This window comes from Pinus tabuliformis, chromosome 4_2, assembly GCF_031772625.1.
Source record: "Pinus tabuliformis cultivar Carrire ecotype Pingquan chromosome 4_2, CPIR1, whole genome shotgun sequence".
Lineage (NCBI taxonomy): Eukaryota > Viridiplantae > Streptophyta > Pinopsida > Pinales > Pinaceae > Pinus > Pinus tabuliformis.
This window is the reverse complement of record NC_142304.1, coordinates 867,449,201-867,593,379: the sequence shown is the minus strand read 5'-3', so window position 1 is coordinate 867,593,379 and position 144,179 is coordinate 867,449,201.

The window sequence follows — 144,179 nt, the reverse complement described above, 5'->3', positions numbered from 1 at the left end:
GAACAATCATCAACTCAGGTGACTATAGCCTCAGGTATCTCGGTGCTCTCACAGTAGTCCATACACAGTCACAGTGAGGAGAACTCAGACTATACTGGAAGTCTGTGTACAAGGCGAAGCAGCGACGAGGGTTTCAAGCAATGTTATGTTGTATTGAAACCTCGGTGGCATACTTGTAGCTACCATATCATAATAAACAACAGTGATAAAACTATTCTCTCTACTGAATGAAGATTATGCTAAAAGTTAGTCCTGGCATAACGAAATAGATTTTGATGATCGTCAAGAGATCCTTGCTGTAAAAGGACTCAGTCCCGACATAATGAAAATGGTAAGGATGAACAATTATGGTGTATAATCCTCTCATAAAAGCAGTGATGTATGATGATGAATGAATCAATGGGCATGATAAATAAAGAGCAGCATGATGATGAGAGCAGGAGCAGCTCAGTCATCTAGGTTCAGCACATGTGACAATACAACATGGTGTCACACGGTTATGTGCAACAAATGGATGAAAGGCAAAACTATGATAGGTGAAGGAGTCACCTTAGAGAATAAGTTGAAGCAATATGTCTTCAACTGATCTCATGCGATATCAAAAGTCAAAATATTGACTTCTATTGTAAATGTACTATCTCTCTCACTTTCTCTGCTAAACTTTGAAGGATATAAAAGAAGAATTGATCAAGGTTTCCCCACATTGGGGTTTGTCCCTTTCTAGTGCCACATCTTGTGTCCTCTTGTCTTGGCTTGTCTTCTGCGATTTATATTTATGTTCTATCTGCAGTTTACTTTAATGCTGATGTGATCGCTGATCAGGAAAAGATATTGAGCTAATTGTGAAAATTTAAATAAATTTCTCTAGCATAGAACATACCAAAAATTGACATAACAGGTGATGAGAAACTGGTAAAATATTGCAAAGAGGATCTTCTAGGAGAATTCGAGATGACAGACCTGGGGCTCATGCATTATTTCCTTGGTATGGAAGTATGGTAATAAGATAAGGAACTGTTTGTCTCTCAGGGCAAGTATGTCAAAGAGATACGAAAGAAGTTCCACATGGAGAGCAACAAATCCATGGAGACTCCTCTAGTAGGGAATTGGAGGAAGGAAGATGCTACCTCAGGTGAAGTAGTGGAGGCTACTATTTACAAGCAGTTTGTGAGGCTATTTGGATGAGGAAGATCCTCGTTGAGTTATTTAGTCAGTAGATGGATCCTATAATGATTTACTATGATAATCAAAGTTGTATCAAACTCTCTGAGAATCCAATTTTTCATGATCGGTCCAAGCATATCGACATCTGATATCACAATCTACGAGATTGTGTGCAGAGGAGAATCATGTTGTTGGAGTACTTTCCTACAGAGGAACAAGATAAAAATATTTTGACAAAGGCATTGTCAAGATGAAAATTTGAGTTTCACAGAGGCAGGATTAGGGTAGCATATAATCCATTTCTTGTTGAGAGGGAGTATTGAAAATGCAACAAGAAAATCCTAATTTAATTTTGTCCTTGAATTAATTTTGGAATAAAATTTTAATTCCACATCTCATGACAAATGGTATTAGTTAACTAAGTTAATTTGACTTAGTTGACATAGTTAATTCAAGTTGAGGGTCTAACTTGAATGATGTAGAGTGTCTCCTACATTATATGAGCCATGGTTGAGTTTATTTTGAGTTGTAATTAGTTAATTTAGTTTCACTTAGTTAAAGTCAGTTAAACTAGTTCCAACTATTGGAGGAATTAGTGGGAGGTGTAGTAGTGTCGTGCCACCTGCAGTGATCAACTAGTGAATTGATGATTCACTCATAAATGACTCATGCATGGTATGTCCGAGAGTTACCTAGGTTGGATTGGAGTTCAGGGACATTGTACTATCAGTTGTATAATCATTCAAATTGTACAGGTGGTGCATGAAGTCAGAGGAAGGCCTATGAGGAGTTCACAATTCCAATTGAAGAATTTCCCTAATTATTAGGGGCCTAATACCCAAGGAAACAACGCAAGGAAATAGGGACTTGGGCAAGCATAAAATTGGTTAAGTATTGGCATGGGATTGTCTAGGAAGCAGTGAGACAAATAGATATACTGTAGAGGTTGCTTAGGCTTGAGCAAAGCATTGTAATCTTCTCACATTGTCTGATTAATGCATTATATAGATAAAAAAGGTTTTTAGCTGTGACTTTCCCGAGGAAATCATTGTGTAATGCGTTGATTGGATTCTTTCTCTTGTATGCTTCGTGATTTCATGATTGTTTAATTGTTTCCATTGATGAGTAGAGTAGAGTAGATTAAAGTCTATTGTTTTAAGATATTACAATTAACAATTTGAATCTACATGGAATTTCCAAAAATATTTATTTAGACCTCAGAAAAATGACACATCATTAAAGTCAAACGAGTTACCTGACTCAAGCTGGAAGGAAATAGTACCAACTCTTGCTACTGAATACTTGACATCATCACCAAACTCAATGTACTTTTGAGTCTTTCCCTGTTACATTGGTAAACCGTTATTTGGTTGATGTCATATGGCGATATTCCTCCATTGTCGACATGCTGCACATTTCTCAGAACCAAGCTACTAGAAAGGAAATAAACCAATGAAAATTATTTCTCAAAATTAACATCAATATTGTTTATCTGAGTTTTATGTTGACGCTATTACTTGCTTGTCCTGCTTCCCTTTTCCCTTCTTTTGAGGATACTATAATGCATAATGTCAAAAATTATGACAAATAAAACACTTGATTTTACTCACGCCCTTTCCTAACTGTGAGGTTGACTCCTCACTCTCTTCTTTAACATTATTCAAACCTTTTCCTTTGCCCTTATTTGATTGATCGAATAGGGCAAGGTTCTTGTCACCACATTCTTTGCTGGCCTTTGACTCAATCTGAGTCTCTTCTTGGATACAATCATCCCACAATCTTTCAAAATTTGGAAGTTTCTTATGAGCACAAGAACCTTGGACAAATGGTTCTCATGAAACCAAGGATTCATTTAGTACCATGTTCACCAATTCGACATCTTCCGCATTCTCCTTGATCACTGCAGATTGATCACGAATTTGTATGATGTTCATGTCTATGGATTTGAGTTTGTTATGCAATACTATCTTCCTGTTGATGTGCTCGTTATAGTAGAGGCTTAGTAGTGTATCAAACATATCCTTAGCATTATTATTTTCAAATACGGGAGGAGATCAAGTGATCTTTAATAATATCCATAATCATTGGTTTTGATTTTACCTCCTCCTTGTTGTGGGTTGCCAACTATTGTGGATTTTCCGGTGGTGTCACACATCTTTCACAATGTTCCAACAAGATAGTAACTTTGACCTTCCGAGATAGAAAAAAACATCTCGAGGCTCGCTGATGCCATCTCTAATTTGCACACATACTATTACTTTAATATTTTAATCATAGTAGCTTTACTCCCATGCATATTTTCTGAACCCTAGGTGACCACTGTCCTATGCTTTTCATTAAATAAATTAGAGTTTAAATTTACTCAATAACAAAAATAAAAAATTTGAGCATGCATCAATCACATAAATGGTTGAAAAATACAATGGAAGCATAAAAAATAGTTTCTCACATAGGTAATTACTACTTTAAATGATTTTTCATTCAATTGAAAAAACTGACAAGGAAACCTTTGCACGCCCTAAAAAAAATGCATGGATACCAAAAAATGAACTTATACAACTTGTTGAAAAACCCAAAAACAATGGAAAACTCCTATACAACTTATAGGATAATCTATATCTTTTAACTGTACAATAACATTGACATGTATGGATTTTCGTATGACTATACAAACAACTGTCTCGTATTACATGATGCCTGAGAATGCCTTTTCCCTCATTACCTACTCTCTCTCTCCCTCTTGCTTCACTGCTCAAGTATGTGTAATATGCTCTACCTATTAATTTTTTTATTCCAAAGATTTGACAATTTATCACCTAGTAGATTTCTTTGTAGTGAAATATTTAGTACGTAGATATACTGAAGAAAAACACAGCTAGGATTTAAAAAAAAAAGAAAAAAAAAGAAAATTAAATTACACACAAATATGACAAATATACATAAAGATCCTCTGCCCTCCAAATAAATTCTTCAATCAAATAACTTTAGAACCTACAAGGACTTCCTTGGAATATGTGGCCCTTTGAGGAAAAATACATACAACAATAAACATGGAATTTGATCCAATTGATTAAACCCTTGATTTATCCTTTGATCCATTGGTTGATTTGGATCCTTCCTCCAAATATACACACTTGAATGGAAGTCATCCACCCATTGAGATCTCACTATCTCAGTATCTTGTACTCACTACAAGTGTGTTATCTCTTAGCCTAGTGTTATTTTTCATAAGTTTGAGTTATTGATCGAATCCACAACCCTAATATCCAAAGTGATTGACATTTGAGATTAGATCTTAACATCATTTGAGATCAATGGTTGAGATTATTCTAATTCAATAATACAAACAACTTTAGCATCTTATTAGATTAGCTCACTTTATCTTATAAAATTCAATTGATTTTATAATTAAAAAGTAATTGCTAAAGTTAAAGGTTCCTTAGGTGACTTCCACACATCTAGAAACTTAGGCCCATGCAAAAGTAACAACTGCCTGAGCTACTAACATTAACACTCCCTCTTAGCAAGGTACTTCTTATATAAATTCCTTGTAGATTCAAACTGCTAATTGTAATTTACTAAAACAATAGACTTGAATCTACTCTACTTATCAGCGAAAACAATTAAATGACCGTGAATCACAAAACATACAAGAGAAAGAATTCAATCAACACATTACACAATGATTTCATGGGGAAAGCCACAACTAAAAATCCCTGTTATTTGTATATTGCATTAGTCAGAAAATATGAGAATATTACAATGCTTTGCTCAAGTCCGAGCAACCTTTTCACTATCTCTATCTGTCTCAAAACTTCCTAGACAAGACTCGACCAATAATTAACCAATTTTCTACTTATCCAAGTCCCTATTTCCTTGCGATTTTTCCTTGGGAATTAGCCCCCTATTGATTAGGGAAATTCCTCAATATGAACTATGCAATCCTCATAGGCATTCCTGTTACCGGGAAAAATAGTGTCCATTCAGAGCTGCTAGTCCCACTAAGACGGGTAGCTATCTTACAAACAAACAAACTAAAGTTACTTGTGTCTTCCTTTATGAGAGATAGATGATAGAGAAGCAGAGAGTACCAACCTCAGTCTTTCGCTTGGCTCCTTGCTTGTTTCCTCCCCCCTTTGATAGTTCTTGGTTCCACTTGGAGATTTCATGATCTCTTACTCATCCCTGGGCGAATTCAGAGAGGCAATTGTCAAATGAGTAGTTTCTAGAAGATTCTCTGAGTTTCCACCTAGCAAACTGCCTCTGCCATTTGTCTGCTCTCGCTCATCGCACCCTATAGAAGGGATTTTCAGTATGCATCGCACCCTCTATGTGTAATAGGTGATATGCATCACACCCTCAGCATGGAGCAATTTGTATGGTCCAATTTTGACCAGTTCTGAGCAATTTTTTAGGGAGAACTTCTGGGAAATGATGTAATCAACTGACCTTGTTCCTTTAGGGTACGAAACAACACTTTTAGGGTCTTATAAGCCCTTGGTTTATGGACATATATGATTGGGGTTGCAGTGCCCAAATATTTCTATGAAAGTTGCCCCTTAAAGAATGAGGTCGTAAATCTTCTGATGTCGGGTGAAATGCTTTATCATGAGGATCCGAGGTTTTTCGAACTGGAAGGTGACCTATAATAAGATACAATACAATACATTATCTTCATAATATTTTCATGATCTAGCTGAGGCGGGCATTCCCATGCTCAACTTTATAAATTCATTTTCTTGTACATAGGATAGACAACCGTCTGTATGGCAGACTGATGATTCTGGTAGAGCCATCATCCCTTAGCTTGGATGATTATTTGTGCAGCTATGATGTACATTTGATGTTTTTTATTTTCCTGAATATATCGCAGCTCGGATGGATGAAACTAGATCCGGGGTCTTCAAACTCGTTCAATCTTCACCCAAATTACAAGTCGATCCATGTGAAAAGATGTTCTGATGTTGAACATGGAAAGACATCGCCTGATTACCAGCCAATGATGTAAGCTGTTAACAGGCGCGAGAGGAATCACCGATAATGATGATGACCCTCAAGGTATTGCAGTACAATTCATGTGGTGTAAATATATGAGTCGATGTTGAACATCACGTAAAATCTTTCGGTCGAAGGCCATTGATGTAAACCTATTGCCAGAAGTGAGAAACTTGCCATTGAGGCCTGCAAGCTTCAAAGTACTGAAAGGGTTGTTCCTAAGTCAACTTCTTGGATAATGAGCTGATGTCGACAAGAAGTGACCCGTCGTAGGAGGGCCTTAATGAATCCCACATCTACGAAACGGAACGAAGCAAATGATTTTGTGGAGGTGAAAACGATCTGATGATACAAGGTTTAGGATGGCGGTCATGAAAGATGGAGAGTGAAGGTATTGCAACGGATGAGGTGTAAGCTAGGTTGGTGAATTCTCTGAGCGACTTCTCTTGAACATATCGGCAACATTGACAATGGATTGGTAGCGTTAACCCCAAAATTGGATGGTACGGAGGACCAATGGTGATATGACCGATGAATGGAATAACCCAACCCAACTCAATCATGGTGATGGAGTGAAAGTGTCATGTTCAAGAGCGACATGCTACGAATAAAGTTCTTCAAGTTTTCTTCCCAATTTTTCCCTAGTCATTTCTAACCAGTACCTCTTTATTTTTGTCAAGCTTGAGGAGGATAACATATGCTTGTTCTATAATTTTCCCTTTGGGCAAACCTATCGCTATGTTTTAGCGAGGCTAGCGACAGTGAAACTCGCTCTTGTCTGTAATGGACAAGTTTGTCGCTATTGTTTTAACGAGTTTAACGACAAAGATAACTCGGTCCTTTTCAATTTTAGAGAGTCTGAAAAGAGATGGAAATGAAACTCCAGTAATCCTTTTTCGTAGTATAATCCCTTAAGTTCGAAAAAGTATAAAATAATATGAAAGGGATGACTTTTCTGATCATTTTAACGAGCTGAAAAAGACAAGCGCTCGATTTTTTGTGTAATGATCCCTCAGGTCCAAAAAGATTTAAAATCTAGAGGAGGGATGGAACTTCCGATCACTTTAACGAGCTGAAGAGGCCAATTGCTAGGCAATATTTTTATATTTTACGAGTCTAAAAAGAGCTTAAAAGAGACTCGTATTTGAGGAACGAGTGATATTTTCGGGTAGCAGCTGGTTCTAGGTAAGGTTTGGAACTTTTCAATCATGGCAGTGTAAAGAAGGTGGCTAACAAAATCACTCGTCGCAGCTGTTCCTCAAAAGGGTAAACAATCAAGTGGAGGTGGATGATCGGCTAAAAAGTGGAGGTGATGGTAAGAACACGACCAAGGCTTAAAAGCTGATAGTAATGCGATCACAAAGGTTATTTACCGATAGTAGGTTCATTTTTTAATGAGCTTGAACTCTGGGGGAACATATGCTCATAACTAGGTTTATTTTTTAACGAGCTTGAACTTTGCAGAAACATTGCTCGTGCCAGTCATATAATAAGGATATCTCTCATCAGTAGGTTCATTTTTTAGGGAGCTTGCCCCATGCGCAACTTTGCTCTGGAGCCTTTTGTATGCAAGCTAGGAACGACCAACCTACGAGGTTAAAGGGTTGAGATCCTACAAACTACAAAAATAAAAGGTCGTTTTTCACTCGCATGCAAAAGGTTTGCATGCCCCCAGATATAAAGAGAAGTAGAGTTTCCAGGTTACCATATGGAAGTTCTTGCATTAGCAAGATTGTTCCATTTGCATTTGTAGACAAAACACTTCCTTGGCTCTGTCCATCGAAATAGACAAAGGTGAATGGTGGGAGCTTCCACTCACATAACGTTTGACGAAGGAATCCTTTTCCAGTCTAATCCCATTTTCCTAAATGGATGGGTGTGTCAGACCAGTCATATATCCTACGCGGAAACCTACCTTATATCTGAGGTTTTTCTGCCGAAGCAGACTAGGGTGCATGCCCCCTGGGTTTAGTCACATTCACCGAATCACTCGCGCTCATCAGGTGGATGGACTGGAGGTTGATGAGACATTCCTTGTGCAAAAAGACCAGTTAGGGATGGTATTTGACTATTAGCCGTGTTTGAACCAGGAAATGAAAGCTGGTCAACGAGCTGGACCATTCTGCCTTCATATGGGAAACACATCACCCTAAAGAGTGAGGAAACAATAGCTCCCATGCTGTAAATGTAGTCACGTCCAAGGAGTATATTGTAATCTAATGGCCCTTGGACTACCATCACGTTCAGATAAACGATTTTCCTTCTCAAAGTTATAGGAAAATTTGGAAGGATCCCTAACGGTCGACTAGTTCCTTTGTTGAAGCCTGATAGATTTCGAATCTCAGGCTGAAGTGATGGCGAACCAAGCGTTTTCCAAGCAGTTGAGGAAAGGATACTCATGGAAGCCCCTTCATCTACAATAGTACTAGCCATGATCATTCTGTAAGCTTATACTATGATTCAGAATGGTACATTAGATGGTAGGCGAGGTCTCCCTAGTAGATTCCAATCGAAGGAAACGACTAGATTGCTCGGAGGAGGGACCAAATAGATGGCCGGATAAATCTCTAACGAACTTCCTTCCTGCGGTAAAGGAATGGGTAGATTGCCCCTAGGTCCATCGGATTCAGTGTTAACAAAAAGAATTTGAACGGTGTCGTTCTCATTCTCTTTGGTGACTGTATCATCTGAAGGTGGACCTTCTGAAGACAAGACTGGGTCGACTGCCGTCTCGACCTGTTGACTTTGGTCCGGTGTGGACTCAGAGGGTTTATCTTCAATGATAGGTGCTTCGACTGACAACAGAGGTGTGTCAGCTGGATTTTTAACTAGCGATAGACTTGGCAAGAGTTTCTTGTATCCAGGAGGAAGTCGCTGCAGTGAAGCAGGACGGTTATCCAAGACTCTTTTAGCTTCGTCCAGGAAGGGACAACGGTGGAGGGCATGATTGCCTTCACATAGTCTACAAGGAAATTTAGATCTTCCTTTTTGTCCATTGACTTCGTTTTCACTAGTTGACGGTGTACTCTCAACATGATTGTCAGAGGTTGAGGACACCGACTTGTGCAAGCGGGGAGACCAGTCCCTTAAGATTCGCGGGATGTAAGGACAATCTTAATGATAGTGGTATCCTTTGCAAATGACACATGAAGATTTAGGTTTGGATGGTGCAGTGTGTGGTTTTTCGCCAGACGATGCATGGTTGCCCCCTTTCGCCATTGGCTTCTTCTTCTTCTTCTTCTCAGTTACTTGGTTCTTAGTTTTACTAGCTTCACCAAGCGAAGAGGAAGAAGGAGAGGGAGAAACAAACGAAGTAGAAGGTTGGGGGGAAACTCTAGTATCATCTGGTTGTTGATTTGATTGCTCAGGAATCACGATGTTTTGAACGACAGAGGTCGAGAAAAGCCATACTGGTAGGCCAATTGTAAGTCCTGGAAGGGACAATGTAGCCATATGAGGTGCACCAACATCTCCCCAAGAGGAGAAGGGACTAGGATTCCCACCAAGGGGAAATCCTTGATTGGTGGACTCCATTTTCTCAACCTAAGACCAACGAGGGAACAATGATGTTATTCCGATTAAAATAAATTTTAAGACGCTTTGACACAACTTTCTTTTTCAATTTTAAAGAGTCGAGAAAAAGCTAAAGATGACTATAGTCGCCTTCGATTTTTAATGAGCCTGAAGTGACAAGTGCTCAGATGGACCTTTTCTTTTAAGGAGTCTGAAAAGGAACGAAAGTGAATACTCTAGAAATCTAGACAGAGGGATTACCAAACTAATTGCAAAACTACAGAATACTTTTTACATACGGTAGTCAATCTTCCCGAATGCTGTGTTCAGTGCATTACGATCGATAGGGCGGTAGACACGACTTCCTAAGGATAAAGGATATAGCCTATTGTGGTCTCCCAATATATACTCGACGGTACGTGAGAGCACAAGTCTGTATTGGCACTTGTTGTATCAAGGAGGAGGAATCACCCAACCTATGATGAAAACGATAGTTACCAGGCTTTACGACGCCAGAATACGTCTCTAGCCTAGAATTCTAGATGTTGTGCGTTAGGTTCCAAAGCGTTTTTATGTTCATTGAAGTTTATTTTAAAGTTGATCTTTCTTAAGAAGTTTGCCTTTAAGGTTCACTGCGTGATGTAGATATACAATTCCTAAATATGCAATCAAAGACGATAAATAGTCGTTTACTTTTATTTTTGCAATGAAAATCCTAGCTACTAAGGAAAGAGAAGTAAAATTATTTCAACATAGAGCAAAGAGCACACACTAAGATGCATTGTCCTAAATCAATTTCCGCATGCAGTCTAAATGAAAATGCAGATGCATGTATTTGTTTTTCAGTTTCATTAATGTGAGAATGACAGAAATAAAACTAAGTACAGATCTGAACTATCTTTCCTCAAAGTGACACTTTAGTAATTTCTTTTCAAAAACGAAAGGAAGATTTAGACGACACTTTCAATTTCGACTTGAAAATTACTTTCGACACTTCTAAGAAGTGATGATCCAAATCAAATACAATAGCAAAAGTGTAATCGACTATCTAAAAGAGGAAGACTTTATGACACTCTTTTCTTTGACTGAAAACGACACTTGCGACGATTCCAAATCAAAAGACGACAGTTCGATTAAGCTACTTTTTGCAAAGGAGGACTGTAAATGATAAAAAATACATAAAAAACATTCACAATTCCTTATCAATGGAGGCTGAATAATGCAAAGGAAGAGAGTTTCAACAATGATATACTGATCATAGACAGCGAAACAACTGAATAAAGCTGAAGACAATGAAGAGAAAACCAAAATCTGGAGCAGAAACAGTCTCACTCAATCATCGCACCTGTAACACAGGGAAACAGGGATGCATCTCACCTGCAACACACGGGAGGTGCGATGCATCCATGTTTCCAATGGGAGATAGTGCGATGGTCTAGGGACGAGACTGAGCTTGGTTTTTGCTCACAGTTTGCAGCTAAGTTCAGGGGTTTAGGCTGAGCTTATGATAGGCAGTAAACACAAAGTATAGGGGCTGATCTAATGAGGTTATTTGAGCTACCACCAGGGCACTTAGGATGTTTGCAAGTCAGATGTTCAGTCCATAAACTAACCTGGAGATTGACTGAAGCAACGTTGATCTACTTTGCAGTTACATAGCAAAAGCAGTTCGAAGGCTAGCTGGCTTAACTTCAGGCTCCGTCTGTAGTTTATAAAGAAAACAACAGTAACTAACAATCAAACTATTCGCTCCCCAGCAGAGTCGCCATTTTGTTATCGGGAAAACTAGTGTCCATTCAGAGCTGCTAGTCCCACTAATACGGGTAGCTATCTTAGAAACAAACAAACTAAAGTTACTTGTGTATTCCTTTATGAGAGATATATGAGAGAGAAGAAGAGAGTACCAACCTCAGTCTTTCGCTTGGCTCCTTGCTTGTTTCCTCCCCCCTTTGACAGAGCTTCACCACTCTTTCCTCACTTGTCCCGCTTCAAAGAACACATGTAGAGTCAAAGCAACATAATGCCATCAAAGCATATAGATATATAACCATAAACAATATAGGATCAGATGTATATTAACCATACAAATGCATAAACCAATACAAGATTCAGACATATACAAGAATATGGAGGAAAACTCAAATAGCTTTATTGATAAAAGTAGTAGAAGAGAGGATTACAACCCAGTGGTCTGACCCACCGCCATCCTCCCAGCATGAAAGCCATCTTCACCTCATGAAAAGCTAGATCACCCAACACTATGATGTTTCATAGAGAAACCAACAACACTTCCTTACAAAATACAAAATTCCAGCCTTTTGATCTCTAGGATGAGGGATCCATATATAGATATTTGCAGGGGGGTGAGTCAGCTTCTGGGATTTTGATTAGTGTCATTTCTATGATAGTTCTTGGTTCCACTTGGAGATTTCATGATCTCTTACTCATCCCTGGGCGAATTCAGAGAGGCAATTGTCAAATGAGCAGTTTCTAGAAGATTCTATGAGTTTCCACCTAGCAAACTGCCTCTGCCATTTGTCAGCGCTCGCTCATCGCACCCTATAGAAGGGATTTTCAGTATGCATTGCACCCTCAGCATGGAGCAGTCTGTATGGTCCAATTTTGACCAGATCTGAGCAGTGTTTCAGGGAGAACTTCTGGGAAATGATGTAATCAGCTGAACTTGTTCCTTTAGGATATGAAACAACACTTTTAGGGTCTTAGAAGCCCTTGGTTTATGGACATATATGATTGGGGTTGTAGTGCCCAAATATGTCTATAAACTTCCTTTGTCTGCATGCACCACCTGCACAATTCATATGGTTATACAATTGATAGTACATTGCCCTCGAACTCCAATCTCAACTGGGTAACTCTCAGATACATGCATCAGTTATTTATGAGTGAATCATCGGTTAACTAGTTGAACACATGAAGCAACACCCTACTATTTGACCTCCTACTAGTTCCCCCATCAATTGGAACTAGTTTAAATGACTTTAACTCAGTTAAACTAAATTAATTAATTACAACTCAAAATAAAGTCAACCAGGGCTCCTATAATGCAGGAGACACTCTACATGACTCAAGTTAGACCCTCAACTCAAATTAATTGAGCCAACTATGTAAAATTGACTTAGTTAACTCATATAAGTTGTCTTGTGATGTGGAATTACAAAATTATTCCTAATTTAATTCAAGGATAAAATTAAATTAGGATTTTCTTGTTGCATTTTCAACACTCTCTCTCAACAAGAAAGGGATTATCAGATACCCCAATCCTTCCTCTATGGAACTTGATTTTCCCTCTTGACAGTGCCTTAGTCAAGATGTCTGTGTCCTGTTCCTCTGTAGGAATGTAATCCAACAACATGATTCTCCTCTACACACAATCTCGTATATGGTGATACCAGATGTTGATATGCTTGGACCGATCATGAAAAAATGGATTCTCATGGAGTTTTATACAACTCTGGTTGTCACAGTAAATAACTGTAGGATCCATTTACTGACCAAATAACCCAACAAAGATCTTCATCCAGATAGCCTCACACATTACTTGACTAGCATCCATGTACTTTTTTCTTTTTTCTTTTTTGAACTGAGTGAAACTGATCTCCGCTTCTTGCAGTACCAAGAAATCACTGCTGACCCAACACTGAAGATTCCCCCTGATGTTCTCTTCCTGTCAGATGGAATCCCTACCCAATCTACATATGTGAAGCCTTGCAACTTCACTCTCTGTCCGTTTGTACCAAAGATCAAACTGAGGTGGTGCCTCTAAGGTATCTCAACACATGTTTAATTGCCTTCCAATAGAGTTTGGTTGTGTTAAAATTGGAAACTAGGGCCAAACTCCATGTGGGTCATCTTATTAATGGCAACTGATATTTTTCTTAGATCCCTCTCATCGAGAGGTGTAGGATTGATCTAAAGATCATTCGATTCCAATAAGTATTCATGGAGATATGAATTTATTTGTGTTATGGGACAATTCTTCAAGGTCAGCCAACAATCAAATAAACTCCACTTGTGCTCAACGTTTTAGTATAAATAGAGGTTCCTTGAAAGTCATTTGGACACACATCCTCTTGGTGATCTCTTTCTCTCCACTTGTCTTTGGGTTTTGGTGGGAGGATAGATCTAAAGAGGATACGTTGTCCTAGATCCTAACGTTATCATGGAGAGATTTTAACACAGTGAAGGAAGCCTACATAACGCAACAAGGAGAGATATAATTGCTGGTCTAAAAGAGAAGCCCTACACTGCCTTATACACAACTATATTGGAGAGCCCTATGCTGCCCTATACACAGCTCTATTGGAGTGCCCTACACTGCCCTATACACAGCTCTATAGGAGAGCCCTATGCTGCCCTATACACAACTCTATGGAGAGCCCTACGCAGCCCTCTACGCAACCCTAAGGAGAAGCTCTATGCTGCCATAACTGTAGTCGTCTAGGTGATATAAAGGAAGACTATTCAAGCATGCCCCAATCACAACCATGGAGGAAGGAAGGTATGAAAGCGACTTGTATGACATGTAGAAGAGTGCTGAAGGGTATACGTTGAAGTCTGTCTAGCAAGGCAGCATATGTTAGGACTGTGTTGATAATAGTACAGTCATTTGGATGGAGAAAACAATGATGATACATTGAAGCAGCATGATGTTGCAAGCAATAGATATATTGCAGCAGCATGTTGATGAATGCCGTAACATGATGGGTACAACAAAGAAGTGTATCATAGCATAATGAGGGGTAGCACAATGGTGAGGTACAACAGTATGGCATAGCAAGTTCATAGTGCTGCTGGTATAACACATTGGTACAACAACATGATACTTAGTGCAACAAGTACAACTAGCGTGCCAGGGACAACAAGCATGCTAGGGACAACAAGCAAGCAAGGGACAACAAGCTAGCTAGGTGCAACAAACAGATAGGTCAACATGGCAACATGGTGCAACAATGGCACATGATGTAGTACAGTGATGGGTACCGTCATGATTGATGAAGCATGATGAGATGAAAAATTGTGATGATGGGTGCAACATGGTGCAGCACGATGAGACACAACATGTTGACGAGATGCAACACAATGATAGGTGAAGGAGTCACCTTGGAGAATCAATTGAAGCAACATGTATTCAACTGATCTCATGTATCATCTTCTTAGAGATGATATATGCTCTCTCTCTCTCTCTTTGCTGAACTATTGAAGAACATATAAGAAGAATTGGTCAAGGGTTTCCCCACGTTGGGGTTTGTCCCTGGCTAGTGCCACATCTTTTGTCCTCTTGTCTTGGCTTGGCTTCTGTGATTTATGTTTATGTTCTATTTACAATGTACTTTAATGCTGATGTGATTTCTAATCTAGAAAAGATATTGAGCTAACTATGAAAATTGAAATAAATTGCTCTAAGCATAGAACATACCTAAACTTAACATGGTATTAGAGCTGAGGTGAAGACAAAGCCCAAGCAAGAGTGAAAGAGCAATCACCGAAGACAGTTGGAAAAGGACAAAAGGATCAGTGGATTCCTTATCCCTCTTCAAATTCACCAAGGGTGAAATCGAAGTAGAGAATATTATTAGAATAGCGCAGCGGAAGCTTCTGATGGCCTACCTAAAGATCACTTCATTGGGAAGTCCGAATCTAAGGGTGGAAGGAAAGGTAGATGCCTTGGTTGCAATAAGTTTGACCATTATGCAAAGGAGTGTCCGAATGGCAGGGACACATCACTTGATGATGATAACAATCATTCCAGGGACATCTTCAATGATCAGAGGAATGACAGGTAATGCAGTTCATCAAGGAAACGACCGACACTTTAGAGAAAGCAAGGAACCTCAGGTATGAAGCATCAAATGTTGTTTCTGATAAGATAAATAAGCATTCTTGTATAGGCTATAAGCCCTCTCCTTTAGATTCTTTGGGAATCTGGATTATTGATTGTAGTGCTTCAAGGCACCTCATTGGATAGATGGGTGCTCTCTCGAATTTGGTAGAGATGGAAACAACCATGGGATTATACTTGGAATCGATGCCACCTATCTTGGAAAGGGTGTAGAGAATGTTACCCCTCAATTGAATGTGGGTAACTCGATTCATTTACAAGAATTTTTTTTATGTACCCGATCCCAAGAAGAACCTGGTGTCCATTTCGGCAATGGAAGTCAAAAGGTTTCAGGGTGGAATTCATCGATGGAAAGGTACGTGTTTGGAAATAGAATTTTCAAAGATGCTTTTATCTTTGAGTTCAGGGTTGGCAAGAAGTCCATTGGGGACCATGTCAGTTGACACATAGCACCGGAGGTTTGTAAGTCAGATGATGATAGGGATGCCTGAATTCAAAAAGAGGATGAAGGTACATGTATGATATGCACCAAAGGGAAAATCTTACAAAGGGACCATTCCCCTCATGTAGTAGGTCCACAAGTTTTGAACAGATCGAGGAGTTTGAGATTCATGATCGGGAATATCATGTGTGCCGGTGGAAGAAAGCCCTCTATGGCTTGAAGCAGATCACCCCGGGTTTGATATGAGAGGATTGATAACTGTCAGATGAAGCTGAGATTCACTAAGAGTGAAGTCGATCCAAACCATTGTTTGAAGGTTGTGGATGATAGACCTCTCATACCAACACCTTCTAAGGACGACCTATTTCAGACAGGTGCAGACCCTCTCACTTGCAGAAGTAAGAGGGAGTTGGATTTCGGATGTGGAATGGTAAATTGCAAGCCCGTGACTACCTCGAGGATCTTAACTTTCAGAAGTTATATGGTGATGATGTTGGACCAGATTTGGGAAATGCCTCTGAGTTTCATAAACTCCTTTGCATTGATGTTCTTGGGGAACTTCCGTTCGGACATATGTTTTGCAGTTAGCATCGTAAGCTCATATTTGGTTGAGCCTTACTGGATTGGTGCCAAGAATCTTCTGAGATATCTTTGGGGCACAATCTCTCATGGATTGAGATACGCTACCAGAAATATGACGTTGCATGATTATTCGAATGCTGACTGGGTAGGCAATGTGGAGGATCATTAGAGCACTTCTCAGTGCTGGTTCTCTTTGGGTTCTGCTTCGATATCATGGATGAGCAGGAAGTAGAAGTCGATTTCTATAAGCACCACCGAGACCAAATACATAGCTACGACTATGATCTCGTATGAAGCTGCCTGGTTGTGGACGCTCTTTAGTGAGCTGTTTGTACATATGATGAATACCACCGTGATCGTCTGGGACGACTAGGGCAGATTCGATTGTTGAGGAATCTCGTATTCGATGATTTCTCCAGCAAATAGACATCATGATGCAGGTGCATGAGGCTTGAAAACAAAAGGCTTCGATTTTATTCCAAAAATCCAAAAAAAGTTTACAAGAAAAGGAGTTAGATCCTTTAACTTTCACTTTACAAAGTTTTCTTTATAGGATTTGAGCTAGAATATAGGGATTTGAATGATTTTGTAATTAATTCAAGTAGTTTAGACTTTTCGAGATTCTCGAGGAGAATATCACGCAGAGTAGATATTATCTAGTATTAGACAGATTCGATCCATTGATTGAGGATTTGATTGTTTGTATGTATTGGTATTTATGTAAGTTTTGCATTATTGTAATGGGATTTGGTTGGATTTGGCTGTGGAGGATTAGACTGTAAAATTAGAAATATCTCTGTGTCTCTATGTATTCTGTGCATGAATGATCAATCCCGAAGGATTGGAGTTCCTTCGTAATATTTCTGAGTGTTGTTGATTTCTAGTTTGGGATCTAGAATTAGAGCTTTGTACAATCTTGTGTTATCGCAGTTAAATCCTCATTCACTGTGTATTAAGATAAGTCGAATGCATTTTGAACCCATAGAGTTTTAGTTAGCGATATCCTAAATCTGATAGGTGAGGACTAAACCTGGCAGAAGTCCAATTTCTTGGCGGAACGAGATAAATCCCGACAAAAGTCGTGAGGAACCCAGGAAAATGACCTAAACCGTCTGATTGACAGTGTTATAGAAATTTTTGTGCCTTGCATCACTGAGCATGAAATGTCAATAATCAAGGGATCCAAAGTCCCTAAACATGTTGTTCCTACCCCTAGAGGAACAAGGCCAGCAAACCACAGCAATTCACAAAAGTTCTCCACCTGAAAACACTCAAAAACAAGGCAATTCTGGATCATGTCAACTGCTCCACTGAGCATCTGCGCTGAATGTCAACTGCTCCACTGTCTACCTGCGTTGAATGTCAACTGCAACAAAGGCTACCTGCGCTGAGCGAGTTTGGACAAGTGGCAGAGTCATTTCTCAAGGTGTCAATGCCCAGGAAGCTTCCAAAATGACACTTGGATCAGGGAATTCGACTGGTGATGAGTAAGAGGTTCCAAATCTCCAAGTGGAAGCAAGGACCTCCAAGTGGACTCAAGAACTATGAGAGGGAGAGGACACTAGTCAGTTTCATACCAGTCTCAAGCTGACTCATCCTCTCTCCAATATCCCTATATATAGATCTCTCCTACAAGAGGTCAGGGAGGCTGGAATTTGGTATTTGCAAAGAATTGTTGTTGGTTTGTGGCTAGAAACATTGGGTGTGTTATGCTTTGAAGGGAATTGAAGAAGGAATTCCATTCTGCTGGGAAGGAGATGCTGGGTTGGAGCCCTATGGGTTGTATCTCTTCCTGAATCCTGTTACTTTCAATAAAGCTATCTTGATTCTTCCCTATATGCTGGTGTATTTTGTATGATTGCATTGGTATATTTGATTTACTTCTAATCCTAAATCATTTATGAACATGTATATTTGCCTTTGTATTGTGTTCTTCTCTTGTTGCAAGTAGCTGTTCTCTTGTCACAGGTAGCTGTTCTCTTGTGATCTCGTGGGATTCAAGTAGCTGTTCTCTTGATCAAGCGAGGAGACAAGTAGCTGTGGACACACAAAGAGAAGAGGATCTAGATCGAGGGACAACCGGAAGACAACGGTAAGTCTACCAATCTCCCCTCTTTCACATTTCATAAAGGAAGGAATCATAATAGTTGTACTCGTTTGTTGCTAAGGCGCTGTCACACCTTAGGTGGATAGGATCGTTCTAAATAGGCATTTTTCCCCACAACAAATTGGCGGCTCCACTGGGGAAGAACTTGTTTATTCATTTCATTTGTGTTTCCGTCATTTTTTTTACCTCATAGACTTGAAAGCAATTCTTAAACTGCATCTTTCCCGGATGCAAAGTAAAAGTTGCTGCTTTGATCCAGTATGTTGGACTTGTCTATGATCTAAACTAGATCCACAAACGATTTGATTGATCCTTGTGATAGTCTTTAGTACCCTATCAAAGCATCTCTCTGTTTATACCTTGCTTGTGTTTCTGATTTGGCCTGAAACAGTTGATTTTTGAGCATTTTGTGACCCAGAAACCAAGAGAAACGAGAGTTTCTCTCTTCAGCGCAGGCACTGTGAAGGCAGTCTGCATTTCAACGCAGGTCCCGAAGGGGCTACCTGCACTGAATGTCAAACTGACAGTGTTGGACCTGCGTTGAATCAGTGTGGCCTTGAGCAGCTGGGGTTCTTTGTCCTTTGTTGCCCTGTTTTGATCTCTGTTTTTGCAGCCTTTAACCAGCATAGGTGCTAGCCTGATAATCCTTTTCTTTGCCTGAATTCCGCCCCATTTTTGTACAAAAAGATTGTGAATGTTTTTATGTGTTTGTGGCATCATTTACAGTCTTCCTTTGCATAAGTAAAGTAGTCTTTCTGTAGCCTTTGATTCAGATCTGATTGAGATTGATCTTAGAAGAGAGTTCATTGGCTGTTTGTTCAGATTGATCATAGTTTTTACTTTTGCTTATTGGTTTGAGTTTGTTCTTTCAAAGTATCAAAAACGAGTCTTTATTTTGAAAATCGCAAAGTGATTGTAATCTCTTCTACCCTTGTTGATTTCGAAGAAAGAGAACTTGTTTATTTTGATCATTGTAAAGCAAATTCAAAGTTGTGCAAAAATATTTCTTTGTAGGAATTTATACTAAGAAAGTGAAAACAAACACCTGCATTGTGCATTTTGCATTTGATAAGTTTGCATGTTGGATTTAGGGAAAGTGCATTAGAGTGTGCTGATTGCTCTTTGAGAAAAGATAGTCGCTCTCTTTTCCCTTAGTAGCTAGGATTTTCAAAGTTGAAAGATTGTAAAGCTTGCTTATCATCTTAGACTGCATTTAGGAATTTGTATCATACATCTCGTGGTGAACCTTGAAAGGCAAACTTTAAAAAGATCAACCTAAAATAAACTGAATGAACCTAACAACGCACAACATAGAGGTCTAGGCTAGAGACGTGTTCCGGCGTCGTTAAACATAGTGACTGTCGATCTCGAAGAAGGTGGGTGATTCCTCCTGAGAGTCGGTGGCGCTAATACGGATTGTGCTCCCACGTACCGTCGCGTATATATTGGGAGACCCCTATAGGCATATATCTTTTATCCTTAGGAAGCCATGTCAGCCGCCCTACTGATCACAATGCAGTGAACACAACATTCACGAAGATCGACCACCCGTACCGTAAAACGTATTCTGTGGTTTTGCGAAAAGTTTGGCACACCCTCTGCCTAGATCTCCAGAGCAGTTTCTTTTGGCCTTTTTCAGACTCTATAATGGAAAAATTCCATCCGAGCATTTGTCACTTCGGGCTCGTTAAAACATCGAAGGAGACTAGAGTCATCTTTAGCTTTTTCTCGACTCTTTAAAACTGAAAAAGCAAGTTGTGTCTAAAAAGCGTCGTTAACAATTTATTTTAAACGGAACAATCACCCTTTAATCCTGCGTTGATCTTTAGGTTGAAAAGATGGAGCACACCAACCAAGGAGTTCCCTTGGGTGGAAATCCTAGTCCCTTCTCCTCTTGGGGAGATGTTGGTGCGCCCCACATGGCCACATTGTCGCTTCCAGGACTGATGATTGGCCTACCAGTTTGGCTCTTTTCGACCAATGTCGTTCAGAATACCACCACTCCTGAACAGTCAAGTCAACAGTTAGATCAGACAAGAGTTTCCTCCCAGCCTTCCACTTCATCTTCCTCCCCTCCTTCCTCTTCGCTTGACGGAACTGGTCGATCAAAAAATCGGGTTCCTAAGGAGAAGAAGGAGAAGAAGAAGAAAGAAAAGAAGAAGAAGGAGCCTAAGGCGACTGGGGGCAAACAAGTGTCATCTAACAAAAATCCACACACCGCACTCATAAGGCCTAAATCGCCATGCGTCATATGCAGGGGAGACCATTTCCATAGAGATTGTCCCTGTATCCCACGGATACTAAGAGACTGGTCCCCCCGTTTGCACAATTCGGGAGCATCGACCTCTGATAGCCATGTCGACTGCTCACCGTCAACTAGTGGGAGTGAAGCTCCAGGACAGAATGGGAGAGTTAAATTTCCCTGCAGACTGTGTGAAGGTGATCACGCCATCCACCGTTGTCCCTTCTTAGACGAGGCAAAAAGAGTTCTGGAAGATCGCCCGATTTTACGAGCGAATCTTCCTCCTGGATATCAAAGACTCCTGCCAAGTCCCTCACTAGTTGAGAATCCGACTGAGCCACTTAGATGGTTAGCCGAAGCACCTGTCATTGAAGAAGAACCGTCTGGATCCATGCCTGACGAAAGTCAAAAGGTTGATACGGCAGTTGACCCGGTTTTGCCTTCAGAGGCTCCACCTTCACATGACACCATCACAGAGGAGAATACAGACGACACCGTCCAAGTTCTCTTCATCAGCACTGACTCTGATAATCAAGGGGGAAATGCCACCATTCCTTTGTCGCAGGAAGGAAGTTCATCAGAGCGCTATCCGGCCGTATATTCGGTCCCACCACCAAGCAACCTGGTTGTGTCCTTTGATTGGAACCGACTAGGCAGACCCCGGTTGCCAGCCAGTGTGCCATTCAGAATTATTTGTCAAATATACCGAATGGTAATGGTTGGCACTATCATTGATGAGGGGACATCTGTGAGTATCCTTTCCTCTATTGCTTGGAAAGCGCTTGGTTTGCCGGCGCTTTTACCTGAGATGAGAAATCTATCAGGTTTTGATAAAGGAACCAGTCGACCTTTAGGGATCCTCCCCAATGTGCCTATAACATTGAAAGGGAAGACCGTTCAAATGAACGTGATGGTCGTTCAAGGACCCTTGGATTATAACCTACTCCTTGGACGAGACTATATATATTGCATGGGAGCTGTAGTCTCCTCACTCTTTAGAGTAATGTGTTTTCCGCATGAAGGAAGAATGGTCAAGCTCGTGGACCAACTTTCATTTCCCGGATCACACATCGCAAATAGTCATGTGCCATCCCTAAATGGTCTATTCATGCAAGAAGTGTCTCAACCCACGGTCCGTCCTCCTGATGAGCGCGAGTAATCCGAGAGGATATGACTGGAACCCAGGGGGCATGCATCCTGGCCTGCTTCGGCAGGGAAACTTTGGGTATAGGGTAGGTTTCCGCGGGAGAATATGACTAGTCCGTAGCCCGTCCGTGGATGGAAGAGGGGTTGTTCTAGAATAAGATTCTTTTGTCAAAGTTACGTGTTTGGAACCAGTCATTCACCCTTGTCTATTTCGGTAGACATTTCCGAGGAAGTGTTTTGTTTGAAAGATTAACGAGACAATCTTTGGGTAACCTGAAAGAGGTAAGCCTCTCTCGATTAAAACAAATGTTTTGGCGGAGGGTAAGTAGAGGTAACCTTGAAACTCTGTTTTATACCTGGGGGCATGCAAACCTTTTGGAGTGCAAGCAAGGGGCGACTATTTATTTTTTTAAATTTTTAGGTCCTCCCTTTAAACCTGTAGGTCTAACCCTTTAAACTCGTAGGATTAGCCGTTTCCGAACTTGCATAAAGAAAGGAGAGTGAGAATAGCTTTGGAAAGGTGCATGGAGTAGACACTCTTATCAAAAGACTGGGTAATCGAGCAGTTTTAGCATAAAGTTCATGCTCGTTAAAAAATAAACGCAAGATCCGAGCAGTTTTAACGCGGTCTTCATGCTTGTTAAAAAATAAATATAAGCAGTGAGCAATGTTTCCTCCAGAGTTTAAGCTCATTTTTATCTAAAAAATGAACCTATTCCGGTAAATAACCACTGTGATCGTAAATTTATCAGCCATAAAAACCTTGGTCGTGTTTGCACCTGCCACCTCCATCTTTCATTTGGCCGATCGTTCACCCCCATATGATTGTTTACCCATTTTGAGGAACAACTGCGAAGAGTGATTTCACCTAGCCATCCTTGTGACGCTGCCGTGATTGGAAAATTCCAACCTGTACCTGGAATCAGTTGCTATCCCTGTTTATCACTCGTTCCTCAAAAGACGAGTCTTCTTTAAGCTCTTTTCAACTGACTCGTAAAATATGAAAAGATTGCCGAGTTTTGGCCTTCCAGCTCGTTAAAAGGACAGGAAGAGCTATCCCTCCTCTAGATTTTAATCTTTTTGGACCTGAGGGATTATTGCACAAAAAGGTCGAGCGCTTGTTTTATTCGGCTCGTTAAAGTTATCGAAAACTCATCCCTTCTGTATTGTTTTATACTTTTTCGGACTTAAGGGATTAGATGACGAAAAAGGAACTTTGGAGTTGACTTTATGTACCTTTTCAGACTCTCTAAAAATGAAAAGGACCGAGTTATCCTTGTCGTTAGACTCGTTAAAATGATTAAATAGCGACAAACTTGTCTTTAGACGAGAACGAGTTTCCCTATCGCTAGGCTCGTTAAAACATAGCGATGGGCTTGCCCGAAGGGCAGGTTATAGAACAAGCATATGTTATCCTCCTCAAGCTTGACAAAAATAAAGAGGTACTGGTCAGCAATGACTGGGGAAAAATTGGGAAAAATCAAGAAAACTTTGATGGTAGCAGGTCGCTCTTGAACATGACACTTTTCCTCTGCATCACATTCGGGTTGGGTTGTTTCATTCACCGGTCACATCACCATGGTCTTGCCATACCATCCATATTTGGGGTAATGCTACCGATCCATCGCATCAGTGTCGCCATATGTTCAAGAGAAGTCATTCAGAAAGAGTCAACCGGGTTCCATCCACTGCCATACATTATCCTTCATCCATTCATGACCGCCACCCTGAATCATATGTCACAGATTGTTTTCACCTCCATTAAAATCATTAGCTCCGTTCCGTGTCACTGATGTGGGATTCATTAAGGCCCTCCTTTGACGGATCGCTCCTTGTCGACATCAGCTCATTATCCAAGGAGTTGATCTAGGAACAACCCCTTTCAGTACTTTGAAGCTTGCATGCCTCAATGGCAAGTTTCTCACTTCCGGTGACAGGTATACATCAATGACCTTCGACCAGAAGATTTTGCGTGGTGTTCGACGCCAAGTCCTTTATTCACACCACGTGAATTGTACTGCAGTACCTTGAGGGTCATTATCATTATCGGTGATCCCTCTCGCACTTGTTAACAGTTTACATCATTGACCGGTAATCAAGCGATGTCTTTCCATGTTCGACTTCAGCGCAATTCTCACATGGATCGACTTGTACTTAGAGTGAAGATCGAACGAGTTTGAAGACCCCGGATCTAGTTTCATCCATCCGGGCTGCGATATATATTCAGGAAAAATAAAGACATTTGATATGTACATCATTGCAGCAGATGATCATCCTATTCAAAGGATGATAATTTCACCAAAATTATCAGTCTACCATTAGACGATCGTCTGTTCTATGTACAAAAATGAATTTATAATGCTGAGCATGGGAATGCCCGCCTCAGCTAGATCATGAAAGCAGTATGAATCATAATGTATTGTATTGTGTTTTATTACAGGTCTCCTCCCAGCAGATGGATGAACTTCGGACCCTCCTGGATAAAGCATTTCACCCGATAAACAACCTCATACTTTAGGGGGCAACTGTTATAGACATTTTTGTGCCTTGCATCACTCAGCATGAAATGTCAATAATCAAGGGATCCAAAGTCCCTAAACATGTTGTTCCTACCCCTAGAGGAACAAGGCCAACAAACCGCAACAATTCACAAAAGTTCTCCACCTGAAAACACTCAAAAACAAGGCAATTCTGGATCATGTCAACTGCTCCACTGAGCATCTGCGCTGAATGTCAACTGCTCCACTGTCTACCTGCGTTGAATGTCAACTGCAACAAAGGCTACCTGCGCTGAGCGAGTTTGGACAAGTAGCAGAGTCATTTCTCAAGGTGTCAATGCCCAGGAAGCTTCCAAAATGACACTTGGATCAGGGAATTCGACTGGTGATGAGTAAGAGGTTCCAAATCTCCAAGTGGAAGCAAGGACCTCCAAGTGGACTCAAGAACAATGAGAGGGAGAGGACACTAGTCAGTTTCATACCAGTCTCAAGCTGACTCATCCTCTCTCCAATATCCCTATATATAGATCTCTCCTACAAGAGGTCAGGGAGGCTGGAATTTGGTATTTGCAAAGAATTGCTGTTGGTTTGTGGCTAGAAACATTGGGTGTGTTATGCTTTGAAGGGAATTGAAGAAGGAATTCCATTCTGCTGGGAAGGAGATGCTGGGTTGGAGCCCTATGGGTTGTATCTCTTCCTGAATCCTGTTACTTTCAATAAAGCTATCTTGATTCTTCCCTATATGCTGGTGTATTTTGTATGATTGCATTGGTATATTTGATTTACTTCTAATCCTGAATCACTTATGAACATGTATATTTGCCTTTGTATTGTGTTCTTCTCTTGTTGCAAGTAGCTGTTCTCTTGTCACAGGTAGTTGTTCTCTTGTGATCTCGTGGGATTCAAGTAGCTGTTCTCTTGATCAAGCGAGGAGACAAGTAGCTGTGGACACACAAAGAGAAGAGGATCTAGATCGAGGGACAACCGGAAGACAACGGTAAGTCTGCCAATCTCCCCTCTTTCATATTTCATAAAGGAAGGAATCATAATAGCTGTACTCGTTTGTTGCTAAGGCGCTGTCACACCTTAGGTGGATAGGATCGTCCTAAATAGGCATTTTTCCCCACAACAGACAAGCACAAATCTAATGGTGATCATGTGCTCACAAGCGCAAACGTTAATACTAAAACCAGAAGCGAGAAATTATTTAACTGAGTTAATAACTCAGTTAATCTGGACCATCCGCTTGAAGGAGTGAGATCCAACAGTAATTGCGTGGCTAAAATGCACGAGATTTAATTTGGAAATCGGACGCGATATTGTATGAATTGCGATTTAATCAGTTGAAGTCTGGATTGATCATAGCCAATCGCTATGAAGTGACGAGATCTGATGGATACCGCGTTAAAAATTACATGAGCTTTAATCTAAATTTCAGACCCGAGAAGTTATAAACTGCAGTTTTGTTTCCTTTCAGTTCCGTGGTAAGTGAAGTTCTGCCATATTTCAGGTAATTTTAAACAATTCTATGGTTTTAGCAGAATAACTACATTTGGAGGCAGATGACTAAAACTCCAAAGGAAATTCGAGAAGAACTTCCACCTGCACTTGAAGAGATTTTTTATGGATTTGAATGATTATCCTTAATGCCTGCAACCAGACCACCATTAGTGGTATCAGAGCAGCCTACTAACACTGAACAGGATCTCAAAGATTAGAGAAAGAAATCCATCATGGCTTTCAGAGTTGGTGGAAGATGTGGTGTTGGTCGAAGAAGAGGAAGACCAGTTACAAATGGTGAAGCTTTAGAAGCTATGCAAGAGATTCAAGCTATACTAGAAGCAATGGAAATGGGAAATCAAAGAGATGGAGATGCTAGTGATCCTGAAGTTGAAGCTACAGAAGCAGAAGAACCTGCAGATGTTACCCCTGAAATGAGATTCTTTAAATCAATGTTGAGATCCACATCTAAACCCAGACTTGAGGTTTTAGTTTATACAAGAGGTTTAAACCCTGAGGAGTTGATAGACTAGATTAATGACATGGAGAAATTTTTTGATTATGAAGAAACAGAAGAAGGAAAGAGAGTGAAATTTGCTGTCACAAAATTGAAAGGACATGCAACACTTTGGTGGGATGGAGTGTAGGCAGAAAGAAGGAGACTTGGTAAGCAACCAATTAAAAATTGGAACAGGATGGTGGCAAAGTTGAGAGGTAAGTTTTTTCCAAGTGATTATCAACAAACATTATTTAGACAGATGCAAAATCTTAGACAGAGGTCTTTGACAGTGAAAGAATACACAGAGGAATTTTACAAAGTGAGCATAAGAGCTAGACAAATTCAAGATACAGATGAGAAGGTTGCAAGATATGTAAATGGTCTCAGAATGGAGATTCAAGATGAGATAAGTGTGCTGTCTCCTAAAACAATAGAAGAGGCTTATCAAATGGTATTGAAGGCTGAAGAAAAACTCATGAGGAAGCAATCTGCCAGAAATAGAGGTACTTTTCGAGGAAGGGGAAGTCAAGGTGGTAGAGGAAGATCTACAACACCTAGAGATGGAGCTAGTAGCAGCTCAAGTCAGCATACACCCATAGGAGGTGATGCAAGTGGCAGAGGGAGTTTTTCCAGAGGAAGAGGAGGTAGAGGCAGAGGAAGAGAAATCAGATGTTACAGATGTAACAAGCTGGGACACAGAGCTTATGAGTGCCCAGAAAACATAGGGACAAATTAGAGAAATGTAATTGTTGCTCATACTGAAGGGGAAGTAGCAAAGGTGACAGAAGAAGAGAATGTACCAGATAAAGGGGAATCTTTGGTAGTTAACAAAGTTTTGTTAAAGCCAACAAATGAAGTTGTTGAAGCAGCATAGAGAAATACCTTGTTCAAGACTGTGTGCAAGGTTCAAGGGAAATGCTATCAAATGATAATTGATAGTGGTAGCACTGATAATTTGGTCTCTACAAAAGTGGTGGAGAAGTTGAAGTTGAAGACAAAGAAACATCCAACACCTTACAAGGTGTCATGGCTTCAAAAAGGACATCAGTTGTTAGTGAATGAACAATGTGAAGTGGAGTTGCAGTTGGGAAAATACAAAGACAAAATTCTGTGTGATGTGTGTTTAGTCAATTTAGTGTGTCCTAAATTGCTAAATTAATTATCAATCCGGGAGTCGTAAACTGATGAAGTGTGGCGCACTATATGTGCAAGATAACCTCTTTCTTACTTTTTGTCGTTTTCGATTTTTATTTTGTTTTGGGGGTTTTTATCTTTGTTTATCTCCTAATGTGAATGAAAATCCTATTCCTAAGTCTCTAGAAGGCAAGTATGGATATAGATTTTAGGCAATTATGTCCTCTATAATGATTTCCAGAACTTAACACTTCAGAAGGTCTTAGAACATACTAATGATGAAAGTAATACTTGAATGAGAATGAAAATGTGTTGCTATTTAAAACAATTAAATAATGAACTACTGATCATGAAACCATTATCTCTGCTGCTGTCTAAATACAGAAAAATGAATTAAACTACTGCACTCAAACAAATAAAAAATTGCAATCTAATCAAAGTAAAATCAATTCACATCATTCATTGTTTGATACCTCGCCAGGTAGTCTAAGCTATGGCTTTCGGAGACACCATCAATGATATGAGTAAGTTGATATCTAATTGCAAGAAAGTAAAACCAAAATCAAATTACATCATTCATAGTTCGATTCCTCGCCAGGTAGTCTAAGCTATGGCTTTCGGAGATAATCGTCAATGATATGAGCAAGCTGATATCTAATTGCAGGAAAGTAAAACTAAAATCAAATTACATCATTCATAGTTCGATTCCTCGCCAGGTAGTCTAAGCTATGGCTTTCGGAGATAATCGTCAATGATATGAGCAAGATGATATCTAATTGCGGGAAAGTAAAACTAAAATCAAATTACATCATTCATAGTTCGATTCCTCGCCAGGTAGTCTAAGCTATGGCTTTCGGAGATAATCGTCAATGATATGAGTAAGTTGATTTCTAAACTAACTAACAAAGCAAGTGAGCAAGACTGAAATCAACAAAACAGAACTGGAATTAAAATACTAAGAAAAGCAAAGTCGGCAAAAAGGCTAATTCCATGTCACTAGTTATTGCAAAAGAAAATGTATAAAAGTGCCCTAGCCTACTCTACCCTGAAACATACACGCACTGACCAATGTTATCAACAATATACATAACTGAAAAATCATGTACAGAAATGAAATGTTAATACCATAAGAAATGAAATATACGTAGGTGGATACCTATGGAATATATGCAATGGAAATAAATAAATAATGCATAAAACTTTATAGCAATAAGAAAAACGAAGCCTCAGCGTGCAGGGGCCCTCTGCACAGCCTCAGTGAACAGGCTATCAATCCAAAATTATGCTCACGCAATCATGTAGAAACAAAGTCTTCTTTTATAATTCAAAACACAATTACAACAACAAGACTAGTGTCACGACACAATGAACTTTGAAAAACAAAATTACATTAACCAAAGACTAACTCTATGCGTATAGAAACATGTTATTTATAACAAAAACTTCATAACTGTTTTCCTGTGAAACTACGTCAACAGAAGACACGTAAAAGACAACGTCCATGGATTTAGCATAATGGTTGCCGAGATTATTAAATCTATCAACTGTGGCTGTTGGATTCACATCGTGGGGCAGTCTACAGGTGGCAACATGACCCCAGGGATCTAGGAACGGCCACACATCCTTCAGAATCCTTCACGTGTTTGAAAACAGAGTCCGGTTGCTGTAGGACTCTTACGTTGGACCACCGTTGACCACGACTTTCTTGATGGATCCGGCTGAACCAATAGGACCTGGCCCATGTCTAGGTCATTTCCAACTTGCCCATGTGGCTTCTTTTTCCTGATGACACCTGCAATCTAGAGTTTAACCAAAACAATTACGGAAAGTTGAATTAGCTGTGGAAAGTGACTGGATTCCGCAGCTAATGAGCAAAATCTAGTTCAAACAGAAAACACAAAAACATAGTTAGAAAACCATTTCAATGCTATCTTAGAATCAATATGCAATGATTTTGATAGCTTGGGAGGTCCAGGTGAGTGGAAAAAGTCTAGGAAAGTGTGTAGGAGAGATGCAAGTTCAGGGCTCAACATACCCCCATTGTGAAGGTGTTTCATGTCCCCATGAAACCAAAAATTTGACCATCCTCCCTTCAATTCATGTGTTCTGAGACCTCTGCCAACACATCCAGCCTTCTTTTCTTCTTTCTTGGGACCACTTTCATCCTAGGCTTCCTCATTAGGCACTTGAATTTGAGGTTGATGAGAGCTCCACTCAACCTCCTGCTCTTTTTCTTCAATTTTCTATTTTTCTTCTGCCACAGCCCAAGATGCAACATGGTGTTGTCGTGAATGAGTTTATCCAATCTACCTTGTTCCTTCAGTGTTTCATTTTCTCTTTTGATGTGTCTATTTAAGACCTCCAGCTCAAAAACTTCCTGTTTCAATGATTGGATTTGAGCTTCTTGTGCTGTGTTAGGGTGGGTAGGTGAAGTGCCTGGATCTGTGGCCGTTTTCTCCAAGGATTCTATATAATCATACATTTCTTGCTAGTTTGGGTCTATCTCAGGTGTAGTCTTTCTTGGGCTGACCCCAAATTACTGTTGAGAAGAACTGATTTCAAAATCTGGCCGAGAAGGACTCATGTCAAAATCTGGCTGAGAAATAGGAGTATGGTGGGGGCCACACTCAGCAGAGATTGCTGGAGGCTGCTCCGGTGTTTCCCCTCCTAAATCAATAAAGTGGGGCCCTTTAATTTGTATTTTCCTCAATTTCCCTTTAAGTCTGGAACTTCTCCTCAAATTTTGTGGGCTAGTGTCCTCTTTCTCCCCACTCTGTTTTTCTTTCCCTTTCTTCTTTGCTGCAGCTCACTGTTCCTAAAGATAAACTAGTCTTTCAGACAGTATTTGGTGGTCCTATTCTGAGGAAGGTTCTGGGGTTTGATAGATAGCCTCAATATTTCTTTTCCTTTTTAATTTTCTTGGCTTCCTACCCTCAGTTCTTTCCTTCCTACTTTCAGACAGTTTTTCTTCCCTACTAGTTTCTTCAACTATGTTAGTAGGAGTATCCTGAATTATATCACTTGTTTTCTTTCTTCTGCTTCTCCTTGATGAGCTGCTTTCAGGGGTTTCTTGTGGATCTTGAAAGAAATTTCTAACTAAAAACTCCTCCCAGGTGTCCTTCTTTTCCTTCAATTGTTTTTCTATCAAAATTTTCACAAGGCCGTGATGATACAAGTGGGGTTCTATGTCCCCCAGATTCTTTTGGATGGTGATGGACATTTTCTTCAGGCTATTTAACAAAAAGTAGGGCAAATTAATAGTTTGGTTTTCTAGAAAATTCATCAGCAACTGGGTGTGGTACATGTACATTGAGCCGAATCGTCCCTCACAGGTAATGAATTTCTGGATTATTAATAATAAACTAGCCCACTTTTCTTCTAAAGCAGAGACATGGATTCCTCGTTTGAAAGTAGTTACATCCATACCTGGATTTCGTAGGATAACCATCCATGCTTTCTCGTCAAAGCTTTTATTTTTGAACCACCGTTCTCCCTCCTCTGGGAGTTCTGTTACAACTTCTATGGACGCCTCTGTGATTGAGAATTTAAGGTCTCCCACCTCAGCTTCCATGCCATTAACAGAACTCACAAAAGTCTTTGTAACTTCCTCATTGTAGCCTTTGAATTTCTGAATAAATTGTAGCCACTGTGCCTTCTTCAGTATGCTTTTCAATTGCGGGTATCCCTCCATGAACTTGGGCCCTTCCGGTTTTGCTCTCAACAAAAGACCCATTCTTTCCTCCTGTCTTAAAATATGTCTGCGCGAGTGAGGGATTAACGTAGGTAAGATGGCTGAATTAGCGGGGAATGGAAAAGGTTTATGGAGAAAAAAAAACTAGTGACTGTAAATGGAAAATAGAGAACAGGTAGCGGGAGTGAGTTTATGGAGCGGAGCGGAGGCTTATGTGAACAGGGTAGAAATGAAAACGTGACTTCAATAGAATAGTAGGGAAGTAAAGTGAGCCCAGCAAAGTTTTAAACTGGATGGCTATGGAGTAGACGTTAACATGCTCATGAAATGGCTGCGGAATTTGTGCAGCGGAGAAGAGCCGTGATCAAATCAACCATGTCTCCATAATTACAGGTGGAGTAGCAAAGTACAGTCAAACACGAGTTAAATCTGGAGGCTTGATCATGAGGCCAATTTGAAAAATAAATACAAGGTTCGTGGAGGAATCATAGGTCGTGGAACAGTTATGGACACTATCAATGCCAATCATTGCATATGATGGAGCTGTGGTTTCATAACTATATAAAATGTGCTCTACATGCTATTTGAAATAAATCTTACTCATACCTTGGAATTTTTGCCACTTTTCGTCCATTAACCTTTGATCAGCTGCTCCCTATTGATGCTCTTTGGTGCCTCATGTCTTCAAAATATATTCTTGACCATACCTGCATTTGATTCTTATTATTTTTTGGCTAACCTCTGATTGTCAGTGCTGAATGACAGAGTGTTAGCTGCGGAATCAACTTCTAGCTGCGGAAACTGGAATCAGCTGCGGAAACTGACACAGTGATCATATGATTGAATGGAGATGGATAAATGATGACTGAATGAATGAAAATGGTCATAAAAGGAATTTTATTGGCGGAACGAGATGATGAAATGAAAATTAAATGAAGTGAAGTGAAATGAGGTGAAATGAAGTGAAGTGAGATGTCATGAAACTATGAAGAAAGATTTTTTTTTTGGAAAATATAGGGCGTCAGGAGTTCCTGATTTTCGCCCTATATTTTCATTTTCGCCCTATATTTTCCGTATAAGACTGCCAATCAGTGATTGGTTTTCAGGCTTATACACATTTGTAGAAACAGAAAATAAACAAGGCTAGGCTGGTGGAGAAGAAGGATTCTTCTTCACCAGCCTTATTGCAGAACCATCTTGAAAGATTTTGAAAAATTCCTCTTTTGAGAGTGGCTTATGATAGATCTTTAATCTGTGGCCATTCACAATAAGAGGAGTTTGATGTTCATCAATGGTTTTGATTCTTACAGCTCCATTGCTAAAGATTTTGTCAATCTCATATGGCCCAAGCCAATGAGTCTGAAATTTTCCTTTAAAGTCTTTGAACTTGCAATCAAAGAGCAATGCCCAATCTCCTTCTTGAAACTTTTTCTCCTTGATGTACTTGTCATGCCACTTAGCTCTTTGATATTGAACTAGATTGGTTCTTCGGATTGCTTCTTGTTTGATCTCATCTAGCTCATTCAACTACTCCATTCTATGCTTTTTGGCTTCTGATAGATCCATTCCCAATTGAACTGCCATCTTGAAATTTTTGACTTGGAACTCAATGGGGAGCATGACTTCTTTCCCATAAACAAGTTCATAGGGAGAATGTCCTGTTGTATTCCTCCATGTAGTTCTGTAGGCCCATAAGGCTTCTGGAAGTCTTTCTGCCCAATCTCTTCTGTGTAGATGAACTGTCTTGGTAATGATGCCTTCAAGAACTTTGTTTGTAGACTCCACTTGACCATTTGCTTGCGGATGGTAAGGAGTAGATTTTCTGTGCTTGATTTTGTATTCTTCCATCAGCTTCTCCACCAGGTTGGATGTGAATTGATTTCCCTGATCTGTCACAGTTTCTCTTGGAACACCAAAGTGAGTAAAAATATCCTCATAAAGAAAACTGATAACTGAATGCTCAGTAGCAGAAAATAATGCTTTGGCTTCTACCAATTTAGTGACATAATCAATACATACCAATATATACTTCTTTTGTTTAGATGGTGGGTTAATAGGTCCAATGAAATATAAAGCCCATTTTTCAAAGGGTTCGATAAGTACCTGTGGCTGCAATGGAATTTCATTTGAAAGGGTAGGTTTCCCTACTCTTTGGCAGTTGTCACACCTTTTGACATATTGTTTTGCATCTGTGAAGAGGAACGACCAATAATATCCTAAAGAGAGGATTTTATAGGCTGTCCTTTTGTCAGCAAAGTGTCCGCCGCATGGTTCATCATGACATTCCTTAAGGATATCAGGCATTTCATCTTCCCTAACACATCTTCTGATCACAAGATCTGGCCCTGTTTTAAACAATTCGTTAGAAATCCATGAATATTTTGAACTCTCCTGAATAATCTTTCTTCTTTCACTAGGAAATAGATGTGGAGGTAGTTTCCCTGTAACCAAATAGTTAGCAATATATGCATACCAAGGGGTCTTAGTAGTTACTGCAAATAGATATTCATCGAGAAACTTGTCCTGTACAGGAGAATATTCTTTAGTATTCTAAATCCTAGACAAGAAATCAGCTACTATATTTTGTTTCCCTAGTCTATCCAACACATTAATATTGAATTCCTATAAAAGTAGGAGCCATCTTGTAACTCTGCCATTAGTAATAGGTTTGTTCATTAAATATCTAATTATAGAATGATCAGTATGAATAAAAGTTTCATAGCCTGTTATATAATGTCTAAACTTATTGATTGTATGAACAACAACTAAGAACTCTTTTTCAGTCACAGTATAGTTCAACTCAGTGGGAGTTAAATTTTTACTAGTATAGTAAATGGCATAAGGAACTAAATATTTCTGTCCCAACACAACCCCTAGAGCTGTATCTGAAGCATCTGTAGAAATATGGAAAGGAAGTTTCCAATTTGGTCCTCTCAAGATAGGTTCTTCAGATATTCTTGTTTTCAAAGTTTTAAATGCTGATTGGCAATCAAGATCCCATTTGAATTCATAGTCTTTTGTAAGCAGTTTGAAGAGTGGAGATGCTATTTTGGTAAAGTTTTCTAATGTGTTCAAAATTTGACTATCTTCACTAATTTCAGAAATGGTAAAGACAGGTTGTATAGTGTCCTCATCATCGACCCATTCATTGTCTCCTACTTTTGTGATTGCTTTTGCTGGAGGATACAAATTGAATTTCTTTGTTGAACTACCATAAGAAATGTACATATCCCCAGATCTACAACTAATGAAAGCATGAGCTGTGGCTAGCCAAGGTCTTCCTAAGATGAGTGGGTGTCCTCCTAAATTACTCTTGGGATTCAAAATCATGAAATCTACTGGATATTCCCAATACTCTAAGGAGACTGAAATATCTTCTAATACACCATCTAGTTTGATTATTGATCTATCTACAAGTTGCAGTAAGGTGGGTGTAAAAACAAGATTAGGAAGTTTAAGTTGTTCCATAGTTTGTCTACTCATGATGTTGATAGCAGCCCCTAAGTCAATCAAAGTGTTTGGAATTTCTATCCCATTTATATGTGTCTTGACAATTGGACTACCTGGATCCACATATTTCTGCATGGTAATCTTTCCCATCATGATATCTACAATTTTTCCTACCAGGTGGATTTTTCTTGTGTCTCTTGGATTCCTTCCTGGTCTTTTAAGACTCAACTCCTTTATTGTTTTTGCTAGAATAGGAATCTCTCTAATGGCTTGTAGCAAAGGAATCTTGATACAGACATTCTTTAGTTCATCTAGGAAGTCATAGTCAGGCAACAAGATTTGTTTTTCCACCCCTTTGTCAATTTGTAATCTTTCAGGGAAAGGAGGTGTGGATGAAGATGCAGGTTGCTCAACTATAGGAGTTGTGGGGGTTGACTCTTTTTCTTTTTGAATGGTTGGGTTTTGAAGAGATGCTTCCTCAAAACCTTTATTGACTTTAAGAGAATTCTCCTCAGAGGTATCTTGCTCTTGTACATCTATAGAAGGTTTTTCTAAAACTCTACCAGAACTGAGTTGTACATCATTAAGAGGAACAATCATGTAGGTAGGAAATTGTTGTCCTTCTACCATGTAAGCAATCTGAGGATTTTTGTTGTTGGGATTTGGCAATGGCTGGGCTGGTAGTTGATTTGTCTTTGTTGGAATGGAAGAAAGAGTTGAAAATTTGGATTTTGTTGAGAAGGTTGTTGTTGTGGAAATGGTAATGAAAGTTGTGGATTTTGATTTGGAATTGGTGGATTTTGTTGATTTGGAAAAGATGGAGGATATTGGTAAAATTGAGCAAATATCCCATAAGGATTTTGCATCCCTTGTGCCCATGATTGATATGGATTTTGAGATTGGGGCCAAGGTTGTTGCCAAGAATTCCAGTTTGGCGGGAGTTGAAAGTTCATAGGATTGTCAAATATTTGATTTTGTTGTCCTTGCCAAGGTCTTCTCGAGACAAAACAAAGAGATTCTACTGAATTTGGATCTTCTTGAAAGACAGCTTTGAGCCCAGGAATTGAAGGACAATCCTTGGTCTCATGATTTTCTAAGAAAATCATGCATGTTTCTACAACTTTTGCATCCAAGGGACATTCCCTTAGAGCATGTTTCTTTCTACATTTTGGGAAAAAGATGGCCAAAGCATCAGCTTCTGTTTTCTGCTTGTTTTGTATTTTAAGGGTGTCTAGCTGTTCACTAAGGCTCCCTAGAATATCCGTTTTGAGTTCATCAAGCATATTGCCAATTTCTACCCTACTTACTGAACTAGTTGTAGATTTGTTTGCTCTAATCAGAGAAGGATCTCTAGGCCCTTTTGCAGTTTTAGATTTTCCCCTTGAGAGATGGACACATAGTTTTGCTATGTCACGAAGTGGAAGTTGAGAAATATATGCCTTCCCCATCATGTTTAAAATGTCTATCCATTCATCTCTAATGGCTTTCAATAGAAGGGATTTCAAGGTTTCCTCATCTAAATTACTCATTTTTACTCTCTTTAAGTTGTATTGAAGTCTTTCAAGTAAGTCCTCCAAGTTTTCATCTTCTTTTTGCATCATCTTGAATACCTCATCCTTATGATTGGTGGGCATACAATAATCCGGGTATCTATCCAAAAATGTTTGTTTCATATCATTCCAAGTTCTAATAGGCTGAGTGACTAATCCCATGAACCATTTCAAAGTAGCTCCTTTCAATGTTGAAGGAAACCGTTTGAGTTTTTAAGAGTCTTCCATATAGTCATAGGTTCGGCACAAGACTTCAAACTCAAATAGAAATGTTTCGGGATCCTCACTTCTCAACCCATGAAAGTTTGGGAGGACAGCTTGTGAAATATTTTTCATTGTTTTATGAGTTTCCTCATCGGCTATAGGGAATCCAAATGAGTTATCTCCATCCCTATTTCCCCCGTTGTTACCTCTACCTCCTCCATTATTTCCTCTACCTCTACCTCTACCTCTACCCCTTCCTCCAAATCCATCTACTACTTCCTCTGTCATGATAGTTTCCTCAGAGTCCTCTGGTTCTTCTATTAATGGTGAATGAGGAAGAGTTTCTCCCTCCTCTTCTTCAGGTGATTCTACTTCTTTGATTACAATATGTCCCCCTGTAGAAGTGAAGAAAGGTTCTTCTCCTAGATCAGATTTAGTAGATAGTGTGGGAGAATATCCTAATTCGGTTGCTGCCCCTTGAATTCCAGGAATCCTAAGGCTTGGAGTATGAGTTGGAGATGATGGAGGTGTATCTTGTTTATGCCTTGAAGTAGCTGGAGTTGTGAAAATCGAACTTTTGGCCCTTGTTATAAACCTTCCCCTAGAATCTCTTGCTCTATGCATGTCATTTTTTAAATTTCTAAGTTGGGCTAATAATTCTCTTTCTAATTTTCCAGATCACTCTAGGTGCAAGAAGAGAGCATAATCAAGAAATTATTGAACTAATAACTCTCTTTTCTAATCCTCCAGATCACACTAGGTGCAAGAGGAGAGCATACTTTAAGAGGTTATCAATTTTTCCCTTCTCTTTTTATTGTTGTTGTTTTTTTAAGAGATTGGCTACCTAGTTACACTTCCCTGGCAACGACGCCAAAATGTTTAACCAATTTAGTGTGTCCTAAATTTCTACATTAATTATCAATCTGGGAGTCGTAAACTGATGAAGTGTGGTGCACTATATGTGCAAGATAACTGTTTAGTCAATTTAGTGTTCCTAAATTGATGCCATTAATTGTCAACCCGGGGCTCGTAAGCTGATGAAGTGAAGGTGTACTATATGTACTTAAGCAACCTCTTAGAGCTTTTGTCATTTGGGGTGTTGTTTATGGTTAACTTATCTTCCTAAGATGGAGTCATGATTATAGACAGATGAGTGCAAGTGTGTGAAAAGTGAGTTCTAGATGAGTGAAAGTGTGTGATTGGTGATTTCTAATTACTTGCTGAATTTGTAAAGGAAAAGAACTTGAAAGAAATGAATAACTTGAAATGACTTGAAAGCAAATGACCACGTTTTAATGGCATTAGTCTCTACTCATATTGCTGCAAATAAAAGAAACAAGAAAATAACTTCAAGGACTGATGATAATGGTTATCTCTTCCTAACTCCCTGCTTCTACCACATAGTACTGTGTAAAACACGATTAGGAAGTAGTTGAAGACAAATCCAAGAATTGATAAAAACTCTAAATGACAAATTATAACACTACTAAGCCTTTTCCATCATACTGCTTCCTAGATATGTGATTATGTGTAACAAGTGGAAAAAGTATTAGTGCCACAAGCCAAGACTACTTAAAAACAAGCTGCAATTAATTAGTGTTCTGTTCTCTGAAAGATAAACCATTCATGATAAAGAGAGCATAAATTAGTTAGCATCCAACTTGTAAAACTAAGCTAAAAACTAATCTAGAAAACATAGTAAAAAGGGCAGCATTACGAATAAGACAACTGCAACTACCATTAGATATTAAAGCAAATACAACACACTCAATCCCGGGTTAAAACCTGCAAAGAAGCAAATCTGATCAGTGAAAATAAAGGCTGCAGCAATGAAAAGAAATCAAGCTGTACATAACTCAAGAAAAGGAAATGCTGTATGTGAAATAAAGAAATTGCAGAAGTATAAACATGAAATACTTATACAAGGGCAGTCATGAACGGGGGCCCTCCATCCATACAACCCACAGAAAACTCAGATGCTTTAAAACTTCAAAACAACACTGTTTCCATTACTTCATATGCAGAAATACATAGTCAAAAGTGCTGGAACAGCTCTATAAAAACAGAGTTCAAAAAGGTGCTAAAATTCTCACAAGTTCATAAACTACAACAGCTAAAAAGTTAACATAAGCGTACGCATACGCAAGTATTTATAGGCATCTGCAAGATGGCCTAATGCGTAAAGCATAAAACAGAAAATAAACTGAATATCATGCGTATTAAAGGTGCAGTGAACACGTCATATGCTTCATGGTCGAGCTGGAGGTCCTGGTCGTTATGGGCAATGAATCCAGCGTTGGATCATGTTCCCCACGGCTTACAAAACACGTACAAGTCATCTTTTCCACCGACGTGACCAAACAGCTTACGCATCAACGTTAAGCTGCCTTTATTTGACCGTAACTTGACCCCCTTTGACCGGAGGTACAGATGACGTGGCTGGCTGAACTGATGGCACAGGAACCTTGAGCACATATATTCCAACATGCCCATGTGGCTCGTTCTGCAAAATAGCACGTGGAACCTTGAGATCAACAAAATGGCTGCAGAATCATCAGATGGCTGCGGAATCGCTGAATGGCTGCGGAATTGCCAGACAGCTGCGGAATCTCTGCAAATATGTCAAAAACTAAACAAAACAGTCACCCATTAGCAAAGCTCACTTGATCATGTTTAATGACAGCTAATGTAATGATCTGGGTGGAAAATGAGGCAAAAGAGAGAGGAAAGTGATGAAAACAGTAGGTAATGATGGATGATAAGGTGTAAAGTAGAGGCTCTACATACCCCCACTACGAGGGCATTGCATGTCCTCATGCAAAAACACTGATTAATCAACCTGCTGTGATGCCTCTGCCAAGACATCCAATCTCCTCTTCTTTCTCTGTGTAGACACATTGACCCTTGGCTTCTTTACTAAGCATCTAAACTTTAGGTTGATCAAGGCTCTGCTTAGCCTTTTGCATTTCTTCCTTAACTTTTTGTTACTTCTTTGCCACAGGCCCAAATGTAACATGGTGTTATCATGAATCATCTTATCCAATTTGGCTTGCTCTTTCAACTTTTCATTTTCTTGCATGATATGTCGATTTAGAACCTCAATCTCAAAAATTTCCTGTTTTAAGGAGTGGACTTGTTGCTCTAAAGGTTGAACATTGCTTGGGCCAGCAGTTGCTTGCTCCAATGTCTCCAGATAATTATACACTTTCTGCTGATCCGGGTCAACCTCAGGTGACTTTTTGGGACTTGGTTCATAATCAAATTCAGATCCGTGTTCATGCTCAAGTTCATGTTCAAAAGGACTTTCCTCACGTGGAGGACTAGTCTCAATATGCTCAGTGTGTGGAGGACTTGTAGCCACCTTTTCAGGTGTGCTCAAGTCAATGATAAGTGACTTTTTAACTTTTGTGGCCCCTGCTCTATCTTGTATTCTCCTGCTCCTCCTCACAGTGGTAGTACTCTGTTTTTCTTTTTGCACTTTTTGCTTCTGTTTTTCCACCTTTTTAGAGAGGGCCGTTTCATGGAGTTTGGCCATTATTTGAGCTAAGGGCTGAGTGTCTTCCTCACTAGAATTCTCAGGAGTGAGGTAAGTTTCTTGGACTACAGATTTACCTTTATCTTGCTTTTGTTTCTTCCTCCCTTCTTTTCTTTTCTAAGCAATTTCTTGAGAAAGTTCTGAAAGAGTTTCAGTGATAATTCCTTGGGCTGCTTGGTTATCATCTTCAGTAAATCCAGGATCAATTTCCTGTTCAGGATGCTGTATATCAGTTTCCTCATCAAACTGTTCTTGAACAGTTTCCTCTTGGGCAGTTGTTTCAGGAATAGTGGTATCAGGAACAATAGTTTCTGTTTGGGCAATAGTTTCTTGGTTAACCCCCTCTCCTCTTTTTCTTCTACTTCTTTTTGGTACTTGAGGGGGCCCTCCAGAAGTTTCTCCTAATTCTTGAAAATGATTTCTTATGAGAAACCTCTCCCATGTGTCTCTTTTTGATCTCAATTGTTCCTCAATTAGCAATTTCACAAGACCGTGATGATATAAATGTGCTTCAATATTTCTGGGGTTCCTTTGGACAATTGCACACATTTTCTTAAGACTTGAAAGTAGAAAGTATGGGAGGTTAATATCATCTCCTAGAAAATGCATCATAACCTTTGCATGGTAAACATATAAGACCCCAAATCTTCCCTCACAAGTGAAATTTTTTTGCACTAATAAGAGTAAAGTTGTCCATTCCTCCTTAACATAAGAAACAAGAATCCCTTTTGTAAAGATGCTGGTATCCATACCTGGGTTTTTTAAGATTTGTTTCCACTACTGATCTTGAACTGACCGGTTCTTAAACCACCTTTCTCCAGTCTGTGGAAGTGAGGTAGCTTGTGCTATGCTGCTCTCAGTGACTGTGAATTGTAAATCCCCTATCTCCACGTGATTATCTTTTTCTCTGAAGGACCGTGCAAAGGCCTTCGTAACCTCCTTATGGTAGCCTCTGAACTTCTGGATGCATTGTAACCAGTTTGCCTTTTGCAATGCCTCTTTAATCTGAGGATAACCCTCCAGAAACTTTGAACCCTCCGGTTCTGCCCTTAAGAGCTTCCCCATTGGCTCTTACGGCTATGTTCTATTTAAGACACGGCTTCAAAACGGCCTTACACAGTCAATTCACGGCTTTGTTCTAGAACACGGCTTCAAAACGGCCTTACACAGTGGATTATGGTTTTAGCTCTGGATACGGCCGTAACAGACCTCCACTGGTGATTAGAATTAGCGGAGAGGAAAAACAGAGTATGGTGAATGGTAGCAGCGTAGTGAGCACAGCGTAAATGGAATGAAATAGTGTGAGTGGAAATGAAATAGCGGAAGTGAAATGATATGAGCGTAAGAGGGTAGAAGGGTTATGGAATAATGAATGGAAACGACTATGTCCTTAGGTTTCGATTTCAGAGTTACACTTGGCTGCGTGAGTTAATGTCATATAGAGACGTAGTACATTAGGCTACGCCACTTAGGTACGAGATCTTAATGGAAGAAGTAGCCACAAGTGAAATTCAAAATCGTGGTAATCAAGGACTGATAGACTTGGGAGATACATGGGTATATGGTCGCATGACTGGTAATCATTACATTTAGTGGCAAGAAACATAACCTAGAAAACTTTGCATAATGAAATAACTGTAAGTTTAGGATTTAAACCATACCTCAGATTCCCGCTTAGATTTGCCTTTGATGACTTGCCACTAACCCTTCACTGATTTATGGCTGTTGCATGACTATTTTCCATTTATTATTGATGACTACTGAGCTGTAAAGAAATTTCAAACAGACTGTGTTTTTTTTTTTTTTATGCAGGTGCAGAGGGCTGCGGAATGGCTGAATGGCTGCAGAATCGTCAAACAGCTGCGGAATCTGCAGTAGTAACCTTCGACTGCACAAAACAACTTTAACTATCTAAAAATGACTTTATTGATGGAATGGAATGTAGTGAGTGGATGGATGAATGAAAAAAAATGAGGTGGAGTGAAAATGAATGAAATGGTGGTGATGATGAAATGAGATGAAATAAGGAGAGAAAGAGATTTTTTTTTTTTTTTTTTAGAAAATATGAGGTGTCAGGTGGCCCTGATTTTCACCTCAAATTTTCTGTATAGGACTGCCAATCAGAGACTGGTTTTCAGGCCTATACATTTTTTATTTATTTATTTATTTTTTCAAAACCAAAGCTTTAGGCTGATGGAGGAGAAGAATCCTTCTCCACCAGCCTGATTGCAGAATCTTCTTTGAACAATCTGACAAACTCTTCTTTTGAAAATGGCTTTTGATAGATCTTCAAGCGATGGCCATTTACAATAAGAGGAGTATGGAATTCATCAATAGTTTTCACCCGAACTGCTCCATTGCTGAAGACTTCATCAATCTCATATGGCCCAAGCCATTGAGTTTGAAACTTTCCTTTGAAGTCTTTGAACTTTGAATCAAACAATAGAGCCCAATCTCCTTTCTGAAACTTTCTTTCCTTGATATGACGATCATGCCACTTAGATCTTTGGTGCTGAACTAGATCGGTCCTTAAAATTGCATCTTGTCTCATTTCATCTAGCTCATTCAGTTGGTCCATTCTGTGCTTTTGGGCTTTTGAGAGGCTCATTCCCAATTGGACTGCCATCTTGAAGGTCTTGATTTGGAACTCAATAGGAAGCAGGACTTCCTTCCCATAAACAAGTTCATAGGGAGAATGTCCTGTTGTGTTCTTCCATGTGGTTCTATAGGCCCATAAGGCTTCAGGGAGCCTTTCCGCCCAATCTCTTCTATGAAGATGAACAGTCTTGGTGATGATGCCTTCAAGAACTTTATTGGTAGATTCCACTTGACCATTTGATTGTGGATGGTATGGAGTAGATGTTCTGTGCTTGATCTTATATTCCTCCATCAGTTTCTCCATCAATTTAGATGTAAACTGGCTGCCTTGATCTGTCACAATTTCCCTTGGGACACCAAAACGAGTGAAAACATCCTCAAAAAGAAATTGAACAACTGAATTTTCAGTGGCAGAAGGTAATGCTTTTGCTTCTACCCACTTAGTAACATAATCAGTACAAACCAGTATATACTTCTTTTGCTTTGATGGTGGATTAATTGGTCCAATGAAATCTAGAGCCCATTTCTCAAAGGGTTCGATGCATACCTGAGGCTGTAGAGGCATTTCATTTGAAGGAGTTGGTTTCCCAACTCTTTGGCAGCTGTCACACCTTTTAACATACTGATTTGCATCTTTAAAGAGAGAAGGCCAATAATATCCTAGAGAAAGGATTTTATAGGTTGTCCTCTCGTCCGCAAAGTGCCTGCTGCATGGTTCATCATGACATGCCTTAAGGATGTCAGGCATTTCATCTTCCCGAACACACCTTCTGATTATACAATCTAGCCCTGTTTTGAACAATTCATTAGAAATCCAAGAATAATGTGAACTCTCCCGAATGATTTTCCTTTTCTCATTAGGAAATAAGTGTAGAGGTAGCTTCCCTGTAACTAGATAATTAGCCATATCTGCATACCAAGGAGTCTTGGTAGTCACTGCAAACAAGTATTCATCTGGAAACTTATCTTCTACTGGAGAATCTTCATTAGTGTTTTGGATTCTAGACAAGAAATCAGCTACTGTGTTTTGCTTTCCAGGTCTATCTAACACAGTAATGTTAAATTCTTGCAAAAGTAAAAGCCATTTTGTAACTCTACCATTAGTGACAGGTTTGTTCATTAAATATCTTATGGCAGAGTGATCAGTATGGACAAAGGTTTCATAGCCGGTTATATAATGTCTAAACTTGTTGATTGCATGTACCACAACTAAGAACTCTTTTTCTGTAACAGTATAATTTAACTCAGTAGGAGTCAAATTCTTACTTGTGTAATAAATGGCATAAGGGATCAAATCCTTTTGTCCCAAAACAGCTCCTAGAGCTGTATCTGAAGCATCAGTAGAAATGTGGAAAGGGAGTTTCCAATTTGGTCCCCTTAAGATGGGTGCTTCAGATATTCTAGACTTTAAAGCTTCAAAGGCAGATTGACACTCAGGATCCCATTTAAACTCACAGTCTTTGGTAAGCAATTTGAAAAGAGGAGATGCTATCCTAGTGAAGTTTTCAATAAATCTTCTGTAATACCCAGTAAACCCAAGAAAACTTCTAACATCCTTCTGGCAATTTGGAATAGGTAACTTAGAGATGACTTCAACTTTGGATTTATCAACCTTAATTCCATCTCCTGAAATATGATGTCCTAAAACAATCCCTTCAGTAAACATCATAAAACACTTTTCATGACTTAAAGAAAGATTTGTTTCCTTACATCTTACCAGTACTTTTTCCAAATTTTCCAAAGCTTCTTCAAATGTATTACCATAAACTGTGAAATCGTCCATGTATACCTCTACACAATCATGAATCAGATCTGAAAAGATTCCTAATACATCCCTTTGAAATGTAGCGGGTGCATTGCACAATCCAAAAGGGAGTACTCGGTAGGCAAAAGTTTCCCAAGGACAAGTAAATGTGGTTTTGTCTTGATCTTCAGGTGCTACCTGAATTTGATTGTACCCACTAAAACCATCCAAGAATGAGAAATACTTTTTACCTGCTAAAGTGTCTAGTACCTGATCAATAAAAGGTAGAGGAAAATGATCCTTTAAGGTTGCCTTGTTCAATTCTCGATAATCAATGCAAACTCTCCATTTACCATTCTTTTTGGGCACTATAACCAAGGGAGAAACCCATTGGCTATCTGAAATGGGGTAAATGAAGTTTACCTTGAGCAATTTCTGGAGTTCTTCTTTCACGATTTCCCTAAGGTTTGGATTCATCCTTCTTTGTGGTTGCCTAATAGGTCTGCTATTCTCTTCAATGTAGATGTGATGAATACAAGTCTTAGGATCGATTCCTTTCATGTCAGTGTATTCCCATGCAAAGGCAGTGGAATGTTTTTGCAACAGTTTAGTTAATTCTTCTTGTTGTGGTCTTCCCAAGTTTTTGTTAATGTTTAATGTTTTTCCTGGGAGGATTTCAACTGTAGAACTACCAAACTCTTCCATTGAGAAGAGAGACATTTGTCTAGAGGAGAGATATTCAATGTCTGCATCTATCTGAAAATGTTCAGAGTCATATTCTAAAGGTACTTCAAAATTTTCTAATGTATTTAGAATTTGACTATCCTCACTGATCTCAGAGATGGTTTGTTATGAAACCAGCTCAAAAAAAGATAGAAAAGAGAGATCCACGCCTTAGAATTCAGCCTCTTCGAGGGGGCAACCTCCTTTACATTACATAAATGAACAATTCTTGGATGATACAAATGAAAATACCTCCTTTCTATATATAGGAGTCTAAGTGGTCCCAATACAATCAAAGCCTACATAACAATAATATTGTAGGGCACAACAGTAACAATGGTGGGCTTCTATGTGGCATAATAGTAACAATATGGGCACTACATGGGTACATCAATATAATAAGTGGGTTATACTAATAACAATAAGGGGTTACACTAGTAGTATAGGGGCCTAACATGCCCCTCTCCTTCAAAAAGCGTTGTCCTCAACGCTTGAGTAGTTCTTGATGCTTCTATATAAAATTCTTGTCCTCCCATGTGGAATATTCAGCGGGTAAGTTCTTCCACTTGATGAGATACTCTGAAATTGATTGATTTCATAGCTGTCGGGTTCTTGTTTCTGTGACTGCTCCAGGTTCCAATATGATTTTTCTTTCCTCTTCAATTTCTGGCAATATTGCTTGAATTGGGATCTTTTGCAACTTTTGAATAAGTGGCCATACTTCTTCGTTCTTCTTCCATTCATCCGTTGCTTCGTTTATCCAATTTGGTTGGATAATATAAATAGCACAAAACAATGCTTCCACATCCTCATCCTTGAAGCATCTTCCCATTCGGTAAGGTCGCCATTTTTTAAGTGCATGTAGTATTGCCAACATTTCCTTCTCATAAATAGCTTGCTTGAGATGTAGCAGTAAAAATACCCAATCACTCACATCAAAACATTTTTCACTACGGTGTTGATCTACCTGTTGTTTCATTTGATTTTGCACCGAAGTGGCGTTATCCTTTAAAAGTTGGAGAACTTGTTGTTGATGCTCGATATGATCTTTCTCTACTTGAACCTTTTTCTTCTTGATATGTCCTTCTATCTTTTGAGGAGCGGTAATTTCTTCCAGTCCTTTACAAGATATGGTCGGATTCATTTCTTGATGCTCGATGTGATCTTTCACTTCTTGAACATTTTTCTTCTTGATGTGTCCTTCTATCTTGATAGTTTGAGGAGTGGTAATTTCATCCATTGAATTACAAGATATGGTTGGATTCATTTCTTCTTTCTCGATGTGATCTTTCACTTCTTGCACCTTTTTCTTCTTGATATCTCCTTCTATCTTGAGAGTTTGAGGAGTGGTAATTCTTGCCAATGCTTTACAACATATGGTTTGATTCATTTCTTCTTTCTCTGGGGTGGTGTCCTGACGTATATCCTCTTCTTTTGATGTTTCTTGATCCTTTTCTTCCTCCTCTTCATATTCTATGTAAAATAATTTCTTCTCAGCACACCTATGACCTTTAGTGCATTTGCTATCACAATTGTAACAAAGCCCTTTTTCTCTTTTTTCTTCCAATTGTTGTGGTGTAACCCTTGTAGGTTGTGGAAGGCTGGGAGAAACAACACTTCCATCTTTATAGTTGTGAGGGGTATGCTTCCTGGTTTCCATAATTTTGCTTTCCATTATGTCACAAAGCCCTTTTACTCTTTCCAAATTTTGTGGTTTTGCTCTAAAGAAGGTGTTGCTCTTTGTATCCTCATAATGTGCTATCATTTCCTCCGTGAAAATTGACCACGTAACAAGTTTTTTACGAGAACAAAGCCCTTTGTACCATAAAAATTGATCTGGTTCTAAATATGAAGATGCAATACATACCTTTTGTAACAGTTGTACACCATGTATATCAAAATATTGCTCCATCTGAAGTATCCAATTTACCGGATCCTTGCCATCAAACTTCCTCATCTTGCTTTTTCTTGATTTTAGGAGCTCTACCTTGAAACGACTGTAACTCTGTACTTTTGGATCTTTAAGTTCCGAACTTGTGACCTGTAGTAGCCCTCTGTGTCCTCTTTCCAATGCCACAAGTATGATCCACATTGGATTCTCCAAGAAAAAAATATGCACAATCTCCCGCAGTGACCTGATTATAGACTAGTTCAGTAGAGCGAACTTGTATGAAGTGCCACGTATCACTGTTTCCACCTTTGACTCTGAAACATATATACACAGAAACTACAGTCCGTCCTCTTTCTGTACCTTCTTACGAAATTTCAATCCGATGCTCAGAAATAAAGTTATGACGATTTTCCCCAGGTCACCTGTTTTGAGTGTAATTCAGGAGTCTGCAAAAAGACCAACTTCCGCAGATAATATCTCCGACAATATCGCGCGAAAAGATCTGTTTGGAGCAGCGAAACCCTAGAATCCAAAGCTCTGATACCAAATGTTATGAAACCAGCTCAAAAAAAGATAGAAAAGAGAGATCCACGCCTTAGAATTCAGCCTCTTCGAGGGGGCAACCTCCTTTACATTACATAAATGAACAATTCTTGGATGATACAAATGAAAATACCTCCTTTCTATATATAGGAGTCTAAGTGGTCCCAATACAATCAAAGCCTACATAACAATAATATTGTAGGGCACAACAGTAACAATGGTGGGCTTCTATGTGGCATAATAGTAACAATATGGGCACTACATGGGTACATCAATATAATAAGTGGGTTATACTAATAACAATAAGGGGTTACACTAGTAGTATAGGGGCCTAACATGGTTAGAACTGGTTGTATAGTATCTTCATCCTCTACCCATTCATCTTCTCCTATTTCTGTTATAGCCTTTGCTGGAGGATACAAGTTGAACTTCTTGGTGGAATTACCATCTGATATATACATGTCTCCAGACCTACAACTGATGAAAGCATCAACTGTTGCTAGCCAAGGTATTCCTAAGATAAGAGGATGTCCTCCTAGATTGTTCTTGGGAGTTAAAATCATAAAATCAACGGGATATTCCCAAGAATCTAGAGAGACTGGAATATCTTCCAATACACCATCAGGTTTATTGATTGATCTATCTGCAAGTTGCAGCAAAGTAGGTGTAAAGAGAAGGTTAGGAAGCTTTAACTGATCCATGGTCTGTCTACTCATGATGTTGATAGCGGCTCCTAAGTCAATTAAAGTATTTGGGATTTCAACCCCATTAATATGAGTTTTGACAATAGGACTACCGGGATCCACATACTTTTGCACGGTAATTTTACCCATCATTATGTCTGCAATTTTTCCAACTAGATGTATCCTTTTAGTATCTCTGGTTCTTTTTCCTGTTTTCTTCAAACTCAACTCCTTTATTGTCTTCGCTAGAATGGGAATTTCCTTAATGGCTTGTAACAAGGGGATCTTGATACATACATTCTTCAATTCATCTAGGAAGCTATAGTCAGGCACCCATATCTGCTTTTCCACCCCTTTGTCAATTTGCAATCTTTCAGGAAAGGGAGGTGTAGCTAAAGGTGTAGGTTGCTCAACTATGGGAGTTGTAGAAGTTGATTCTTTTTCTTTTTCTTTTTGGATATTTTGGTTTTGAAGTGATACTTCAGAACCTTTATTGACTTTGAGAGATTCCTCCTCAGAAATGCTTGGTTGTTGAACACTTGTAGAAGGTTGATCTAAGATTCTACCTGATCTAAGTTGTACTTCATTGAGAGGAACAACCATATAGGTAGGGAATGGTTGACCTTCCATCATGTAAGCATTTTGAGGGTTCCTATTATTTGGATTTGGTAATGGCTGAGAGGGAAGTTGATTTGACTTCTGCTGGGATTGAAGCGAGAGTTGAGAATTTTGATTTTGTGGAGGAGGTTGTTGTTGTTGAGGGTATGGCAATGATAATTGTTGACCTTGATTTGGAAGTTGTGGGGCTTGCTGATTCTGAAATGATGGAGGATATTGATAGAATTGAGAAAATATCCCATAAGGATTTTGCATGCTTTGCATCCATGCTTGGAAATCATTTTGAGGTTGAGGCCAAGGTTGTTACCAAGGATTCCAATTTGGTTGGGATTGAGAATTCATAGAGTTGTTAAACCCTTGATTCTGTTGTCCTTGCCAAGGTCTCCTTGCAATAAAACAGAGAGATTCAAGTGTATCTGGATCCTCTTGAAAGACTGCTTTGAGGCCAGGAATTGAAGGACAATCCTTGGTCTCATGAGTTTCTGAGCAAATTACACATGTTTCTACAACGTGTGCATCTAAGGGACATTCCCTTAAAGCATGTTTCTTTCTACATTTTGGGCAAAAGATAGCCAAAGCCTCAACTTCTGCTTTTTGTTTATTGTGAATCTTAAGGGTATCAAGTTGCTCACTAAGACTCCCTAAGATGTCAGTTTTAAATTCATCAAGCATACTGCCGATTTCAGCCCTACTCACTGATCCTGTTGCAGATTTATTTGCCCTAAGGAGAGAAGGATCTCTAGGCCCTTTTTGAGTTTTTTATTTGCCCCTTGAGAGATGGATACAAAGTTCTGCTATGTTATTGAGAGAAAGTTGAGAAATATCCCCTTTTCCCATCATGTTTAAGATGTCTATCCATTCATCCCTAATGGCTTTTAATAAGAGGGCTTTTAAGGTTTCTTCATCCAAGGTATTCATTTTTGCTCTTTTCAAGTTATATTGAAATCTTTCAAGTAAATCTTCTAGACTCTCATCTTCTTTTTGTATCATTTTAAAAACCTCGTCTTTGTGATTAGTAGGCATGCAATAGTCTAAATACCTATCCAAAAATGTCTGTTTCATCTCATCCCAAGTCCTAATGGATTGAGTGAGTAACCCCATGAACCATTTCAAGGCTTGATCCTTCAGTGTTGAAGGGAACAACTTGAGTTTCTGAGAGTCATCCAGGTAGTCATAAGTTCGACACACCACTTCAAACTCAAATAAGAATGTTTCAGGGTCCTCAGTCCTTAACCCATGGAAGTTAGGGAGGACAGATGGTGATATGTTTTTCATAGTGGCTCGGGAATCCTCATTAACAATGGGAAACCCAAATGAATTATCCCCATTTCTATTTCCTCCTCCAATGGGACCTCTACCTCCATTATTGTTATTGTTATTTCATCCTCCTCCTCTACCTCTACCTCTACCTCCTCCTTCTTCCTCTGCCATGATGATTCTCCTAGGGATTTCAAAATCTTCTGGTTCCTCTACAAAAGGTGAATGAGAAGAGATTTCTCCTTCTTCTTCAGATGATTCCAATTCCTCAATTACAATTGGTCTTCCTGTAGGAGAAAGAGAAGAGTCTCTTCCTGGTTCAAACTCAATAGAAGGTGTAGGAGAGTCAACTCTTGGCTCTTGAATTCCAGGAATTCTAGGACTAGGAGTTTCGGTTGGAGATAAGTGTTGTGGGGGAAAGTATCCAACTCGGAACGACCCTAACCCACTCTAAGGGTGACAGTTCCTTAGCAACAACTGAAAGCAAAGCTATCTAAAGTTTCTTCTTTATGACATGCAAGAGATAAAAGGGAGAGATCCACTTACCGATGTCTTGCGCAAATGGTCGATCCAATCTCCTTTGTTTGCCGCTTGCTCCCAGCTCCAAGTCTTTTCACGGGCCCAGCTACACGAGATCCTGCAAATAAGACAAGAAAAGGAAACTACAAGAAGCATGCATGCATAAATGATTTAAGGATTAGCATAAATAAAAAACGCAAGACAATTCACCATTGAAACACATGCGAATAGAAGAACCTCAAATGCTTTATTAATATATGGAAGTAAGGTTCAGGCGGTGATACAACCATGAGAGGTCCAATCCAGCATCACCTTCCCGACGGAGAGAAATCTCTTCTTCACCTCCCTCAAGCAATCACCCAATACTTCACAACTGTAAACCAACAACGATTCTTTTCACTGAATTCCGCCCTTCCAGATCCCATGGGATGAGATCCTTATATAGAGTTTTGGAGTGAAGATAAGCCAACTTGATGTGTGACTTGTTGTCCTCTTCAACTCCAGTTGTTCTTCAGTTCTTCACTCGGAGTTTCTGTCTTCCACTTGGAGTTTTAGAAGCTCTTAACTCATCATTAGGCGAATCTTATGATCAAGTGTCTTTTTAGAAGCTTCCTGGGCACTGGCACATTGAGAAAAAGATTCCTCCACATGTCAAAGTACGCCCAACGCAGGTAGCCTTTGTTGTACCTGCTATGCAACGCAGGTAGCCTTTGTTGCACTTGCTATGCAACGCAGGTAGCCTTTGGAGCAGCTGCTTTGATCCAGAATTGGCCTGTTTTTGAGTGTTTTTCAGTGGAGAACTGATTTGTAGTGCTGTGGTTTGCTGACCTTGTTCTTCTAAGGGTAAGAACAACATGTTTAGGGACTTTGGATCCCTTAGATTATTGACATTTCATGCTCTATGCTGTAAGGCACAAAAATGTCTATAACAATAAGGGGGGTGTCTCTTGTCTATCCCTTGAAGCAGATGGACTTGTAAAAATTGAACTTCGAGCTCTAGCTAAAAACCTTCCTCTAGAATCTCTAGCTCTATGCATGTCATTTTTTTATTTTTTCTTCAAGTCAAGTTAATAGTTCTTTTTTCTGATCTTCCAGGTCACTCTAGGTGCAAGAAGAGAGCATACTCAAGAAACTACTAAATCAATAACTTTCTCCTTTCTGATCCTCCAGATCACTTTGAAGTGCAAGAGGAGAGCATACTTGGATAGGTTATTAACCTCTTTCCTTGAAATTTTTATGTTTTTTTTTTCTCTAAGTAAGGCTACTTAATTTCACTTCCCCGGCAACGGCGCCAAAATGTTTAGTCAATTTAGTGTTCCTAAATTGATGTCATTAATTGTCAACCCGGGGCTCGTAAGCTGATGAAGTGAAGGTGTACTATATGTACTTAAGCAACCTCTTAGAGCTTTTGTCGTTTGGGGTGTTGTTTATGGTTAACTTATCTTCCTAAGATGGAGTCATGATTATAGACAGATGAGTGCAAGTGTGTGAAAAGTGAGTTCTAGATGAGTGAAAGTGTGTGATTGGTGATTTCTAATTACTTGCTGAATTTGTAAAGGAAAAGAACTTGAAAGAAATGAATAACTTGAAATGACTTGAAAGAAAATGACCACGTTCTAATGGCATTAGTCTCTACTCATATTGCTACAAATAAAAGAAACAAGAAAATCACTTCAAGGACTGATGATAATGGTTATCTCTTCCTAACTTCCTGCTTCTACCACATAGTACTGTGTAAAACACGATTAGGAAGTAGCTGAAGACAAATCCAAGAATTGATAAAAACTCTAAATGACAAATTATAACACTACTAAGCCTTTTCCATCATACTGCTTCCTACATATGTGATTATGTGTAACAAGTGGAAAAAGTATTAGTGCCACAAGCCAAGACTACTTAAAAACAAGCTGCAATTAATTAGTGTTCTGTTCTCTGAAAGATAAACCATTCATGATAAAGAGAGCATAAATTAGTTAGCATCCAACTTGTAAAACTAAGCTAAAAACTAATCTAGAAAACAGAGTAAAAAGGGCAGCATTACGAATAAGACAACTGCAACTACCATTAGATATTAAAGCAAATACAACACACTCAATCCCGGGTTAAAACCTGCAAAGAAGCAAATCTGATCAGTGAAAATAAAGGCTGCAGCAATGAAAAGAAATCAAGCTGTATATAACTCAAGAAAAGGAAATGTTGTATGTGAAATAAAGAAATTGCAGAAGTACAAACATGAAATACTTATACAAGGGCAGTCATGAACGGGGGCCCTCCATCCATACAACCCACAGAAAACTTAGATGCTTTAAAACTTCAAAACAACACTGTTTCCATTACTTCATATGCAGAAATACATAGTCAAAAGTGCTGGAACAGCTCTATAAAAACAGAGTTCAAAAAGGTGCTAAAATTCTCACAAGTTCATAAACTACAGCAGCTAAAAAGTTAACATAAGCGTACGCAGACGCAAGTATTTATAGGCATCTGCAAGATGGCCTAATGCGTAAAGCATAAAACAGAAAATAAACTGAATATCATGCGTATTAAAGGTGCAGTGAACACGTCATATGCTTCATGGTCGAGCTGGAGGTCCTGGTCGTTATGGGCAATGAATCCAGCGTTGGATCATGTTCCCCACGGCTTACAAAACACGGATAAGTCATCTTTTCCACCGACGTGACCAAACAGCTTACGCATCAACGTTAAGCTGCCTTTATTTGACCGTAACTTGACCCCCTTTGACCAGAGGTACAGATGACGTGGCTGGCTGAACTGATGGCACAGGAACCTTGAGCACATATATTCCAACATGCCCATGTGGCTCGTTCTGCAAAATAGCACGTGGAACCTTGAGATCAACAAAATGGCTGCGGAATCATCAGATGGCTGCAGAATCGCTGAATGACTGCGGAATTGCCAGACAGCTGCGGAATCTCTGCAAATATGTCAAAAACTAAACAAAACAGTCACCCATTAGCAAAGCTCACTTGATCATGTTTAATGACAACTAATGTAATGATCTGGGTGGAAAATGAGGCAAAAGAGAGAGGAAAGTGATGAAAACAGTAGGTAATGATGGATGATAAGGTGTAAAGTAGAGGCTCTACAATAACCTCTTTCTTACTTTTTGTCATTTTCGATTTTTATTTTGTTTTTGGGGTTTTTATCTTTGTTTATCTCCTAATGTGAATGAAAATCCTATTCCTAAGTCTCTAGAAGGCAAGTATGGATATAGATTTTAGGTAATTATGTCCTCTATAATGATTTCCAGAACTTAACACTTCAGAAGGTCTTAAAACATACTAATGATGAAAGTAATACTTGAATGAGAATGAAAATGTGCTACTATTTAAAACAATTAAATAATGAACTACTGATCATGAAACCATTATCTCTGCTGCTGTCTAAATACAGAAAAATGAATTAAGCTACTGCACTCAAACAAATAAAAAATTGCAATCTAATCAAAGTAAAATCAATTCACATCATTCATTGTTTGATACCTCGCCAGGTAGTCTAAGCTATGGCTTTCGGAGACACCGTCAATGATATGAGTAAGTTGATATCTAATTGCAAGAAAGTAAAACTAAAATCAAATTACATCATTCATAGTTCGATTCCTCGCCAGGTAGTCTAAGCTATGGCTTTCGGAGATAATCGTCAATGATATGAGCAAGTTGATATCTAATTGCAGGAAAGTAAAACTAAAATCAAATTACATCATTCATAGTTCGATTCCTTGCCAGGTAGTCTAAGCTATGGCTTTCGGAGATAATCGTCAATGATATGAGCAAGCTGATATCTAATTGCAGGAAAGTAAAACTAAAATCAAATTACATCATTCATAGTTCGATTCCTCGCCAGGTAGTCTAAGCTATGGATTTCGGAGATAATCGTCAATGATATGAGTAAGTTGATTTCTAAACTAACTAACAAAGCAAGTGAGAAAGACTAAAATCAACAAAACAGAACTGGAATTAAAATACTAAGAAAAGAAAAGTCGGCAGGAAGGCTAATTCCATGTCACTAGTTATTGCAAAAGAAAATGTATAAAAGTGCTCGGGCCTACTCTACCCTGAAACATACACACACTGATCACCGTTATCAACAATATACATAGCTGAAAAATCATGTACATAAATAAAATGTTAATACCATAAGAAATGAAACATACGTAGGTGGATAACTATGGAATATATGCAATGGAAATAAAGAAATATTGCATAAAACTTTATAGCAATAAGAAAAACGAAACCTCAGCGTGCAAGGGCCCTCTGCACAGCCTCGGTCAACAGGATATCAATCCAAAATTATGCTCACGCAATCATGTAAAAACAGAGTCTTCTTTTATAATTCAAAACATAGTTACAACAACAAGACTAGTGTCACGACACAGTGAACTTTGAACAACAAAATTACATTAACCAAAGACTAACTCTATGCGTATAGAAACGCGTTATTTATAACAAAAACTTCATAACTGTTTTCCTGTGAAACTACGCCAATAAAATACACGTAAAAGATAGCATCCATGGATTTAGCACAATGGTTGCCGAGATTATTAAATCTATCAACTGTGGCTCTTGGATTCACATCGTGGGGCAGTCTACAGGTGGCAACATGACCCCAAGGATCTAGGAACGGCCACGCATCCTTGAGAATGCTTCACGTGTTTGAAAACAAAGTCCAGCTGCCGTAGGACTCTTACGTTGGACCACCGTTTGACCACTTTTGACCACGAATTTCCTCGATGAATCTGGCTGAACCAATAGGACCTGGTCCATGTCCAGGTCATTTCTAACTTTCCCATGTGGCTTGTTTTTCCTGATGACACCTGCAACCTAGAGTTTAACAAAAACAGCTGCAGAAAGTTGAATCAACTGTGGAAAGTGACTGGATTCCACAGTTAATGAGCAAAATCTAGTTCAAATAGCAAACACAAAAACATAGTTAGAAAACCATTTCAATGCTCTTTTAGAATCAATATGCAATGATTTTGATAGCTTGGGAGGTCCAAGTGAGTGGAAAAAGTCTAGGAAAGTGTGTAGGAGAGATGCAAGTTCAGGGCTCAACAATGTGATGCCTATGGATGCGTGTCACATATTGCTGGGCAGACCTTGATAGTATGATAGAGGAGCTATGCATGATGGGAAAAATAACACATACAAATTTGGTAAAGATGGTGTTAATCATACATTGTTGCCTATGGAAGAAGAGGATGCATCAAGAAAGTCTAATCCAAAGACCCTATTGCTGAGTGGAAAGGAATACTTGCAGCAGATTGAAGAGGGTGAGGTAAATTTTGCATTGATTTGAAAACCCAAGGTAATAATTACTTCCACTAAAATTTCTGATTTTCCAACTAAAATTCAAGAGATGCTGGACAGTTACTGTGATATCATTGTAGATGATTTTCCTAATGAGTTACCAACCATTATAAAAATCAGTAATTATATAGATTTGGTTCTAGGGGAAAATCTACCAAATAAAGCAGCTTACAAAATGACTCGCACAAAGAATGTAGAAATCAGGAAACAGGTTCAGGAATTGTTAGATAAAGGACTGATTAGAGAGAGTTTGAGGCCTTGTGCAGTACCAACAGTGTTGAGTCCAAAGAAAGATGGAGGCTGGAGAATGTGTATTGATTCAAGAGCAATCAACAAAATAACAATCAAGTACATATTTCCTTTACCTAGAATTGAAGATTTGATGGACTGTTTAAGTGGAGAAAGATAGTTTACAAAGCTAGATTTAAAAAGTGGGTATCATCAAATAAGAATTAGAGAGGGAGACGAGTGGAAAAATGATTTTAAAACAAATGAAGGATTGTATGAATGGATGGTAATGCCTTCTTGATTATCAAATTCTCCTAGTACATTTATGAGGCTTATGAATGAAGTGTTGAAAGAATTTATTGGTAAATCTATGATAGTATGTCTGGATGATATATTAGTTTACAACAGATATAAAGAGGAACATATGAGACATCTGAATTATGTCTTACAGAAGCTACAACAAGACAATTTACTATTAAATTTAAAGAATGTTCATTCATGAAGGAAGAATTGGTATACTTGGGATTTGTTGTTTTTGCGGATGGGTTAAAGATGGATCCAGAGAAGATCAAGGCAATCATAGAGTGGCCTTCATCGAAAAGTGTTTTTGAGGTAAGAATTTTTCATGGTCTTGCTATTTTATATAGGAAATTCATAAGGAATTTTAGTAAGATCAATGCCTCTATTATTGACACTATAAAGAAGGATAAAAAGCCATTTAAATGGATTGCAGAAGCAGAAAAGAACTTCCAGCTGCTGAAAATAAAGATCACTAAGAAACCTATTTTGACTTTTCCTGATTTTAATAAACCTTTTCAAGTGAAATGTGATGCCAGTTGAGAAGCCATTGGAGATGTTTTAAGTAAGGAGGATAGACCTATAGCTTATTTCAGTGAAAAATTGAATGAATCAAAGAAGAAATATTCTTATTATGATAAGGAGTTTTATGCAGTGTGCAGTCATTAAAGAAGTGGAGACATTACTTGATGTCTAAGGAGTTTATACTTTATTAGGACAACCATGCATTGTAATACAGCAACAACCAAAGCTTAGTAAAAAACATGTAGAATGGGTAGAATATCTTCAAAGCTTTAATTTTGTATTGAAGCATATAACTGGCCAATCAAACAAGGAGCAAATGCCTTAAGTAGAAAAAAAATTTTAGTTGAGGAAAGTCAAATTCAAGTGTTGGGTTTTGATTTTCTTAAGGAATTATATGAGAAAGATTTAGATTTTAAAGAGGCATTTGAAGCTTGTAGAAATCCTATTTTGTTAGACAGAAGTAAGTGGCTGGATTTTTTCTTGCAAGAAGGATTGTTGTTTAAACGAAATCAACTGTGCATACCAAATTGTTCTGTGAGAGAGAATTTGATCAAGGATAAACATAGTGGTGGACTTGGAGGACATTTTTGTGTAGACAAGACTTATGAGCAGTTGAACAAGTTTTATTTCTGGCCGAAGATGAGATCAGAATTGGAGAAGTTTGTGAAAAATTGTAAAATTTGTCAGTATGCAAAGGGAAGGAGCCAAAACATAGGTTTGTATGCTCCATTACCTATTCAAGATAGACCTTGGGATATGTTAAGTATGGATTTTATTTTGGGTTTACCAATAAATCAAAGAGGCAATGATTCAATTTATGTTGTAGTTGACAGATTTTATAAAATGGCACATTTTATTCCATATTATAAAACCAGTGATGCTACTCACATTGCTAATATGTTTTTTAAGGAGATTGTAAGGTTGCATGGGTTTCCTAAGAGCATTGTTTCAGACAGAGACACCAGATTTGTTGGTCACTTCTGGAGGACCTTGTGGAAGAAACTTGGTACTAATATGAGTTTCAGTTCAGCTTATCATCCTCAGACTGATGGACAGACTGAAGTTGTAAACATAAGCTTGGGTAATCTTATGAGAAGTCTTGCAAGTGAACATCCAAAATAGTGGGATCAAGTTTTAGCACAGGCTGAATATGATTATAATGATTCTCCTAACAGTAGTACAGGGCAGAGTCCATTCCATATAGTTTATGGAATGCACCCAAGAGGAGTGTCTGAATTGAGAGACTTGGAAAAAGCTGAGATGAGAAGTGCTAAAGGAGAAGATTTTGCTTCAGAGATTCAAGCAATACATGAACAGGTAAAACAACAGTTACAGGACAACAACATAAAGTACAAGATCAGAGCAGATTTAAAGAAAAGAGAAGTTAATTTTGAGGTTGGACATTTGGTTTTAGCACACCTGAGGAAGGAAATATTTCCAAAAAGGGAATATAACAAGTTAGAATTTAAGAAAATTTGACCATGCAGAGTCTTGAGGAATTTTTTTGCAAATGCATATGAAATTAAATTATCCCCTGATATTGGAATATCTCCAATTTTCAATGTTGCTGATTTGTATAGGTATGAAAAGGGGAATGCAGATGACAGAGTAGAGGATAAAGAAGAACATGAAGTTGATTGGGTAAAACAATTACCTAGAGAAAAAGCATTGCAGCCAGAGAATATATTAGATAAGGGAGTGTTTAAAAGGATAAGGGGATAGGAGTATTTTCAGTATTTGTTCAAGTGGAAAGATCAACCAATAGTTGAAGCTACCTAGATGACAGATGCCATGCTACAAAAGTTGCGCAGTTCTATAAAAGAGCTCATGGACAGGATCCCATGAAGAATTTTATCCTCAGGAGTCTGATGCAGGAGCATGAGGCTTGAAGACAAAAGGCTTCGATTTTATTCAAAAAATCCAAAAAAAGTTTACAAGCAAAGGAGTGGGATCCTTTAGCTGTCACTTTACAAAGTTTTCTAGATAGGATTTGAGCTAGAATATAGGGATTTGAATGATTTTGTAATTAATTCAAGTAGTTTAGACTTAGTTGAGATTCTCGAGGAGAATATCATGCAGAGCAGATATTATATACTATTAGATAGATTCGATCCATTGATTGAGGATCTAATTGTTTGTATGTACTGGTATTTATGTAAGTTTTGAATTATTGTAATGGGATTTGGCTGGATTTGGCTGTGGAGGATTAGACTGTAAAATTTAAAATATCTCTGTGTCTTTGTGTATTCTGTGCATGAATGGTCAATCCCAGAGGATTTAAGTTCCTTTGTAATATTTCTGAGTGTTGTTGATTTCAAGTTTGGCATCTTGTAGGTTTTAACCCCGTACAGAAATTACCTACATACAAATTCTAAAACACATAAAATAAACCATGCGAGAGCATAACACATAAAACACATATACACAGAGATTTTCCCGTGGATCCCAAAACCAGGACTACCAGCTTGTTTTTTCATTATGTTCTTTTCAATGTTATAATACATATTTATACATGCGGAAGCATCCAATACCATGGACCGAAAAACCATCGCGTCCAATACGACGGACCGAAAACCATTGCGTCCAAAAAACATATGCGAAAATCATGCACAAAAACATAGGTGGGTCTGCCCAACCTAACATAGGGTCCAAAACCAAAATTTTGACCCCTTAAAGTGGGGTTATGGGTACCCCTCAAGCCCCCTGTGACCTCTCCCCCTCTAACCCCCGGGTAACTACGTGCGCTAGTCGTGGAAAGAATATAACACAACCCAACATTCTCCCACTTGTTGTTTTCTTTCCACAGGGGGCCACAAGCGAGCTTAGTCATTTTTCCAGCCTTGAAACGCCCATTGTCTCTCTACAACAAGAGAACTTCTTAAAGCTCACAGATTTTGTTAATGCATCTACAATATTCTTCAAAGTGTCCACCTTTACTAGCAACACCTTTTTGTCTTCTATCATATCCATCACAAAGTGATACTGAACATCAATGTGCTTTGTCTTTAAATGATATGTGGGGTTTTTTGCCAAGAAAATTGCACTTTGGCTGTCACAGTCTATCCTTATAGCTCCCTATACTAACCCCATACTTGAACACAATCTCTGCAACCAAACTGCTTCCTTGCTTGCATGAGTGGCTGCCATGTATTCTGCCTCTATAGTTGATAGTGCCACTACAGATTGTTTCTTACTCATCCAACTGACTGCACCTCCAAATAGGTTAAACACATACCCACTTGTAGATCTTCTCTGATCTAGATCTCCAGCCCAGTCTGTATCAACAAAGCCACGAATATCCAACACTCTGTCAAATCCTGGTCTTCCTTGGTAGCACAAACCATAATCACTAGTGCCACGCAAATACCTGAAAACCTGCTTCATTGCTGTCCAATGCTCCTTCCCTGGTTTTGACATAAACCTGCTCAATACTCCCACTGCATGTGCAATGTCTGGTCTAGTACAGACCATTGCATACATCAAGCTACTGACTGCACTTTCATATGGAACACGGGACATGTCCTCTTCCTCTTCTTGTGTCTTGGGACACTGTTCAATAAATAAACTCAGACCTACAGGAATAGGAACCTTCACTAGTTTACTATCCTGCATGTTAAACCTCTGCAGTATTGTCTCGACATACTTCCTCTGGTTTAACCAAATCTTCCTATTTGCCCGATCTCTTTTAATTTTCATGCCCAAAATATAGTTTGCAGCACCAAGATCTTTCAAGTCGAATTTGGAGGACAATTGGGTCTTCAAATCCTGGATAATTTCTTTGTCATTTCCAACCAACAACATATTATCCACATACAAGACCAGATAAATAACACGATCACCAATTAATTTAAAATACACACAGTGATCTGCTTTACTTGTGGTGAAGCCAAGTCCCCATATAAATGTATCAAATTTCTGATACCACATCCTTAGTGACTATTTTAACCCATACAAAGACTTTTTTAACTTGCATACCAGTTCTTTCTTACCCTTCACCGCAAAGCCTTCAGGTTGCTTCATGTAGATTTCCTCTTCCAGATCCCGTGAAGAAATGATGTCTTCACATCCATCTGTTCTACCTCAAAATCAAAAGCAACAGCAACAGATAAAAGTAATCTAATAGAAGTTACCTTGGCAACAAGAGAAAAAATATCACCAAAATCAATTCCTGACACCTGGGAATAACCTTTTGCTACCAACCGAGCTTTGTATTTCTCCACCTTTCCTTCTACATTTGTCTTCTTCTTGAACACCCATTTGCTGCCAATGGGTTTCCTTCCAGCCGACAACTCCACCAGATCCCAAGCTTCATTTTTGTGCAAAGATGCCATTTCATCAACCATAGCCTCTTTCTAAAGTTTGCCATCCTCTGAATCTACTGATTCCTTCACAGTTCTAGGATCATCATCAGTAACAGACAAAGCAAAATTTGAACAGAAAGCAGATGGACTATACCTTTCTGGCTACCTTTTTTCTCGAACTGATCTTCTCACAATCAGAGTTTGTGGCTCTTCATCCTCTGATTCCTCCTCTGTTGTAGAGTCTGATTCTTCCTCCTTTAGCTCAAACTCTATCTTCTCAGGTTCCTTTGGTTGGAATTCATGTTTAATAACATCTTTCACCTCTCTGAACACCATATCTCAGCTGTACACAACCTTCCTTGTTACTGGGTTCCAAAGCTTATAACCCTTTAAAGCATCCTTATACCCAATAAAGATGCACTTTTCAGATTTACTATCCAACTTGGTTCGTTTCTCCTTTGGAACATGTACATATGCATCACATCCAAATACCCTCAGATGTGAAAGAGAGGGTTTCTTACCAGTCCATAACTCTTGTGGAGTCTTATCCTCCAACGCTGATGAAGGTGACCTATTGACCAGGTAACATGCAATATCCACCTCCTCTGCCCAGAATTCCTGTCCTAACCCGGCACCACTGAGCATGCTTGTTTCCCTTTCCATCAACGTCTTATTCATTCTTTCTGCAACTCCATTTTGCTAAGGTGTATATGGAGTAGTCTTCTGTCGTGCTATACCACACTTCTTATAGAATTCTTCAAATTCCTTGCTGCAAAACTCTCCACCATTATCTGTCCTCAATACCTTTATGTTCTTCTCTGTTTGATTTTCCACGAGAGCCTTAAATTCTTTAAACCCGTCAAAGGCTTTAGATTTATTCTTAAGGAAACATATCCATGTATTCCTTGAGAAGTCATCTATAAATGATACATAATACACAGACTTACCCAGTGATGGAACCTTCACAGGTCCAAACACATCACTGTGCAGAAGTTCTAATATCTGTTTCTCCCTCTTACTACCAGAGGGGAAACTCACCCGATTTTGCTTCCCATATACACAATTTCACAGAAATCAAAATCCGGAGAGCTATTACTCATACCTTCTACCATACCTTTACCATGAAGTATTCGAAGGCCCTTCTCTCCAATATGTCCAAGCCTTTGATGCCACAACATGGTCTTCTCTCCAGAGACCACTAGATTTTCTGCTCCACTTTCAGGAACCACAGAACTATTGCACCCATCAATAACAGTGCTACCTTGCAGCTTGTACAGAGTTCCAATTCGAACTCCCCACATCAATACCAGTGCTCCTCGAACCATTTTGCAGGCATTCGTCTCAAACACTATTTTTACACCTGCATCATCCATCTTGCTTACAGAAATCAGATTTCTGGCCAAGGCAGGAATATGTAGAACACTTGAAAGTGTTCTAACTCTTCCACCTTGCAATTTCAACTTTATTTTTCTGTGACCAATGGTTCTAGCCTTCCTATCATCCCCTAAGAATACATCACCACCATCATATTTCTCATACTCGAAGAATCACTCTCTATGGGGATTGAAGTGAAAAGATGCACCTGAGTCAATCAACCATGCCTCATGATCTACATGTGTACTTGAAGAAGCCAAGTACACATCCCCACATTCATCTGAGGTGGTTTTCGCCTCTGCAGAAGGAGCATCATCAGATCCATTTCCTTTGTCAGGAGCTTTAGATTTTCAATCCCTTTTAAAGTGGCCTTCCTTTCCGCATTTCCAACACACCACCTTTACAGGTTTTCTTGGAGATTTTGATCTCCCTATAGATTTAGATCTCCCACTCGATGACTTATTTTTGTTTCTTTTCTGGGACCGTCTTCGTACAGACAAGGCATCACCATTCTGGATCTCCATATTTTTCCGTCTCATATCCTCCGTAAGCGAGGCTGAGACTATTTCATCAAACTACAAGGCAGTTGCATTGCTACCTATTGCAATAACCAGACTATCCGACGAATCTGGTAGAGAACACAAAAAATTGATGCACTTATCTTCATCTGAAATTTTAATATCAACAGATGCTAACTAACTTACCGTAGTATTAAATGCGTTCAGATGCTCTGTCACTGAGTCTCCATCTTTCATCCTCAAGTTAGACAACATTTTTCCGCAAGAACAGTTTATTCACCCTAAACTTAGATTGGTACAAAGTCCCTAACTTGTCCCACAAAGCCTTCACTGTAGCTTCCCCTGATAAATTCAGCAATACTGAATCTGAGACACATAATCGTATTGTACTCTTTGCCCTCTGATCCAACTTCTTCCATTCTTCATCGGACACTCCCATTAGTTTAGTACCCGGATCTACCATGATCCAATGGTCTTTATCCACCAACAGATCCTCCATCTTGAGTTTCCACAACTCAAAACTATGACCATTAAATTTCTTGATCTCTATCTTTCCACTGCTCGCCATCTTCTTTCACCAACAGAATCGATCTTGCAGATCTCCCACTGAACAGGGTCTACCATAGGCCCGAGCGAAACCCCTCAGCAACAAAGGCGTCCCCTTGAAGCCAAAACAAATCTGATACCAAATGTAGGTTTTAACCTCGTACAGAAATTACCTGCATACGAATTCTAAAACACATAAAATAAACAATGCGAGAGCATAACACATAAAACACATATACACAGAGATTTTCCCCTGGATCCCAAAACCGAGACTACCAGCTTGATTTTTCATTATGTTCCTTTCAATGTTATAATACATATTTATACATGTCGAAGAATCCAATACCATGGACCGAAAAACTATTGCGTCCAATACCATGGACCGAAAACCATTGCATCCAAAAAATATGTGCGAAAATCATGCACAAAACCATAGGTGGGTTCGGCGAACCTAACATAGGGTCCAAAACCAAAATTTTCCGGGGCGCTTCCCAGAACCCCATAAAGTGGGGTTACGGGTACCCCTCAAACCCCCTGTGACCTCCCCCCCACTAACCTCCAGGTAACTACGTGGGCTAGTCATGGAAAGAATATAACACAACCTAACACATCTAGAATTAGAGCTTTGTACAGTCTTGTGTTATCACAGTTAAATCCTCATTCATTGTGTATTAAGATAAATTGAATGTATTTCATATCCACAGAGTTTTAGTTAGTGATATCCTAAATCTGATAAGTGAGGACTAAACTTGGCAAAAGTTCAATTTCTTGGTGGAACGAGAAAAACCCAGACAAAAGTCGTGAGGAACCCAGGAAAATGACCTAAACCATTTGATCGACAGGCACAGATCTAACGGTGATCGCGTGCTCAGAAGCACAAATGTTAATACTAAAACCAGACATGAGAAATTATTTAACTAGGTTAATAACTCATTTAATCTGGACCATCCGCTTGAAGGAGTGAGATCCGATGGTAATCGTGTGGTTAAAATGCACAGGGTTTAATTTGGAAATCAGACGCGATATTGTATGAATTGCTATTTAATCTTTTGAAGTTTGGATTGATCATAGCCGTTCGCTATGAAGTGACGAGATCCAAAGGATATCACGTCAAAAAGTACACAGGCTTTAAACTAAATTTCGAACTCGAGAAGTTATAAACTGTAGTTTTGTTTCCTTTTGGTTCCGTGGTAAGTGAAGTTCTGCCATATTTCGGGTAATTTTAACAATTCTGCGGTTTTAGCAGATTAACTACATTTGGAGGCGGCTGAATGAAACTCCAAAGGAAATCCGAGAATAGCTTCCACCTGCGATTGAAGAGATCGTTTCTGGATTTGAATGATTATCCTTAACGCTTACAACCAGACCACCACATCATATACTATCTTATCTGGGATATGGTAAGTTGTTGGGTCCCTATAATACTAGTGATTACCCCATTACTATTGTAGTTATACCCCTTATTTATATTTTTGTGCCCCTATTACCCACATATTGTTATTTCTGTTCCCCATAGAATCCCTCTATTATTATTTTTGTGGCTTTATATTATTATTGTTAGGTCGGCTGGATTATATTGTGACTCCTTAGACTCCTATATATAGAAAGTAGGTTTTGTCATTTGTATCATCCAAGAATTGTTCATTTATGTAATGTAAAGGAGGTTTCCCCCTCGAAGAGGCTGAATTCTAAGGCGTTGATCTTTCTTTTCTATCTTTTCTTGAGCTGGTTTCATAACATTTGGTATCAGAGCTTTGGATTCTAGGGTTTCGCTGCTCCAAACAGGTCATAGTGGAATTTTCGCTATAACGTTTTTTCTGTAACATTTCAGAAGTCACAAAAAAAACCCATTTGAGAAGAAATCACGCTGAACCTTGGGTCCAAATTTCAGAGTTTTTCGCGCAATATTTTCGGAGATATGATCTGAGGAAGTTGGTCTTTTTGCAGACTCCTGAATTACACTCAAAACAGGTGACCTAGGGAAAATCGTCATAACTTTCTTTCTGAGCATCGGATTGAAATTTCGTAAGAAGTTACAGAAAGAGGACGGACTGTAGTTTTCTTTTATATATTTTTCAAAGTCAAAGGTTGAAACAGTGAGACATGGCACGTCGTACAATTTCGCTCTACTGAACTAGTCTATAATCAAGTCACTGTGGGAGATTTCACATAACTCTTCCTTGGAGAATCCAATTTGGGTCAGACTTGTGGCATTGGAAAGAGGACACAGAGGGCTACTACAAGTCACAAATTCAGAACTAGATAATCAGAAAGTACAGAGATACATCGGAGGCAATATCGAGCTCCTACAAAGTGAAAAAAGGTGTGTAGATTTTCTTTAATTTTTTCTTAAGCTTGGTTTGAAAATTTATTTTGAAGGAATTCAAAGGGCATATTAGAGAATTATTATCGGTAACTGATGCCCCGAGGAAAGAAAATGCAAACACCTAGTAAGGAGCCTGAAAGCTCTAGCATGACTCATGAAGAAGAAGAAGAAATGCTATATGATATATCAAAATTACAAGAACAAATGCAACAAGTGTCACTTGCACAAAAAGCAACAGAATCTAAAATGGATGGTTTAAGGAAAGATGTAGAAGCTAAGATGGATGGTTTAAAGAAAGGTGTAGAAGCTAAGATGGATGGCATGGAAGCTAAGGTGAATGGCATGGACGCTAAAATTGATGGCATGGATGATAAGATGGATAAGTTGCTACAAGAAATGGTCACTAAGGGTGAAAGAGTACTAAAGGAAACTCATGATGAGAACAAAAGAAATGTTAATCATGATTCCATAGACTCTAATGTTGGATCAAAGACTCACCATGTTCCAAAAATCGATATGAGGAAGTTTGATGGCAAGGATCCCGCCACATGGATATTACAGATGGAGCAATTCTTCGATCTCAATAATGTGCAAAACACACAAAAGGTACGTATGGCAACTTTATATTTGGAACCAAATCAGTTTGTATGGTATCAATGGCTTTGTTCTCGTAAACAATTTATCACTTGGGCAATTTTTACGGAAGAATTGATAGCACATTATGAGGATACAAAAAGCAACACTTTTTTTAGCCAATTGATAAGTCTCAAACAAAAGGGTTCAATAATGGAGCACATTGAGGAGTTCCAAAAATTGAACATAAGGGTAAAAGATATTCCAGAGGAGCATAGGATTGATGTGTTCATAGGGTCTTTAAAGGATAATATCCAACATGATGTGCGCCTTTGGGAACCTGATTCATTAGAGAAGGCATTCAGGTTAGCAAGAAAAATGGAAAGCAAAATTATGGCAACTAGGAAGCATACCATTCACAACTATAAAGACGGAAGTGTTGTTGCCCATAGTCTTCCACAACCTACAAGGTTGACACCACAACAATTGGAAGAAAAAGAGCAAAAGGGCTTTGTTACAATTGTGATAGCAAATACACAAAAGGTCATAAGTGTGCTGAGAAGAAATTATTCTACATAGATTGTGAAGAGGAAGAAGAAAAGGAGCAAGAAAGGTCAAAAGAAGAGGATATATTCCAGGAACAAAGCCTAGATGAAGAACAAATAAATCCGACCATATCTTGTAATGCATTGGCGGGAATTACCACTCCTCAAACCATCAAGATAGAAGGACAAATCAAGAAGAAAAAGGTAATAGTGTTGATTGATTCAGGAAGCACCCACAATTTTATTCATTGTAGGGTAGCAAAAGAATTGAATTGCTTCCTATATCCAGCACCAGAGTGTCAAGTGATGATTGCAAATGGAGGAACAATAAATTGTTCTGGAAAGTGCCATAATATCAAGCTATCCATGGGAGAATATGTATTGACTAGCCCAATGCTTTCCATTCCAATGGGAGGTGCTGATGTTGTACTAGGAGTCCAATGGCTACAATCCTTGGGTACAATAGCTTTTAATTTTCAAGAACTTTTCATGAAATTTTCTGTGGAAGGAAAGGAAGTTGAATTAAGGGGTATTGCAGGGAAACCAGGAAAGATAATCAGCTCTAATGGCATGACAAAGCTTCTAAAAAAGGAGCAAAGAGGTGTAATTGCACAATTATGTTCGCTAGATGTTTCCACATTGGAATCATCTATTTCTCCAGATCTCCAAAAAGTCCTGGACAATCATTCCAAGGTATTTGAGACTCCCAAAGGTCTCCCACCTATGCGTGATCATGATCATGCTATTCATCTGATTCCAGGAAGTGTTCCTCCAAACATCAGGCCGTACAGATATCCATATGTCCAAAAAAGTGAAATTGAACGTATGGTTGCAGAAATGCTAGAGGCTGGTATAATTCAACCGAGTCAAAGTTCTTTCTCAGCTCCAGTAGTATTGGTGCACAAGAAGGATGGATCATGGCGCATGTGTCCAGATTATAGGGAGCTCAACAAGCTCACTATTAAAGATAAGTTCCCCATTCCTGTCATTGATGAATTACTGGATGAATTGCATGGATCAATTTACTTCACCAAGTTGGATCTTCGTTCGGGATATCATCAAATCAGAATGAAGATTGAAGACATTCCGAAAACGACATTTAGAACTCATGAGGGTCATTATGAATTTTTGGTCATGCCTTTTGGCCTTACCAATGCACCTTCAACATTTCAAGGTTTGATGAATTCAATTTTCAAACCATTCCTTAGAAAATTTGTGTTAGTATTTTTTGATGATATACTAATCTACAGCAAGTCTTGGAAGGATCATGTTGAACATGTTGACAAGGTGCTACAACTATTGGAGGAGAAACAATTATATGCAAAAAGATCCAAATGTTTCTTTGGAGTCCAGGAGGTGGAATATTTGGGTCATATTGTATCTCATGAAGGAGTTAAGGTAGACCCTAGCAAAATTAAAGCCATTAAGGAATGGAAAATCCCCACATCCATAAAGCATCTGCGAGGATTTCTTGGGTTGACAGGGTATTATCGCAAGTTTGTTAAGAATTATGGGAGAATAGCAGCACCTCTAACAACATTATTGAAGAAAGATTCATTTTCATGGACTCCGGAAGCAACAAAGGCCTTTAAACATCTTAAAGAGGCAATGTGCCAAGCACCAGTCTTAGCTACACCGGACTTCACAAAAACCTTTATTGTGGAATGTGATGCTTCAGGAAATGGAATTGGTGCTGTTCTAATGCAAGATGAAAGACCCATTGCTTTTGAAAGTCGTCCAATCAAGGGAAAGTTTTTAAGCAAAGCTATTTATGAGAAGGAAATGTTGGCAATACTCCATGCACTTAAGAAATGGCGACCCTACCTAATGGGAAGACACTTCAAGGTAAAAACGGATCATGATAGCCTTAAATACTTTTTAGAACAAAGATTATCCTCTGAAGAGCAACAAAAGTGGGTCACAAAGATGTTGGGTTATGACTTTGAAATCATCTACAAAAAAGGGAAGCAAAATGTGGTGGCAGATGCACTCTCAAGAAAGGATGAGGATATGGAAGCATTGTTGTGTGCCATTTCTATTATCCAACCAGATTGGATAAACGAAGCAAAGGAGGAATGGAAGAATGACGAAGAAGTGTGGGCACTTATTCGAAAGCTACAACAAGATTCAGTACTTCTGATACATTTAGCTGGAAAAATGATTCGTTATGGTACAAAGATCGCTTATACCTCTGTAAGAATTCCCAGCTAAAACAAAAGATTCTTATGGAATTGCACACTTCTCCCTTAGGAGGGCACTCAGGATTTTTAAAAACTTACCACAGGGTTAAGAAGGAATTTTTTTTGGATGGCCTTAAATCAGATATTCAAAAGTTTGTGGCGGAATGTTTGGTTTGCCAACAAAATAAAGTTGAAACAATTAAGACACCGGGTCTATTACAACCTTTATCCATTCCAAGCCAACGTTGGGAGGAGGTTTCAATGGATTTTATCACAGGTTTACCCAAGTCTGAGGGAAAGAGTGTCATCATGGTGGTAGTTGACAGACTTACCAAGTATGCACACTTTTGTGCATTATCACATCCATTTAAAGCCAGTACAGTTTCTACTGCATTTATGGAAACAGTTCAAAAGCTACATGGAAACCCAAAGATTATTGTAAGTGACAGAGATCCCATTTTCACTGGAAATTTTTGGACAGAATTATTTTCTTGTCTTGGTACTCAGTTAGCTCATAGCTCATCTTATCATCCTCAATCTGATGGGCAAACTGAGATAGTAAACAAATGTTTGGAAGGATATCTTCGTTGCTTTGTATCTGATAAACAGACACAATGGGTCAAATGGTTGCCTCTGGCTGAATGGTGGTATAACACTTCCTTCCATACAGCAACAAAAATGACCCCATTTATGGCACTTTATGGGTATCAACCACCATCAATCACATCATATTTAAGAGAAAATTCTAAGGTTCAAGCAGTGGAACATCACATCGAACATCAACAACAAGTCCTCCAACTCTTAAAGGATAACCTCGTGTTGGCACAAAATAGAATGAAACAACAGGCAGATCAACATCGCAGTGAAAGAAGTTTTGATGTAGGTGATTGGGTATTCCTACGGCTACAACCATATAAGCAAATGTCCCTAAAGCAAGCTAAGAAGGATAATAAATTATCACCAAAGTATTATGGTCCGTACAAGGTGTTGGAAAAGATTGGTACTATGGCATACAAATTGGAGCTTCCTGCAGCTTCTCGATTGCACCCAGTTTTCCATGTTTCATGTTTAAAGAAGGTTATAGGCGACAAGCTCCCAGTTCAAACAATATTGCCAGAACTTGACGAGGAAGGAAAAATTATATTGGAACCGGAAGCAGTCACAGAAACAAGAACTCGACAGCTACGAAATCGATCAATTTCAGAGTATCTTATCAAGTGGAAGAACTTATCCGCTGAAGATTCCACATGGGAGGATGAGAATTTTATGCAGAAGTATCCAGAACTGCTCAAGCGTTGAGGACAACACTTTTTTGAAGGAGAGGGGCATGTTGGGTCCCTATAATACTAGTGATTACCCCATTACTATTGTAGTTATACCCCTTATTTATATTGTTGTGCCCCTATTACCCACATATTGTTATTTCTGTGCCCCATAGAATCCCTCTATTATTATTTTTGTGGCTTTATATTATTATTGTTAGGTCGGCTGGATTATATTGTGGCTCCTTAGACTCCTATATATAGAAAGTAGGTTTTGTCATTTGTATCATCCAAGAATTGTTCATTTATGTAATGTAAAGGAGGTTGCCCCTTGAAGAGGCTGAATTCTAAGGGGTTGATCTTTCTTTTCTATCTTTTCTTGAGCTGGTTTCATAACATAAGTCGATGAGCGAGGTGGATCCATCATATTGAGACTGATGTACAGGTCGTAGACATTTTGTCAAAGCCCCAAGGAAAGGTCAAATCTGTGACTTTCCTGAATGACTTGGAGTCATCAAGAGACCTTCTTATAAGGGTCCTGCATGTTGCATGCATTGAGCTCTGGGAGCTCTGGGGGGCTTGGGGTACTTACTGGAGTGACAGACGACCATAAGGTGACTCACTCTCCCCTAGTGGTGCGCTATGTACAGGGTGAAAGGTTCAACCTTCCCCTGTGATACCTCGTGACGACTTTGGGACAGGATGATTAGTTCTCCTGTGGGCCAGGATGATTATTTCTCCTGTGGCGAGTGTTGGACATGATGATTTGTTCTCCTATGGGATAGGATGATTAGTTCTCCTATTGACGCATCCTACCCATGCAGTCTGGGACTCATGGGAAGTACCTCTCATCTGATCAATGAGCAGGGAAATGGGGTTAGGGACCATAGTAGTACTATCAATGGATGCATCGTTGTATCTATCGTACTCCCTATGCTAGGATGACCTTCATTGATCTGGGATCAATGAAACTGATCTGAGATTAGTATGAGTGGTTTGAGACACTCTCTTGTGATATTTATCTGGGATCAATAAAACTGACTTCGGTTCAGGAAGAGTGATATGACACACTCTCTTTAGATGAAACTGACTTTGGGTAAGTAGAGAATGTATGAGACATTCTCTATCAATTCTTCTTCTTCATGGTTTAGCAGAGCAAAGCTTAGTAGAGTAGACCTCAACAGAGCAGAGCTTAGTAGATCAGGGCACTGATGGCAGAGATAGTACAGTCGGATATATGGATCAACGGTTGGAGTTCTCCCTAGTTGCGAGGGAGTGTTAAAATTGGCAACTAGGGCCAAAATCCATGTGGGTCATCTTATTAATGGAAGCTGATATTTTTCATGGATCCCTCTCATCGAGAGGTGTAGGATTGAGCTAAAGATCATCCGATTCCGATAAGTATTCATGGAGATATGAATTTATTTGTTTTACGGGACAATTCGTCAAGATCAACCAACAACCAAATAAAGTCCACTTGTTATCAACATTTTAGCATAAATAGAGGTGCCTTGAAAGTCATTTGGACACACATCCTCTTGGTGATCTCTTTCTCTCCACTTGTCTTTGGGTTTTGGTGGGAGGAGAGATCTAAAGAGGATATGCTTCCCTAAAACCTAATGCTATCATGGAGGAGATTTTAACGCAGTGAAGGAAGCCTACATAACGCAGCAAGGAGAGATCTAATTGCTAGTCTAAAAGAGAATCCCTACGCTGCCCTATACATACCTCTATTGGAGAGCCCTATGCCGCCCTATACACAACTCTATTGGAGAGCCCTACACTGCCCTATACATAGCTCTATGGAGAGCCCTACGCTACCCTATACACAACTCTATTGGAGAACCCTATGCTGCCCTATACACAGCTCTATGGAGAGCCCTATGCTGCCCTATACACAGCTCTATGGAGAGCCATACACTACCCTATACGCAACCCTATGGAGAAGCTCTATGCTGCCATAACTGTAGTCCTCCAGGTGATATAAAAGAAGACTATTCAAGCATGCCCCAATCACATCCATGGAGGAAGGAAGGTTTGAAAGTGGCTTGTATGACATGGAGAAGAGTGCTGAAGGGTATACGTTGAAGTCTGTCCAGCAAGGCATCATATGTTAGGACTTTGTTGATAATAGTACAATCACTTGGATGGAGAAAACAATGATGATACATTGAAGCAACATGATGTTGCAAGCAGCAGATATATTGCAACAACATGTTGATGAATTCTGAAACATGATGGGTATAATGATGAAGTGTATCATAGTATAATTAGGGGCAATACAATGGTGAGGCACAACGATATGATATAGCAAGTTCATAGTGCTGCTAGTATAACACATTGGGACAACAACATGATACTTAGTGCAGCAAGTACAACTAGCATGCCAGGGACAACAAGAATGCTAAGGACAACAAGCATGCTTGGGACAACAAGCAAGCAAGGGACAACAAGCTAGCTAGGTGTAGAAAACACATAGGTCAGTATGGAAACATGGTGCAACAATGGCACATGATGCAGTACAATGATGGGTACCATCATGATTGATGAAGCATGATGAGATGCAACATTGTGATGATGGGTGTAGCATGGTGCAGCACGTTGAGGTGCAACATGTTGACGAGATGCAACACAATGATAGGTGAAGGAGTCACCTTTGAGAATTAGTTGAAGCAACATGTCTTCAATTGATCTCATGTATCGTCTTCTTAGAGATGATCTATGCTCTCATCTAGATAAGTCAAATTGTTGACTTTAGTTGTAAATGTACTATCTCTCTCCCTCTCTCTCTCTTTGTTGAACTATTGAAGAACATATAAGAAGAATTGATCAAGGGTTCCCCACATTGGGGTTTATCCCTGGCTAGCACCACATCTTGTGTACTCTTGTACTTTCTTGTATTCTATGATTTATGTTTATGTTCTATCGGCAGTTTACTTTAATGTTGATGTGATTGCTAATCTGGAAAAGATATTGAGCTAACTATGAAAATTGAAATAAATTTCTCTATGCATAGGACACACCTAAACTTAAAAGGTTGGCTCAACCATTGCTTGACTAAGATGGTTAATTGCAAAGCATATGTCCGACCATGTGTTCACCAATTACATAAGTGAACCCACAAGCTGTCTGTAAATAGTAGCCTCCACTACTTCACCTGGAGCAGCATCTTCCTTCCTCCAATTTCATGCTAGAGGAGTCTCCATGGGTTTCTTTCTCTCCATGTGGAACTTCTTCAGTATATCATTGGAATACTTTCCCTTAGAGACAAACAATTACTCATCTCCTTTCTATACTTCGATACCAAGGAAATAATGCATGAGCCCCCAGTACTTCATCTCGAATTCTCTTGCAAGATCTCTTTGCAATATTTTTCTAGCTTCTCATCACTAGTTAGAATTAAATTATCGACATATGATACTATAATCAATAATTTACCTTCAACTACAATTTGGTAAAGGTTTGCATCTGCTTCACTTTTGGTGAAGCCCAACCTGGTGAAATAACTATCAATCCTGGTGTACCAAGCACTGGGTGCTTGTTTCAATCCATACAATTCTCGCTTGAGTATGCATACATGCAACTTTTTGTTGAATGTCTCAAATCCTTCTGTCTGCTCAACGTACACCTATTCATCAATCACTCTGTTGCGGAATGATATCTTCACATCCATTTGATATATCTTCCATCCCATCTGTGTTGTAAGTGCTAGAATAGATCTAATTGAAGAGTACCTTACTACTAAAGGTCTCCTTGTAATCATTTCCTTTCACCTAAGTGAACCTTCTGGCCACAAATATGGCCTTGTGTTTCTCCACACTCCTATCTGCTGCTTGCTTTACCTTGTAAATCCATTTGGAACTTACCACTGACCTCTAGGAACACTTTCCAAACACTGTTTCTGATAATGGAGTCATACTCCTCTACCAAGGCATCAATCCATACTGGTTGCTACACTGATTCCTCAAATGAAGATGACGCAATCTCTACACTCTCACTCATCAGAGCCATGTATCCAGTGTACCGATATGGTGACCTCCTTTGCCTGCACTATGACGTGGGTGCTCCCACATTCTCTCTAGCATCATGCATCAATATTTCAACTTCTCTGGTGCACTTCCTTCCATCTTTGGAAGTCTCTGCATGAGTAAGTCCTTCCACTCTTTTCTCCTATGCATGTGGATGTTCCACATAATCCTGAGGTTCTTCCTTTGGAGCTAAAAGATCATCAGATGCATGCAATTGAAGATCACTCTCAAGGGAACATCTCATGGCCTTCTCTTCATTGAACTTCATATATCTACGAACCACAATCATCCTGTGATATGGCAGGTACACCTGATAGTTGTGAGGTGTATTTGTGTACCCCACAAATATGCCCAACTCAGCTGTTGGATCTAGCTTTTTCCTTGCATCCTTGGTAACATGACAGTAAATTGATGAACCAATGATCCTGAAGTGTGCCACATCTAGTTTCTTATCTGAAAAATGTTCTTCTAATGTACCCATCTCAAGAATCCAATGAGGACTCATGTTCTGCACATATATAGTTGTGTTGCATTCTTCGGCTGAAAAGTGCAACGATAGGCCATGATCATGTAACATTGCTCGTGCATCTCCCACAATACTTCTGTTCTTCCTTTCAGCCACCCCATTTTTCTGTTGGTTATGGGGTTCTATTAACTCTCGTCGAATGCCTTCTGATGCACATACGTTCTTGAATTCATTTGGCACATATTCTCCATCGTTATCACTCCTAAGAGCCTTCACTTTCCTGCTAGTGTCTTTTTCAACAAGTGCTTTAAATTCAAAAAATTTAGAGAATGCATGATCTTTCTTCTTCATGAAGAAAATCCAGCACTTATGTGAGAAATCCTATACAAATATTACATAATACCTGTGCTTGGTCGTGGACGCTGTCGAGAATGGTCCACACACATCTGAGTGAACACTTTTAAGGATCGCTTGCGCTCGAACATCCTTATCATGAAAGAAGAATTTGGTGTCTATCCCCAATGTACAGCCTTTGCATCTATCTCTATTCTCTAGTGCACCCTTGGGAAGTCCTACAGAAATCTGTTGCATGATATTCAAATCTCCATGGTGAAGATGGCCTGATATTCTATGCCATAACTCACCAATGTCTCGACTCTACACCTTCTCTTTTTTTGTGTTCAATGTTGCATAATATTCTACATCCAATTTGTATATGTTCTTCACTCAAACCCCAATCCACTTCACTTGTATTGAGGCTATGTGATGAAGGAAATCCTTTCCTTTGTTAAATATCACATCGTAGCCATAGTCCTCCAACATAGAAACTAAAACTAAAATCTTCTGCAGACCCAAAACATACATGACATCTTTTAATGTGAGAGGATAACCAGACTCATGAAAAGTAACAATACCGATGCCAGCCGCGCTATACCTTCCATCATCTTCCATTTTGATGTGCATCTAGAGGTACTTCTCCTCCAAGTCACCGAAGAATTTTTTTTTGCTAGTCATATGGAATGAGACTCCATTATCCAGATACAACACACTACCCATCACCGATGTCACCATGCAAGCAATGAGGGTGAAATCTAACTCGAATTGTGAAGCAAGAGCTTTACCTGCTGCTCCTCCTAATGGATTCTTGTGGAACTTCTTGTGCGGACACTTTGTGGCATAGTGTGCCATCTCCTCATCATCATGCTTGGATGAGGTTCGATCTTTGGTGCTCCGCCTTATCTCTTCTGGCACCAATTCAGACCAAAAACGCTCCCACTTTGGTAGATTCTCCCTCCCATTTACCAAATTCTAGTAGCTGTGTCATCTCTTGGGAAGGCCTAGAAGTTCTAGGCTGACCATATCATCTTCAAAAACTGTAATACTGACACTCCAAAGCTCATCCTGACATTGGGTGAATCTTCTCAAGTATTGTGGTATTGTGTCGCCCTTCTCAATCTTGATCTTTCGAAGCTTGTCCTTCAATGCTAATTTCCTGTGGTCATTGCCGTTCTGAAACAAGTCAACCAAGGCTTGGCACATTTCATATGGTGTATCCTTCTCATGGAGGTTCAAGACAATATGATCTCGAACTCTTTCTAGTATGATCCTTCTCGCCTTTGCAACACATTTCCTCCACTCTGCTAGATCTTGAGCATCAGTTGTTGGAGGCTTAGGAATATCTTTGTCTATGAATTCCTTTAGCCCGTTGTCTTCCAACAACCCCTCCATCCTATCCTTCCAATAAATAAAGTTCAAACTACCCTAAAGGGCACATTTGAGTCTCAATCCGTAGAATGACATCCTACTGGCTCTAAAGAATGATACTGCAAATTTGATTTCACCTGCAAAAGACAAATTCGTATTCTCCTCTTCTAGAGTGATTTCCGCTTTGATACCATGTATAAATTCCATTTAGATTCAAAATTCTAATTGTAATTTACTAAAACTATAGACTTGAATCTACTCTACTTATCAACAAAAATAATTAAATGATCGCGAAATTACAAAGCATACAAGATAAATAATTCAATCAACACATTACGCAAATATTTCCTCGGGAAAGCCATAGCTAAAAACCCATGCTATATGTATATTGCATTAGTTAGAAAACATGAGAAGATTACAATGCTTTTCTCAAGCCCAAGAAACCTTTGCACTATCTCTATCTATCTCACAGCGTCCTAGACAAGTAAAGGAGAATACTTAACCAATTGTATGCTTGCCCAAGTTCCTATTTCCTTGCGTTGTTTTCTTGGGAATTAGCCCCTTGTTAATTAGGAAAATTCTGATGAAAACTTGACTAAATTGAGAGGGGGGGGGGGGGTGAATTAGTTTATTATATTCATGAATATTAAAATTCTTTTCATTAAACTCCTTAAATGAAACATTACATGAGCAACTTAACAAATAATGACCAATAGATTGAATATGTGAACAAAAAATAATAAGCAAACCAAAACATCACATCAACACAATAAAAACACATATTAACATTATATATATGTGGAAACCCATAAAGGGAGAAAACCATGATTTTATTTTTGTTCTGATGCAAAGGCAAGCTCCTACTCCTTATTACATCTGATTTTTTGTAGGCTCCAACCTACAAGACACTGCTACCTCAATTTTTTGCAAGCTCCAACATGCAAGGAAGCTCCAAAAACATCATTATACCACCACAACGCTTGCAAGCATTATCCAATGTAAATAATATGCACACAACATATGAAAATAATGCAAGCATATGTATGCAACATTAACTATCCAAAGCCACCTATATGATCAAATTCATCTTTTCTTCATGCCATTGCCCCAACCTCCTTGAGTCTTGTCTTGTTTTTCTGTCATGAAGTTTTTTCTTTGCTGTCATGGAGTCTTACCTTTGCCTTGCATCAAAACAATGATTATTCTTTTATCTTTCCTTTCCTATCATGGAGTCTTGAATTTTCCTTGCATCATGTCTTTGTCTTGCCTTTACTGTCACGGGGTCTTGTCTTTGCCTTGCATCAAAACAATTCAGCTCAACCAAACTAGTCTTCAAATCAACCTTATACAACACACATGCCAACATCAATTTTTTGCCAAATCATCAAGGTATTCCTGATCCTGTGTTCTGTTGTCATCAAGCATACCAATAATAACATATGCAACATCTAGCATGAACATATGTTCCATCAACATCTAGCATATGTCTCACCAATAGGTATTACATATGCTCCTTTTCATACCTTTGCTGATCTTTATCTACTCCTTTGCATACCTTTGCTGATCCCGATCTACTCCTTTTCCCCTTTATTGACCCTATTACTACTCTTGCCTTGCTACTCCTTTTCCATCACATATTTTCTAATTCTTTGCTTTGTTGTTCCACATTTGTTCCTTGCTCCCGCATACCTTGCTATTGCTCCTTGCCTTGCTATGCTACTCCTTTTCTTGCTGCAGTGTTGCTCCTTTGCTTTCTTCTCATATCTTTTTCTTTGCTTCTTTGCCTTGATAATGGCCATGCATGCTTGTTGTTTCTCCTTGCCTTTCTGCTACTCCTTTTCCTTTGTTGCTCTTTTGTTGCTCCTTTTCCATGAATGACAATAATTCCAACAATCCCCCCTTTTGGCATTGATGGCAACACTGTTTCTTGAGAATCAACTTCAATAACTTCTGCTTACATCCCCCTTTGACATCAATGGCAAGGGGTTCTCCACAATTGTTTAACTATTTGTTAAAAAAGAGACAAATCTATATAGTGACAACTTATTGATGAGATCATTCGTCAATTTATAACAACACCATAATATAACAAACCAATATATATAACGCAACATTGAAGAGTAGATACCACAGTGTACAACTCCATAGCTTTATGCAATGATATAGAAAGAAGTTGCGCAAAACATTACGTAGCAGTCCAAGTTATGCATATCTTTGGTCAATATCTCCAAACCATTATCTCCCTTTTTTTGTCAAATGTGCAACAAACTTTTGCAGCAGATTTTCTGCAACATTTTTAAAACTTTCACAACAGTCCAACTTTCACAGCGGGGCCAACTTTTGCAGTGGTCCAAATTTTAATACATTTATTAATTTGAACTCTGGAGCATTAATAGGTAATGAACGCTGCCATGAAGGTGAATAAAGGTGATAATAACACCATAATGCTTCCATGAAGGTCAGTAAAGTTGCATGTATAATAATGCTGCATATAAGAGCAATAATGCTGTCATGTACAAAATATAAGAGCATATAAGCGTAATAACACTTGATAGTGAAGCCATAACGCTTCCATGAAGAGAAATGATGCTGCATATATAATAATGCCAGAACACTGCCATGTATAAAATTCCTCCACATGATATAACACTGCCTTACTTGCTGCATTAAGGGATGCGATCGTTGACTAACACCTGCGGGTTTTTGTCTAACGTAAATCATGATTCCCAACAAATTCCTCGATATGAATTATGCAATCCTCATAAGCCTTCCTTTGTCTGCATGCACCACCTGTAAAATTCATATGATTATACAATTGATAGTACACTACCCTTGAACTCCAATCTCAAATGGGTAACTCTCAGATTTGATATGCATGAGTTATTTATGAGAGAATCATTAGTAAATGGTTGAACACATGAAGCAACATCCCACAGTTTGACCTCCTACTAGTTCCTCCCTCAGTCGGAACTAGTTTAATAGACTTTAACTCAGTTAAACTGAATTAATTAATTACAACTCAAAATAAACTCAATTAGAGCTCCTATAATGTAGGAGACACTCTATATGACTCAAGTTAAACCATCAACTCACGTTAATTGAGCCAACTAAGTCAAATTAACTTAGTTAACTCGTACAAGTTGTGTTGTGATGTGGAATTACAATTTAATTCAAGGACAATTAAATTAGGATTTTCTTGTTGCATTTTCAACACTTCTCGAAGAGCCACCTGTAATTTGCTATCCCTTTGATATTGACACAATTTACTATGTAACGTCCTTCACCATGGATTTGCTTCAAACATTATGGTATACTTACTGTTCAATGACACTACTAATCAAGGCCATTTAATTTGGAAACTTTTTCGGAGGCCTGCTCTCCCTTAATGTGTTCCTAGGAGCCTCCACATGATCTTGAGCATCCATTAATGTTTTCTCAAACTACCTGGGTGTCTTAATAGAATTGGAAGGAACTAATTAATCCTCCCCACCTGAAGGTTGACTTCATGAAATGGAAACCTCTGCATGCTGCTCTAACTTTGGAGCCTCTTTCTCCTTGTTCTTTGTCATTTATGGTGGCAACTTGTGAGACTTCCTGGATGCCCAATTCTCCTTGAACTTAACATCTCTACTCACAATTTTTTTCCTCTACACTAGTATGAAGATCCTATAAGCCTTTTCAGTCTCACTATATTCAAAAAATATGCCCTTATATCCTAAATACTCCAACTTTGTCCTCTTCTCCATAGGAACATGGATGTAAACTAGATAACCAAATCTCTTCAAGTGTCATATCCCTATGAATGCCTCCTCATGGGTCTTGTCCCCTAATAGCTTGTAAGGACTTGTGTTTTGCACATATACTGTAGTGTTACATGTTTTTTCCCAAAGAAACATAAGAAACTCCTAGTCATGTATCACTGATGGATTGATTTTCTCTGCAACCGTCCATTCTATTGATGGTTGTATGAGGTTGTCAATTCCCTCTTGATCTCTATCTCCTTGTAGAAATCCTTGAAGTCATTGGAGTTGTCCTCTACCACATTTTATGACCCCAAGACCTTGATCTTCTTGCCTGCATGGTTCTCCACTTAGGCTTTGAACTCCCAAAACCAACTAAAGACCTTACCCTTGGTCTTCATGAAGAAGAGCCCGGTTTTCTAGAATAATCATCAATGAATGTGCCATATTGATCTGATCTTTGCACTGATGCCACTAATATTGGCTCACATACATTTGAGTGCATGAGATACAAGATCCTCACAGACCTACTCTTGTTAGTCATAAAAGTAGCATTGGCATTCTTACCAAGTGCACACCCTTTAAGATTCCCTATTGTTCAACCATTAACTCTGGGAGACTAGTGAAAATCTCCTTTAAACTTGGCAACACCTTGTAGTGCAAGTGCTCTATTCTCTTGTGCCATAGCTCACATAGTTTATCGCTGTTAGTACTAATTCTTGAATAGGTTTTCCCATTAACCTGTATAAGTTACCCTTTCTAACCCTGATAACCACTGATGTGTTTGGGCTAAATTCCTATGGAAAAATCAGCACATGCCCATTCCTAAACATGTATACCTATATGTTGTCCTCAATCAGTAAGACTTGAGAGAAATTTCTTCTTCAACCTTAATAAAAATAGCATATCCTTGGATTCCAATGTCTGCCCTGAATCTAGTTAGAATTTAATGGTTGCAACCCCCTTCATTGCATCCCTTACATCATTAACAATATCCATATATAAGTATGAGTCGCTATCCATCACATTTCTAAATAGCTCCTGTGCTTTTGTCATATGATGTGATGTACCACTATATTTGTACCAAACATTTATTATGATGGTGCTAGTAGATATACATGCGAAAAATGAGAAATCATTCTTGAATTTCATTGCAAACTCATCATGATGAATCTTTGATGTTGTTACTATCCACTGTGACTTCTTGTTCCCCTTCTTTTACAAACACTATGATGCATAGTGCCCATTCTTGTGGAAAATGGAGCACTTGAACTTGCTTAAGTCTTTCTTCTTTCCTGTTCGAGAGGTTTCTACGTCAATATTACCCTTGAAACCCTTCCCTTTTATCTTCTTTTCTATACTGAAAAATGCTAGGTTCTCCTCTCCATATTCTTGCTTGCTAGATTTTGACTCCTCCCAAGTATCTTCGTGGATGAAGTAATCCCAAAGCCTTTCTCAATTGAGAATTTGTGCTCGACAATAGAACAAATTGAAAAATGGTTCCCATGATTTCGAAAACCCATTCAATATCGCATTTACGAGATCCTCCTCCTCCATTTTCTCCCTAATGGCTGCAAGCTAATTCAGTGATAGGTGATCTTCATGAAGTGATTGCTAATGTTATTATAGACCTTGACATCTAGATAGGTTTAATCTCATTTCTGAAGATCATCTCCCTATTCAAGTTGTCACTTTGGATTAGGTCCACTAGAGCCTTGAACATCTCCTTGGTTGTATTTTCCTCTTCCAAATGCGGTATTAAATGATCCTTTATGGAATCCATGATTATCCTTTGAACTCTTATGTCCTCCTTTAACCTTCAAATTCCTTATCTGTTGGATGGTTGGTTTAAGAAAAACCTTTTCTATGAACTCCCAAAAATCATGTTCCTTCATTAACAAGGTGACCTTTTCCTTATAAGGTAGGAAGTTATGTTTTATCCAATATATTCTAAAATCTCAAAATGGTTGCTGTTATCTCTAGATTTGATAATTTTTTTCCACAGACTAAGTCGTTTTAACTCCAATAAGAACAAATATCACTATTGGTTTATATATTTGATAAGATATTCTAGTGAATCTATGTTTCTATTCTCTTAAACACTAGCAAAAAATTTTCTTCCAAAATTTTGACTGGTATGGTTTCCCTAGTCTGGCATCGTCTCCCTCTCTCACTCTCAAGGCTGACATCTGCCAATCACTGGTGATTGAAGTATGCAAATTGATGGTATTTTCCTCATACCAATGGTCATCACTCTACTATGTTGATTTGGGGTAGCATCAGATGTGCTCTAGCCATGAAATATGGTGGAGAGGTTGGGGCACATGAGATCTCCAATACATAGAAAGGGTTTGGGCAGATTTTAAACAATTCAAGAGATATTAAAATAATTAATATTTTTAATGGAGTCCCTAAGTCTAAACTTAGGGAAAACAAAATATTAATGTGTATTAATATGAAACTGTGTTAGAATGGTTCAAAAGACATGGATCAAGCCAGATATAATCTTAGCCATTGATTAGGGACTTAATCTCGGCCGTTGATATGTCAACATGAAAAGTATAAGAGGAGGCTTGAGGGTCACTTGGAGTGAACACTGGAGTGATTAGTCATTCTATTCTCTAGAGCGGGGTTTGCTAAGGGAGATAGAATTAGTGGTTGAGAATTTCATCTGAGGGGCATTGAGTACAGAGAGACAGAGAGGCAGAGATAGTTGTGGGAGAGAAGCACAATAGACGGGGAGAGTGACGTAGAGCCAGCCAGGGCTCACGCAGGGCCACGCAAAGGCAACTGGGAGTTGCACAAAGCCTTAGAGAGGCCAGCGTTGCTGATGCAGAGGGCTAGAGGGTTGACGCAGGGCCTCCTAAGGCAGATGCAAACCCATCTGGGGTGACGCAGGGATAGCATTGGGTAGAGAGGGGTTGACGCAGTCCAGAGAGAGGCTGACACTGGGGTTTCTGGGGCAGATTGGTGCTGAGTAGCTACCGGAAGGATTATCTAGGGTTCAGCTAGGATATTTCTCAGAAACTGAGAGGTATTCCTGCCAAGGAAATTCTCTATTGGGTAGGTTAGTTTCAGCGTCCAGATTATACTCTGATGTTGCTTAATAAGAAAACCCCAAGGTAGCTGCATCGATTTTCCCACACTGGATTTTTCCAGGGACATTCGTCCAAAAATAATGGTGTCATATGGTGTGATTGTTTTTGTTTCCTTTAGTTGTTGATCTGTAATATGTTGAGCATGCACTAGTGTTTATTTTCAATATTTACATTGTAAATAACTTGTTAAGTAAAATAAAAAGTAGGTACGAATAAATAAGATAAAGTGCATGGAGAGTTTCTAATGTGTCAAACTTAGAAATTCCAACATGGTATTAGAGCATGATTGCAGATCACAACAGGACTAAAGACATCAACCAAGCAGAGCAATAGCAGTAGAAAATAACTGTCTCGAGGTGACATAAGCTATTTCTAGCAGAGCAGCAACAAGGGAAGGGTGATGCAGTACTTGCATCATCAAGGGTGAGATGGGAAGAGGTAGATCAGAGGCTAAGGAAGGCAACGAGAGCCTCACACAGAGCCACACAAAAGCTGGGAGGGCTGACACAGTTGGCTGAGGAGGCCGGGTTGCTGGTGCTGGGATTGCATAGAGCCTAGGAGCTCTCACCTTCAGGTTGCTAGGGTTTAGAAGACTATGGGAATATTGCAGAGTGAAGTTGCTGAGGTACTGTAGTCAGAATAGTACCTAAAAGAGCAAGGCCAAGAGGAGGGAGTTGCTATCGAGGGTTTCTAGCCAAGGAACACGGATTAGTGGTGCGGTTGCACAAGACGATCATAGTAGGGGGCATCTCGACAATGGCAAAAGGATTTCCAGGAGGTAAATTAGGACTTAGAGGGAGTCCAGAAGAGAACTTCCAGACGATAAGTAGAGACTCAGAGGAGTTGAATAGAGAACTTCCAGGGCGGAAGTAGAAGAGCATCATGGCACTACATGGAGTAAGAGACCAGGATAGACTGGACAGAGCGTTGAACTTCGCAGTCTGGAAGGGCAAAATCTTATCTGTACTTGATAGAAATCATGTCAAGAACTTCGCCTTGAAGGTAATAGCTATCCCAGTCGACCCCAATGATAATGAAAAGTATGAGGAGGCAATGGCGAGGGCTAAGAGAATCATCCTTGATGGGGTCAAGGATTATGTAGTACCACACATTGCTGAGAAGGAAACGACATATGAGATGTGGGAGGCTCTCAAGAAATTGTACCAGCGTACTTCTGTGCAGAGGAGAATGCTACTTGAGAATCAGTTAAGGTTGTATCAAATGAAGAAGGGAGAACTGATTGGAACCTTCCTCGGAGGACTGAATGAGATCCGAGATCAGTTGACCACAATAGAAGCCATGCCAGATCAGGAGCTAATGGTGAGGACAACCCTTAATGCTGCTTAGAAGACTGGGAGGTATTTTTCCAAAGTATACTAGGTAGAGGGACTCTCCCACATTGGGATGAGATGTGGGTGTCTCTTCGCTAGGAGGAGATCAAACGACAATCAAATATGGGTAGCAGCAACAAGGGATCAAAGTCAAATAGGAGGAGGAAGATGTTGCCCTAGCACCTAAGGGAAAGCAGGAAAAGTGGAAGAAGAAGGATCTCTCCAAGATCAAGTGCTTCCACTATGGGGAGCTGGGTCATTATGTGACCTAGTGTCTAAGGAAGAAGAGTAAGGGAGAGTCTTCCGATACTAAGGCAGCGCCAGCACGGGCAGAGAAGGAAGTTTGGATAGATGATGACTGTGCCATGAGTACACACACACACCACTTGAGCGGAAGTGGGGAGACATCGAGCTGTAGTCAGGCAGACTACAGGCGATGAGGGGCAAGATCCTCGAGGTACCCAACCTCTTGGATTAGACCTTTCTACGGAAGCCCCGAAGAGGAGTAGCAGGATTGGCTAAGTTGGGTAGAGCGGGTGGAGCAACAGAGGGAGCTACAGTGCAGGAGTCCCAAGACGACGCGAGGCTAGCAGGCTGCAATAATGCGAGAGGCAAGGGAGTGTTGCACTAGTGCAGAGTGACACAAAGAGGTGTGCAATGGTACGAGATGTAAGGAGTTGTTGCAGTAGCGTAGAGGTTAGAGAGGGAGCACTTGTCAGCCACAGAGGGAGCTTCAACATCAGTGGGTGTCTCTAGCCCAACAGGGAGGTCAGATTAGGAGATTAGTTACGTACTTCTCAGTAACTGAGTTGCAGTGCAACAGTGGGCAGCACGATGCAACGTGATGAGAGGAGGTGCAGTGTGGATGCAGTGCTGGGAGAAAGGACCAACAACAACATGAATGTAGAGGGAGTTGTTTTACAGATGCAATAATGGCAGTGGAAAAAGCATGGGCAGCAGTACAGGATACAACATTGCAGAGGATGGTGGGCAGCAGGCCTAGCATCAGCATAGGGACCGATGCCGGATGATCAAAATAATATTCAGTGGGGATTATTGCTAGAGCACAGTCCTCTCTAAGAGGGAGTGGGGAGTATTGATTTGGGGTAGCATCAAATGTGCTCTAGCCACAAAATTTGCTGGAGAGGTTGGGGCACATGAGATCTCCAATACCTAGAAAGGGTTTGGGGATATTCTAAACAATTCAGGAGATATTAAAATAATTAATATTTTTAATGGAGTCCCTAAGTCTAAACTTAGTGAAAATAATATGTTAATGTGTATTAATATGAAACTGTGTTAGAATGGTCCAAAAGACATGGATCAATCTATATCTAATCTTAGATGTTGATTAGGGACTTAATCTCGACCATTGATATGTCAACAGGAAAAGTATAAGAGGAGGCCTGAGGGTCACTTGGAGTGAACACCAAAGTGATTAGTCATTCTATTCTCTAGAGCGAGGTTTGCTAAGAGAGATAGAATTAGTGATCAGGAGTTGCAACTGAGGGGCATTGAGTACAGAGAGATAGAGAGGCAGAGATAGTTGTGGGAGAGAAGCGCAATAGCCGGGAGAGTGGCAAAGAGCCAGCCAGGGCTCATGCAGGGCTACGCAGAGGCAGTCGGGAGTTGCAAAGAGCCTTAGAGAGGCCAACGTTGCTGACGGAGAGGGCCAGAGGGTTGACGCAGGGCCTCCTAAGGCGGACGCAGACCTGTCCGGGGTGACGCAGGGCCAGCGCTGGGCAGAGAGGGGCTGAAACAGTCCAGAGAGAGGCTGACGCTGGGTTTCTGGGGTAGATTGGTGCTGAGGAGCTGTCAGAAGGATTATCCGGGGTTTAGCGAGGAGATTTGTTAGAAACTGAGAGATATTACTGCTAAGGAAATTCTCTATTGGGTAGGCCAGTTTCAGCACCCAGATTGTACTCTGATGTTGCTTAATAAGAAAACCCTAAGGTAGCTGCACCGGTTTGACCACATTGGGTTTTTCCGGGGACATTGGTCCAAAAATAAAGGTGTCATATGGTGTGATTTTTTTTGTTTCCTTTAGTTGTTGAACTGTAATATGTTGAGCATGCACTAGTGTTTATTTTCAGTATTTACATTGTAAATAACTTGTTAAGTAAAATAACAAGTAGGTAGGAATAAATCAGATAAAGTGCATGGAGGGTTCTAAAGTGTCAGACTTAGAAATTCCAACATGGTATCAGAGCATGATTGCTGATCACAAGAGGACTAAGGACATCAGCCGAGCAGAGCAATAGCAACAGAAAACAACTGTCTCAAGGTGATAGAAGTTGTTTCTAGCATAGCAATAATAAGGGAAGGGTGACGCAGTACTTGCATCATCAAGGGTGACCCGGGAAGATGCAGCAGAGAGGCTAAGGAAGGCAAAGGGAGCCTCATGCAGATCCATGCAGAAGTTGGGAGGGTTGGCATAATTGGCTGAGGAGGCCGGGTTGCTGGTGCCGGGATTGCCTAGAGCCTAGGAGCTCTCACCTTTAGGCTACTGGGATTTAGAAGGCTGTGTGAATATTGCAGAGTGGAGCTGGTGAGGTACTATAGTAAGAATAATACCTGACAGAGCAAGGCCAAGAAGAATTTTGGGGCTAAAAGCCCATGTTTTAGCACAATTTTGTAATAAAGTTGTAAAGTCTCCTCATTTTGTGGTCTTGGAGCGTGAAGGTGTCAAGAGTCCTAAAGGGTTGTCCGCCCTTATTTTGTAAAGTATCAAGTCAGCTGTAAAGAGGGATTGTATAAAAAGGAGCTAAGTAAGTAAGCTCTAAGTAGTTAGTAGAGAAGTAGAGTTAGGATGGTTTTTACAGAGTGATCTAGCTAGGAGAAGTCTAAGTGTTTTCGAGTCTTAGAATAGGTAGAGGCTTTGCAGATGAGTGCGCAGAGGCCTAGGGTAGAAGTTTGCAGCAGAGCGTGCAGACCCTTGCAGCTGTGTGGGCAGGGTGGATAGGATCTGTATTAAATTAGAGATATCAATAAAGAGAAGTATTCTGCAATTACTGTGTATTTAGTCTCTGTTAATGCATCTGATTATATTGCGTTATGATCTGGGTTTATATTACAATGTTTATTTGATGCGTGAATGTATGTGATTATATCTGTTAATTGAATGCATGTAAGAATATCAATTTACACGACGATAACTGTAATTGATTGGTAGAATAAGTAAAACACTTGAGATAACTTGGGAAACTATACAATAAATCGTCATAGGAGTGCAAAATTACTTGAACCATTGGTTAGGGCTGCGCGAAGGTTAATCGTACACCTTCGCGAAGGTACTGAAGGGCGGGATAGAGGGTAGATCGATAATCCCTAAGGCTTAGCAACCTGCGTGAAGGTAGGAGCAGGGGGTATAAACCGACATCATAACCATCTCAGGATGCAGAAACTTGGTTCTGGAATCCCCCCATACTACTTTGGGTGGGGCTTCAGTCCGTGCTCCGCGGGCTGATGCCGAAAGAGCTAGTAGTGTAGGGATTTGTTTGGCTAACTAACGCTGAACCTGGGTCAGGGCCCACAAAGCCAACAAATGGTTCCGTTGTCGGCACTGGGAATCTGCATGAGAGATTTGTGATGTCGTATCACTGGAATCCAACTAAGAAAGAGATCGAAGGCTAGTTGGATACGAAGATTCACAAAGTCGCAGTGCAGGAGAACAAAATTCTGCGGATGACGAAGGAACAATGGCTAGACAGGTACTTGTATACGAAAATCCATGAGATCTTTTTCTGTTCCTTTCCAGTTGAGTTATACGAGTGGATCGCGAAGCTAGCAGATAGCCAAGGAAGGTGGAGGCTTGATGGTCCTATTTTCTGGACCCCGGAGTTAGTACAAAGACTAGAAGCCTCTGAGGATAAGATCACCCATGCTGTCGATCATTGGCTCAATCGTATCATAGGAGGGTTTGTGACTGAATTTGCGGTTGATACGTTAGTTAGTTATAGTGAGGCAGAGCGATGCTCTTTCAAAGGTCCACAAGGTAAGTACTTGAAGTCTTTAAATACTTGGATTAAGATGTTATTGTGCGAAAAGTGGGTTATGCAGCTACCTTGATGTTCGGAGCTACACGAAGTGGAAAGACTTACAGGAATGAAGGAAGAAAGAGTCCAAAATATGGCCCACTGATTTCACCTCCTTTGAGTGACAATGAGGGAGTAGCGCAGGCTTCTCTGCGAAGTGCAGTTTAGCTGATAAAACAAGGGTTCCCATGAATAACACCTCCACCTTCACCATCGTGACCTGTGACTTCGCCCACACCACAACCACCTCCACCACAGTTCAACATGGTGAATTCAGTGAAGTTTCCATTGTTTAAGGGCTTGGGAAATGAGGACCTAGACCAGTTCTGGTTCGTTGTAAAAGATGTATGGGAATCTCAAGGTGTCATAGACGATCACATGAAGAAGGCAACGTTGGTTAGTGCTTTGCAGGATCAAAGCTAACTTGGTACATGAAGTAATCTAATGATAACCCAAACGCTGCGTTGGCAGAGATCCAGACCGTGCTGAATAAAGAGTTCAGTAGGCCTAAATTCAAAATGCATTCGATTGTGGGGTTCATAGATATCGTGATGAAACTAGGTGAGACACCTTGGGAATTGGATCAGAGGTTAAAATTTACAATCCACGAAGCTAACATGAATTTAACGAATGGGCAGCACTACGAATGGTTCGTGGCTTCACTCCTGCCTCACCTAAGGGTTGTGCTGTCACAACAGAAGATTGCAACTCAGGAAGAGGCCTTGGAGATTGAAATAAGACTGCATGAAGCATCGATGCAAGATCTGAGTCTGGGGGTTCAAAAGATCCATGCGCAGTTGCAAAATCTTTGCCTCGAAATGCAAAATTTGAAGCAGGATAGAACAGTTTGGCCAGAGGTGTGCGAAGAGATATGGTGCCTGAAATGTAAAGGTTAGGGGCATGACAAAGACCACTACCCGGTCTTTGCGAATTATATTGTAGAAGGAGCACTGATTCCTTTGAGGCCGGAAGCCCAAGCAGAGCCGAGTGCGGGGCTTGCTTTGTGGTGCGCTATATGTCAGGTAGTAGGGAAACATATGACTAATAATTGTCATTTGCTGTAGAAGTTTGTGCAAACACCACAAAAACTGTTCTAAAACTTCTATAGGTCGGTAGGGCTTGATGAACGCAATTGCCGAAGTTATGAATTGATGATGGATAGAACACCCTCCTATAGAGTTTAGGCAGAAATGCGGCCTCCTGACCAAGGTGCTGGGATGGCGCGGACAGGCTTTCGAGGGTGCAAATGAGGTCGAGGTGGACGAGGACCTGGCAAAGGTCAGGGACAACTGGTTTGTTACAATTTTGGAAGACCAGGACACTATGCCCACGAATACACTAACCCAACACGTCTGTCATGCAAATATTGTACTTAGTTTGATCATGAGACTGAGGACTGTCCTACACTAATAGAAAGGATACGTGACAAAGGGGTGCTACCTCCACAACTGACTTAGAACCTGCAGATGATGAGGGCTGAGCCTCGCGTAGAAGATCCAAATGTAAATATAGTGCTCTGAAGTGGAATTGCAATGGGTGACGATAAGAGGAAATAACTTGAAGATAGTGCGTGGGTTCGCAAAGCTCCAAAGAAGGAGGCTGAATTTGATTTGGAGCGCGCATACGAAACTTTCATGGAAGCAAAGAAGAGCTTCACTAAGGCCTCTACCTCAGGGAGCCGGGATAAACCTCTTTAGGAAATGGACCCTTCTATGATTACTACCTTTCTAGAAACCTGCATGAAGCTGCTGTGCGATAGGAAGGCTGTGAAGGGGTTACAAGAAATTATAAATAGATGTGATGGAAATACTCCGGGTGAATTGTGCGTGGTACAGAAGATTGGTAAGAATAAGGCAAGGACAGGACATGAGATGAGATTCACTGCGCAGATAGGAGAATATGAAATGGATCAAGTTATTTTGGATCTGGGGTCAGACGCGAACATTTTGCCAAAGCAGACTTGGGAGCAGATGGGGAGACCCGCGCTGTAGTGGTCTCTGATTCAGTTAAGGATGAAAATCAGAAGAAGATCATCCCCTTGGGATGGTTGTGGGGAGTAATTGTAGATATTGAAGGTGCGAGCACATTGGCTGATTTTGAAGTAATAGAAATTGTGGATGACAACAACCCCTACCCTGCGCTCCTTGGCATTGATTGGGATACTGACATGAATGGGCTACTCAAGCTAAAGAAGTGAAAGATGATATTTGAAAAGAAATAGCTTCGCATAATAGTACCCCTAGATCCTATAGAAGGATAACGCTATACTGAACCAGTCTGCGGTTATGAAAGCGATGACGATTTGGACTGCATATATAAGATAATAGCGCGAGACCAAGGTTGGGTGAATCTGATAGTAGATGGATGAATTACATGGGATTGCAAGAGTTCCTTCACCTCAGACTCAGACGAAGAATTAGAGCGTTGGCAGAATCAACTAAATGAAGTAACTATGCTAAGCTGTAACATAATGACCCGGTCGCCGTGTTGTGTGTTGTTGGAGGTAAGAAATCTGCCCACTTATGATGGCTTGAATGATGTGGATGTGTTTTGGATGCATTTGAGAGGGAAGTACCAGATAAGTAGCACTTCCAGGCTTTGGACTGGGCACTACACGCTACGCCCGCGAGATGGTGGGGTATGCACAAGGGTAGTTTTGATGATTGGCACGAGTATAGGAGGATGATGAGAACACGCTTTGGAGAGTCGAAGGTACAAGTGAAAGACAAGTATGATGGGAAGGATGATCCATGCAAATACTTGGCCAAATGGGCTAAGGCCTATGGAGAAGAGCCCCAACCTGAATGGGTGCACTTGTTCTGTCACATCCTGGATGTCATCCTGATGAACTGGTACTTGGAGACAGAGCTCTTCCATGGCTCAAACTAATGGGATATTTTGCACGAAGGGTTCATAATGATGTTCAACTTCAAAGATGGGTTTGACTGTATTGACAAAGCACTACAAGAAGTTAAAGCAATGATCTTTAGGATACCACAAGATCCTTTGGATCTGATTCAACCCGATTGGACTACTCAGCTGAGCCACGCGCTGGAATGCTATAACATGACTGTTGAAGAAGAAGACGAGGACCCTCAAAAGATTAATATCCCTGAAACTGAGGGTCACCGCGAGGTGGAGAGACCGCCGATCGAGAATCCCGATATAACCACACCGCTGAAAACTAAATAGATAAATATTGGCACAGAGGCGGGGCCCAAATTCGCGAGGATTAGAGATTACTGGGATGACGTGATGGTAGATAAGGTCACCGAATTGCTCCGTGAATACCAGGATTTGTTCCCTACCAAGTTTATGGAGTTAAAGGGGATAATAGGAGGCATGGGCGTTACAAATATCACGTTAAAACCTGACGCGAAGCTGGTTAAGCAAATACCTTACCTTCTCAATCCGAAGTATAAGGAGAAGGTCCACTTAGAGTTAGATAAGATGCTCGTGGTAGGCATCATTGAGCCCGTTGAAAAATCTGATTGGGTGAGCGCAATGGTGGTACATGAAAAGAAGTAGAAGGATGAAATAAGGATATGCATAGATCTCAAGAAGTTGAATGACACTTACGTGCATGATCCTTTCCTGACACCATTCACTAATGAGGTATTTGATAATGTAGGTGGCCAGGAAGCATACTCCTTCACTGATAGGTTCTTTGGGTACAATCAGATCAAAATCACACTTGAAGATAGAAGCAAGACGACCTTCACGACTGAATGGGGATGTTTTTAGTACACCGTAATGCCTTTCGGATTAAAGAATGCGCCTACGATTTTTTCTCACGTAGTCATTGCCGCATTCAAACACTTCATTCATAAGTTTATGGAGGTGTACTTTTATGACTGGAGTGTGTTTGGGTTGGTAAAACGCCATGTGGCAAGTTTGCACTTAATGCTAGATACTTGTCAAAGGTACTAGATTGCGCTCAATCTAAAGAAATGTTTTTTTTGTGTCCCTTTTGAGATTTTGCTGGGTCATGTGGTATTCATGGTAGATCCCATGAACATCGTAGTGATAATTAACTTGGAGGTTCCAAGGAGTGTGAAACAGCTGTGTGCAACACTGGGACATACTGGGTACTATATTAAGTTTATCAAGGGCTATGCCCAGATCACCGCACCTATGGAGAAGTTGTTGAAAAAGGATGTCATGTTCTATTGGAATGAGGATTGTCAGAAAATCTTGGATGTGACAAAGGAAAAAAGGTCACCGCGTCAATTTTAGTCTTCCTAGATTGGGAGAAGGAGTTTCATGTACATGTAGACACATAATGTATAGCACTGGGAACAGTACTGACACAGGCTGAGGAAGGAGAATTGGACCATCCTATAGCATTCACAAGAAGGAAGTTATCCAAGGATGAGAAGAACTATTCCACCACCAAGCACGAAGGACTAGCCATGGTATACGCGCTCCAGAAGTTTAGACACTATTTAATGGGTGGAAATTTTAAGATGTATACGAATCATTCTACAAAGAAATACCTGGTCAATAAGCCTGTGTTGTGGGGGGAAGAATCTGCAGGTGGTTGTTATTGTTTCAGGAGTATGATTTTGAAGTTATTGTGAAGCTTGGACGACTAAATGCGGGACCAAACCATCTGTTGCGCATCGAAACAGGAGAAGAGGCCACTAATTTGGAGAAAGGATTGCTTGATGCGTAGCTCTTTGTAGTGCACATCACGGATGGTCACTTTAAAGACATCATACACTTCCTAACAATAAGAACTGCCCTAGAAGGTTACACCACCCAGCAGAAAAAGGAGTTAGTGGTGCACGCGGTAGACTTTTCTGTCATTGCTAGACATCTGTACAAAATGGGGTCTAATGAAGTATTGCGACGATATGTACCAGAATTTGAAAGAAGAAATATCCTCACAGACTCTCATGGGGGTGCCATGGGAGGGAATTACGCAGGAAGGGTAACCGCGCAAAAGATTCGACACACAAGGTTGTGGTGGCCAACCTTCCATAAGGATTCAAAATCCCACTGTAGGGCGTGCGACATGTGTCAAAGGACGCGGAGAGATGAGCTGCCTCTGAACCCACAGATGACTTTACAACCTTTCGATAAATGGGCAATAGATTTTGTGCGACCCATTCAGCCTCAAGGAAAGAAGACAGGTGCACAGTACATTATCACCGCGATTGAGTATTTGAATCGATGGGCGGAGGCACAACTTGTGAAGGATTGCATAGGCGTGACTACTGCAAAGTTTCTCTCTGAGTATGTATTGACACGATTTGCGTGTCCAAAGATTATGATGAGTGATCACGGTACACACTTTCTAAATGAAACGATCAGCGTGCTGATGATGGAATTTCAGGTATATCACCAGAAAAGCACACCTTATCACCCACACTCTAATGGGATGGTGGAAGCATTCAATAAGGTACTGGAGAATGTGCTGACCAAGGTTTGAAATGCTCAATGAAATGATTAGGACTTGTGCATACCCGCAGTACTATGGGCTTATCGAACGATGTGAAAAAAGTTGACTGGACAGACACCCTTTAGGCTTGTATATGTTGTTGAAGGAGTGATGCCAATGGAATACATTATGCCTTGTCTGTGCATAGCAGCATTCACGAGTGTGACGGATCATAGAGCCGTGGAAGAAAGGCTCGCACAGCTTGCCGAACTTGAGGAAGAAAGGTTTTTGGCTAGATTTCACCAACAGGTGCAAAAGGAGCGTGAAAAAGCATGGCATGATTGGCACATTAAACTATGCACCTTTAAGATAAATGATTTGATTTTTTCATATGACAACAAGTTTGACAAATATCCAGGGAAATTCAGGATTTGCTGGCTAGGGCCCTATGTCATTAAGGAGATTATCGATGGTGGAGCAATTCACTTGGTTAAATTGAATGGAGATCCCTTGAATCCTAGTAAAGGTGAATGGTAGACGATTGAAGCCATATACTGGTGACCAGGCTAGGTGACTATATGAAGGTAGCATAGTCTTAGCACTCTAGGCAACTGAAAGGAGGCGTGGGACTATAAAATACACTGCCCAGGGTGGGAAACTGCGCGATCAGGGGATTGCGCAGAATGAGGAGATGTCACAGGGTTCGCAACAACGTGGAGAGAGTTGTGCTACCCAGGGAAAAACTACGTAGGTCAGCCAGAAAGTGACTGTTAAATTCACTGTTCATGATTTGATGATGAGAATGCGGAAAAATGGAGCGGGGGGGGGGGGGGGGGGGCGTTTAAGACAAAAGTTATGGTTAAGACCCTTGAAAAGATGCCACCAATATGGAATTAATGAACCGAATTTGCGGGGAATGGTTGGATTTGAATTCAAAAATGGCCTATAAATTACATGTGGTTGTCCAACGAAAAAAAATTGGCATTTTGAGCATTGAGTTGGTGAGCTCTCAGACGTGCATGAACCGCACAATTTTCAAAGAATTGCTTGACTAGCTAGTGTTTGATCGATTTTGAGAGTCCGACCGCAACATCATCCATGACATTATCCTAGGATCAGAATCGATGGAAGTCGAAGCAGTGATAGCTGAGGGGGTTGAGCCAGAAGTTGTTATGGAGGCAGAGAGAGCTGCTCCAGAGGTTGCAGAGGTACTAGCTGAAGTCCCCAAGTCACCACGGATGCTTAGACTGAAGCCTACCCCGACCAAGGAGAGTGCGAAGGATAAGAAGGGAAAGCAGGCTACGACACAGGTGCACACGTCACCTACAAGAAACCCACAGAAGGACAAGTCCACCGCACAGGAAAAGGGAAAAACTATTAACTTAGAACTGGAGGAGGAAGAGATTGAAGACATCCCAATGGATGATGAGGATATGGGGGTGGAAATGGAGTATGTTGAAGTCGAGGGTTCTGGCCTTATTACTAAGTTGCCTGAATATGTCCCTCTGTGCAAGGGAAAGACCAAGGTGCTGAAGGATATTGACGAAAGCAAGGTCGCCTTGTACATACCTCTGCTACCGGACAATATTGTCTTTGAAGGACTGTGCTTGGGGCATGCTTCACTGTTGAAATTGGAAGACTGGGACTTAGCTAGCACTGAGAAGTTACCTCACTTGGCGACAGACCAGCTAATGGACCGTGTTGCTCATACAACCACCAGGATGACTATGTTGGAACCACGGAAGTGGCTCAAGGGTGTAGACAAGTCAGGTATGCTCAACCTGCTATTGGTACCGCACTACAATCGCACACCCATTACATTATTGGTAATCAAAAAACTGCTATGCTTGGTGGATGATGGGTGTCTATGGCTAGAGGAGCCGATACCCATTATCGACATGTTGATCCGTAGGATCACACAACTGCCATATACAGGGAAAAATCTAGCCATGATGTTTAACAGAAAAGGTGGTGAGCATACCCTCACAGAGGCCATGAAGGAGAAATTCAAGCTCATGAAGAAGCCACGAGGCTATGCCATCTCAAGTATCTATGATCTTACGGTTAAGGTATCCACATAGATTTTGGGAGGAAAAGTTATGCGAAAGTGTCGCACAGATGAAGTTATGGCACCCGTCGTTTCTCTAGCGGCCTAATGCGCAGAAGTAGTTCAGTTTAATTGGGCGCACTATCTTTGCAGTGAGTTCCTTGTGAACTTATGTGAGGCACAGGAGCTCAGAAAGACCTTCCACTATGTGTGGCTCTTGCTGTCCATTGTGCTGGTAGCCTGGGAGCTGCTTGAAGACAGTCGATTCCCCTCAGTCACGCCAGAACTTCCAGAAGCGGTGAGGTACGCTTCTCTATGGTCGACCAAGGATGCTCAGCGCATCAAGGATAGCAAGATCTTTTGGATATTGATGGAGATGAATATAAACATGGATATCAACCCCCAGACGCAATTGTCGACTACTGTTTTTGGAAAACTGCAGGAGTACATGGAGTTCAAGGCAGACTTTCATTGCGTATCATTCAGGGCACGAAAGGACCCTGAGTAGAAGTGGCATGACTTGCCTTACTTGGCAACTGATGACGCGATCGATGCAATTCTTGATTGCTGGTCGGCAGAGTGGTGGATTGCCTTAGAATTGGCGGGGGGATCAAGCAAGTCCGCCACGCAGTGAAAAAAGGAGGAGGCCAAGCTCAAGATGGCGCAGCTGGCAGAGAAGAGGAGGAAGGAGGCTGATAACAAGGCCTAGGCAGAGCGCAATGCTGTGCAACAGGTGGAAGAGAAGACAAGCAAAAATTTCCAGGTTACCAAAGATTGTTCCATCCGCACTGCAGACAGAACACTTCCTCGGTGATGTCTACCGAAATAGACAAAGGTGAGTGGCGCAACTTGCCTCCACTCACATAACTTTGACAAAGGAATCTTATTCCAGTCCAAACTCATAGACCAATCATATATCCTTCGCGGAAACCTACCCTATACCCAAGGTTTTCCTACCGAAACAGACCAGGGTGCATGCCCCCTGGGTTTCAGTCGTGTCCTCCAAATCACTCGTGCTCATCAGGTGGACAAACTGAAGATTGATGAGACATTCCTTGTGTGAAAAGACCATTCAGGGATGGTATTTGACTATTTTCTATGTGTGAGCTGGGGAATGAAAGTTGGTCTATGAGCTTGACCATTCTTCCTTCATGTGGAAAACACATTACTCTAAAGAGTGAGGAGACAATTGCTCCCATGCAATAAATATAGTCTCGTTCAAGGAGTAGATTATAATCTAGGGGTCCTTGAACTACCATTACGTTCATGTGAATAGTTTTCCTTCTCAATGTTATCAGCACACCAGGAAGGATCCCTAACGGTTGACTGGTTCCTTTATCAAAGCTTGTTAGATTTCTCATCTCAGGCAAAAGCGATGGCGAACCAAGCGCTTTCCAAGCAGTCGAGGAAAGGATAATCACAGAAGCCCCTTCATTTATGATGGTACTGGCCATGACCATTTTGTATATTTGACCAATGATTTGAAATGGTACACTAGCTAGTAAACGAGGTCTGCCTAGTAGATTCCAATTGAAGGAAACAACTAGGTTGCTTGGAGGTGGGACCGAATAGACGGCCGGATATGACTCTGACGAAATTCCTTCCTGCGGTAAAGGAACGGGTAGACTGCCCCCATGTTCATCGGAGTCTGTGTTTACGAAGAGAATTTGAACAATGTCGTTCTTGTTTTCTTCGGTGACTGTATCATCTGAAGATGGACTTTCTGAAGGCAAGACCGGGTCAACTGCCGCCTCGACCTTTTGACTTTCGTCTGGTGTGGATTCAGATGGTTCATCTTCAATGATAGATGCTTCAACTGACCACAACAGTGTGTCAGCCAAATTTTCAACTAGCGAAGGACTTGGCAAGAGTTTTTTGTATCCAAGGGGAAGCCGCAATGGTGAAAATAGGCAGTCATCCAAAACTCTTTTAGCCTCGTCTAGGAAGGGACAATGGTGGACGGCATGATCGCCTTCACACAGTTTACAAGGAAATTTATTTTTCCTTTTCTGTCCAAATACTTCGCTTTCACTAGTCGACAGTGTACTTTCAACATGATCATCAGAGGTTGTCGACACCGGATTGTGCAAACGAGGAGACCAGTCCCTTAAGATCCGAGGGATGCAAGGACAATCTCGATGATAGTGGTCTCCTTTGCAAATGACACATGGAGATTTAGGCTTTGACAGTGTAGTGTGTGGATTTTCACTAGATGATGCCTGGTTGCCCCTTTTTGCCTTTGGCTCCTTCTTCTTCTTTTCTTTCTTCTCCTTCTTCTTCTTCTCCTTCTTAGTTACTTGATTTTTGGCTTTACCAGCTTCATCAAGCGAAGAGGAAGAAGGGGAGGGAGAATCGGACAAAGTAGAAGGTTGAGGGGTAGCTTTGGTATCATCTAGTTGCTGACTTGATTGCTCAGGAATCACGGTGTTCTGAACGACAGAGGTCAAGAAGAGCCATACAGGCAAGCCAATTGTCAATCCTGGAAGCGACAATGTGGCCATATGGGGTGCACCAACATCTCCCCAAGAGGAGAAGGGACTAGGATTTCCTCTAAGGCGAATTCCTTGGTTGGTAGACTCCATTTTTCTCAACCTAAGATCAACTCGAGAAAGGTGATGTTATTCCGATTAAAATAAATTTTAGACACTTTGACACAACTTGTTTTTTCAATTTTTAAGAGTCGAGAAAAAACAAAAGATGACTCTAGTCGCCTTCGATTTTTAATGAGCTTGAAGTGACAAGTGCTCAGATGGACCTTTTCCTTTAAGGAGTCTGAAAAGGAACGAAAGAGACTAATCTGGAAATCTAGATAGAGGGATTACCAAACCAATCGCAAAACTGCAGAATACTTTTTACGGTACGACAGTAAATCTTCCCGAATGCTGTGTTCAGTGCATTGCGATCGATAGGGCAGAAAACACGGCTTCCTAAGGATAAAGGATATAGCCTATTGTGGTCTCCCAATATATACTCGACGGTACGTGGGAGCACAACTCCGTACTGGCACTTATCATCTCAAATTGGAGGAATCACCCAACCAACAATGAAAACAACAGTTACCAGGCTTTACGACGCTGGAATACGTCTCTAGCCTAGACTTCTAATTGTTGTGCGTTAGGTTCCAAAGCATTTTTAGATTCATTAAATTTATTTTAAGTTGATCTTGCTTAAGAAATTTTCCTTTCAGGTTCACCGCGTGATGTAGATGTACAATTCCTAAAATGCAATCTAAGATGATAAACAATCGTTTTAATCTTCTTTTGCAGTGAAAATCCTAGCTACTAGGGAAAGAGAGATGATATTCTTTCAACATAGAGCATAGAGCACACACTATATGCACTGTCCTAAATCAAACCAACAAGCAGTCTAAATGCAAATGCACATGCATGTATTTGTTTTCAACCTTCTTAATATGAATGATAAAAAGAAAGCTAAGCGCAAATTTGAATTATTTTTCAAAGCGACATTACTAACAAGTTTCTTTTCAAGACAAAATGAAGACAATGACAACACTTTGCGATTTGGAATTGAAAACTTGCTTTCGACACTTGAAAAACTACTAATCCAAATCAAATACAAGAGTAACAATGTAATCGACTATCTAGAACAATCAGATTCTCTTCTATGACTGAAAACGACACTTGCGACACTTCCAAATCAAGAAACGACAGTTCAATTACGCTACTTCTTTGTAAAAGAGAACTAAAAATGGCTCACAATACATAAAAAAATTTACAGTTCTTTGCATAATGGAGGCGGAAAAATGGAAAGGAAGGGGGTTTCCACAGAGGTATACTGACTATAGACAACAAAATTCCTGAATAGAGCTGAAAAAGGTGAATAAAAACCAAAGTCTAGAGGCAAAATTAGCCCTCTCTGACCATCGCACCTGTTACATGGGGATTTCAGTATGCATCCCACTTACTTCACACGGGAAGTGTGATGCATACTGAATGCTCTGAAGAGAAAGTGCGATGGTACAGTGTGAGACTTTTGATCCAGTTCTTGATCACAATTTGCAGCACAGTTCAGGGATTTAGGCCGAGCAAGTAATAATCAGTAAACAAATCACAGGGGTAGATCTAAGGAGGTTACTAGAGCCACCACAAGGGAAATTAGGATGTTTACAAATCAGTCATTCGATTTCTAAACAAAACCCGGAGATAGACTGAAGCATCATTGATCTACTTTGCACTTGCAGAGCAAATATAGTTCGAAGGCTAGTTGGCTTGACTTCAGGCTCTGTCTGTAAGTTTATAAACTAAACAAGAATAGAAAAGTAAACAAACTATTCGCTCCCCAGTGGAGTCGCCATTTTGTTACCGGGAAATCTAGTGTCCACTCAAAGCTGCTAGTCCCACTAAGATTGGTAGCTATCTTAGAAACAAACAATTTAAAACTACTTTCGTTTTCCTTTATGAGATGTAGATAAGAGAAGAATAAAGGAGACCAACCTCAGTCTTGCGCTTGATCCCTTGCTTGATTCTTCTCCCTTCTGATAGATCTTTGCTACTCGCTTCCTTGTCTCCCAGCTTCAAAGAGTACCTGTGGAATCAAAGCAGCATAATTCTATCCAAGAATAGAGATATACAAATATAACCAATATAGGACCAGATGTACATTGACCACAAAAATGCATATATCATCAATCATACAAGAATGTGGAGGAAAACTTGAATAGCTTTATTAATATCAAGAATAGCAAAGAGGATTACAACCAATTGTTCTGACCCAACATCGTCTTCTCAGCAAGAAAGCCTTTCTTCACCTCATGAAAGCATAGATCACCCAACACTTGTGATATTTGCACCAAGAAACCAACAACACTTCCTTGAAAGACACAAAATTCCAGCTCCTGGATCTCTGGGATGAGGGATCCATATATAGACGATTGTAGGGAGGTGAGTCAGCTTCTGAGATTTGATTAGTGTCCTCTATCTGATAGTTCTTGATTCCACTTGGAGATTGATGATCTCTTACTCATCCCTGGGCGAATTCAGAGAGGCAAGTGTCATAGGAGAAGTTTCTAGAAGTTTCTCTATCAAAGCACCTTGCAAACTGTCTCTGCCATTTGTCCACTCTCGCTCATCGCACCCTGCAGAAGAGCCATTCAGTATGCATTGCACCTTTTATACTGATCTAGGTGGGATGCATCATACCTTCTTCATTAGGCATTCTGTATGGTCCAGATTTGACCAGTTCTGAGTAGTTTTCTGTGGAGAACTTCTGGGAGATGATGTAATCAGCTGACCTTTTTTCTTTAGAGTGTTTGTAATCAACAACACTTTTAGGGACTTAGAAGTCCTTGGTTTATGGACATTTATGATCGGGGTTGCAAAGCCCAAAAATGTCTATAACACAAAGGATCTGAAGAGGTACCATACTCTTTACACCTATCTACCCAAACGCTTGTTGAGCGTTCATTGGGGTTTGCCTCCCATGCCGAGAACATTGATTGCTACAATATTTCTATTGGGCTTGGAGGCAACACCTGGTGATGATCCATGCTAATATCATGTTCGGACATCTTCTGAATGGAAGCTACCATATTGCAGGTTCCCACCTTTGCCACTTCCGTTAGGTTGTTTGGAGGCGGTAGGGAAAAAGTACTCATCAATGTAGGGTCTTTTAGTAGGCCTACTCCGATATTTTGAAGCGACTGAGAGCTTCCGTGGATCATCAGAATGCTTCCTGTAACTTGTGAACTGTTGGGGAGAAATGTCTGTTGGTCGATGATTGTAATTCCTCCTTGGAAGGGAAATGCAATCTTTCTGAAGTATGTCGACACAACAGCAGCCATAGCATAAATCCAGGGCCTTCCCAATAGGATGTTGTAATCGAGGTTTCCATCGATAACTTCAACATCAATTTTTACTGTTTTTCCCCCTAGTTCGACTTGCAATTTACTCAAAATCCCATATGGAGTGTATGTTCGTCCATCAAATGCTTTTAACGTCGTCGATGATCGCGACAAGGGTGGTGAGCCTAAATTTTTCCAGCAACTCATTGACATAATGCATGTAGATGCCCCCTCATCAATAATTGTTCGATGAACAGTTTTGTTGAGGGATTTCACTTGAATGAGGAAAGCGAGTTGAGCTGGTAACTAAGGTTCATCTCCTTTATGATTAAATGCCACAAGGTTGGAATCCGTTGGGTCAATCCCACCTATTTCTGATAATAAAGCTTGCTTTTGGGAGGGGAAATTTTGCAGTACCTCAAGTGTCGACATATCGGACGGCGATTGGGCCAGGTCCTCTACTATATTATAATTTTGTGCCGCTCTGGCACAAGGATTAAATGTCGATTTGTGTACAACTCCCTTTGGTGGTTTTATCGTTAGCTCAGGAATGATGGGTGGCACAACTTTGGTCGAAGTTGTTGTCGAACTACTAGGTTGATTAGTGGCCTTGTTGTTTGACAGCTGTGGATTCCCGTAATCTTTATTCCTTGTCGATATCAAAGCATCATTTTTTTGTTTCGAAATGGACAACATAAGGACTTGGGATGGGGAAACATTGTCACTAGCAACCAGATTGGTTCCTGGGTTTTGAAGCGGATCGGTCAATACTGCTAAGGTTTTTGGATTCTTAAAGAACTTCTTAACTTCAACTTTATGTGGACAATCTCTCGTCCAATGATCCTCATCGCATATGAGGCATGGCTGAGTAGGTTTCCTTTGCCCAGAAGGGTTTGCAGAAGATTTTTCAGGAGACGAATCATCCTGTTTCTTCTTTTTGCTCTTCCCTTTCTTCTTGCCTCCTGGTTTCTTCGATTCTTTACCTTTGTCAGTCGACACGGCATTAACCTCCGAGGCTAGAAGTTCTTCATTTGCATTTTGACCAGAAATCTTACGGGCTTTTTTAGATGTAGCCTTTGTTGATTTCGCGCTTGTCGTACCAATCACGCCATCGCTAGCATGAGAGTCTTTGTTTGATTTAGGAGGAGGAGGAATGGAAAATTCTGGTCTGGGAGCGTCAGGGATTTTGTCATAGAGCGTGCCATACTGAGTATAGATCAAGTATAAATATTGCGCTTGAGCAATGACTTTCTCTTCGGTGACGACTCCTCCCTTTGCCACATCTTCTGTAATAGAAGGAAACAATGACTTAATAAACCATTCAGCTAGTAGTTGATCAGGAACATATGTTTTTTCCATTCTACGATGACATCGACACTCATGAATATGATCAGATATGTGAGTGGCGGTCGTCTGCTTGAAATTGGTAAGAAGCTTTGTTCCTGTTTTGTACCTTATTGGTAACTGAAAATGGGTTAAAAAGGTGGTGACAAGGGCGCTGAAGTTATCAAACGAAGCTCTAGGCAACTCGATGTACCATTTTGCTGCTGGACCAGTTAACGTTCGCTGAAAAAGGTGAAGCCTAATCGAATCATCATTTAGAGTGTTGGATGAACACCATAGATGAAAGGTCATCACATGATTCAATGGATCTTCACAAACATTAAATTTAGGAATATCTGACGGAATTTTATGAGGAATCGTTGGCCACCAAGGGGCATAATAAATTGGATCGTTTGTTAGCTGATTTAGATCTGGTAACTCTAAAGTCGCCACGAAGGGAAACAACTAATTCAAGTTTGGCGAAGCATACCCAGGATAAGATGGGATTGCCTGAGCAGTGGGTCTTTGCATACCAACATAATGCATTTGATGTTGATAACTTTGATAAGGTTGTTGGGCATAACCAATCTAGGACGATTGATAATAACCGTTTTGAATATACGGTTGCCCATTACTTGCAAATCTTTGCTGCTCAGATCCTTGGTACACTTGCTGGAATTGCGGTTGTTGATGTTGCACCAGCCATGGCTGTGAAACCATTTGATGTTGCCCAATACTGGACGTCTGACCAAGATGAGGGGTAATAGTACCCGTTTGAGCCTGAGTCTCTTGAGTTAAGGAGCCACTAACCGACGATTGTGGTTGCGTCGTAGAGACAAGAGGTTGTTGTATTATGACCTGAGAAACTTGAGGCTGGCATACAATAGGCAACGCTTGTATTTGCGACACTGTCACAATATCTGGTGCAATGGGGATATTCGACACATGTAGACTCGATTGCATTGAGTATACAACTCTTGGTTGTTGAGGTAGTATTGGTACCCAACCACTGGATGTGATTCCATTTTGACCCGAATTTGGTTGAGAACTCTCATATGGTTGTCCCCCTTGAGGGAACAATGGCAGGGCGTATTTCCCCCCATATGATGGAAATCCGGTGTTTAAAGGAATTATTGGTCTTTGGAGACCGGACTGCCCAAATTGATGTCTTTGTGAAGGATCAATTTGTTGAGATTCAACATAAGAAATTCCAGATATTATTCCGGACGAACAAAAGGGAACAAACCATACTGTCGAAACAGTCCCTGGGTGGACTTCCTCTAGCGGTTGAGAGCTAGTTGGGACAGATGGTATGCCAGCGAACATCATCGGGGTGGTGGCAGGAGGTTCTACTACCGCAGTATCGGATGACAGAGTCCTAGATGTTGATGGTTGTTCAGACATATCGAGTATATCCAAAAGTCTTCCTAGCAATTCTACAGGAACTTGCGATGAAGAGGTTCTAACTTCTAAAGTAGAAGGATATAGGTGGATCCCAGTTCCAAAATGCGATGGAGTACTGGATGGAAGATCCTCCACAATCTCTTCTATAGCAATTAATCCAGGTGGAAGGGGCAGACTGTCAGGTCCGTAAAATATTTCTGGTGTCGAAGAAGGTATAGATTCTGCAGCGATAGATGCTGGAGGGGTAACACTTTCCGAATCAACCCTGAATGGAGCTGGTTCAAGAATAGAAGTGTTTACTGTTACACTAGGATCAGTTCTAATGTCCTCTTGTAACTGCGGAACTTCTTCTGTAGAGGCAGGGATACCAGAAATTATTGGAGTAACTGGAGTCTCAGAGGATGTTGAAACACAAGTTTCAAACAAACCAGGAGACTTTGACCCCGTTAAACGAGTCCGCTTGGCCCGGGATGATTTCGTTTCCGGATTCAAAGATGGCTGACTCGTCAGTCTCCACGAACGACGGGGTTTTGATTGACTTTATTCCACGATTACGGATTATTTGATCAACTCAAAATAAGGGGGGAAAATGTTATTCCATATTAAATGAATTTTAGACGCTTTGACACAATTTGCTTTTTCACTTTTTAAGAGTCGAGAAAAAGCTAAAGATGACTCTAGTCGCCTTCGATTTTAATGAGCCTGAAGTGACAAGTGCTCAGATGGACCTTTTCCTTTAAGGAGTCTGAAAAGGAACGAAAGAGACTACTTTGAAAATCTAGACAAAGGGATTACCAAACCAATCACAAAACTGCAGAATACTTTTTACGGTATGACAATCAATCTTCCTGAATGTTGTGTTCAGTGCATTGCGATCGATAGGGCGGCAAACACGGTTTCCTAAGGATAAAGGATATAGCCTATTGTGGTCTCCCAATATATACTCAACGGTACATGGGAACACAAGTCCGTACTGGCACTTGTCATCTCAAAGAGGAGGAATCACCCAATCTACGATGAAAGCAACAGTTACCAGGCTTTACGACGCCGGAATACGTCTCTAGCCTAGACTTCTAGATGTTGTGCGTTAGGTTCCAAAGCGTTTTTATGTTCATTGAATTTATTTTACAGTTGATCTTTCTTAAGAAGTTTGCCTTTAAGGTTCACCGCTTGATGTAGATATGCAACTCCTAAATATGCAATCTAAGATGATAAATAGTCGTTTACTCTTCTTTTTGCAATGAAAATCCTAGCTACTAAGGAAAGAGAAACAAAATCCTTTCAACATAGAGTAGAGAGCACATACTAGATGCACTGTCCTAAATCAACAAGCAGTCTAAATGCAAATGCATGTGCATGTATTTTTTTCCACTTTCTTAATGTGTGAATGACAAAAAGAATGCTAAATACAAATCTAAATTATCTCTTCTTTCAAAGCGACAGTACTAACGATTTTCTTTTCAAAAAACGACAGGAAGGCAAGACGACACTTTGTGATTTTGAATTGAAAACTTCTTTCGACACTTGAAATACTTATAAATTCAGATCAAATACAAGAGTAACAGTGTAATCGACTATCAAAAAGAGAAGTATTCTTTTCTTTGACTGAAAACGACACTTGCAACACTTTCAAATCAAAAGATGATAGTTCAATTAAGATACTATTTTGTAAATGAGAACTGTGAATGGCGAAAAATACATAAAAACATTCACAAATCTTTGTACAATGGAGGCTGATTGATGCAAAGGAAGGGGGTTTCAACAATGGTTTACTGATCATAGACAACAAAACTCCTGAATAAAACTGAAGACAGTGAAGAAAAACCAAAATCTGGAGGCAAAAAAAATCTTATCTGATCATCACACCTGTAACACAGGGAAATAGGGATGCATCCCACTTGCTGCACATGGGAGGTGTGATGCATCCAGTATGCATAAAGCAGAGGGTGCTATGGACCAGGAATGAGACTTTTACTTGTTTTTGGTCACAGTTTGCAGTTTAGTTCAGGGATTTAGGCCGAGCCAATGATAGTCAGTAAATACAAAGTATAGGGCTGATCTAATGAGGTTACTTGAGCTACCTCTAGGGCACTTAGGATTTTTGCAAGTCAGTTGTTCAGTTCATAAACAAACCTGGAGACTGACTGAAGCAGCGTTGATCTACTTTGCACTTGCATAACAAATGTAGTTAGAAGGCTAGCTGGCTTGACTTTAGGCTCCGTCTGTGGTTTATGAATCAAACAAATAGAGACAAGCAATCAAACTAATCGATCCCCAGCAGAGTCGCCATTTTGTTATCGGGAAAACTAGTGTCTATTCAGAACTGCTAGTCCCACTAAGACGGGTAGCTATCTTAGAAACAAACAAACTAAAGTCACTTGTGTTTTCCTTTACGAGAGATAGATGAGAAAGAAGCAGAGAGTACCAACCTCAGTCTTTCGCTTGGCTCCTTGCTTGTTTCCTTTCCCCTTTGACAGAATCTCGCCACTCCTTCCTTACTTTCCCTGCTTCACAGAGAACCTGTAGAGTCAAAGCAGCATAATACCATCAAAGCATAGAGATCTATCACTGTAAACAACATAGGATCAGATATATATTGACCATACAAATGCATATAACAACACAATATTCAGAGATATACAAGAATATGGAGGAAAACTCAAATAGCTTTATTGATATAAGTAGTAGAAGAGAGAATTACAACCACTTGGTCTAACCCATCGTCATTCTCCCAGCATGAAAGCCCTCTTCACCTAATACAAAGCAAGATCACCCAACAATGTCTTCAAAGAGAAACCAACAGAACTTCCTTGCAAATTACAAAATTCCAGCCTCTTGGATCTCTTGGATGAGGGATCCATATATAGATGTTTACAGGAGAGTGAGTCAGCTTCTGGGATTTTGATTAGTGTCATTTCACCGATAGTTCTTGGTTCCACATGGAGATTTCAGATCTCTTACTCATCCCTGGGTGAACTCAGAGAGGCAAGTGTCAAATGGGCTGTTTCTAGAAGATTCTCTAGGTTTCCACCTAGCAAACTGCTTGTGCCATTTGTTTGCTCTCGCTCATCGCACCCTATAGAAGGGTTTTCCAGTATGCATCGCAATTTTTGCATGTGGCAGGTGAGATGCATCGCACTTTTAGCACTAGGCAGTCTGTATGGTCCTGCTTTGACCAGTTCTGAGTAGTTTTTCATGGAGAACTTCTGGGAGATGATGTAATCAACTAACCTTATTCCTTTGGGGTATGAAACAACACTTTTAGGGACTTAGAAGACCTTGGTTTATGGACATGTATGATTGGGGTTGTAGTGCCCAAATATGTCTATAACAGTGAGAATATAAAATATATACTCGGAAATCATTGATGGCTTGTACCAAAGCAAAAGCCTGTTTTTCCATGATATTATACTTTAAGGATGCATCTCTTAGAGCTTTACTAAAGAAATCTATTGGTTGTTCAAATCCTTGATCATTTTTCTGTAGTAAAACTGTAGCAATACTTTGTTCAGATGCAAAGGAAAAAATAATAAATTCTCTGTCAAACATTGGACTTATGAGGACTAGTGTTCGAGTTAAGGCTAATTTTATTTCTTCGAATGATTTTTTAGCCTCTACTATCCACTTAATAGCCGAATATTTTTTCAACATGTTATTCAATAATCTAATTAGTTCAGCTAGATTAGAGATGAATCTTCTTAAAAAAATTATTTTTCCTAAAAATGCCTGAAGTTCTTTAATGTTTCTTGGGTGAGGTATTTGCAAGATAGCTTCAATCCTGGTTGGGTCAATCCAGATTCCATCTTTGGAGATAATGTGGCCTAACAGTTTTCCTTCTTCCAAACCAAATAAAGACTTCTTTGGGTTCAGAGAAATGCCATATTTCCTGCATTTAAGAAAAACTTGCCTGAGATGATCCAGGTGTTGTTGATCTGACTTAGAAAACACTGTGATATCATCAAGGTATATAACTAGGAAGTCATGGATTTCCTTTGCAAAGGCAATATCCATTTCCCTTTGAAAGGTGGCCCCTGCATTTTTCAATCCAAAAGGCATTTTAACATACATGAAGGTGCCCCATGGGGTTGTGAATGCAGTTTTTGCTTCGTCATCAGGATGGACTAAAATTTGGTTGTAACCCGAGAATCCATCTAAAAGTGAAATCCTTGTGGAACCTACTACCCTTTGCAGTATGTGGTCCATTTTAGGTAAGGGATAGTTGTCTTTGAGTGAGACTTTGTTCAAGTTTCTAAGGTCAACACACAGTCTGATTTCTCCTGTTTTCTTTCTTGTAGGGACAAGATTGGATACCCAATCTGAAAACCTAATGGGGGAAATGATTCCTGCTTCATACATTCGTTTGATCTCTTTTTCAATAGAAGGTAATAAAACAAAATTATTTCTTCTTAACTTCTACCTAAAAGGTTTCTCATCTTCTTTCAAAGGGATAGTGTGTTGTATAATGCTAGTATCATAGGATTTTAAGTCTTCGTAACTCCAGGCAAAAACATCTTGGAATTCCTTCATTAGCTCAATATATTTCAGTTTTTCATTAGGGGGTAATGATTTAGACAATTTTATCAGCTTAGGATTCGCTTGAGTTCCTGTGTTGCATTCTTCAATGTCTTCTTTCAAGGGCTCCATCTTAGGCTTTTTAGGAATATCATTGGAGTCAAATAAGTCCTCCAAAGGAGATAATCCTTTGGGTAATTGGTTATCTTTGAGATTTATGACTTCAGTTCATCATCAATTATTTCATCAATATCCATTTGCTTTAAGTCCCGAATATCTGTTTTTATGAATTTAGTAGGGTGAAGCATGTTTATTGAGTTTTCTTCCAATTTTTTAATGTCTAACTCATTAGCATGATCAAAATATGAAATCATATCTATATCTATATTAATTCTCGAAAATTCTTCATCTAATGTCAGAAAGTGATTATTCTGCTTATCATTTTAAAAAACTTGCTAGTTCTTAAGATTATTAGGTATAGCTGGCCTGTGCCTAACCTCAGCAGTATACTGTTGATTGGGCTGAAAAGGCAATTTGCAAGTGCTAGCAAACATAGCCAGGCTATGAGCTTGCATGTTATGTTTTCTAGTAATGGTTGCAAGCTTGGTTTCTAAAAATGTGTTAATGATTTCTACAACTGTTACTCTATAAAGCCCTAATCTAGGTTCTCTAGTTAGGTAATCACCATTAATCTGTTTAACTATAAATTCAAAATCTCCCATAATTGACACCCTTATGGCTCCTAATATTTTAACCAATTTAAGACCTAATAGGAGGGCTTCATATTCTGCCATGTTGTTTGTGCATTTGAAATTTAACCTATAGGCATGTCCCTCTGCATGATCTTTTTCTAAGTTATAAATCCGTACTCCTACCCCTGCACCTAAGTTTTTACTGAACCATCAAACTCCAAATGCCATAAGATTTCATGTTCATAGTTTTCATCTGGGGTAGTGGAATCTTTCTTAGCTAAGGCATCTGGATTTTCTTTGTCATCTGATATCTCTTGAATTTTGACAGATGGCTTTTCTTTTACAATTTCTTTTGGTTCTTCTGTTATATCATTTGGAGTATTTTCTGCATTATAGAGAATAAAGGAATCCATATCAGAATGCACTGAGTGAATAGGAAATTTTTGAGGTCTCTCCTGACTACTCACTACATACTTCATTGAAGTTTCTCTAAATAGCTTCTTTGGTTGTCCAAAAACAGATATGGTGGCGTATGACATGTCTAATTGTAGAGACCCTTGAAGTTTTTCCCCCCAGGATCTGGACAACAACATGCCATACTTGGGTGGGATATCTGCTACAAAAATGTCCATGAGGATGGTTTTGGCAGGGTATTGAACCAATGAAACACATAAATCCTTTATAAGTCCTAAACACCTCAGTTGACTTGAACCAAAGGAAAATAAATCACTATAGGATCTAGTGATGTGTAAGTTAAGTTTCTCCATAACAGACTTGGGCATGAGATTGTGCGAGGCACGACAGTCAAACATGGCATTATGCAAAATATTGTCATGGATATTAAGAATGACGTAGAAGGGTGGTATCCCTCCTTCCATTGGTTTCTCATTTACCTCGGGCCTACACCATCTTGACACTAGGGCCCAGAGACGTAGTCCCTCCTGGATGAACTGCGTTATCAATGACTTATGTTTTCATGTATTGATGAATGTCATGTTCCTGTTCTTTACAACATGCAGATGTATTCATTTATGTTCTCTTAAAAATGCAATTTAACACATCACGAAAGTAAAAGGTCTTGGAAGGGTCCTTTGTCACACCTGGACTCAGATCAAGTGGTATCGAAGCAGTCTTTATGTGGATGTGAATTGCAAGCCTGTGTTAGAAAATTATATACTACGAAGCAATGGAACACATAAAATATTGCAGAAATATAAACACAGAAAACACATAAAACAAGAGAGACACAGATATACGTGGTTCACCCAGTTTGGGCTACGTCCACGGAGAAACAACCAGTCCTTCTTTTATTATATTATCCAGCAAACTGAAGAGATACAACCTACAACAGATCCGCTGTAACACCCTCTTCGCTCTTAATCTCCTCTCTCTTCCTCACTCAGAATACATATATGCATAGACGCAATACAATTCCATCATATATAATGAGGGGTTGCCATCTAGGGCAAAAAAACCAAAATTAAACATAACTTCTACCATCAGATCTCCGCCTAATGAATGGCCCATATTGACTAGAAATTACTATACTTTTACAAGGCAATTTTACATCTATTCTTAGCTTCAAGGGCGCTGCCCCCAAAAGCCCCCACTAGGGGGGGGCTCCTCAATGGTCGTAGCCGCCCCCCCTAGACCCCCCTGCAGCAAATATTTTATGGGTGGCATTTCCGCCCCATTTCGAACTGGGGTCCAATGTGGTGATGCCTTTGAATACAAAAGATAATCAGGCTCCACACCCAAGGATCTCCCACTTAGAGACTGATTATAGCAACTCCACCACTGCTTCATTTGCTGGAAAACGACTCCTCTTTGGACCTGGTTGTTTCTCATCTTCTTCATCATACTTGAAGACCAATTGAAACTGAGCAGATTCTCAGTTTCTCCTTGGTTACAACTTTTGTTAGCATATTTGCAGGATTTTGGCTAGTGTGTATCTTTTCCAGCTTCAACTGTCCATCTTCCAATGCTGACTGTATGAAATGGTACTTGAGCTGTATATGTTTAGTCTTGGAATGAAATGTAGAGTTCTTTGCAAGATGTATCGCACTCTGGTTGTCACTATATAACCTGCCCAACTCCTGCTTCTTACCCAATTCATCCAGAAACCTTTGTAACCAAATCATTTCTTTACTAGCCTTTGTAGCAGCAACATACTCTGCTTCTGTTGTTGAAAGTTCAACAACACTTTGGATTTTTGAAGCCCAACTGACAGTTGTTCCACCTACAATGAATACATATCCTGTAGTTCTCCTCTTGTTATCTCTGTCACCTGCCATATATGCATCAACATACCCGTGTAGAGCAATGTTTGAACCACCAAGCATAATGCTTGATTTGTGGTACCTCTCAAATACCTGAGAATCCACTTCACTACCATCCAATGTTCTTTTCCTAGATTGTTCATGTACTTGCTTACAACTCCCACTTCATGTGCAATATCAGGCCTTGTGCATACCATTTCATACATTAAGCTTCCAACTGCTGATGCATATGGAACTTTAGACATATGAGCCATTTCTTCCTAAGTCTTGGGACATGCCTCCTTACTTAATTTGAAATGGCTAGCCAAAGGTATACTAACTAGTTTTGCATTCTGCATATTAAACCTTTTCAACACCTTTTCTATGTACTCACTTTGAGACAATGTTACTTTGCAATTCTTCTGTCTCTAGATATTCTCATACCAAGGATTTGTTTTGCAGCACCCAAATCCTTCATTGTAAATGAGTTTGCCAATTTCCTTTTGAGCACATTTATTTCCTGCATGTTAGAACCTTTAACAAGCATGTCATCTACATACAATAACAATATAATATAGCTGCCATCATCTTGCCTTTTGAGATAAACACAATGATCAGAGTGACACCTAGTATAACCTTGTTCAGACATAAACCTGTCAAATTTTAGATACAAATGCCTTGGAGCCTGTTTTAAGCCATACAAACTCTTCTTCAACCTGCACACTAGTTTCTCCTTCCCTTTTACCTCATATCCTTGTGGCTGCTGCATATATATATATATTCCTCCAAATCCCCATGGAGAAAGGTGGTCTTTACATCTAACTGCTCAAGATGCAAATATTCAGTTGCTACTAGACTTAGAATAGTTCTGATTGAATTCATTTTAACAACAGGAGAAAATATTTCATCAAAATCAATACCTTTCTTCTGTGCAAACCCCTTCACCACAATTCTAGCTTTGTACCTCTGTTTTCCTCCATCTTCTTCCTTTAGCCTGTAAACCCATTTATTCTGCAATGTTGTTTTACCTGTAGGCAACCTTACTAAGTCCCAAGTCTGGTTATGTGCTAAGGAATCCATCTCTTCTTTTATGGCTCGCTCCCACTTCTTCTTGGTTTCTACCTGCACTGCTTCTTCAGAACATTCTGGTTCACTAGAATCAGTCAACAATACATAATATAATGAAGGAGAGTATCGTTCAGGGGGTCTACTTATCCTGGTAGATCTTCTAACACCACTTTCAGGTGTTTGAGGTGCTTGTTGTTTTTGTGGTTGTTGTTCTGGCTGTTGATCATTATGATTTTTAGGCACCATCACTTTTCCTGTGATATCGTCAAGCACTGTGTATTCTCTGTTTTCTTTTTCCTGTTTCTTTTCCTGCAACTGATTCTTATACAAGACCTTTTCATTGAATATTACATCTCTGCTCCTAATGATTTTGTGATTCTCATAATCATATAAGTGATAACCAAAATCATTAACACCATATCCAATAAAGGTACATTTCTTCGATTTTGCGTCAAGCTTCGTTCTATTTTATTTATTAACGTGGACAAAGGCTTCAAAACCAAAAGTATTTAAAAATGAGTAGTTTACATTTTTACTTGTCCATGCCTCCTCTGGAATACCACCATCCAAGGAACTTCAAGGCCCTCTGTTTGTTAGATAAACAACAGTATCTACAACGTCTGCCCAAAATTGTAAAGGCAATCCTGCATGCAATCTCATGCACCTTGCATGCTCCATGATTGTCCTGTTCATCCTTTCTAACACACCATTTTCTTGTGGTGTTCCTAGAACTGTCTTCTCTCTGTGAATTCCATTCTCTGAACAGTACCTATCAAACTCTTTGCTGCAATATTCACCTCCATTGTCTGATCTGAGACACTTCAACCTTTTTCCTGTCTTATTTTCAACCAAAGATTTCCATTTCTTGAAAGTATCAAATACGTCAGATTTATTTCGAATACAATAAATCCAGGTTTTTCTAGTTGCATAATCAATAAAAGTAACATAATAATGAGAGCCACTAAGAGATGATGCCTGATCAAGTCCCCATACATCTGTATGCACAAGCTCTAATTTTTCGCTCTTCTTTTCTTTCCCAACTCTAAGGAATTTGACTCTCTTCTGTTTTCCATAAACACAATTCTCACTGAATTTTAAATCAATATGCTTCAGACCTGGACACAAATTTCTTGATTGAATAATCTGCATCCCCTTCTCACTCATGTGCCCGAGCCTATGATGCCACAATGCCATATATTCTCCTGTAGAGGTTAAAATATTAATAGAATTAGAAATACCATTGCATAAATATAATGTACCAACCTTTCCTCCTTTCGCTATTACCAGGGATCCTTTAGTGACCTTCCAGGTTTTATCTGTGAAAGTAGTTATGCAACCTTCACCTCCCAACTGCCCTGTTGAAATCATATCTTTCTTCAGATCTAGAACATGCCTTACCTCCTTTAGTAGCCACTGATTTCCATTTTGTTGTTTTATGAAAATTGTACCCATTCCAACGATTTTACAGGGTTTATCATCACCCAATTGAACCTATCCAAAATCCCCTTGAACATAATCATGAAAATGTTTCCTATCAGGTGTGGCATGGAATGGGGCCCCTGAATCTACCACCCAGGGATCAATAATATTTTCTAATGAAAAATTTCAAAGCATCTTGCAACACATCACCTATTACATTCTCTTCATGATTGTTTTCTTTCTGCGCGTCTCCTTCTTTTCCCTTCAAAGACTTGCAGTCTTTCTTCAAGTGTCCTTTCTTCTCACATTTCCAACACACTGTCCCCGATCTGGATTTGGATCTGCCTTTTCTTGACTTACTGCGATATCCTGGGCTCTTTCCTCTTTCCATTTTTCTTCCCCTAGTCTCTGCAGTCAAAGCATTACCTGATGTCTCACTGGAGCTTTTCTGTCGCATTTCCTTGCTAATGATTGCACCGACAACATCATCAAACTTTAAAGTACTAGATCTAGAGACAGAGTTACTAATGGCCATAAATAAACCATTCCAACTTTCTGGCAATGAGCACAGAAATAAAAGAGCTCTAACTTCATCATCAAAAGTTACCCCTACAGAACTTAACTGACTTGTAACTATATTAAAATCATTTAAATGATCAGCAACAGCTCCACCTTTTGACATCTTCATATTAAATAAACGCTTCATAAGAAATATCTTATTTGAGGCTAAGGGTTTTTCATATAGTTTGGCCAATGTCGACATTAAACCCTATGTTGTCATTTCCTTTGAAATATTAAACACTACCGACGCCGCTAGGCATAGCCGTATTGTTCCAAGTGCCTTCCTGTCGAGAATATCCCATTCTGTGTCTATCATACTTGTCGACTTCTTTGTCTTTCCGCTCAATGGTAGGTACAGATCTCTCTGATACATATAATCTTCCATCTGCATCTTCCACAACTAGTAGTTTTGGCCATTGACTTTTTCGACCCTAAACCTAGCATCCTCCGCCATTGGTCCCACTCGAACTAGGAACCCTTCTCTCTTGCGAGTTTAACAACCAAATAGACCTTCGGCTCTGATACTAGTTGTTAGAAAATTATATATTACGGAGCAATGGAACACATAAATATTGTAGAAATATAAACAAAGAAAATGCATAAAACAAGAGAGACACAGATATACGTGGTTCACCAAATTTGGGCTACATCCACGGAGAAACAACCAGTCCTTCTTTTATTATATTATCCAGCAAACTGAAGAGATACAACCTACAACAAATCTGTTGTAACACCCTCTTCGCTCTCAATCTCCTCTCTCTTCCTCACTCAGAATACAGATATGCATAGACACAATACAATTCCCTCATATATAGTGAGGGGTTGCCTTGTATGGAAAAAAACCCTAAATTAAACATAATTTCTAGCATCAGATCTCCACCTAATGAATGGCCCAGATTGACTAGAAATTACTATACTTTTACAAGGAAATTTTACATCTATTCTTAGCTTCGAGGGCATTGCCCCCGAAATCCCCCGCCAGGGGGGGCTCCCCAAAGGTCGCAGCCCCCCCTCTGGACGCCCCCTACAGCTAATATTTTACGGGCGGTTCAAACTGGGGTCCAATGCGGCGATACCTTTGAATACAAAAGATAATTAGGCTCCACACCCAATAGCCTGAATAATGGAATGTGCAGCGACAGAGGATGAAAAGGCGATATACGAGACCATGCTCCAAATTTCAAAACGGGTGGAAATAATGTATGAAACTCTACAGAAAGAGACAGAGGAAAAGGAGTGATTGTAGCTTCAGTTGCAAGCCACGGAAGAGGCCCTGGAAGAACTGAAGCACAACAAGCATAATCTTCAAACAAAGAATGTTGAATTGAAGATGCTTCTACATGAAGAGAAAGAGGAGAAACATAGTTTGCTACGACAACTACAAGAAAAGGACGAGGCCTTGGAAAAGCTGCAGTGTGACCCATGCGATGTAAAAAGTCGCTCTCCATCTTCATGTATGTTTCCTGATGATGATTTCGTTGTTTTTGAAAATCATACCATAGGAATTGGCTCCAAACTGTTGAGGATAATGGGGTATAAAGGCAAAGGCTTGGGCATTAATGGCCAAGGCATTGTCAACCCCATCTAAGTAGAAGAATTACCTCGTCAAGCAGGACTTGGGTATGTCAGAAAGGAAGTTGGGGAATGCGCCGAGACAGCTAGCGAACCACCAACAACAGATGATGAGAAGCCCTCATCAATTCTTTCCAAATCGATAGAGGAGGTAAAAGATTTTGATTTCTTTTCAGTTTTGTCTTTACATAGTATGATTTATGTTGGATATTTGGAGATCCCAATTACAGGGACAAACATGAGGCTCCTTACAAGGATGAGGCACGAGGAGGAAGAAAAACGTGGTGTTAATAGCCAAGGCATAACTCAACCATTGGAGGTTGTGCAGAGACCTCAATTTGTAGTCTTGAGATACACCAAAGGAGAATGCTCGAAGGTGTCATATGGTTTTGAGACATCGTCAAAATCGTCGAGGAAAGAGAATGATGGGAACACATCCCCATCATCCCATGGCAGTGCCCATGGTAGGGAAAGAGCTGAGGCAATCTCTCATCGCCATACTTACACCAGAGATAGCAAGGAAAGGTATAACCACTCTCGACATTCGAATGTTCATTTTGATTATAATCATGTTGTTAATGATGAATGTAAAACATGTTATCAAAAAACATGTACCTTTTGTGGATTACATAACCATACATTTTCTAAGTGTTGGAAAAGAATAGCAGCACACAAAAGGATGAGGCATGAAAGACCCTCTCAACAGCAGGAAAAGAAACATGTTAAACAGATTTGGAGGAAGAAGACCTATTGCAGTCATTGTGATAGAAGTGGCCATCAAAGAGCCACTTGTTGGAGGCTCCATCCAAAGCAGTGCCTTAAAGACAAAGTGTCGGTGCATGAACCAGGTGAAACAGTCATTCGACAAGCAAAACCACCACAAGGAGGCGACCCATTCACCTTGATAAGTGAAAAATGGTTTTTAGATATGTTAGCTTGTCATGGTCGTGCTTTTGTAAATCATTTGTTGCATTTTAAAATGTAAAAGTGATGATGTGTTTTCCATCACTTGTTAAACAACAATGATGTCTGGTCTTATTTTGAGTTGCATGATAAACTGTGAAAGTGATGTTGTGTTTCCATCACTTGTCAAAACAAAAATAGTGTTGGCCTTATTCTGTAAATCATGTGTTGCAGTGATGATGTGTTTTTCCATCACTTGTTGAAGCAACAATGATATGTTGGCCTTGCTTTCGTAGCTGGGGTATTGTTTCCATTTCGATGTAAACTTGACCATTGAGTATGTGGTATAAACTCATGGCAAGTGTGGGATGCTTGGGTCATTAGTTGGTCATGTAATTCAAGCATGTAATTTGCAAAACAATTTTGCAGAGGTTGCAGGCGTCGGCTCATCTATTAAGGCTCCGAAGAACAAAGGTGAAGGAGATGGAAGCGAGGCCTTTCGGGACACTTGTGATGCAGACAAGGTACAGAGAAGTTGTAGGTTATTTTTCATGCTTTTGGAGGACCAAAAGCTCCTCAATGGGGAGGATTGATCCAGGTGTCTCCAGACACATGCAGAAGTCCAGGAGGACTCAGGAAGGGTCAAAAATCAAAGTGTTTGTATTATGATTGAACCAATTTCATGTTAAATATCTCGTCGTCGTGATCGCAGTGGTGCGAACGTTTCGTCAATTCGAGTCTGGATGAGGAAGATAGAGGCAGTCAAAGTTTTGGTTGACGTTTGCTGACTCGGCGGGGTAATGGAGACACAATTTAGAGTTTTTCTGGTGGACGGAATCTGGCCAACTCCAGTCGGATTCCGAGCAAAATTGTTGCCTTGTTAAAATGTCTCCTTCGGCCTAAAATCATGATTTTCACAAATGACCATTGGATGTTAATAACAAAAAAAAGGGTGGCGGGCCACCAACCCCACCTCCCCAAACCTTATCCATATAGTTATTAATAGAGGGGCAGGACACTACCCCTGGCCCCTCCCCCCCATGCCACGGGACTATTGTACACAACGTAGATGGTGGGCCGGCCCTTGGGGCACGGACCCAACCCTAACAACATCAAACCATCGTCCTTAAAAAAAGCAACGAAGCTGGCAATAGGTGGGGTGGGTGGACCACCCATGGTGAGCCCAGCCCAACCATTTAAAAAAAAATAAAAATAAAAATAAATTATGTAAAAAAGGGAGGAGGCGAGGTTTGACCACCCGACCTCCTCCATAATAAATGGATCTTCAACCAACCCGCCTAACGGAATTTTTGTAAACTCTGCCCTCAAAATTTAATATAAACCTTCATTTGCACAGTGCGCCCAATCATAGAGGAACCAGGAGAGGGCATGGAAATCGAGGTGAATTTTTAATTAATTTTTAATGCAGGTGGAACCATGAAGGAGCAAAATTTCCAGGAGGGTGAAATTTTTGCAGTGTCCAAATTTGACAAAATTTATGTTGATCTTACACCTCTCAATGACATGAACCCAATAGCACAGTCAACTTCCTGATCTAAGCAGCCAATTTTAATAGGACCCGGAGGAGGGAATCTTTGAGGAGTCTAGGGGGAATCTAAAAGGTTCCTTAAGCCCCATATTTCCATTTTCTCAGAATTCAGAAATTTGACAGTCGATTTTTCACTATTCGATGCCATAAATCTGATGGTGCATTCATATTTTCCATTTGCTCATTTCATTTTTCGGCCACTTTTCTAAGTGGAGTGCAGGTGTCAGCATTCATGTGCGAGCAGTCATTTCCATGTGATTCGATTCTGTGAGATCAATGGTCTGAATAGCTTCAGCAGTTTGACATCCTTTTCTTCAGATGGCCCCTGGATGTGAGGTATATGCAGTGTGTTCATGTACTTCTTTTGTTATGCATTGTGTTGTGCAGATCCATGTTTGATGTTTGATGTTTGATGTGGGATCTTGTTTCTTACATGTTTTCATGATTCCTGTTTGATGTAATGTAGAATCATTTGTGGGATGTACTTGTTGTCATGATTCGTCATGTTTTGTTCGAGATCCCTTTGTCATCATGTTGATGGGATACTCATGTGTCGCCATGCATGTTTTCATTGAGATCCCTTTTATTCCATGTTGGCAGTATGGTCATTATCATCATGCATGAGTTTGTGTCATACTGATAGGAGTCCTTTTGACTAAGAGCTCTTGGAGTAGAACATCTCTTGGAGCCACTCTTGCGTGAGGGAATTTTCCTTGAATGATAGCGACATCACCTCTTATGTACATCACCACTATTGACATCAATTAATGCAGCGGCCTACACCATCTTGAAACCAGGGCCCGGAGACGTAGTCCCTCCTGGACGAACTTTGTTATCAATGGCTTATGTTTTCATGTGTTGATGAATGTCATGTTCCTCTTCTTGACAACATGAAGATGTATTCATTTATGTTCTCTTAAAAATGAAATTTAACACATCACGAAAGTAAAAGGTCTTGGAAGGGTCCTTTGTCACACCCGAACTCGGATCAAATATGTCAGTTCATGACCTTTGGTTTCATCTTCTAAGCGTTATTTTGGATTCCTCGTGATTCCTCTTTAGACTTTTCATCTTAGTATGAAGTGAAGAATACAAATTTATATAATCCCTAAGAGTTATGTTTCCAACAATCATTATCGCAAGTGAATAATACAAATATACGTAATCCATAAGGATTATGTTTCCAATAATCAAAAGAAAAACTAAATAATGAAAATTTACATAATCCATAAGGATTATCTTTACAACAATCATAATCAATAAATAAGTATTATATTTTTTATCACCTAAAAAGTGATCACTTAGTCATTTTCCACTAGGACGATTGAAACACACCATGTAGTATGGATTTTACACATTAAAATCGACTTTCACCTAAGTAAATAATTTAGAGAACCATTTTTACTAAATTATTTCTAGAAATAACCCAAAAACCTATAGGAATTTAATTAAATAAATCATTGTTTATTTATTATTCCCTTGAAATAATTATTAAATCACTTTTTATTAATGGCATAGACTAACTTATAGATAAAATAGTCTTTTTCTCCAGAATCTGACGATACAATTTCATGCATCAATGTAACTTTTTGTTATTTAAAATGCATTTTTTAATGCATACAAGGATTCAAAACCCTGAAAAACCATGGGGCACTTAAATTTTACATATTAAATAACTCAAACTCAAGTTTTTTATAATCTCTACTGGATTTTGGTTAAATATAACTAGAAAAAATGTCATGAAAAAGACCATTTCTTCTATAAGTTAGACTATGCCTTTATTAATTATTTCTTACATTAACCAAGAATAATGAAATAAATCATTATTTATTTATTATTCCTTAATATTCACACATTTCTCCTAAGAAATAATTATTAAATTATTATTTAGTAATTATTTCTAACTAACCTTAACCATATCTCCTCAAATTAATTAATAAACAAATTTTTATTTATTAATTACTTTCAAGAGATTTGGTCAATGTGAGTAACAAATAGTTACTAAATAATGATTTAATAATTGTTTCATATTAGAAATGTGTGAAGATTAATGAATAATAAATAAATAGTGATTTATTTAATTGTTCCAAGGTAATATAGTTAGAAATAATTAATAAATAGTGATTTAATAATTATTTGAGGGGAATAATAAATAAATAGTGATTTATTTAATTATTCCTATGGATTTTCAGGTTATTTCCATAAATAATTTAGTAAAAATAATTCTATAAATTATTTTCTAAAGTAAAAATGGTTTTTAATGTGTAAAACCCATACTACATGGCTTATTTCTATTGTCTTAGTGGAAAATGGCCAGATGATCACTTTTTAGATAATAACAATATTATAACTTATATGTGCTGTAATAATCTCTAATATTATAACTTATATATTATATTTATAATCAACCTAATTTATTTATTTTTTATATAATATTATTTATAACTTGTATTGTTATACTTTATTTTAATTATTAATTATTAGATATAATTACAAATATGCATATACACAATTGGAGTTCTAATTGAATAAACAACATTGTACAATTTGCATGGATTTAATTTTGTGTCTATGCACATTATGTTTTTTCTCCGAAGTCATAGGTTTGAATTCATAAAGGGTACGGTATATGCAACACCTCAAAATATCATTATGTAGTTTTGTGTTCTACAAATAAAGGGACATCAACATACATCAATTTGGTGATGATGAATTATAATATGCTAGTACATTGGTTAAAGATGAAACGCATAATGCTTAATGACCAAATCCGAGTAATGTTGGCTGAATTTGAATTTACTACAATTAGAAACAAAATAGACGTTCTTTAAGAACATGGTTTAAAATCAAGATGGGTGATAGGTGGGATCAAGGTTGTAATCCATGTAGTAAATGCTTGTATTATACATGTTATTTGGGATAGTGCCATGAAGCATGACTAACACATTTATATATAATTCAAAAATAAATTTAACATTAAAAATGTTAATTAAGATGATAAAGAATAATAAAATGGATATATTATTAAAATTAAATTATATATAAATTCTTGTTTTCACATAGTTATTGATTATTCCTATGCTTGTGTTTAAATTATATTAATAATTTATATTAGTAATTATAATAATGTATGTCAATTGAGTTTATTTCAGATGATTGGGAGGAGTAATTGGGATCTTCTCTACCTAAGTTTATTTCTCTCAAGTCACATAATGAGCTTTGATGTAATGGCTTCGGTACTCTATTGGGATAGTAAACCTCCTCACTTTATACATCAAACTAGCTCTTGAACCAAAAGAGGAAACACTCAACTTTATTTAAGATATATCTTGTTTAATAAATAATTCTAAAAAGATAATTAAACCACCATATATATCAAAGATAATTAAACCACCATATATATGAAAAAAAAAATAAAAAAATTTAATCAGACAAAACAAAATAACTTGTAGAAATGTAATTTTCCACGAACTAAAATAATCACCCAAACACATAATAATAATTATCAGATATACCATAGTGGACTTTGTTAATTTAGTAAATTGAATTTTAAATCACAACTTCTATCATTATATATCAAATAGCGATACCAATAATAATTCAATATATATATATATATATATATTTATTTATTTGAAATTCTCAATTTCTCTATTTGGCATCTCCTAATTACAACAATAGTAAAAATTAGAGAAACAAGTAAATATTTCATAACAATTTTTTTATTAAATTACTTTGAAGGTGATGAATCAGATTAAAAGAAAAATAAAATAATTGTATCAAGACCTATGTGACACCAAAGGCTCAGAAAGTGAGCCCTTTACATAAAATAATATTCCATCCAAGTGCCAACCCTTTCTTTGTCCCAAATATTTACTTCTAAAGCAATTCTAATGCTTTTCAATTTTTAACTTTGGCCTTATTTTCATTTGATTCTCCATGGAACCACTACCCATTGTACGTTATTTAATCGTTATTCTTTAATTAACTTTTTTATCACCTTTGTTAAAGTTTGTTTGTTGCTTTTAGGTTCACTTGAAATCACTGACCCTGCTTTTCTCACTCACTAGAAGAATACAACTTTGACTTCTTCGTATTCTTATTGTTGTAGAGCAACATTCTAAGCTATGCATTTTTTTAAACATTTAAGTGCATCCCACTCTACTATTGATATAAGGAATTACATTTTCATATTTTTGTAAGTAATTTATAGATTTGTTTTAAGATTATATGCAATAGGTGGTAAATCATAAACAAGAATATCAGCCCTAAACAATAAAGAAATTATTAGTGAATTGCAAATTCACGGATGACTCCTTTCCTCTAAAATAGAGCCAGTATGATTGTAGCACTTCTTCAACATTTCTTCAAAATCCTCCTCTAACAATAGGCAACAATCTTTAGCCCAAGGGCTAGGTGATCCATGTCTCTGAATTTATTGTCAATTTTTCCTAAATTTTCCAATTTCTTCTTTGACTTAAAATATTGTTGTTGCATGTCATCTATTGTTTGTTTCTTCTCTTTAACTTCCATAGCATTGCAAACTACTTCCACTCTTATTGTGAATCCTAAAGCTCCTTGTGCCAGCTCAAATATTGAATTTTAAGTATGTACGATGGAATCAACTCCTTCATTTTTACTATCAATTTGTGAAAATATTTTCGTAGTTTCTATTTGAGCATTGACTATGCCTACTATCTCACATTATTGAAAAAGAAACATGTGAGATTGAACTTCTCTTATTTTATCAATAATGATGTCCTAGATTCTAGATTTTGCATCAATTACATTCTTCTTACCTACATCTTCATTTGTCAAAATTGTCTAAAAGGGCTTTGGTTTTGTTTCTTTACTTTTAACGATATCTTGTAAACTTTCAATAATATCATTTCGTTGATTGGACTATGTTTCGAATTTCATTATTTATTGTTAGTTAGAAAACTCCATCCTATTTATCCTATCATTCAATTGAGAAATTGAATTTCATAACATGTCAATTTCTCTTAAATTTCAATAGTAAATGATGGCCCAGCCCTCCAACGGTGCGTAAGGGTTATTTCACCCGTGTGTGTATTAACTTGAACCTAGTTGGTAACCATGCTAGGTTACAGGTCCCTCTCGTCCCTTCGTTATTTAAACTGTGGTTATGTCACATGTCACATTTTGGTGCGGCAATATTAAACACTCCACTTGCAATCTTCATGTATTTATTACTGTCCCTTCTCACCGGTTATAGAACGCCATCTGTCGGTCTCCTCGGTCTGGTTGCTCCCGCCTTTTGACAAACCCTACACTCGTTTGGCAGTCATTCTCATTTGTTCATTGTGCTGTGGCTCTTCGCTCTGCTCTGCCGAGGTATGTTGGTGCCTCCCGGGATTTTTCTGTTCTGTGCGTTGGGTTTTTATGAGGGCGACAACACCGTCAGTTCCCTGCTCTGTGCTATGGTATGATTGATTTACTCTGGACTGATTCAGTCGTATGGGTTCGTTTCTCTGGTTTGGTAACTGTTGTTTTTAGTTGTGACAGGGTAACCTTCAGTTCCACGCTTCCGGCTTGATTCGTTTGACCTTGCCGCCTCCGAGGTATACAATTGTTCTATGCCATACTTTGCTTTGCACCTTTTTCAGGTTCTTATGGACTCATTCCTTGTCTTTAGGTTCTGGTTGTCGGTTTCGGCCTCCACTTGCAATTCCGCCTTATCAACCACAGGTATACGCCAATGTGCTTGTGGTTTTGTTTTGTTTGCTATGTTAACTCGTTCCCTCCTTCCGGGTTCTGCAATTCCAACAGCTAACCCTCGTCCTCCTCTGTTATGCAGGTTACTTAAAGTGGCTGGTCACCGAGGGCTTGCTCTATCTGTAATTTCCGGAGAGCAGGACAAAGCCGGCCAGGCTCAAACAACCGGGTAGGGTCATTCCGACCATGATTCGATTGTTAGCTTTGTGATGGGTTCTGCTACTCCTGGTTCTCATTCCTTTTGTGGTTACAGTCACTTGAGTTGTAGTTGGGTCCGTGTTCCACTCTGTCACTTTATGGCTTGAATAGCCTTGATATGTTGTATTTAGTTTAAAAGGTTTCTTTTATAGTCAACTAGTTTTTGTTTGAGTGCTGTCTAGCTCGGAAACCCTTCTGTGCATTCTTGCTTGTAACGGACGGTGGTTAAACAGGTTAATTGAATTAAACCGTTTCTTATTTGCTTTCAATACTTGTATTATTTTTTCAAATGGGTTGATGGTATCGTATGCGTTACCTGGTAATTCGTTGGTGACTGTTTTGTATGCTGAATGGATCTCTCTTTCCCTTTCGCTGGAAATGGTTCCCTGTGTGCAATGTTTCTCCCTTTCGATTTGTGTAGACCCTGTTGGAGTAAATACAACTCGCTGTCCTATTGATTCAGATGCATTTCTATTCATAGTAGAAGGAATTATGAAATGAACATAGAACTCAACGCATGGAATAATTTGCAATGGATTTAAGTTGGCAAAGAAAATGATTTTTTCTTTATTACAAAAAACTGTTTTTCTTTCTGTTTCTTTTCGCTGGAGATTCAACTCCCTTCTAACTATTTTTGTTTGTTTTAATACTTGTAAGGTGTAACTTCTTCTTGCTTTCGGTTGAACTGTTCAACCAGAATCTGTCCAACTGTTAGCCAGTTCTTTTCCCTTTTTTTTAAAAACAAAAATAATAACCAACTGCTAATTATTTCCTAAACTAAAATAGTTCATAGCTGTAATCCTACTGTCTTTAATGAACTTCTGGAAAATGAAGCAAATAACAAAAGGAAACAAAAATGACAAGTTTAATAACATGTCCAGCAATACATGAAGTCTTCGGTTTGTTTTTTTTTTTTCCTTTCGAGACAGTCAACCACCTTCTGTCTCCTCGGAGCTGGATGCTCCTGCATCAGGCTTCCGGGGTGGCAAAAAGTCATGGCTCTGTTCCATGAGGTCGTCGACAGAATAACCTGCTTTCTGTATCTGCGTTGCGTCGAGCCACGAACTGTCCTCTATCGGACGGTCCTTCCACTTGACCAAGTACCGCAGATATTCCTTCCTGCGTGTGCGCCTGGATACCTGTGTGTCGAGGATCCTCTCGATCTCAAGGGGCTGTGCCATTGGCATCTGTCTCATCCATGAACTTTCCTCACAACTGGTGTCCCGCGGTGGCTTTGCTGCTGCACTGTCTTCCGAATCAATGACATAGGGGAACAGATCTGCCACGTTAAAGATGGGAGAAATACCGATCCCTGGTGGCAGCTGTAGCTCATAGGCATTTGCAGAAAACTTGCGAATGATTTTGCAAGGACCGATCTTTTTATACTTCAACTTTTTGTATTCCCGTTTCGGAAACCATTCCTTACGTAAATATGCAAGAACTTCATCTCCAACGTTAAACTGAACTTCCCGTCGCTTTGAATAAACTCGCTGCTTATACTTTTGGCTACTGTCCTGCAATTTCAGCTTTACCTGCTCATGTAAGTCGCTCATTGCTTGGGCGAAATCTTCCCCATTAGCACTTCGTTTTTCTAGCTTTCCCAAATCTCGTAATTCATGCACTCTGCGTGGATGCATGCCGTATAAGATCTGGAAGGGACTATAACTGGTGCTGCGATTAGGTGAATCGTTATATGCGAATTCCGCCTGAGCAAGTACACGGTCCCACATCCGTGAATTTTTGCCTATTAAGCTCCATAGCAAATTCCCCAGACTCCTGTTTACCACTTCAGTTTGTCCATCGGTCTGCGGGTGGTAAGCGGAGCTGAACTGGAACTGGGTGTCCAACTTTTTCCACAGGGTTCGCCAAAAATGTCTGGTGAACTTTACGTCCCTGTCGGAGATGATGGACCTTGGGAGACCATGCAGTCTAACGATCTCGGTAAAAAACAAATGTGCTACATAAGTAGCATCACTGGTTTTCTTGCAAGGTATAAAGTGCGCCATCTTTGAAAATCGATCTACCACTACCATTACTGAATCGAAACCCCGCTGCGTCTTAGGCAAGCCCAGAACAAAATCCAAGCTGACGGAGTCCCATGGTCTGCTCAGAATGGGTAATGGTAAATAAAGACCTGTATTCTGACTGTGACCCTTTGCTAGTTGACAAGTCTTGCACCTACTTACGTACCTCTGTACATCCCATTGCAACTTCGGCCAAAAATAGAAATGCCCTACCTGTGAAAATGTCTTGTCTATACCAAAATGTCCAGCCAGATCGCCACCGTGTTTTTCCTGAATAATGTTCTCTCGCATAGAACAGTTGGGAATACATAACTGTCCTCCCTTAAATAATAACCCTTCCTGTAAATTGTAGTCCAACCATGGGCTATTATTTCTCAGCAGAGGGTTTTGGCAGGCCTCATAGGCCTCCTTAAAATCTGCATCTATTTGATACAGTTCCCTCAGGTGCTCAAAGCCTAGAACTTGCATTGTACTTTCTTGTAAGAGTAGGGTCCTCCTACTCAGCGCATCTGCCACCTTGTTCGCTTGCCCACTAATATGTTTCAATACAAACGTGAAATTCTGAAGATACTCAACCCATGCTGCATGCTTATGGTTCAATTTATGTTGCTGCATGATGTACTGTAATGCAGAATTATCCATAAATAACACAAACTCATTACCCAACAGGTAATGTCTCCAATGCTTTAACGCTTGTATGATTGCATATAACTCCTTGTCATAGGTTGAGTACTTTTGTCTACTCTCGTTTAGCTTTTCACTAAAATACGCGACTGGTCTATCCTCCTGACTAAGCACTGCCCCAATGGCTGTACCACTGGCATCACAAAGAACTTGAAAAAGTTTGTTGAAGTCAGGCAGCCTTAATATCGGCCTTTCGGTAATCTTCCTTTTCAAAATCTGAAAACTATTTTCCGCTGCTTCGGTCCAATGGAAAGGCTGATTTTCCTTCTTGATTGTATCCAACATGGGTGCGCAGATCTCATTGAAATTCCTAATGAATTTCCTGTAAAAACTTGCTAGTCCGTGAAAACTTCGGACTTCAAATAAACTTCTTGGAGAAGGCCAGCTAACTATAGCTGCCACCTTTTCTGGGTCCATCTTCAGTTCATTCTCTGCAATTACAAAACCCAGGTACACTAACTCCCGCTGAAAAAAGGTACACTTTTTCAGATTGATCAGCAACTTGTTTTGTTGCAGCTTCCTCAACACACTCCGAACATGCCTGAAATGTTCTTCCTTAGTTTTACTAAAAATCAGAATTTCATCCAGGTAAACTATTACGAACTTCCCAATGAATTCCTTCAGCACCTCATTCATCAGGCGCATGAAAGTACTGGGAGCGTTGCTCAGCCCAAATGGCATCACCATCCACTCGTACAGCCCTTCATTTGTCTTGAAAGCTGTCTTCCACTCATCTCCTTCCCGGATTCGGATCTGGTGATATCCACTCTGTTAACACCCAGGTTGTTCCCTTTGACTCCCAAGGGAATACGTCCGGGGTAACCACTAACCAATCTTTGGATTATAGCTTCTAGCCAAACTGTAATCAGAGAGGGCTCTCTCTTTGAGGTTTGTCTATGTCTTTGTGAAAATTTTAGGCTAGTTATGAGTTCAGGGTTTGGTTTTATGTTTGGGTTGAGGGATATCTTTTTGTACCTAATGTGAAACCTTCAGATAGTTCTAATCCATTGGGCTATGGAGTCTGTGACTGCAGGTTGTTTGAAATATTGAGTTGAGTTGCTGAAATTACAGGGCCATTTAAATACTTCATGAAACAAATTTGAAATTGTGATGGTGAAGTGTGTATTAACCAGTGGAAAGTCATTGAGAATTTTCCACTAAGCTGGGAGTGTGAGAAAGAGATATACTGCACAGGAAGCAGACTTGAATTTCCTGAAACAATAATCACTGTGAAAGATATAGTGTAGAGGTGCAGCAATTAAGAATTACACCTTTATAACTGTAACTGAAGAAAACATTTATAATAGCATAGATTGAGTCCAGGGTAATCTGTGATTAAATCCTAGAACTATTCTTTTTCCTTGCTATTAACTGTAAAACACAGAACATGAATGAGCTATGAGAAGATGACAAAACACATAATGAAGAGTTTAAAGAAAACTTATTGATTCATGAAATACGCAGGAATCCTGTAACATTCAGCTAAACACCACAATGCATCACATAACGCAGAGCTTTGGAAATTCCATCACTTTTGTATTAATAATCTGGAAGTTTACAGCATAAGAAATCTGGAAGAGAAATCAACAACCACCCCTGCAAGCTTATGCGAGGGGGGAATATATACAAACGGTGATACCAAAATATCTGAAGCGTTGAGTCATCTGAGAAATAAATATCTTCATCAACTTGTACAGAACAATAGATGAGAAGTTATTACAGCTTTGAATACAACATAAATGCTTCTTTAATTCTGTCAGAAGACTTTTTGACCTTTGGAGGTCACTGAGTCGGTTGAACGCTCTGTTATAAATGATGAATGACGTGTCTTTGTAGCTCTGTCATCCTGTAGTTTTTCGGCCCTGTCCCCTGTGACTGTCAGTGCTGCTTTGGTGGCCGAATAGTTTTGCTGAGTTGGCTCAGCCCATTATTCTCCAAACATGCTGAATTTATCAAAATTTTCCTGTGCCTTATAACTTATATTTTTTGATGAAAAACTTAGTGAATGGCTTCTTGTCTATAATATGATCTGTATGGTCTTGGTCCACCATTCCTGTGTGGGCAATTGATGTCTCAGAATTGCCTCTAAGGTCTCATCTGCCTCTGTGTATTTATAGAAATTTGGAGGCACATCAAACAAATGTTTGATCTCATCCATGATGAAAAATAAGTTCTCTACCCTGTTGTAGAGACTTTGTCCTGTTGCTGGTCCTGGTTCTTCAGAGGTACTGGGTCTTTCAGTGATCTGATTAGTAGCGAATGTATTGACCCTTTTGGCATACTGCTCATGAGAAAGTAGCCTTCCTGCGCTGTTCAGTAAGCCAGGAAGACCTCTGCTTTGTAATGCTGCAAATCTGTCCATAAACTTATTAACCTCTGTCTGCATGTCCTGGCTTCTTCTTTCCAATGTCTGTACCAGGATTTTTAATGTCAGGACCCTCTTTATCAGCTGGATGGTCTCGGTTCTGCTTGTAATTCCCATTGTCGCCAGCTGAGCACTTGTTCTGTTATTAAGCACATTGATCATTCTGTTGGCAACTTCAGGCATATTGCCTAGAGATGCCTTTGATCTCTGGATTTCTCTGTGTGCTTTTCCTATGAGCTCTATTTGCTCATGAATGGTCTCAATGTATTGCCATTGATCAGTTATGGATTGGCCAATGTTGGCCCATAGGACTGTCTTGAGCTCAGCTGTCACTTTGTCAAGTGTGAGCTCCTTCTCCAGCTCCTTTATCTTATCCTTAAGGGCCTTGATTTCCCTTCCTTTTTCTGCCACAGTCTGCTTGGATTTATCATATCTTTCATTGAGCTTGGCTAAACTCTCCCTGGCCTCATTTAGTTCTGACATTTGGGCTTCCAGGGCTTGGATTTCACTCCTTAGCTTTTGCATATCCAGGCTTGGAGCCTGCTCTGTTGCTGGTGCAGTTGCTGATGTAGATGGTGCTGTCTGTTCAGTAGGAGGAGCTGTAGTCTGAGGAGGTTCCTCCAGGTTAATTATTTCTGGAGGAGGCTGAGATGTTTATCCTCCTGATTTTTGTTGTAATGCTGCCTGCAGTGCAGCCTGTGCAGCCTCTGATTCTCCCAATTTTTCTTGTGTTTGGATCAGCTGTTTGTATAGGGACACCAGCATAGCTGATGCATCTTGGTCATGTCTCAGCTGGGCAACTTCTCCAGTTTGTGGGTGAATGGTTGTTGGGACTTTCACCATTTTTCTTAATGCTTCCATATCTGCATCTCTTAATTTCAACAATGCCTGCACAGCCTTGATGTCCTTGGGATCATGCCCAAGTTCTATGATTATCTCCTCCAAGGCTTTGATTATGTTGTCCTTCGCTTGAGAGGATGCTCTCTCCAACTCAAGTTGGGCAGCTGTATTATTTAGGCTATTTTCTAACCTGTAGTTCTCCAATGTCTTATCTGCCAAGGAGGCATACACCATCTCACCCGTTTGCTTATGCAATTCGATTTTGTCCATTGGGTGGATGTCCTTGGAAAGGACCTCAAGGTTGGTCCTTATGTAATCTGCAGCTGACTGCGGCTGGCATGAAGTTGCTCATGATCATCTTGCCCTCTTGGACATCAAATGCGGACATTAGTCTTTGCTGGTTAGTGGGAGCCATTTTCAACAAATGATTATATAGTTGTACTCTTATGGGCTCATTCCTTTTCTTTATGTCAATGAACTGCTGCTTGATGCCCACCTCAACTCCTCTTTGCTGGCTTGAGGAGCTAACTTCTCCTCCCACTGTCCTCTCTTGTTCCTGCTGGAAGGAACTTGCAGATGCCTCCATGCTAGGTGGGCCCATGCCCAAAGACTGCCCTATAGGCATTTCTTCCTCTGAGAAGGGATTCATTCTATGTCTTTTCTCCCCATGAGTTGTTGATGTTGTGAGGGGAGTCTCTCTGTCCCTCTTTCTACTGATATCTTCTTTCTGTGGGGTTTGAAGGACTGAGGCCTCCACTGTTGTCTCCTGCCTAGGAGGCACAATTTGTTGTGGCTGCTGCTCAGTGGAAATTGGGGCCTGTGATATATTTTCTTGCTGCCCTGATTTCTCCTTTTCTTGCTGCTCCTCTTGTTGCTGCATTTCCTGCTGCTGTACCTGTTCATGCTGCACCTCTTCATGCTGTGGCTGCTCTGGCTCCATCTCTATCTCTTTGCCTTTGCTAGAGATTTGATCAGTAGCTTTGGCTGTTTGCTGCTGTGCTGTGGAGGATGAGGCAGCTGCTCCCACTTGAGTGCCTGTAAGAGCAAATACCTGTGCACAAAGCTCTAAGTCAGCCATCTTTTGCAGATTTTTAACTGCTCTTTGATTTAATTCTTCTTGTGTGACAGCTTCCTCTAAGGTGCCTCTCCTCCACTTAATTTGATTTGCATACTTTTCTATGTGAGGCAACCTTACATGGTCATAACCGGACAACCTATATTTGACCCTTCTTAAAGTTATGAAGTGATTGGGGTCATAAGGTTTCCAAAGGAAACTAGTATGTGGGCCAAGGGACTCTAGCATTCTGTCTGCTTCTTGCCAACCTTCCTCCCTTTTGTTGTAGATGAAGTGGCCTAATTGGTTTCTTACCTTGAGCTGTGCTTTCTTGCCCTTGCCTGAAAAATGTAGCACATCAGCATTCCCAAACTGCCTGAAGTATTCAAGGGCAAACAATCTCATGGGCACATATCTGGGCAATCTGTATGGGGGCAACTCACACCCATATATTCTAATGACTGTGTGGTGTTGGTAATAGTACCAATCCCCAATGCTGTATGCCTTGGACAGCTGAAGAATCCTCTGCATCTCATCAGTAAGTCTAGGAGGAGGTGAGCTCATGAGCAGAGACATGGCTGGGTGGATGAAAAGGTCTATAAATTCACAATAAGTATATGGAGAGCGAGATCTGCAGTGGAAGGCAGAGGACCAATAAACCACTGACCTTGGATTTCCTTGTGCATCCACTCTCTTTATAGCAAAGTGAAACTTCTCATGTTGATAATACAAAATTAAGTGATAGATGTAAGAGGTGTATCTGAACACCCTTTCTCTTGCCAAGTTCATTAGTTGCTCATGTATTTTTTCAGATATGTAGGTGGCATAGTCATAGCAGATTGGAGACTTTCTAGGGGCAAACATGAGCATCATCACCAGCACAGTTTCATCAACAAACTCAATAGAATTATAGCCCAGAATGGGACTGATCATATCTACAAGGTCCCTGCCCAATTGGTTGAGGTAAACATGAGAAATGGGAGGGTACTTCACGGTGTCAGACCCAATGTACAACTGATTTATTTTGGTGTTCTGAGCCTCTGTCAATTTAGCTCCTTGCTTCATCAGATCAGCCAGTGATAAAGGGACTAATTTCTTCTCAGTTTTGAAGTGCAGCATCTCTCTGATGGCTTCAGGGGTGACATAGAAAACAATGGAGCCTGAAGGGTCAATCACAGCCCTCTGAGTGGCGTCGTAGAATTCAACACATAGGTGGATTAGGTCAGGAAACTGGTTGACCTGAGGGAGCTTGAAGAGAGGGAGGAAAGAATCCCAAATTCCCAACACATCTGTTCCAGCCTCATGTTTAATCTTCAACTCATTCAGCAAGTGAATGTGGTACTTGCTGTGCATTAGCATTTCTTCTGATATCTGATAATCCAGGTCTGCTAATGGTTGCCATTCCAATTCCCTCTGAGGGGCATTTAGTGGAGCAATGTTCAAGGCTACAGGAGCTACTGGAGCATCCATGGTTACTCTAGGGCTCTGTTTGTATGTGCACTGGTGTTAATGAACAGAACAATACCAAAGGGGTATTTTTGCAATAGAGAGGTGAATTGCAAGAAACAGAGGGTAAAATGGAAAAGGCAGCAATTGAAATACTGCACAAGAACTGATAAGGCTAATGCTTGGCCCTTACAACTCTTTTTTCTCAGTAAATTAGTGCAGCTCGGGTTCCCCGTTCACGATTGCGCGAACAGAATGCAGGTTTGTGAAAACTCGGGTAAACAAGGCTTAGCAGGGCATTATCCCAAGGATATCGCACCGCCCTCTATACGGAAGCTGAATTGTCAGAGGGGGCTCCGATATGATGTGGGGGTGACGCGTGGCAGAGGCCTGACGTCACCCTCTGACAAATATCGGAGGCTATCTTATGGACGTCGGGGCCGCTCCGATATGCATGAGGGCCGTCGGATGAAAAGAGCCCGATCCGACAGTCGACGGATCGTTAAGCTGCCGGTTCGATACGGATATTGGCGGGGAATAAAATAATATTTTCTTTGGTAAATGCGCTTGGCGGGGACCTTAGAACTATGGCGGATTTGCATGATTTTTTAATGTATTTTGTAAAAACGCGCATAGCGCCCAGAACTTAGGATAAAGGGAAAAAGTGGGTTTTTATGTATATTTTTCAAATGAAGCGGGATAGGGGTGAGAATGGGGGTTTTTCACAAGGTTCTTTTACAAATGAAAGGTTTCATGGTTTAGAAAACTTCTGAAGGGGAAAGAGGGGTAAGGCTTTGGGTTCTTAAACTGACCAGATCTCAATTTAATCCCAGACAGTGAACATATGGCTATAATGCCAAGGGGAAGGGATATTTATAGAATGCTTGGGGTTTATACACCATAGTGTTTATAATAATAGGGAAAGGGTAACATAGGGGATTTAGATAATAAGAATTGGGGTTAATATGAATGTAAGAGGTGAATGAAGAGTGAGATCACTAAGTTTATGTGAAAACAACTTAGCTTAGGGAGTAGATCAAAATAAAAAGAATTTTAGACAAGAAATGTGGCTTTCAAAGGAATAAGAACCAACATAAGACCTTAAATTCTTTCATGAACACAACTGATGAAGGGATGTTAGTAATAAATGTGAAAAAAAAGGGGGGAGAAGGAAGTTAGTCATGCTCCTTTGCTTTGCTGTGTATTAGACCAACAAGATTCATTTGAAAGAAATGCCATTTCTGCAACCCCATCTGCCTACCCATCTACTTGCCTAGCATTTTTTGTCTCTTCTTGGAGGGTGCACTTAGACTTGCAGACCCTTATTTGCCTTTTCTTTTCTCTTGGCTTTTTCTTTTGATTTTCTATCTAGAACTACCCTTATTGCTTCCAAGGTCCCAGATTAAGCAGTTGGGAACCTTACTTCTCTACCTAAGTTACTGGTCTGCCAAGATTAAACAGTTTGGACAGACTTCTTTCTCTATTCTACAACAAAAATTGAAACATGGCATGATCCAGATTAGGCTGTTGGACCATCCATCAAAATTTAGTCAACATGAAGCTATATATACACATTGTGTTCTCTTGGAAATATGGGATGTTTGTATCACCAAAGCAGAGCATATTTGGAACTTTCTTTGCCAATCATGAAATATGAAACCTATTGGTATAGGTAGCTAACACACTCTTCAAATCAATCTTTGAGAAATAAGCCGCCCCACTCAAACAGTCCATCATATCGTTCATTCTCGGCAATGGAAATCTGTACCTAACAGTAATTTTGTTAATGGCTCTAGAATCCGTGCACATTCGCCACTCTCCTCCTTTCTTTGGAGCCAAAACGGTCGGTACTGCACAGGAGCTCATGCTTTCTCTAATCAATCCCTTATCCAACAACTCCTGGACCTGTTTCCTAATTTCTTCGTGGTCCTTAGGGCTCATATGATAGGCTGCTTTATTTGGCAGACTGGCCCCTGGTATAAAGTCGATACAGTGACTGATACCTCTCCTGGGGGGTAGTTCATCCGGAAGATCATCCACCACGATGTCTCCAAATTCCTGCAACATATTTTGGATTCCCTCGGGCAAGTCTGAAATCTGTGTGTGCAGTATCACTGCCTTTGGCCTTCTTATGACAGCAAAATTTACATCACTGTCTTCAATCTATTTTATAAATTCTTTTTCGCCCATCAATAGTGCTTTTACCCCACTGGTCTCGGCTGCACTCTCCTTCTTAATGGGTACAAGCATGTGCTTGATCCCATATTTGGAAAACTTATAATAGTTAGTTTTCCCGTCATGAACTACGCTTCTGTCAAACTGCCAGGGTCGTCCTAGCAGTGTATGATAGACATCCATTGGCATAACATCGCAGATAATTTTATCCTTATACCTGCCTATCTGGAACTCCACCTCACACTGTTCATCAACTAACAGTTGATGTCCTTTCTGCAGCCATGGCACTTTGTAGGGAGTGGGGTGCTTCAGCTTTTTCAATCCCAGTTTCTCCACCATCTCTACAGCCACTAAATTGTCGGTACTTCCACTGTCGATGATTAGCTTGCAGCACTTACCCTGTGACTTGCAAACTATTCGGAACAAAGCCTTTCGCTGGTCAGGTTCTGCAATTTCTTTTGCTGGTTTCAACAACACCTTATTCAACACCAAAGCTTCCCCCGTCTCTGGTGCGTTATCCACTTCCTGAGGTAATGCCTCAGCATCCTCCAGCTGGGCAACATAAGCTCCTCTCCCGCCTACTGGTTCACCTTCAGGACAATCATACGACTTGTGCCCCCACTTGTGGCAACGATAGCACTGGACAGTTCCCCTGCCTCGACCATTTCCTCGCCCTCGCTGGGCCAGTCGTCCTCCTCTAGTGCTATTGTCCTTCTTTGCTGTTCCTGCAGATTTAGAACTGCTGCCTTCTTCACTTGAACCTGCACCTCTGCCTCTGCCAAAAACCTTTCCTTTTCCCCTGCCAGTTCCGCCTCCTCTCCTGGCATTCTGTTTCCTGTTGATTTTCTCCTCCTCCTTTAGAGCGAACTGGTATGCTTCATCCAAAGTTCTAGGTGAGAGGATACCGATTTCATCCAGTATTTCCCCTCTCAACCCATTCACGAATCTGGCTGTCTTTTCTGGGGTATCTTCCATATACCCTGCCCACAGATTCAGCTTATAGAACTCTTCTGTATATTCTTTAACGGTCATCCCTCTTTGCTTCAAGTTCTGTACCTACCTATACAACATGATCTGATAGTCTTTCGGCAGAAACTTCTCCTTCAGTTTTGCTTCCATCCTGGTCGACTTCTTTATAGGCTGTTTGTGTAGCCTTTTCCTTTCCGCCTGAACGTTGTCCCACCACAAGGACGCATGTCCTTTCAATTTTGTGGCGGGCAACTTCACCTGCTTGTCCTCACTGGTTTCCTCAAACTCAAAATACTTGTTTACTTCACTCAACCAATCCAGTAACACATCGGCAGACAAACTTCCGTCATAAGTGGGAAGCTCGTGCTTTGGCTTATGACTGGACAACAAAACTGACTTTAATAACCGGAGTTCAGGTGTCACCCCTTCGAACTCATCTTCTAATTCTGCCTCATCTTCATCACTATCATCTGCTGGGTCTCTCCTTCCCCCAGCTTCTACTACTGCTAACCTTTCACGCAAAACGCGAATCTCCTCACGTAGTCCCTCTTCTGCTATTCTTCGAACTGCTCTTCCTCTTCTGCCAACCTCCATTTGTTTCTATTCAACAAACCCGCTCTGATACCACTTTTGATGGCTTAGCCCTCCAACGGTGCGTAATGGTTATTTCACATGTGTGTGTATTAACTTGAACCTAGTTGGTAATCGTGCTAGGTTACAGGTCCCTCTCGTCCCTTCGTTATTTAAATTGTGGTTATGTCACATGTCACGTTGTGGTGCGGCAACATTAAACACTCCACTTGCAATCTTCATGTATTTATTACTGTCCCTTCTCACCGGTCATAGAACGCCATCTGTCGGTCTCCTCGGTCTGGTCGATCCCGCCTTTTGACAAACCCTACACTCGTTTGGTAGCCATTCTCATTTGTTCATTGTGCTGTGGCTCTTCGCTCTGCTCTGTCGAGGCATGTTGGTGCCTCCCGGGCTTTTTCTGTTCTATGCGTTGGGTTTTTATGAGGGCGACAACACCGTCAGTTCCCTGCTCTGTGCTATGGTATGATTGCTGTTACTCTGGACTGTTTCAGTCGTATGGGTTTGTTTCTCTGGTTTGGTAACTGTTGTTTTTAGTTGTGACAGGTAACCTTCAGTTCCACGCTTCCGGCTTGATTCGTTCGACCTTGCCACCTTCGAGGTATACAATTGTTCTATGCCATACTTTGCTTTGCACCTTTTTCAAGTTCTTATGGACTCGTTCCTTGTCTTTAGGTTCTGGTTGTCGGTTTCGGTCTCCACTTGCAATGCCGCCTTATCAACCACAGGTATACGCCAATGTGCTTGTGGTTTTGTTTTGTTTGCTATGTTAACTCGTTCCCTCCTTCCGGGTTCTGCACTTCCAACAGCTAACCCTCGTCCTCCTCTGTTATGCAGGTTACTTAAAGTGGCTGGTCACCGAGGGCTTGCTCTATCTGCAATTTCCGGAGAGCAGGACAAAGCCGGCCATGCTCAAACAACCGGGTAGGGTCATTCCGACCATGATTCAATTGTTAGCTTTGTGATGGGTTCTGCTACTCCTAGTTCTTGTTCCTTTTGTGGTTACAGTCACTTGAGTTGTAGTTGGGTCCGTGTTCCACTCTGTCACTTTATGGCTCAAATAGCCTTGATATGTTGTATTTAGTTTAAAAGGTTTCTTTTATAGTCAACTGGTTTTTGTTTGAGCGTTGTCTGGCTCAGAAACCCTTTTGTGCATTCTTGCTTGTAACGGACGATGGTTAAACAGGTTAATTGAATTAAACTGTTTCTTATTTGCTTTCAGTACTTGTATTATTTTTTCAAATGGGTTGATGGTATCGTATGCGTTACCTGGTAATTCGTTGGTGACTGTTTTGTATGCTGAATGGATCTCTCTTTCCCTTTCGCTGGAAATGGTTCCCTGTGTGCAATGTTTCTCCCTTTCGATTTGTGTAGACCCTGTTGGAGTAAATATAGCTCGCTGTCCTATTGATTCAGATGCATTTCTATTCACAGTAGAAGGAATTATGAAATGAACATAGAACTCAACGCATGGAATAATTTGCAATGGATTTAAGTTGGCAAAGAAAATGATTTTTTCTTTATTACAAAAAACTGTTTTTCTTTCTGTTTCTTTTCGCTGGAGATTCAACTCCCTTCTAACTATTTTTTCTTTGTTTTAATACTTGTAAGGTGTAACTGCTTCTTGCTTTCGGTTGAACTGTTCAACCAGAATCTGTCCAACTGTTAGCCAGTTCTTTTCCCTTTTTTTTTTAAACAAAAATAATAACCAACTGCTAATTATTTCCTAAACTAAAACAGTTCATAACTGTAATCCTACTGTCTTTAACGGACTTCTGGAAAATGAAACAAATAACAAAAAGAAACAAAAATGACAAGTTTAATAACTTGTCCAGCAATACATGAAGTCTTCGATTTGTTTTTTTTTTTTTTTTTTCCTTTCGAGACAGTCAACCACCTTCTGTCTCCTCGAAGCTGGATGCTCCTGCATCAGTAAATATATCAAATGGATCTATATTTGGAATAATTTTTTACAATAGAATGTAGATTTGTTTTATAATATTTTAGCTCACTCTAATATTTTCTTGTTGAGTGTGTTGGCAATAGCTGTCATTGATGCCAAGTATAGTCATTGATTTCAATTGATTCCAAGTTTAGAGGGAGCTTGTTTATTTTTCATGCATGATACTTATGTTTTTATTGATGTCTTGGTTGTTTCGATTAACATGTTAAGTTTATTATGAATTGGTTTTTTATTGAGTAGCCTACCTTTCAAGGAATTTTATCTATAGGTAACATGTAAAAAAATACATGAAAAGTTCTTAGTTTGATAGTATCTTAGATAGATTTCTAGTGGTATATGGCACTTAGTTCAACTCTCCACAAGTGAAGAGAAATCAAAGTTTGAATTGATGCATTCTAGACATGGTTTTGAGGGGTCATGGCTCTTAATGGCAACTAGATATTCGTCCATCTAGGGGGTCAAGTTGAGTAGATGTTGTTTGACACAATAGATGGATGAATAATTAGATTACTCTAGGCTCTCAGTTCTTATCCGAACATCTGAGGTGTGGAAGGCGCAATAGGTAACTCACAAAGAATGAATCTGGATATCGGATTTCTAGTGCCAAACTTGAGGTCAACCATGTATGACATGACAAGATGACTTGGCAGAAACACGTGGTAGATGATGACATGGCACCATGTGATAATGAAATGTTTCTGGTGGATTTTACCTTTTTGGGTGGCCAAGTGGCCCTTTTCCAAGTGACATGTGGTAGTGATGTAGCATGACAAGTGGCAGACAGTGACATGGTAATGATGTGGACATGAAATGGACCATTTTCCATACTATATTGGTGCATAGTGGTAGTGACATGCAATGGATGCAATTAACCTCATGGTGCCACATTGCATGGAAGTAAACTACATAGGACAAAAAACTTTGGACCCCCTCCCCTCTCATTAAAGTTTGGATAGTCAGGGGGGCCTAAAGTGACCTCCATATCATTCATTTTGATTTTATCACAATATCATGAGGTGTGCTTTAAAATTTTTGGGGATGTTTAATTACATATAGGAAAAAAAGTGGACCCCCACTTTGTTAAATTTCGTATAGTCACGGAAAGCTAAAGTCACTTCTTCGTTGTCAATTTTAATCATATCATTTGGTGTGCCTTAGAAAGTGTTGTATATTAAACATTGGGTGAATTGCACGGGTCTAGGACTAATCTCCTTTAGGGCCTAAGCACTTTTAGGGCTTAAGCACTCAGTTTTGGCCCACGTTCACATGTATGAAGTGTTAACACCCAGGTTGTTCCCTTTGACTCCTAAGGGAATACGGCCGGGGTAACCACTAACCAAGCTTTGGATTATAGGTTCTAGCCAACCTGTAATCAGAGAGGGCTCTCTCTTTTAGTTTTTAACTTTGTTCTTGAGGATCTTAGGCTAGTTATGAGGTGAGGGTTTGGTTTACAATTTTGGTTGAGTGATGTCTTTCAGTATCTAAGATGAGATCTTCAGACAGTTTCAGTCCATTGGGCAATGGAGTCTGTGATTATGGGTTGTTTGAGGTATTGAGTAAGATTGCTTAGAACTGCAGGGCCATTTAGACATGTCATGAAACAAACTTAAAATTGTGATGATGAAATATACTTAGCCAGTGAAAGGCAATTAAGAGTTTTTCACTAAGCTGGTGATGTGAGAAAGAGATATATCACCCAGGAGCAGATTTGAATTCCTGAATAATAGTCACTGTGAAGTTTTAGTATGAAGGTGAAGCAATTAAGAATTACACTTTCATAACTAATACTTAGAGGAAAACATTCATAATAGCATAGATTGAGTTCAGGGTGTTTAATGAACAAATCCTGAAACTATTCTTTTTCTGTGCTATTAAACTGTGAAATATAAAGCATGAACGGATTATGAAAGAATGAAATACATAACAAAAGAGTTCAAGAAAACTTATTGTGCCATGAAATACGCAGGAATCCTGTAGCAGTAAGCCATCACACCGCAACACATCAAACAACTCAGAACTTTGGAAATTCCATCAGCTCTCTGTATTAAAACTCTGAAAATTTACAGCATAGGTTCTTTTCAAGAGAAAATCAACAACCCCTGCAAGCTTATGCGAGGGGAAATATATACAATCGGTTTTACAAAATATCTGAATCGCTGAGTCATTTGTTCAATAACTGCGCTCACCAACTTTCAGAATAGCAGATAAGAAAGTTATTGCTATTCTAAAGATACAATGAATACCCTTTAGTTCTGTCAGAAACCTTTTTGACTTTTGGAGGCCACTGAGTCGGTTGAGCGCTCTGCATTAATTCTGAATGATGTGCCTTTAATGCTCTGTCGTGCTGTAGCTTTCTCGGCCCTGTCATCTGCATCTGTCGGGGTTGCTTTGGTGGCCGAATTGGTTTGCTGAGTTGGCTCAGTCCACTCTTTTACTGTCATGGTGAATGTATCAACTGTCTGAACATGATGACTTATATTTTGATGAAAAAACTTGATGAAGACCTGTTTGTTCACAGCAATATCTGTATCATGCTGGTCCACCATTCCTGTGTAGGCAACTAATGTCTCAAAATTGTGCCTAATGTCTCATCTGCCTCAGTATATTTGAAGTAATTAGGAGGCACTTCAAACAGATGCCTGATTTCATTCATGATAAAAAACAAATTTTCTATTTTCTCATAGAGGCTCTGCCCAGATGCAGGCCCTGCTTCCTCTGGGATACTTGATCCTGCAGTGATCTGATTGGTGGCAAATGTGTTGACCCTTTTTTCATAGTTCTCATGGGATAGTAGCCTTCCTGCGTTGTTCAGTAAGCTGGGAAGGCCTCTACTGTGCAATGCTGTGAATTTATCTGTGAATTTGTTTACCTCTGTTTGCATCTCCTGGCACCTTCTATCCAATGTCTGCACCAGATTTCTCAAAGTGAGGACCCTCTTTATCAGTAAGATGGTGTCAGTTCTATTGGTGATTCCTATTGCTGCCAGCTGAGGGCCTGTGCGGTTATTGAGAACATTGATCATTCTATTGGCTATCTCTGGCATAGTGCCTAGAGATGCCCTTGCTCTTTGGCTTTCCTTGTGTGCCCTGCCTATGAGCTCCATGTGCTCATGGATAGTTTCTATGTACTGCCATTGATCTGTTATTGATTGGCCAATATTGGCCCATAAGACTTTCTTGATCTCAGCCACCACCTTGTCAAGAGAGAGCTCTTTCTCCAGCTCTTTTATCTTCTCCTTAAGAGCCTTCACCTCTCTTGCTTTTTCAGCTACACTTTGCTTGGATTTATCATATTTTTCATTAAGAGTAGCTAATTTTTCCTTGGCCTCATTTAGTTCAGCCATCTGGGCCTCTAGAACTTGAATCTCTTTCATCATCTTCTGCATGTCAAGGCTTGGAGCCTGCTATGATGTAGTTGCTGGTGCTGATGTTGTTGGACCTGTTTCAGCTGTCTGTCCTGTGGGAGGAGTGATGATTTGAGGGGGCTCCTCAAGGTTGATCACTGGCTGAGGGGGGTGAGATGTTGGCCTCGTTCTCTCTGCTGCAGGGCTGCCTGTAATGCAGTCTCTATTTCTACCAATTTTCCCTCTGTCTGCACCAACTGTTTGTGCAGTGTTAGTAGCATGGCTGCTACATCCTGGTCCTTCCTCTGCTGAGCAACCTCTTCTGTTTGAGGGTGAAGGGTTGCTGGAATTTTTACCATCTTCCTAAAAGCTGCTATATCTGCATTTCTTTCCTTTAGCAGTGCTTGTACAGCTTTGGGATCCTTTGGGTCATGCCCAAGCTCTATAATAATGTCCTCCAAAGACCTGATTCTATTGTCTTTGGCCTGAGAGGATGCCTTCTCCAACTCAAGTTGGGCAGTTGTATTGTGCAGACTGTTTTGCAATTTATGTGCCAGGAAGGTCTTGTCTGCAAGTGTTGAATAGACCATCTCACCCATTTGCTTGTGAAGCTCTATCTGGTCCATTGGGTGGATGTCTTTAGCAAGTACTTCAAGATTAGTTCTTATATAATCTGCAGCTGACTGCGGCTGCAGCATAGTAGGCATGAAATGACTCATAGTCATTTTCCCCTCTGTTATGTCATATGCTGACATAAGCCTCTGCTGGTTTGTAGGGGCCATTTTAAGCAAGTGATTGTAGAGCTGGAGCCTGACTAGCTCATTTCTCTTCTTTATGTCAATAAATTGTTGCTTTATGCCTAATTCAGCTCTCCTTTGCTGGCTGGAGGAACTGACCTCTCCTCCAAGGGTTCTTTCTTGTTCCTGCTGAAAGGAACTGGCAGATGCCTCCATGCTGGGGGGCCCATACCCAAGGATTTCCCAATAGGCATCTCTTCTTCAGAGAGGGGATTTAATCTCTGCCTTTTCTCCCCTTGATTTGTGGATGTGGTGAGGGGAGTTTCCTGCTCTCTATCCCTCTTCCTGGTTCTTTCTTCGTTCAGTGGAGTTTGGAGCACCGAGGCCTCCACTACTGTTTCTTGCCTAGGAGGTACATTTTCTTGAGCTTGTTGCTCTGTAGATATTGGGGCCTCAACTGTTTCTTCTTGCT